At 37.0% G+C, this 121,896-nt stretch overlaps 2 protein-coding genes and 1 long non-coding RNA gene across 10 annotated transcripts in view; all 3 read right to left on the bottom strand.

Moving 5' to 3' along the window:
• Positions 1 to 1,123: 1,123 nt before the first annotated feature.
• Positions 1,124 to 24,901, bottom strand: LOC127432639 (uncharacterized). Its single transcript, XR_007895772.1, has 3 exons — positions 24,673 to 24,901; positions 17,052 to 17,126; positions 1,124 to 1,533 (listed from the first exon to the last, which is right to left on the bottom strand). It is a non-coding gene; the product is annotated as an uncharacterized LOC127432639 (long non-coding RNA).
• Positions 24,902 to 29,888: 4,987 nt separating this feature from the next.
• Positions 29,889 to 83,961, bottom strand: mef2ca (myocyte enhancer factor 2ca). Of its 6 annotated transcripts, XM_051683867.1 has the most exons (11): positions 83,601 to 83,961; positions 65,120 to 65,317; positions 59,001 to 59,204; positions 40,028 to 40,168; positions 39,356 to 39,542; positions 36,332 to 36,379; positions 34,716 to 34,888; positions 33,692 to 33,715; positions 33,175 to 33,310; positions 32,602 to 32,725; positions 29,889 to 31,169 (listed from the first exon to the last, which is right to left on the bottom strand). In XM_051683867.1, the coding sequence occupies exons 2-11, from the start codon at positions 65,171 to 65,173 to the stop codon at positions 30,800 to 30,802; spliced, it is 1,461 nt and encodes a 486-aa protein (XP_051539827.1). In that variant the 5' UTR covers positions 65,174 to 65,317; positions 83,601 to 83,961; the 3' UTR covers positions 29,889 to 30,799. The 6 variants fall into 6 exon arrangements, with proteins under 6 accessions (XP_051539827.1, XP_051539828.1, XP_051539829.1 ...); XM_051683868.1 differs by lacking the exon at positions 33,692 to 33,715; XM_051683869.1 differs by lacking the exons at positions 65,120 to 65,317; positions 83,601 to 83,961 and adding an exon at positions 62,007 to 62,395.
• Positions 83,962 to 118,566: 34,605 nt separating this feature from the next.
• The window catches only part of LOC127432628 (centrin-3), an 8,148-nt gene continuing 4,818 nt past the window's right edge, over positions 118,567 to 121,896 (bottom strand). For all 3 annotated transcript variants that reach the window (XM_051683941.1, XM_051683940.1, XM_051683942.1), the window contains one exon: positions 118,567 to 121,896. This exon is cut by the window's right edge and continues 48 nt beyond it. The gene's annotated coding sequence lies outside the window, so the exon portion shown is untranslated.

Here is a 121,896-nt window from a genome sequence, read left to right as displayed (position 1 = left end):
CCCTATATTATATTTAACACCTGCAGGGCAATCTCATGACGAAGGTGTGACTGTTTCACTATACCTACATTATACTGCAATATTGATATTGTAGATCCCCTAACTCAACCCCACCCCTAAACCTAACCACTTAACAACAATATAAAACATGTAACTGACAGGTTAATGTAGTCATAATAATTTTATTATAATATACTGAAGATATTTTGGACCACTTAACCCCACCCCTACACCTGAACATATCCAATTTTCAGTAATATAAAAAAACGTACAAATAATTTATACCAACAAATGACAAAAAAGAGCACTATAAAAGTATTCCAAATGACTCGCGAGAGCCAGTGGCATTTAACATTGCTGATGTTAAAGCTGTTGTAATGCTTCTATATTTTGAATTCAATTTTTGATACTTTAAATAGGTGCAGGTTGGGTTATTTCAGCTGCAGCTCAGATGTTCTGACAACTCCCTTTGTGTCCCACGGCAAAATAAAAACTAAATGATAAAACAATGAGTTAATGATTACAGAATTTTAAAATCATTTCATTTTAAAATGTAGCCTTAGGCAAAGTATTGAAATCCTCTGAAATTAGTTGAAAAAGGCATCAGAGTGACTTTTTAAATACAGACAAGAGCAGCATTTTGGGGGTGCAGCCAAAAAGACTAGCAATAGATAATAGCTAATCATGGTTCCTGGCTGTGCCGTAAACTGAAGGCTATTGGCCATTTAAAGTACAAAAGAAAGGACAAAGCATTCGACATGTCCCACACCAACTTCCTATTTAAAAATAAATATTTCAACAGGAAATAAAATTGCACTCGCCAAACCGTTTCTTAGGGTCTTTAGACCTGGCAAGGTAGTAGTAACCACTGCTTGAATTGCTGGCCTGGTTTCCCTCTGTTATGTAACATATCATGTGTACTGAAATATAATGGAGGAGAATGACTTTGAATATGCACACATTGCAATAAAGGCTATGCTCATATCCTCCATTCATGCAGACTGACATTCCCTTATGTCTGGACTATTGAAATCACAGTAACACACACAAAGTGGCCAGAAAAAAAAGAAACTTGAACATATTTTAATTATATATTAAAGTTTATTTTTAAAAAATAGCATCGTGTAAATATTTACATTGACATTTTTTACATTTACTCATTTAGCTGGCGCTTTTTTCGAAAGCAACTTACAAGATGAGAATAATAAAAGCAGAAGCAATTATCCAAGGCAGAACATGGTAACACTACTTCTCATTTGAAAGTCGCTTTGGATAAAAGTTTCTGCTAAAAGAGTTAACAGACATATTTTAGACATATTATACAATGTATCATGCATATTTATATATTATGTTATATATTGTATCTTTATATTAGATATTTTACCCCTTGAACTGGAACTATCAGGACATCGGTGCTCACAGATATTAGGAGTTGTGAGTTCTGACCATTGTTTCACCATCGCTGATATGAAAGGATCCAGATCAGATCGTTTAATCGATTCCTTTAGATCATCATCCATTTGTCTGCCACCTCTAGAAAGGCAAATATAGAAACACACTTTAAATGTAAAGCACAAACATTTTCGGTCTCAGAGTATATTTGATCAAGTTCTCAGCTGTTTCATGTAAGTGTTAACTTGTCTTAGATGTTTCTCCTCAAGTTCCTCAAGAGAAACAGAATTAGACACAAATGAGTCAGTTGTTCACATACAGCAACAGTATAGAAATCTCATGATTTCTTTTTGATTGAAGACTTTAGTAATTTGGCAAATCTGAGCACAGTTTGAGACATTGTTGAGATCTCTTGAGGAGACACATGTGAGATTAGGAGGAGGAGCAGAAGACTCACAAAATTCTCCATTTACTCTCCATTCAATATCACTGCTGTCTAATGCAAACAAGTGAGTTCAAAAAGTTACAAATTACACTTGGCCTCAAGTCTGTATGATGTTAAAGTTCACACAACACATACCCTGAGCTCGCCGTAATTAATGAACACACTGTGATGAGCTCGAGAGGAAGTTTTGAGGAGGAAACTGAATTCCTGATGTACTGCCATCCACTTCCATAAATGACAAATATGTTCCTGGCAGATCGGTAGAGATTCTCATTTTCTAGTACCATTCCTTGACATCTTTTTTCTACTTGATTTATTTTTTGTGGATGTCAGGTTGGCCTTCGGCTATGTTGAATTTTTTAGCCATTTGATGAGACATTGGAATGAGAGGCGGAAATATCAATTTATAAGTGAAATTAAACCCTCATTGCTCATGACAGGGGAAAGTGATCACTTGTTATTCTCACTAGCATAATAAAAGTAATAATGTATGGGTGTGACTATAGGGTCAATCTGCAACAAATAAAAATACTATTTGCATTTTCATTTCAAAGACAGTCAGTTCTATTAAATTCCTCTGGACTGCAACACAGAGAAATGTGTTGGTTTGATGTAGTCAACATGGAGAATGAGTCAGTCTTGTTAACAGACCAAATTTTCACACACCTAACCAGTACCGGTCTTTAATAAGTGAGCAAGATGCAAGCCACATTAATGTGTGTGTGATGCAGTTGAACCACAAATATCTTAAAGGAATGTTCCGGGTCCAATACAAGTTAAGCTCAATCGACAGCATTTTTGGTTACTGTAACACACTTAAAATGGAGTAAATGGGGCCAGTCCATAAACGTTAAAATTCACATGGTTTCAAAACTATAAACACAAGACGTATACATGTTAACATGATTTTAGTCTGATAAAATCACTTGCTAAGCTTATCTGTTTAAAGTTATATCCAAAATTACAACTTTGTTGCCATGACGACATCACGTCATGCTAACATGTATAATGTTTACATCTAGTAGGTGTACTTTTGAAACAGTACGTATTTAAAAATGTATGGACAATTCTGGGATCTTTTGAGATGTACATCATTTGATATGTTCAATTCAAAGATGTTTTTTTTAATTAAATTTATGTTGAAAATCTAAATGGTTAATGTACTTCTAAAGCAAATGTACAGTACTGTGCAAAAGTTTTAGGCATTTGTGAAAAATTTTGCATAGTGAGGATGTCTTCAAAAATAATGACATAAATAGTTTTCATTTATCACTTAATGTCATACAAAGTCCTGTAAACATAAAAAAGCTAAATCAATATTTGGTGTGACCACCTTTGCTTTTAAAACAGCCCCAATTCTCCTAGGTACACCTGGACACAGTTTTTCTTGGTTGTTGGCAGATAGGATGTTCCAAGCTTCTTGGAGAATTTGCCACAGTTCTTCTATCTATTTAGGCTGTCTCAATTGCTTCTGTCTCTTTATGCAATCTCAGACTGACTCGATGTTCAGTGGGGGAAATGACATCTGTTGCAGGGCTCCCTGTTCTTCTATTCTAATCTTTTCTGTTTGCAAAAGTAATGTTGTGAGTCTAACAGTCATATTTCCTATTGACACACTAAAGCTGAAGATATAATAACCATCTTAAGACAAATGATTTTGTGAAACATCTTATGTGCCTAAGACTTTGGCACAGTACTGTACCTTCAATCAATTACGTTAGAAGGATAACTAACCTGGGTAAAGACTACCGTCATTTCAAAGTTGTTTGCACAAAACTTCAAAGCTTTAAACCAAAAATGTTCTAATGTAGTTAAATGATCAGAAACCAAATAGTATAATAATTGTGTACTGTAGATAGAAAATTTTCTATCTTTTCAATCAACAATTGTTTTTGTTTTTTTAAAGGTCATGTGCATGGCCTTTCATTTCTTTGAATGTTTTAAAACTTTTAATTTGCACAAATAATCGATCACAGTCCAAACGCATCAAATAACTGCAACCAGTGTTTTATTTCTCTGTTTTTGTTCTAGACCCTTTATTTGCATCTGTACACCTCTTCTACACAACCCTCTGTGGTTGTAAGGATAATTTAATGTATCAATTATTCTTATGCTAATTAAGGTACAGTTTCCCAAGGCTAGTATCACAGATGGCGACAAAACCTCACACGCATCTTATCTGTCTGTCAAACTCTCGAACAAAGCCCCATAAGAACTGAGCAACAATATTTGCATACTTTTGTCCACTTTAATCCAGCATATCACAAAACACTTGTGTAACACCACCCTCCTCCTACGACACACACACACAGAAACACACACACACACAAACCTTTCTTTTCTTTGTAGCTTCTGTCATTTTCTGAGTCTGCAGTCAAAACTGTGGCAGATCTTGCCAGCTTAAGGAAGTGATGTCATAATTTATGTTTCTCTTCTCATGCCAAACACCAGTGGTGAGGTCATGACAACAGGAAGTGTTTCATTCCAGAGAATAATTTACATACAACATATTAACCACTAAAATCATAGTAATATTATGTGATACTGTTCATTCAGCCTAACATATCCTTAAATGGAAGAACAAAATCATATAGGTTTGAAACTACATGAAGGTGAGTAAATGATGACAGACGCCTCACATTAGTGAAATTTATCCGTATCACAAAGACAAGTTTTCAACCCAATGTGCTTTCCAACAGACAAAATAGCAGATAAATGGTTCGAGAAATTTTCCCGATTTTAAAATGAACAAAAGACCTCAATTTTCAGCACATATATACTCATTAAACAGATGTATAGAGGCCACATCATGACTTAAAGAGAGAATTTCTGCCTGTCGTGTCTTACTATTATGTAAAATTAGGTGGGTGAGGGTACAGGAAGATGAAAGGGTTTCATGGAAAATTATCCTTGCGCCAAACTCGGCCGCTGTCTAATTACAGTAACATGCTTTCTTCATGAGAGGGCCGCTGAGAGTGCTACATGAATCTCTCTTTTTCTTTCTCTCTCTTGCTCTCCTTCCCTTTGATTGCTCATTGTTCAGGATGGGATGCTGTGCTAAATGTGTGCTAAAGGTTGATGTTTAGATTTGTTCATATAGAAGGATGAAACCATAATTCTCCAAATCAGAGGACCACACACACACAGGAGACACTATTAAAGGTAGTTCATGCAAAAATGAAAATCCTGTCATCATTTACTTACCCTCATGTTATGACTTTTTTTAAATTTTTTTTTTTTTTTTTATCCATGGAACTCAAAATAAGTTTTTGCCAAGCTGCTGTCTTCAATACAATAATATTGCAACCACAGGCTGTCAAGCTCCAAAAAGGCACTATAAATAGCAGTCAATACAACTTTTGTGCAATATTCCAAGTCTTCTCAAGCTACACCAATCAGCCACAACGTTAAAATCACCTGCCTAATATTGTGTAGGTCCCCCTCGTGCCGCCAAAACAGCTCTGACCCGTCGAGGCATGGACTCCATGAGACCTCTGAAGGTGTCCTGTGGTATCTTAGCAGCAGATCCTTTAAGTCCTGTAAGATGCGAGGTGGGGCCTCCATGGATCTGACTTATTGGTCCAGCACATCCCATAGATCTGGGGAATTTGGAGGCCAAGTCAACACCTTAAACTCTTTGTCATGTTCCTCAAACCATTCCTGAAAATATTATGCAGTGTGGCAGGGCACATTATCTTGCTGAAAGAGACCATTGCCATCAGTGAATACCGTTGCCATGAAGGGGTGTATGTGGTCTGCAATAATCATTAGGTAGGCGGTATTTGTCAAAGTAACATCAACATGAATGCCAGGACCCAAGGTTTCCCAGCAGATCATTGCCCAGAGCATCACATTGCCTCTGCCGGCCTGCCTTCTTCATATAGTGCATCCTGCTGCCATCTCTTCCCCAGGTAAATGACTCACATGCTCCCGGCCGTCCACATGATCTAAAAGAAAACATGATTCATCAGACCAGGCCACCTTCTTCCATTGCTCCTTGGTCCAGTTCTGATGCTCACATGCCCATTGTAGGCGCTTTCGGCGGTGGACAGGGATCAGCATGGGCACAAGCTGCGATGCACTGTGTGTTCTGACACCTTTCTGTCATGGCCAGCATTACGTTTTTCAGCAGTTTGTGCTACAATAGCTCTTCTGTGGGATCTGACCAGACATGCTAGCCTTCGCTCCCCATGCGCATCAGTGAGCCTTGGGCACCCATGACCCTGTCGCCGGTTCACTGGTTGTCCTTCCTTGGACCACTTTTGGTAGGTACTAATCACTGCATACCGGGAACACCCCACAAGACCTGCCATTTTGGAGATGCTCTGACCCAGTCATTTAGCCATCACAGTTTGGCCCTTGTCAAAGTCGCTCAGATCCTTATGCTTGCCCATTTTTCCTGCTTCCAACACATTAAATTCAAGAACTGACTGTTCACTTGCTGCCTAATATATCCCACCCCTTGACAGGTGCCATTGTAACAAGATAATAAATGTTATTCACTTCACCTGTCAGTGGTTTTAATGTTGCGGCTGATCAGTGTATATGATGGTTTTGATGTGGGGAACAGACGGAAATTTAAATCACTGTTCACAAAAATCTTTGACAGACTACATAGAAAATAGCTGGCTGCTTCCAAGATGGCTGCTGAGTGAACTGACTTGCGTTGAAGTGTTAAACTTCAACTTCACTACAGCGAATTTGGATCATCATGAGAGAATTTATGATTTTATGAATTTATGTATCTCTTATTCTTAATCAAGGCGATGTTAAGCTATCCTGCAGGAGAAATGTTCTTGAGAGCATTGCTAACATGCTAACACATGAGCATGTATATGGAGAATACAGCTATCAGGTAAGACAAGAGAATTTTCACCTCATTATCATTGCGTAGTTTCTGAATTTTAGTGTATCTTTGAATCCATTAATTTTGCACCAGCTTACTTAAACTACATTAATCAGGGGCAGATTGGCAACCAAAATCGTCCCTGGAGAAAATGGAAAATTGGGGGGCGATGTAAAGTTGTCAGCCAGAGGTGGGGGACGGCGGGTGGGAAGTGGCAATGTGTTTCACTGTCTCCTTCTGCATATCGTGAAATTAAAGGCCACGTCCACACTGTAGCATGTTTTCCTCCGCCAAAACTTAGACTTTTAAAAACGCTCTCCATTACTGTGTACTTAGGAAAACGATGATGTTAGTAAACTAAAAACTGAGATTTCAAACAAAGATTAGTGTGGACAAGGCCATGTCCACACTAATAATTTTTTGTTTGAAAATGCATTTTGCTACATTTATGCCTCTCATCCACACTAGAATGGCATTGTCCTCCATCAAAAACGCTCCCGGTTACCCCATATTTAAAAAAAGAAAAAAAGATGATGTTAGGAAACTGAAAACTACTTGGGAAACTAGTGTGGATGTGTCCTTACACCCTGTCTACAACGGGCACGTCCGTTGACGCAACGCGACGTAGTGGCTTGAGGCTGTCTACACTGAATGCATTGACACGAACGTTTTAAACTGTTTATTTGTGTTGCTGACAGTAGTAACACCAACGCGTGCAGAGCAAAATGGAACGGGACACCAGTTTAATGTCGGGTGATGGACACGGCACGATGGACGCTTCCAGTGTAGACAGCATCATTGATTATAATGGGTTCTATTGCTTTTGATGCAACGCGCTGCCCGCGTCCGGTGAAGGCATGGTGTACGAAAACGAACAGTTCCGAGTTCTAAATCTAATTGGATGAGCAGTGTTCAAAGCTATTGTACTGTAAAAATGCTGGCATACATACCTATTACCGCACAACAGTTGAGTTCTGTATTAATTCGTCAAATTGCTCGGCTACTCTACAGTCTTTAGTAAATGAACTATACTACTTGGTGGAAGAATTGTTTATGGTAATTTTTTATTAGTGAAAAAGACCATAACAAGAAAACAACAAATGTAATTATTTACAGAACATTTGCGTATTTTCTCGTATTACTATTGTCACCACCATTCTATAAAATCAATAAGCCATGAGATGAGAGGCCATGCATTACAGTGATTTTACCACTTTTAAGGCAGATTTAGGGGGTCCAGTTCATGTACTCCTAAAGAACAACATAGAGTGGATCATTATTTTTAAAACATTCTTCATTAAAGATATTTTGAGAAGACATTTGCCTAAGTTTGTGTCTGGACTTTTTGGGAACATATTGATATTTGCTACAGAAGCATCGCTTTCTATAATTGATTTTCGTGTCATCCTCCCCTGTTGAGAACTTCCGCCCTCTACCCCTCCTTTAGAACAAGAGCCTTTGCGTGAGATTTTGACGTGAAGATGTCATGACAAGCTTGGCCTTTCTCTCTTTCCTGCAGCTTGTGCGGCCCACGGCCAAAATGCTTTGTGGTGCGAGAACTGTGAGAGCCCTGTTCCTCTCTCCCCCTCCACCCAGATTTACCCCTCTGGTTCCCATCCGCTTTCGAAGCCCTTAACAGCCCGAACCGAGAGCACGTAACCCCCCACTACACCCTATTGAGAGACGGGGGGACAATGCTGGCATTCTTTGGTACCTCAGCCCAAGAACAATGGATGTTTACCCAAGCAGTTGTCCGACCCAAACTCTACCGTTGATTACTGTTGGGTCTCCTGATTAACTCTGCTCCTTGCCCCAGCACAATGGATCCTTTGACTGGGCCACCCTAAGCCCCTTCCAATTTGTCCTCCCCTCCTTCACTGCCCTCTTCATTGCCACTCTTAACACAGAACTCCAGCATGGGACCCAAGTGAGAGCAGCATCTCTCAAAGTGCTGAAATATCCATGCTTAATCGGCACTCAATACAGCAGAGAGAAATGCAGAATATAAAGGACTAGCATACCTGGTTGCCAGATTAGCTTAATGTTTTCTACCAAAAATGGCCAAAATAATGTATATGAAAATCAGATTTTACGACAACCTTAACGGCATCTTTAAAAAAAAAAACACATTTGTAATGTATATACAGTATGTGAAATGTTGTAGGCCCTTGTACTACCCATGCTTTGAGTTCTGTCTTTTTCGTATTTATTTCATAGGTTTTCTTACATTTTCACAACTAAGTTTGACTAAGTAATGTACATTGGCAAAATCTTTGTATTTTCTTGCAAATCACGCTTGTTTAGAACAGACTGGTGGATTTGGCAATACATACAGTAACTCCTTTAATCAAGATTTTTACGTCAATTTTTTTTGCCAATCAATGTATTGACTCACTTTTAAGACATGGAATTTCTTAATTTTATATTTTTTCAATATACTGTAAAATCTCCCCACAGAGGCATTAATAAAGGAGAAGAAGAGAGAACTAGTAAAAGAAATGGTAGATACTATTTGCACCTTGGATACTATTTGCATCCATATTTAAATACTAACATACAGTATATGGCCATCAATGCAGCGTGTTTATTGTGTTTATTTAGAGTGCCACAGACACCCTACAACAACCCTTCCCCCTAAACCTAACCTTAACTCTCCCTTAGAAAAAAGAACCTTGGTCACCATGGTATTTTGTAGTAAAATTATAGTAACCACAAAATTAACCATGGTTACTATATTACCACCATATTATTGTAGTAACACCATGGTTAATTGCATTAAAACTATGGTTTCTACAAAAAAAAAACATGGTTACTATTACTATAGTATACAGTGATGCAATCTAATCAAAGGCGACACTGAGCCGCGGGAGTAAGAAGAAGGGAACGGATGCGATCGACAGACCCCGATTCTGGATAAAACCCTTCTCTGCACTCCCTGACATTCACCGTGACCAAATCACTGCAACTAAATCAACCTTTATTTTAATTTTTATTTATTATTGTAAGTAGTATTAAAGGAAATATTAAGAGTGGAAACAGGAAATCAGATGGTAAAAAAAAAAAAATGGGACAAAAGGCGGAATCGAACCAGGGTCGCTAGGACAGCACTACACATTTGCACATTTGTCTGTACACGCCATGCCACTGCAGCAACATCTAATGTCTAGTTTGTTGTATATATCTGTGGTTCAACCAGACTATTGTGGTACAAATAGCTGCAGTGTGTGGCAGATGCTATTTACACCGGGGTGCAAACAGTCACTCAGAAAATATATTCGATCAGCATTCTTGGTTGCCAGATTAGTTTGAAATTTTCTGCCTAAAACGCCCAAAATAGTGTATATGAAAATCGGATTTATAGAACTTTTTTGTTGTTGATGTAGTTGTACATGATAATTATTGTAGGTACTGGTATTATCCATGCAATTTTTATGGGTTTTCTTACATTTTGTCCACTTTTCCATTGTTAAATTTGACTAAGCAACTTACATTGTTAAAACGTTGTATTTTCTTGCAAATCACACTTGTTTAGAACATGCTGGTGGATTTGGCAACACAGCTCCTCTGAACAAGATTTTCTGGTCAAATTTTATGTCAGTCATTGTATTGACTCTCTTTTAAGCAATGAGATTTCTTATTTCTTCTTAAATGATCGTAAACCAGCCCAAATTTTGTCCATCCACCCAACTGAATTTTATCCTGCACAACTCAATCAGGCCGATTCCCTGCCAGCATAGATTCTAACTTAAGGATTGTAAGTACCATCCCAAAAACTGATTGTAGAACTAAAATATGGTCTTCAAGACACAACACCTGGTTTTATAACAGCTTTTGCACATACTGTCTGGCACTGTAATGTGTAAAAGGTTTTATGCAACTAGTGAAAATGCTTCTTAGTAATCTAATCGAAGTTGATCCCTGTTGTATTTGTTTAAAAGCTGAAAATGGCTTTTTCTGTCACATTTGCATTTGCAAGTTTGTGTTTGCACGTCACAATTCTTTTCAGGCTGAGAATATACCAACACTATGATAAATATGCATAGATATGCTCAATACTCATATTTTGCCTGCTAATATGAGGCAGATGTAACAGGAAGTACTACATATATTTTCCCAGTTTAACAAATTTGATTACTTTGTAATTTATTGCAGCTATATCTTTACAAAGATAGTCTTGAGGGAAGCAAAATAAATTGCATTAGTATTTAAGAGAATCACATGCCTTATACACTGTATGATTATACAATCATAAAACTCAGACATGTAAGATCATCTGTGCACTAGACTATATCGACTGAATGCAATCAGACAAAGTATAAAGAGTCTACTATGTGACTTATGCACCAGTTTAGTGCATCACAATACTGAATCAGTCTAAAATGTATGTCATTTAAATAATAATGCAGGTTAGTGTTGCAATACAAGAACACACAGTTTACGTTCACTTTTCATGCACCCATCTTTCACAAAACACATTTCAGATGTAAATCCTTGGGTAATATCAGTCTAATGTAATCCTGGTATTATACAGCATGTACAGTTGAAATCAAGTTTACATACACTTAGGTTGAAGTCATTAAAACTCATTTTTTAACCACTCCATAGATTTCATATTAGCAAACTATAGTTTTGGAAAGTCGTTTAGGACATCTACTTTGTGCATGAACCAAATCATTTTTCCAACAATTGTTTACAGACAGATTGTTTCACATTTAATTGACTATAATCACAATTCCAGTGGGTCAAAAGTTTACATTCACTAAGTTATCTGTGCCTTTAAGCAGCTTAGAAAATTCCAGTAAGTGATGTCAATCCTTTAGGCAATTAGACAATTAGCTTCTGGTAGGCTAATTGGAGTCAATTGTAGGTGTACCTGTGGATGTATTTTAAGGCCTACCTTCAAACTCAGTGCCTCTTTGCTTGACATTATGGGAAAATCATAAGAAATCAGCCTTAGAAAAAAATGAGTGGACCTCCACAAGTCTGGTTCATAATTGGGAGTAATTTCATCTGTACAAACAATAGTACGCAAGTATAAACACCATGGGGCCATGCAGCCATCATACCGCTCAGGAAGGAGACACATTCTGTCTCCTAGAGATGAAAGTAGTTTAGAGCGAAAAGTGCAAATCAGTCCCAGAACATCAGCAAAGGACCTTGTGAAGGTGCTGGAGGAAACAGGTAGACGTGTACAGTTGTGCTCAAAAGTTTCCATACCCTGGCAGAAATTGTGAAATTTTGGCATTGATTTTGAAAATATGACAGATCATGTCTTTTATTTAAGGATAATGATCATATGAAGCCATTTATCATCACATAGTTGTTTGGCTCCTTTTTAAATTATAATGATAACAGAAATCACCCAAATGGCCCTGATCAAAAGTTTACATACCCTTGAATGTTTGGCCTTGTTACAGACACACAATGTGACACACACAGGTTTAAATGGCAATTAAAGGTTAATTTCCCACACCTGTGGCTTTTTAAATTGCAATTAGTGTCTGTGTATAAATAGTCAGTGAGTTTGTTAGCTCTCACGTGGATGCACTGAGCAGGCTAGATACTGAGCCATGGGGAGCAGAACAGAACTGTCAAAAGACCTGCGTAACAAGGTAATTGAACTTTATAAAGATGGAAAAGGATATAAAAAGATATCCAAAGTCTTGAAAATGCCAGTCAGTACTGTTCAATCACTTATTAAGAAGTGGAAAATTCGGGGATCTCTTGATACCAAGCCAAGGTCAGGTAGACCAAGAAAGATTTTAGCCACAACTGCCAGAAGAATTGTTCGGGATACAAAGAAAAACCCACTGGTAACCTCAGGAGAAATATAGGCTGCTCTGGAAAAAGACAGTGTGGTTGTTTCAAGGAGCACAATACAATGATACTTGAACAAAAATGAGCTGCATGGTCGAGTTGCCAGAAAGAAGCCTTTACTGTGCCAATGCCACAAATGACAACACCTTGACATGCCTCACAGCTTCTGGCACACTGTAATTTGGAGTGACGAGACCAAAATAGAGCTTTATGGTCACAACTATAAGCGCTATGTTTGGAGAGGGGTCAACAAGGCCTATAGTGAAAAGAATACCATCCCCACTGTGAAGCATGGTGGTGGCTCACTGATGTTTTGGGGGTGTGTGAGCTCTAAAGGCACGGGGAATCTTGTGAAAATTGATGGCAAGATGAATGCAGCATGTTATCAGAAAATACTGGCAGACAATTTGCATTCTTCTGCACGAAAGCTGCACATGGAACGCTCTTGGACTTTCCAGCACGACAATGACCCTAAGCACAAGGCCAAGTTGACCCTCCAGTGGTTACAGCAGAAAAAGATGAAGGTACTGGAGTGGTCATCACAGTCTCCTGACCTTAATATCATCGAGCCACTCTGGGGAGATCTCAAACGTGTGGTTCATGCAAGACGACCAAAGACTTTGCATGACCTGGAGGCATTTTGCCAAGACGAATGGGCAGCTATACCACCTGCAAGAATTTGGGGCCTCATAGACAACTATTACAAAAGACTGCACACTGTCATTGATGCTAAAGGGGGCAATACACAGTATTAAGAACTAAGGGTATGCAGACTTTTGAAAAGGGGTCATTTCATTTTTTTTCTTAGTTGCCATGTTTTGTTTTATGATTGTGCCATTCTGTTATAACCTACAGTTGAATATGAATCCCATAAGAAATAAAAAAAATGTGTTTTGCCTGCTCACTCATGTTTTCTTTAAAAATTGTACATATATTACCAATTCTCCAAGGGTATGCAAACTTTTGAGCACAACTGTAGCTATATCGACAGTAAAACGAGTCCTATATCGACATAACCTGAAAGGCTGCTCAGCAAGGAAGAAGCCACTGCTCCAAAACTGCTATTTAAAAGCCAGACTACAGTTTGCAAGTGCACATGGGTACAAAGATCATTGTTATGTTTGGAGGAAAAAGGGTGAGGCTTGCAAGCTGAAGAACACCATCCCAACCGTGAAGCATGGGAGTGGCAGCATCATGTTGTGGGGGTGCTTTGCTGCAGGAGGGACTGGTGTACTTCTCAAAATAAATGGCATCATGAGGAAGGAGCATTATGTGGATATATTAAAGCAATAACTCAAGACATCAGCTATGAAGTTAAAGCTTGGTCACAAATGGGTCTTCCAAATGGACAATGACCCCAAGCACACCTCCAAAGTTGTGGCAAAATGGCTTAAGGACAACAAAGTCAATGTATTGGAGTGGCCATCACAAAGCCCTGACCTCAATCTGATAGAACATTTGTGGGTAGAACTGAAAAAGCGTGTGCGGAAAAGGTGCGAAACTACAAACCTGACTCGGTTACACCAGTTCTCTCTGGAGAAATGGGCCAAAATTTCAGCAGCTTATTGTAAGAAGCTTGAGGAAGGCTACCCAAAACATTTGACCCAAGTTAAACAATTTAACGGCAATGCTACCAAATACTAACAAAGTGTATGTAAACTTCTGACCCACTGGGAATGTGATGAAAGAAATAAAAGCTGAAATAATTCATTCTCTCTACTATTATTCTGACATTTCACATTCTTAAAATGAAGTAGTGATCCTAACTGACCTAAGACAGGGAATGTTTTCTACGATTAAATGTCAGGAATTGTGAAAAAATGAGTTTAAATGTATTTGGCTAAGGTGTATGTAAACTTCTGACTTCAACTGTAAATGTAGGCCCATATGAGGACCAGTTTAACATAGTGGCACTCAGAAACGCTCCCCTACATCACTGTGCTTACTGTATGAAACAAAACTTTGTACAAAATAAAACTTAAAAAAGCAATAACTTTTAGCATCTTGGAAAACAGAACTGTTAGGCGAAAACCTTTTTAAAAACAATACCAATGCTTCCTTTACAAAGCAATAAACATTTTTTTTTTTCTACTTTCAAACACATTATAGCTTCATAAGTTCATTATAAGTATTTGAAAAATATCCAAGTCTCTCAATTAACATGTGGTCATAAAAGCTGTATATGCATAATAATTGTATTAGTACATGAGACCTGTATCAAAATGATGCAGTTTATTTTAGAAATTGACACTAAAAGTCAATGTAACTCTCTTTAAAATGAGTTTGACAATATACCCATTTATTAACAAGCCTGGTCCATGTGATAGCACTTTGCCTTTTGTAATAACTTGAAGTGTTTTTGTGGCCACATTGTGACTGCATAACCTGTAGTATTGCAGCAGGATGCACACGCACACACTGCATGCCTTTAGCATCCTGTCTACAGTCAGTCCGCCCATCTGCCCAGCAGAGCTGCTCTGCATGCAGGGTGCAATATTCAGATGAGTCCCGCGCAGATTAATAAATCATTAAGAGCGTGCTGGCTGTAACGGCCCCATTCACACGCTTGCCGGACAGTGTATGTCTGCTGCGAGCTTGGCATTAGACATGCAAAAATGTTAATGTGGACAGGCATTATAAGAGGCTTGTGAGGCGTCTGTCTGCACGCTGGCCCTGTGAGCATCTCGCCATATTGTGTCTGAGAAAGAAGCCCCTCTCGTCTGGGCTTGAAGACCCACTTTGTGTCTGCATGCAGCATAATGCGCCAAAGGAAGGATAGATGTGCCGATGAACATGTAGAATATGTAACCTAAGTAGCAATGCATGAATAAATGTATGTGTGTGTGTGTGTGTGTGTGTGTGTGTGTGTGTGTGTGTGTATATATATATATATATATATATATATATATATATATATATATATATATATATACATATATACACATATACACACATACACACACACACACTGTATATACTGTGTGTGTGTGTGTATGTGTATGTGTATATATATATATATATATATATATATATATATATATATATATATATATATATATATAATGTATATATATGTATGTGTGTATATATATATATATATATATATATATATATATATAAACTACATCATAATAAATCATTATAAATTATTATATATTATAAACTACTCAATATATATTGTAAAATATTGTTCCTCATAAATAAAGGTAATTTAAAATGTTTTGTTTTTATTCCATATCCTATTTTACTGTTAAATCAACATTAAATTATAAGGGCACAGGAAGAGACACCTGTTTTCCTTTTTGGTCTTTTTCTGGTCCATTCACAGCATTTAGTCTTCTGCTTAAGCCAGCACTTTAAGTACACAGTCAGGGGGGGTGATTGCATCACAAAGGAAAGTACCAAGTCCATACCCCTATTTTGGCTTTGCAATTTGCATAAATTTGCATGATTTTATATGCACAAACCTTTTGTTATTTGGGTGGGAACCATTGGGGAAAAAATGGAGCTAGTGCATACCACACACACACACAAATAAACATTTACACCTACTGTAGACAAGAGGAAGATTTTGATATAAGCTGAACGCTAATATTTGCACAGCAGTGCATGTTTATCAATAATCAGCAAATTAGCTGTTGTAAAAATATGAATGCGTTTATTGTAACCACTGTTGTTTTTGTTGTAATTTTTATTTTTATTTTTATTTATTTTTTTGGCAATTTATCATGCGCGCGTACACACACATACATTTGTTTTTGTATCATCATGTGGACTTTCCATTGACTTCTATTGTTTTTAAACTGAGCAAATGATTTTTTCTATCCCCTATTTCTACTCCTAAACCTCACAGAAACCTTTCTGCACTTGTAGCTTTTAGACATTATGTAGAATCTATTTTAATTCTAAACAATTTTATTCCGATCTATCTTTTCATAAACAATTAATCTGAATAGCACTTGTAAAAGCAATATAATCAGATCAATATATCATGGCTGTGTGCTATTTTGAATAACATCAGTGAGTGTCCGACGGTATAGCAGTCCAATTCTACTGACTTGATTTTATGAAATAGGTCAGGGGTTTAATGTTGCCTTTGGCCTGGTTTTCTAAACCACACACACACACACACACACACACACACACACACACATGGATAATATGCTTGCTGGGTCTTATGGCTCAAGAAACATGTCCTTGGACCACACAAATTCTTGTAATGCTACATGGTCATGATTCTATTAACTAGCATAAGATGTTAGCACTGGGCCTGGTATCCTTTCAAACACGTCATTACCTTTAACTCAGCAACATACAGTGATAAGTATGTGGGAATTAGCTTTACAATGTCATGTCACCCACTTCTCTACCCTATATGACTACAAACTCTTTACACCAAGAATCTTCAATATCTCTCTTCTCGTTATAGTTCGCCTTGGTCATTTGCATAAATATCATTAAATGTTGAGCCAACACATACATGTGCATGGCGATGAGTGGTCCTCAGTGGACGTTCACATGTCTTTCTCTGCCCTCTGGCTCTCCACTCACCTCATGTTGCATCAGCCTCATGAGCCCGTGCTGCGTTTACTTCCTCCTCCGGGCGAGTCACTGCTCCAGCTGCCTCTAACACACATAGAAAAACAGAGATTTCACATTACACACAGAATAAGGGCAGGTTATTGGGTCCACTCCTTTGTATTATGCAGTATAATGTATAATTCAATTTCTTATGTTTAAGACTATTGCAAGCTTCACATTGACTAAAATACCCCATATGTACTTTTTATATAATTTTATTTACAGTAAATTTACAGTCTAACACACTTTGCATTGCCTTTACCAAGCACACTCAAATACTGTACAACCGTCATGAAAAGTTCAGTTTTTCTAATTTAGGGCTATTTGGAGTTACATGACATGGCAGCCCATTGTGTAAAATAGTTTATTTTATTTACAGTGAACCAACATTAATGCCTCCGTAGTTTAAAATAATCAGTCATGGTTTCCAAGTACTAAGCACATACATATGGGTAGTTGACATTAAATACTTGCATTTGGGAAGTTGACATGTTGAGCAGCGTTGCATGCTGTAATCCATCTAAAACTATTTGAAGCCGCATTTTGCTTTTTTGACACGTTCCTTTAAAAACAAATGTTTTACTACACAGGACCATTTAAAATTAACTGTTGATGGCAAAAAAGATTATAGAAAAATTGTGAAAAACTTAAAACAATTTGTGACCAGTTACTATGGTTTTCTTTATACATTTTAACCTAAAATCCTGATTTAGATAGGTCAATGGACACATTATGCATCAATAATTTTTTTCACTTTACCGTCATGAAACATTAGTAAAACTACTGTTATAACATTTAATGTACAAGATGAATTACAGTCTAAAAATAAGAAATAGGGGCCGCTAGGATAATGTGTTCTAATAAATGTTATGCTAAATTGAATGCATAAATGTATAAAAACATTTCACCAAGATATGTTCCACTAGAACTAGAGTATCAGTGGCACCTATTATGGCATGAATATCTAAAAATGTGAATTAATAATTAACTGTGTTTCTCATGTCTGCCATCTACCTGTAATTCTGCTGTTCATATTGTATGCATTCCACCAACGTTCCTATTCTAAAAGTAATCAAAATTCTTCTCATCGGTATTACTGTACTATGAAATGTTGGGCATGTTTAAAAAATGTGCACAGTGAAACCTTCATAACACTGAGTATAAAGACTAAAGATAAGCTGTGCTGATATTTTAGGCTCTCAAATCAAATACATATTATTTGAAATATGCGCAGCTTGTGATCTCATGAAACGGAGTGAGTAGTCAAATGTCATGAGCTGATTAATTTAGTATTTGTTTTGAGCATCACTATAATAATGGCTTCATTTTTATGTTTTGCGTGGTTTATACATGTAACGTTGAGTCAAAACACAAGATCCCGATTGTTCATCAAACCCGAGTCTCCTGAGAATCTCCAGGCTGTGTGATTAGCACCAATCATATGCTGGAGCTCATGGTGCTAAACCAATGAAAATGGTGCTAATTAGAAAATTGGTATTCATGGTAACGGGCAGCCATTGTGACATATGCAAAGCGTGCGATGTGTGTGTACCAGCAGACATTTTGGGATTGCCCCCTCAGTCTCCACTGCCAAAGCCATAAGATGGTGGCAAATAATAAGCATTGCTTCTACGGTGGACAATGACGTTGGTGGAGATGCCCATGTACCAATGAAAGTGAATCGAAAGGGTCGAATGTAATGTAATTTACCATATTCTCACACTTACACCTTTGCATTTGTTTACTTTTTTTTTTATTTTTTTTATTTGTTTACCTATTTCAACATCTCTTCTTGTCAATCAACATGCACGTAAATCAGGGCTTTTAATGTTTTCCCAAAGACACCCTTTCCTTAAATTTCATGATTGACTTACTTTCACATTTTTAACAATATAGAAATATGCCTTATTGCATAGATTTGTCATTTATTTAATTATAGACCATTTGATCTATGCATCAGGGATTAGGAAGTCAAAGATTTAATTCAAGCAACAATGTGGTTGTTGATTTTGCCTTGCTTTCAATGATATCAGTCTTTGCCTACAAAAGCCACTCCTCGTGCCCCTCCAGCAAAATCCCAGAGTCTCTCAGCAAATTAACAATGTTTATGAAGTACAAAGTCATTTGCAGATTGCAGTCGCAGTCATTAGCCGCAGTCAAAGATATCTGGTCCCATATTAGGAAAGATGAGCAAGATTTCTTGTAAAACTGAGAAGGAAATACAAATATCAGATATTAATATTGGATATTTTGGGGGAAATTTTTAAAAGTCCTACTTTATTTCTAGCCTAGTCGTTTATAGAGTATATAAAAGTGTCTTATTCTAGTCTGATCATATCTTTGCTTCACTGAGAAATACAGTTGATCTTTATTAATAACTGTGCAGTTACCGTGAATATCAATGTTAATATCTTTTATGTTTTGATTACATATTATCTTGATGCCACAAGGCAACATAAATTGCTCTGAGAAGAACTAAAGGTCCGTATCAGCGTAATGAACACTGCTCTGTGACTAAAGCGCAGTAATGCAAGGTGATTCTCATTAAACTTATTGCAGCTATGGACCCACTGGCAACTTTAGCCCATACTGTATGGAGTCAGCTCGCCTCATCTCCATGGAAACTCCAATGAGCACAAGAGCTGACAGATTTGTTAAAAGTGGGTGGACACATCTCATAACTGTGGAAATTTGTGTGATCTTTCTCTTTCATATCATTAAATGATTTACAGTATCTTTATTTAGCTCAGGTGTTGGAATGGTCGGTGGCAGACAAAGTGGCATAATTTCAAATCAAACTCATTCATTATTGCTTGTATGGTGAATAGGGGCTATTTTTGGTGACCACAGGCCTTCACAGTGGGTCAGTGAGATATCTGGTGGGTAGCAAGCAGAGTAATTCATGAGATTTCATTTTCAGAGGTCATTTTATTTTCATTTTAATATTATTTAACACAGGTTATTTCATGTTCTCCCCATCCGTTTGGTAAAAAAAATAAAATAAATAAAAATCCATAGTAATCATAGTTTTCACCCAAATACTATATATACTACATAGTATAATACATATTATATATAATACTATAGTAGTTGTTGTTTCTACTTTAAAATCATAATATACTGGAATGGGACCTTGAAAAATGTCATTTTAATTTATTTTCTTATTTAATACAGAGTTTTAAAACTCAGTTTTATTTTCGTACATGTAACTATGGTTACCAGCTATGGTTATACATTTTATACATTTACAAGGGACAATAGAACTTAAATTCAGTCTCTGTGATCAGTTAAACTATTTTATGTGATATTTCAAGCATATTTTAATGCATTGTCTGTGAAATCATATTAAACAGTATTGTTTAAGTATTCAACAAAGTATTTGCTTGGGTTTTTATAAAAGTTTTGTTAACTATTTTGTTAACATTTTAACACATTTTTCTTGCATTTAAGTGTCTGATTATATTATATAGGTCAATATTGGTCATGTTTTTTAATCCAAGCACTCTCCTGGACCCCACCTTGTCCTGGGTGACCTGTTTGACCTCTCATGCCCTCTGTCCCATGAGGAATCAAAGTTCAGGGTTGAGCACGTGCTTCATGGTCAAATTCAAGTTCGTTCTGACCATCACAAGGGATTCCAACTTCTTCATTATAAAACGGATAGCCCTATTCTAGATTCTGATTGGTCAACACAGCATTTCAGCTGTGCTAAAATAAACTACACGATCTCAGCTATGATGTAAAACACCTGTTCAACTGTCTACCAGTCACTGCACAGCAGCCATAAAGACCAACTACTGTATAGCGCCATATTTAATTTCTGACCGTGGTGAAAACAATGTCGTGATAGACATGTTTGAATTTTGGCGGGAGTGGAAACGAGGATTTAAGAGCGATCCACTTACAAATCTCTTCAATAAGATGGGTGATTTTTTTATTTTTTTATTTATTTATTTATTTTTTTGTCTACTGAAATATTTTTTTGGAAATATGTTTTTTCAATGTTTCGTCAGCTGAACGATCAACGCCGATTGTCACAACAGTACAACCCATTGTCGACTGTAAGTCGATTCCTCACAGCCGTTTCCCCTTCCGCCAAAAATCAAATATGGCGCTACTCTGAATGAAGTCACTAAACTTTAGTTTAGATGTCAGGGACTGAATTTGCTTACTTAACGTTGTAATGAAAACGTGTGCCCTTAATATTTTAGGGTTTATAATTTATATTTTTGAGGTTTATAAATTACAATGGCCAACCTTAGGTAGGTTGCTTCATTTACAATAACATAACAATTAGGCCTATTGGTGAGAGAAAGAGAGGGATAAATCAAACATTTTTGATGTTGCTTTATATATTTCTTCATAACTAATTCTGAATTCAAATTATGTAATTGGCTATAGGCTATGTAAATTTGAATAGCCGCATAGTTTCTGCCAAAAGACAGTTATCTACTAGGCTACGGTTAGGCCTCTTTGTTACTTCAATAAAACAGTCTTAACTTGGTGCCACTGACATAGATAATTAAATACAATTACTTAAAGATTCTAAAAGCTTCTTACTCCTTTTGAAATAAATAAATAAATATATTCATTTAGTATGTTTTTTTTTTGTTTTTGTTTTTTTTTAAATAGCAATAACTGTAGCCATTAAGTAGGCCAGTTTTGGTAGAAACTACCGTGGTACCATTTTGTAAGGTATAGGCCTATCCTAATGTGTAGCAAGCTGTTTAATTTAGTGTAAGTGTGTGAGTGGGAAAGAAAAAGAGACTCTAAATCAGATGTCAGTACTTGGGGCCTCTCTGCCGTCCTTGTCGTCGATTGTTTACGAGTCACCCGTTAATTCGTTCCTTGATTCCTAACTACAGCATCCCGTTGCACATTCCCGTCACACACACGCTCTCCAGCATCAACCATTCACGCTGTTCCACCCTCCACAGAGATGCAGATGAGCAGGGTGCACTTGGACCCCCCCGCAAGGGGCTGTCTGTCATATTCTGCCCCAGACAAGACATTGCCCACTTGCCCTCGAGCGTGGGAATGGGGGTCCACAGGCGTTCACATCATATCCCCCACGTGCGCTCGACCGCATCAATTAAGGATGAGTTTGTGTGCCAATCCATTCCCATTCCTTCCACCGTCCTATTATGTCCCAATTATTGCATTTGAAGAGCTTGAGTGAGTCCACTGAACAGAGTCAACGATACTTCACGCGCGCACGTGGGTTCACAACAAACTTAAGCCTTTGTCTTGATAACAGATTCTTATTATATGCATCCTTTTATTCAAAAGCTTTACAGTATTCTTGGGCATGCATGATAAACAAATCACCCTGAAGCTTGTGCATGTGCAATTGAACATTTATAGCCAATATATACATTCATTCAGAAGTATAGCCTGCAGTGGCCTATAGTTTAAATGATTCACGTAGCTGATGCTGACAGAAGCGGTTCTTACTTTCGGTTATCTAGCTTTATGACGACCAGCACACTCATACAGCTAGATAACCAAAGATAACAACGCGCCTCCAATATGATGTGTCACAACAGAACAAGTGCAAAGCCCAACATCTGTCCCAATTACTCCAAGTCGCCAGATACGAGTAATTAGTTTTTATGTAAAAAATAAAAAATTGAACTTCCTCGCGGCGATCTGTCCTTCATCACTTAATGCAAAAATGAGGTCGATCCGATGCAACTTTGCTCCCGTGCGTAATTTTAGAAGTTCCTAATTGAAGCACCGCTTCAGATGATGAAGGTAAATCTTAAAATACACGACATCCATTCATCCATAGCAGTGAGGATGCTTTTATTCCAGTCTGTGATTGGCTTGGCTGGATTTACAGTGCGGTACGCATGAAATCCTGCGTATCCAGGCAAGAGAATAAACGGGGACGCAGCAAAAAACGCAAGGCATGAAGAAAGCGTTGGGAACAATGCAACAGCTGTATAGTAGCTAAACACAGACTTGCTTGGTTTTTGTAGCTTAAGATATCGCTCTTCTTTCATATGTGCGCAGGTTTGATCCAGAAGCTTTTTGGTCCTTTTGCTCAGCACTGTGTGCAATTGAACATCCTTATGACGTCCTTCTGGCACACTGCTCGTGACGTACTCACGGATGACAGAATTGACGCACTCAGTGGGGTTAAAGTCTGTCCCCAAAATGCGCACAAACCTCATGAGGTCTCGAGGTCGCGCGGAATTTAAATGCTCATGATTGGAGACCTCTTCAGCAATGTGGCGTTATAGACTGTTTTTACCCCCATTTTGTAAAACTAGCCTGTTCGTTTTAAGAGTGGAATTCTTATAGTTGCTTTTACAAAGGTTTCAAAAACAGATTCGAGGTATCTTTGAACAGGAATGCATTATGAAATATAAATAATCATTATGAGTAGATTGAGCACTCAGCAGTGTGTATGATCTTTTGCTGTGTAAACAGGCCTGCCTTAACTGCAAGACTAATATTACCTAATTAGATTCGTTTTTGCAGCAGCTACACACATTATCTCAATTCTATAGCCTCCCTCAAATTGTAAATATTATAAACACAACAGAACAAAAAGCATTCTGACTGGAGGCTAATTATACATCATAACTGTATGTCCATAACAGTTTCACCTTGACAATTAAAGCAAATCTTTAAAAGATATTTATCTTATTATTTCTAATCCAAGTCTAGTATTTTTCCCTTGTTATTTTCACACATACACACAAATAGAGGCTGCCTAGCCTAAATGGTTTCCATTTGTCAGATATTCTATTAGAAATGTGATCTTAGATGTTCTATTAGAAAATACAAATACCTGTATTTAAAATATATATATTTAAATTATTGATAAAAAAAGAAATAAATGAGCTGAATAAAGACGTAGATCATCACTTTTACACCAAAGAACAAAGGTTTACTTAGTTCTTCCAACTACTTGTTCTTAAAATATCTGAAATCTTCTTGCAGATTTGAGTAGTTTTACAGTACAGCAAAATTATACTATTTATTTGTGGGATCTTTTGTGGTTGCTCTTAATTAACCATCCTGAAGCAATCAACCACTTACGGTGTTCAGACAATTAACACTTATTTTTCCGTTATCATGTCCTGTACTGTCTATGCAAGCCAACGACTTAGAGGCCAATAACGCATGTGCCTAATAAAAAATATTTGTCGATATCAGCATTAGTCTATAACACAAGGAGAGGTTTTTTAAGCGCATTGTGTGCTATTTTTGATAACGAGATAAAAAGATTAATGTGTCTAGCCTATTAATAGCCAGCATTAACAAATAACAATGACCAACCACTATTCCATTGTTAGGAAATTATAACATTTTTTCGTTTCTTATTTAATGACAATTTTGCATATTTTTATGGTAAGGTCATCCGTTGAAATAGGCTAACTGTGGCCAGACATATATATATATATATATATATATATATATATATATATATATATATATATATATATATTATTATTATTATTATTATTATTATTATTAATTGAAAATGTTTAACTATACCAATATTAGTACAAACACACTTAAACTACAGATTTATTACAGAATTACAAACATAAAGTACTTACATGTTCTTTGGACTCACCTTGGCATTATGAGATTTTGTAGGTCGCCAGTCATATGTATGTGAAATGGATAGACGAGCATCCTCGATTAAAAATCAAATCCACGAAATCCTTTTTTTTTTTTTTTTTTTTTTTTTTTTTGCCAAAGATGCACTTGGCATTGTGGTTTGAAACTATTTTATTCCATCCACTGGATGATGAGGTGAATAGGAAGAGAGGAACTTCATCACATAGCTGCCTGTGCACAGAGCAAATGGAAAGTGCAGCTCGAGCCCTTCAAGTTTGGGCGGGTTTTTTGTGTGTGTGTGTGGGGGGGGGGGGGGGGGGTTGGGGTGTCATGGGCAAATGTATGATCCACCCCTTCTACCTCTGTATTAGACGTGCAATAAAATTAATATTGCATGCAGTTGGTCAAACTTGCTCAAACTCCCCTTAAGGACTGAGATTTTGCTCAAATGAGCTGTCCGTGGTACCAAATGCTTTTACGATGTTTCCAGGTTTTACAAAGTGAGTTACCTGTATCCTGATGAGTGAAAATGCATTTCGTTTGCCATCATTTATTTATGTCCACGCCACGCCATAACCCACTAGCATTCTCTTTGACCCGCTTTTATTTTACATAAGACAACATAGGAAATAATACATTTCCCATGAATGAGTGATTTTTTTTTAAATAGTTTTAATTCTGTTATCATTATTTTCTATTATTATTTTCATTCTCATTTGATGGTGGACTGGAGGGGGGTCACGTTCAATGACGTAGACTTGTTTGTTACGTGCAGCCATATATAGACCCACCAAGGAAATTAGTGCTGCTCAATATGCAAATCAAGCCATAATGACTACACTATAAAAGACGAAACTATGTCTCGTGCAAAAGTGGTAATTTTTCCGTGTGTGGTTGGGGTGGGGGTTCATTTACGAGTTTTATTTCTTAAGCAAACCAAATATTGTGGATTTTAATGTCGTTGGAGGAAGGAAGTAGGAAAACATTGCGGGGAAATTAACGCCTATAATGAGCTGTTTGATTTGGCTTTGTGTTTGTCACCAGGCAGAATAGCAAGTAGATTTGCTTTACAGGATATCTTCTGTATTTTTTTAATTTATTTGTTTAAGCACCTCAAAGCTTTTATACTTCTGCAGGTGAGTATTTTGGTGAAAGTTAATAAGATAATATAAATTACAGTTTAAAACCAGATGTCGACATCTATCATTTGTTATCTAGAGCTATTTATTACAATACTAAACTGTCTTAAAAAATGTCATGATGTAGCCTAATTATTTTTTCACGTGGAAATCAAACTGTAAGCATCACAGAATATTCGATGTATATAAAATCGGATTTTATGTCTTTGTGCTTATTATATGATGACCTTGTAAAAGCAATTATATTAATTTGCAACCATATATATATATATATATATATATATATATATATATATATATATATATATATATATATATATATAATTACATTTACAAATGTATATTCTTACCTTTTTATTATATTCATGTCAATATTAAATGTAATTTGCTTCTAATTAGTATGAATCAATCAGGGCAACTCCAAGCGCCAGAGTTGCTTTCCAATTAAATGCCTTGATGAGTCCATGGTGAATGTCATAAATGTTCTCTTATACGCATGTCTAAATCTCTTCATTAGTGGTTTTGGAGTGAAAGGACAAGACAAAAGAGAATCGCAAGCATTTCTTTTTTAGTTTATCTTTTAAAACCTATGAAACCTATGCAAAATGGGAATTAGTGGTTTCATCAAAGCAGTTTTTTCTGTTTAGATCCTTCTATAAATGGGCGCTTTTGTAGCCTATCTGAGTGCATTTTAAATACAATTTAATAAAACAACCGAGTGCATCAACCCACCCACACACACTCTTTAAAATACAGACACACAGAGACCAACACACTCCACGATTTTGTTCAGATTGAAACCAGCGATTACAGTACAATTTTAGTGATTACGATATTGTCATTCTTGTTCCTTTTTTAGTCATGTTTTAAAACCATAAATATTTTAAGCTAATCCGTCTTAATATAGTGTCATAGTTTTGAAGAATAGTAGGCTAAGCAGTGAGAAGTCACACATGTGCTTAGCCTATTTTGTAGTTTTGTTTATTTGTTTTTATATTCTTAAAATGGTATTTACTCGTTATGTATTTGTTTGTTTGTTTGTTTATTACAATCTCAGACTTGAGCCGTTGTTTTTCCACATTTACCATTGGAGCACACACACTTTAAGTGAGAGCAGCAGCACACGGATCTGTTCTGTTCTTGCACTTCAGCGACATCTGGCGGAGGTGTCTGTCCACAGCAATACAGCTCGGCTTCGTTATATAACATCAATTAATAAACGTTTTACCTGATGGATCTGTAAGATGTATTCGATCTGCACGATACTTATTATAGTTATTTATTTAGCACAGTTACTGAACATTACAAACAAGTAGATTCAACAAGGCTTAATTTTCATTTCAAAGGTAAAAGCAGCTGTATATGTTTAGTTGATTAATAATTCAGTGGCATAAATGTATGGTGCTTACAGTTATTCATTCCATTGATCTATTTAACATATCAGATACTTTACTTAGTAAAATGTATGATGATTATGCACTAGCTGAACATCAGAAAAACGTTTACGGTTCAAAGAATCAGTAATAAATAGGCTATAAGCTGCAATGTGGGTTTCATTTGAAATACAAAAGCGAAGAAATAGGCTATAGGTCAATTACTTCAAACCCAATTCGAAAGAATGGTCACACTTCTTTCTTTAATCTGGTCTATGATATGTATGTTAGCATTCCCCAAATAAAAAGAGAAGAATGAATCATTAGTCATTGGATTTCGTGTAAAGTTGCACATGATCAGAAATAATGAAAAAAAAGGCCTACATGTAATGTTGCTTATTTAAAGAATTATAGTTCTTTTATTTGTTGTTTTTGGTGAAAATTGAAATGGTAAAAAGCTGAAAGGGATTAACCTTTTTTCACCAAATGAATATCATTTCGTGCTGTTGATTCGACTGGGGTTTCTTCTTTATTTATTTGTTTATTTTAGGAAATGCGTATTATGAACTTTACATCACATTACGATTTTAATTTCACGACAGAATTTTCTAGATCAAATTAAAACGTGTCTATTTATTTACAGTTTATGTGCATGTCGACATTCGTAATATTGTAAGACCATAATTAGCTAAAATAATTGATCAGCTAGGCTATGATTCAAACAAATATAAAAAAGTATAGATAAGCCAACAATTTTAATGCTTTATGTGCAAAAACAATTGTTTTCATCTTAGAATCAGAAATATGCCATCTATTCAACCGAAAATGGATCACGCTGGATCTATTTCATTTTTAGGAAGAACCTGCAGTCTAAAGGTTTTATTTCATGTCCCAAAATAAGTAAATGGTAAGGTTTTGTCGGATTATCTCGACACATTAAACTATTAAAGTTGCTCTGGATTATAGTTCCTCATGTTTGATGTCATTTACAGCCTTAACAATGATGTGCATGAAATAGTGCTGGCTTAAATGTTTTCACCATGAGATGCTTGTCTTTCTAGCTCTTGTCTATACAATGTAAAAAAGAATCCTGTTAAAATTACGGTAAAAAACTGGCAGCTGTGGTTGCCAGAAATGCACCGTAAAAAATACAGTAACCACGTTTCAGGCTTTATGGGATGTAATTTTGATGCCTGTATATTTTACGGTGCATTTCCGTCATTTATATTTTTAAATAATAAACTTGATATATTAACCTTCTGAAACTGTGAAAATCTTCTTTTCACTTTATAATGAATTGTTAATCACTGTAGTAATTGCAGAAGGCCACAAGAGGACATGAAGTTCATCAATAGAGACTTCCAGGAGCAATGACCAATAAACATGTAGAGACAGTGCTCAGTGTCACTCACACAAACACTAAACACCATCAGGGTAACCAGGGTTGGGAGGGTTACTTTTGAAATGTATTCCACTACAGATTACAGAATACATGCTGTAAAATGTAATTTGTAATGTATTCCGTTAGATTACTCAAAGTAAGTAACATATTCTAAATACTTTGGATTACTTCTTCAGCACTGGTAGATTTTTTCACTTGTTTTGACTATAAAAACTCTGCCAGTACAGTAAGACAAAATACACATGTTAAAAATACATTCTCTGAAAAACATAAATATCTTATGCAGTGTTGTTTCTTAAACAAGATCAATCTAATTTTTACAGGAAAACAATACAAAAATTATTATCAAGAATATGATTTTTGCCCTAATATCAAAGATCTTACTAGAAAGAAAGAAATTATGATCCAACATGAATTTTCTTGATAAAAAAATATGATCGTGCCTGGTAACGTGCATGTAAAATGGCTAGAAATAGCATTTTAGCTTAGCGTAAAGCTGACAGTTTACACAAGGTTTATTTCTATTTCTTCTGCTTCAGACTTACTTCAAACTTACTTCTCTGTCTGCTCGTATGAATGTAACACATCATAAGAAAGTGTTTCACCGCTGTTCAAATGCACTTTGGATCACATCATTTATATGTATAAATGTTTTCCATCTGAAAGGACTAAATATTAAATGAAACAAATGACAATAAAATGCAAAGTAATCTCTTCAGTAATCAAAATACTTTTTGAATGTAACTGTATTCTAATGACCAATGATTTAAATTGTAACTGTAGTGGAATACAGTTACTTATATTTTGTATTTTAAATACGTAGTTTAGGCTACAAAATTATAGATTGGAAAAAAGAAAAGATGCAATCAAAATGAAGAGTCTGAACTGAGTAATTCTGTTAAGTTTTATGCCACTGTGTCAGGATATATCAGGTGCAAAAGAAGTTTTGATATTTCAACTGCGATCAGTTTGATAATGTAGATTTGAAAACATCTGGCAAAAACACTGCAATATCAGTAAATGCATTGCTTTCGTAATGTTTTATACCTAACCCTAACTACTGTACTCATGTTATTAATAAAATCTACATGTTTCTTCAGGTGGATTGACTGAAAACAAAGTCTGGGTATCTTCTAATGATGTTTTGCAATTAAATATTACATTAAATATTATGGGGAAAACACCTATGTCTGTGACAAAAAATAACCTGTAAATAAACACTGATCAAAAAACACCTAAGGTGATCTTAATGTCGAGATGTTTAGGATGCTCATTAGTAACTAATGCAAACAAAAAACTCTGGAAAGACTGATGCTAAATTGTTTATATGGCTTTATTTTTGGAGCTCACACAGCTTTACCTTTCTGTTCAACATCGGCAAAGCTTGAAATCACATTCTGACTCATGTGGTCAACAGGTAGCAACAAATGCTCTGCATTTTTTATGAAAATATAAGCAAAATGTTTTGTACATTGTCTCCACCGGGGATAGGATAGGATAAGTTGTTAACATTGCTCTAAATATCATTAACATTTACAATAGAATCCTTTTTATTTAGAACAATTCCTGATGCTGTTTGTATTCTTAATTGTGCACAATCCTCGGGCCCGGGCCCTTGAATATGTATTCTTAAAATGGTGTGTGGTGTCTCTCTCTCTCTGTACGTTATTCGTAAATAAATCTGCATATCCTGGCAGCTTATTTACCCAAAAGCCTCATCGTCCCCTATTTACAAAAATACGTTGAACCTGCAACACAACAATGCCTGTGATAACATACATTTGCAAGTTAGTGAGCATTGACGGTGAGCATAAAGGCCCCGGTTTGTACGGGAATATTACTTGTACAAGCCCTGAGACACATCAATGCATCTCTATACTAAATTAATTATGCATAATATATTACTGAACTAAAAAGTAGCTTTACCAAACAAGAGTACCAGACTTCTCTTTTTTTATCCTGTATGCTTGTATACATACATACACACGTATGTAAAATTGCATGTATATTTTTTTTTTCGTTTTCCCCACACATGGCACAAGCGATGCATGTCCCTTGCCCCAACCCCAAATCACAAACACACCCACCCTCCCTGTTTATCTTATATATACTGTAATACTTGCTGTAGCACTCACACTCCGCAGAAACAAATATAATACTATAAAGTGAAATCTCCACATAGAAAAGCCCTCCTTGAGGGGCGGTGCCGCCGGTGGGCGGAGCCAATCACGAGGCCCAGCCCTCGGACAGGCGCATGCGTTTGACGGACGGGCTGTGTCGCTCGTCCTGAGAGGGTCTCAGCAGTCCCATGGGTGAGTGGAAGTCGGTGCGGTGCTCCTCACGGTCGCTGCCCTCGTACGAACTGCCGCAGCTGCTCAGGCTGTCGATGGGTGAGTGGCCTGCGTCTTGCCGCAGTTGACCCTGTTGAGATGCTTGTTGCTGCTGTGGTTGATGGGGCAGAGGCTGGCCGTAGCCACCCGGGGTGCCCCCGGCCCTGTCTCGGGGAGGAGAGACGGGTTCGGATTTGATGTGCAGGCTCTGATTGGATGGTAGGGAAAGGGTGGAGCTCTGACACAACTGTGTGCTGGTGCAGTTCCTGCGGGCGGGGAGGAATAACACTGTATCAAACACTGGCCTTCATTTACTTTTGGTACTTTTCAAATGCCTTTTATATATATATATATAGATTTTACTGTTTTAACCTGGTCCCAGACCTGGACTTTCCATTTTAAACTATGAAAATTCATCATAAAAATACAAACTATTGCATGTTTTGATACTCTAAACAAAGAGTATATAATAAACATCAACCATTACAATAATTATTGTGTGTAAATGGTTTATCAATTTTTCAAAATTTACAACTGTCCCGCAGGTGTCATTTCCATCACACCAAACAATTTTGGCCCTAAACAGGGTTTTTTCAAAAGTTAGTATACATGTTAATCAAGTCAACAAATGTGTCGAAACCATACGAGTTATGCACCCACCAGAGAGAGACGCTTCCCTCGTGTTCTTGTAGTTTGCTATGTGGCGTTTGTTCCGTGTTAATCCAAAACTGTGTTTTTATAACTTTAACCCCTAACCCTAACTAACCCTAGCCCCATCCCTAATCCTAACCATAGACTGTAACACCTTACACTACCCAGAGCATAAACATAACCACGATATTAGTGTTTAAAGCCCTAACGTGACATACGGAAGTAACCGACACATTTTCCGGGTTCTGAACGTGCGTTCGTAAAGCATACAGTGTGTGATTAGTTGATATATAAATTGTACGTTTCCGTACGAATGAAGTCATATGAATTGGTATGCATTCATCACCTCATAGTATTATGATGAATTCTCATGAGACAATGTTGCAACAGCATGCTTGTGATGAGACAAGTAACTTTTAAAGAAAAAGAAAAATCAAGGTAAATATCACTTGCAAGCAGATAATCTTTATTGGGCGTCATTTCCATTCAAGCTGTAATTTTGTTAAATTATGCAAAAAGTCTGAAAATATTATTTAGTTGTGTGTATTTAGGACACATTAAATGTTAGCAACGAAATAAGAGCAAGACAGCAGAGTGGCCATTTTATTAATAAATAAATAAAATAAACTTTAATTAACATTTAAATGATGATTAAAAAATAAAATCACTGTTATTTCCAGCGCATAATTCTATTTAACACAATACAGAATTTGAGATGTGCTGGAAATTACACTGTAGTGGGAAATTTCATGACTTTCAGAAAAAAATAAAAAAAATCTCTTGTAATGCATGTACATACTGTACACTGTTGGATATTGCTAGTAGGCAAATAAAAAAAATATTGAGAGTGTGAAAAATGTTTTAACGAGGCTTTCTAGAAATAATGCAAAAAGAAGAATATATACTGTGTGTGTGTGTGTGTGTGTGTGTGTGTATATGTATGTATATATATATATATATATATATATATATATATATATATATATATATATATATTACAGCTGATATTCACATTGTTGTGGGTGCACAGGTCGGTGTGCTGCTCACCCTAAATGTCCAAGACCAGAATGCTGCATGTTTTGTTGCCAGCCGGTCATTGAACCCAGATGAAGAGAAGCAGAGCTGTTAAAACCTGACAAAGAGGACAGGTCTCCACTGCTGAGAGAATATTCTAAAACAAGAGAGAAAAGTCTCAATTCAACACACTGTATGAATTCAATGATGTATTGTATCTACTGAGATGCTCAAAAAAATACTGTCAATGGCGCCACCTTGTGGTGCAATTTAAACTTTACAAACTGCTCAGATAAAGCCAGAGGACTGACCAAAACTATTAATGAGTCTAAATAAATTATGTACATAAAAAAAAAAAAAACATGCTACTGTTTAACAGAACTGTACTAACAGTTTTAAAATATGCATAATAATAATAATAATTAGATTTAATTATTAAAATTAAAAACGTAATCAATCAAGAGAAATAACTTCAGAGTATATTAAAAACAACATGAAAATATTTTTATAATTGTTCCTGGTTTCATGTTCTCTTTCAACACGTTTGGCCAGTTGTGTGATTAAGAATGTTGAATATTATAAATACTGATTATGTTTTACTCTCACCTGTACCGTATGAGGTAGAGAGGGCTGATGGGTAGCCACCCATACCCTGTCCCTGTCCTGGCAGAGTGGGCGTGGCTACAGACACCACTGGGGTGCTCAAGGACTGTGCTGACTGGGAGTTGTTTATTCTCTGGTTCTGTATGGCAAAAAAAAAAATACATTAAAAAAAAATATGATATTCAAAACAGTCAACATATCAAAATCGTTGGATGAAAAGTAAATGTGAGGGTGGTATCATAAATGTTCCATATAACTGCTTAATAGATGATGTGACATCAATAATGGGTAATTACCTCTCCACACAGCAATCATTTAACATCCAACCATATCTGCTAAAGGTCTCTCTGTTGCTATGGGAACTGCTGAAGCAGTCCCCTTGGCAACAGACGAATGTATAGCAAAATATTGGTGAATTTAAACTTTATGCTTCTGTTTATCTCTCTGTCTTTTTTTTTTTTGTTCATATTTTTCAGTATTTCATTACATTTTTGCCAGAAGTTTGAATGATAATACTTACCAGAAGAATGTCGACATCCTCAGACTGGCGAGCAATTAAAAAGAATGGAATTCTAATTAGTGTGATTAAGACTAAAGAAAGCTCTTCAAATCTGTCTTAGGTCATGATTTATTTTTCATGGCTCTTTTGACCTTTATGCTTATTATAATAAAAATGAATTACTACAAAGGCAATAAAACCGTTTTTTTCAGATGTTTAAAAATGATGTAAAAAATGGGGTCTGGGTAGCTCAGCGAGTATTGATGCTAACTACCACCCCTGGAGTCACGAGTTCGAATCCAGGGTGTGCTGAGTGACTCCAGCCAGGTCTCCTAAGCAACCAAATTAGCCCAGTTGCTAGGGAGGGTAGAGTCACATGGGTCCTCGTGGTCACGGTTAGTGGTTCTCGCTCTCAATGGGGTGCATGGTAAGTTGTGCGTGGATCGCAGAGAGTAGCATGAGCCTCCACATGCTGTGAGTCTCCGCGTTGTCATGCACGACGAGCCATGTGATGAGATGTGCGGACTGACTGTCTCAGAAGTGGAGGCAACTGAGACTTGTCCTCCACCACCCGGATTGAGGTGAGTAACCGCACCACCATGAGGACCTACTAAGTAGTGGGAATTGGGCATTCCAAATTGGGGATAAAAAAATAAAATTAATAAAAAATAAAATTCTGTAAAACAATTAAGCATTATGTATAAAAACTTTGTAATTTATATTAGTACTTTTTTCTATGTCCAAAATGGGATTTAAAAAAAACATACAGACAAACTCAGAAGAGAAACATCTAGACATTAAATGAGAATTGGAAAATGTGCATAATTATCATAAAAACAATATCCCAATGTAAAGAAATAAAATAAAAAATTATTAATGGTCCTAAAAATAAGTCTAATTGTTATCACTAATTTTTCTTTTGATTTTGGGGTGAAATGTGAGCTGGAAACGTTTTTAAAGGGCGTCATGAAATTCACCATCACACTTAACCCAAACCACAGACAGTAGATGTATGGGTATTACTGACTTTATGCCATGAACTTACGATGGAGGGCATGGTGTTCTTTGAGCCGGGGGGGATCAGCACTCGGAGGTCAGGTTTACGGTTGCTCATGTTCATGGTCATGGGTGGAGGAGACTTGGTCTGCATGTTCTTACTCATGCTCCCCGGAGAGACCAGCAGACCAGGGGAGTTGCGGTGGTTCCCGTACCCATTTCCTGTGGGACAATGGAAGATGAGAAAGGACACGTCAATCTAACACTCGGGATCGTATATCAAAGATTTAAAAACAAGCAGGTTGATCAATTATCTTGTTTTAAACCATGCCTGTGCAATCCCACATTTCAAAAATAAATATAGAATTATTAAAACATTAATGGAGATTTATTTGATTACTTTGAGGAAAATTAAACTTTGTCCCAAAAAAAAAAAAAAAAAAAACATTAATGAAAACCGGTATGTCTGCAGCCATATTTTTTGAGAAATATTTATTATAACATTTATTCAAAAATTAGTATGAAGAATGTTTATGGTGTTCTAAAATAGATAACATTGTAAATAAAAATAAAATCAAAAATAATTAAAATCAAATCAAATAAAAGATAAAATAAAAGAATTTAAAAAAATAGTTTTTGGACATTTTTGTGGATCTAATAGCTCATAATTTTGTAAAACCTTTCTAAAATTTACTAAACTTCATATGTCACAAATTGTCCATGGCATGTTCCTAATTTAAATAAAAAAGTATTCATTTATTCAAGATATTTATTTTTCACATCCTCTCTAACAAGTTAGCTATGATGGTTATGTGGTCATTTTGAGGAAGCAGTCACAAATTTTTACAACCTGTCACAGCAATACCACAGTAAAACTACACAGTAATGATTGAAAAAAATGATACAATTTTGTACATTATGGAAGAATAATGATAAAAAGCTGTTGAAAGTATTTTTATTTTCCTGAACATTTTCTTTTAGACTTTTTTTTATCTTGTTTGTAACAGTTAGTGTACAGTCACTGTTGTTTTGAAATATTTTCTCCTAAATGCTTATCAGTTGTTAATCGCCAGACTTCAAAAGACAAAACAGACTTTAACAGACATAACAGTATCTTTCTACCAGCAACATTTTCATTTAAAAGTTGAGTTATGACTCACCAAAACAGTGATGGTGTTGACAGCCAATGTGTTTAAATCCCACCATATCACAATGTGCAAGATAGACTTTTTTTTTTTTTTTTTTTTAAACTCTTTTATGCATGCTTTGACTTTGGCACTTTTCCAATCTTTTTCATGAATGAACTGTCTTCATATGGCTTGAAAATATGACCGGTAGATAATTTAGACTTTTTAAAGACCTTTTGTGGTGCAATCCAGCCTCAAATCTTGACGTTCTGTGAATGTATCGTGCTATCTTTCCTTTCACCTAGCTTAGGTGTTGAAGGCTTCATCATATTAGAATTCACCATAGGATGTTTTGATGAAACAGTTCTCTACATATACTATTTAAGACCCTACACCGCAACATCCTACAGCGGTGTGCTGGGTAAATATCCGGGGAGGAACTAGCCAAGCAAAGGGAAGCTTTGAATCAAACCAAGTGGCTCCGTCTGTATACTGAGACTGCAAACATACACATATGGTAAATATACATCGCTCTCACCAGCACTGGTGCCCAATCCGCTGCCGAGGTCTGGACCCATGAGGCCACCTGAGGATAAGACAGAGCAGACGTTAAACAAGACTGACATTGCAAACACGTATGCCACGCCTGACTGCCGCCTCCTTCCTGTGTCCAGACAGACCGTTCGACATTCGAGAGCTCACCTCATTGCCTGATGATATATCCATGAAAGCCAGTGTGAAAAAAAACGTCTGTAAGTCTATCCGTCACCACAAACCTATGAAGAAGCGCCAGCGTCCAAGAAAAACCTTTCAAAGTCTGTGCGTGGTTTCAGACATCGCTGTCCCTGCCAAGAATCATATTTAGTTTTGCTCCTGTAATACGAAGCAAATTGTACCAGGAGGGCCAAAGATAATGACAGGACAGGCACTGCGGTTGGCCGGACTCGACCAGAGCCCAAAATAGATCTTTTAGACAATAATAAAAAGCCACAGAGGGATTAAACTTCCCACACGAATATCGCCACAGACTGTCTCTTTCTACCACCATGCCCATTTTTCTTCATGTTGCTTCCTCTTTCTGACTCTGTATATACTCTGTATGTACACTATGGGCACTTCTGTATTCTTCAACTTTGGGCACTTTTAGCACTGTGAACGTCTATAAAGTAAAGTCTTCTTAAAACATTCTTCACACTCTCAATCATTTTTTACATGTATGAACATGCATCACAGGACATTTACGTCATAAAAATTCCAACCACAGTGTCATTTCCATTACATCTCGAGTTCTGTATTGTGTTTAATACTGTATTATTCCATGGTGATTGTGACAGAAATGACATTTTTTATATTTTTGAAATATATTTATGACTGGTTTGTAAAGCTAATTTCATAGCTAACATTTTATGTATCCTAAATACACACAATTAAATAATATTTTTACACTTTTATTATAGTTTGGAAAAATTACAGACTGATCGGAAATGAGGCCCAATAAAAATAGTCTGCTCACAAGTGATATTTACCCTGAATTTTCTTTGCTTTCTTCAAATATCACATATTTTATCTCAAGCATGCTTTTCACTGACACTTGGTTAACAAGTTTCAACTTGAAAAACATCATTATGGGCAAATTGTTTGGTGTGATGGAAATGATGGCAAAACTGTGGGACAGGCATCATTTTTTAAAAATGTATAGACATAATTTTCACACAGTAAATATTGAAGCGGTTTGTTTATTTCACTCTTTGTTTAGATTAGCATAGTTTTAAACATCTAATAATTTGGATTTTCTTAGTTTAATATTGATCGTCTATGTCTGGGACAAGGCTAAAACAATCAAATCTATTTGTAAAAGGTTTTTGAAAAATACCAAGTAACAGTTTTAATGAGACCCTCAAATAAAAAGAAGAGAAAAAAATTCGAAATCTGTCCATTTTGATGAAAATCAACCCCAACACAACTATGTGCACATTTCCGCTCCAGAGGTTGATTTTTATTAAAACTAACTACATTTGAACTTTTTTTTGTTTTTGTTATATAATGGTCACTTTAAAAGTGTCCTGGAAAATGTTTATCTTGCCATCATTATCTATTTTTGGGACGTTTCAAATGCCATTTATGTATAGATTTTATCGTTTTACCTTTGTTTCAGACCTAGACTTTCAATCTAAAAATATGAAAATCAAAAGAAATTATCCATTTTGAAAACTATGATACTCTAAAAAAGAATGAGTGAAATTTCAGTATTTCAATATTTATCACGTGAAAATTATATAGCAGTTTTTACATAAATTATGACTGTCCCAAAGTTGAGCTGTCATTTCCACGATGACCAACAATTTTGCCCCAAAAACAGTTTTCTTATAAGAGCACAAATGAGTTTAAATAGTAAAAAGTAAATATCACAATTGTATTTTCATGAGTAATTTCCAAACAAGCTATAATTTTGTCAAATTATAAAAGTGTGAAAATATCATTTAATTGTGTGTATTTAGGATATATAAAATGCTAGCTATGGAATTAGCCTTAACAAAGAGAATTCTGTTGTTTTTGGTTTGCTTCTCTGAACCATAAAGGAATGGAATTTCCACTATAGTGTGAACGGTGATTCGAGAAGAAGTGGAATTGACAGTTGATATTTCAACTCATTCATGCTCTGACACTGGTGTCTCCTTGGTAAACAAGTATGCTAACTTTTGAGAAAACGTTTTTAGGGGCAAAATGGCTGGTCATGGAAATAGTCGTCGTAATTCATGTAAAAACTACTATATAATTTTCACACAATAAATATTAAAATGGTTTATTTCAGTCATTCTTTTTAGATGATCATAGTTTTAAAAATGAAATAATTTTTTAATGACAAAATTTTCAAGATCATGACAGTTCAGGATAACCCTGCCAAAAATGACAGAATTCTCTTGTTATGCATGTAAATTTCCAACATATTATTAGACAAATTTCAACACTGAAAAACAAAGTAAATAAACTAGTGAGTTTGTAAAGTGTGTTTTAGGGGAGCTTAGTTTCTTAAAGTCCACAAAGCCAAAAGTGCCCATACTGTAGTCTAAGAAGCATCCATATGTGTGCGCCCAGAGTACGGATGATGTGTTTTGCTAAATCCCAAGCTTGACCACTTCCCTCTCGATGAAACCCTGACCACAAACGGAGACTTTTCAAAGTCTGAATGGGAGTTAAAAGAAAAAAATTGTCATCTTTATTTGCCCGTTGAAATCTGGGAGTTCCTTTACAAGCAGCCAAAACTCCCATCGAGACAGACACTTTTTTTTCTTCGGCTCTGGGACAACCTCAAAAGTTCTGCTGAGTACACAGTGTTTATATTGTAGGCACAGCTGAATAAGGCTGAAAAAAATATTTGAGCGTATGCAATGATCTGTATGTGGTGTTTGAATGCATGTGAGGTGTGTTTTCATACTGTAGGTGGTCCTCTGAGGAGCTGCTCTCTAATGATGTCAGTGAAGTGTGTAAATGAACATTATTTCAAAATGCCCTCCATTCTGGACTCCCTGACAAACTGGAGAGCCAGGTGCGGGGTCTGTACCTGTGTTGCCAGCACTCGGGGGCCGGTGAGTCACTCCAGGGGACATGCTGTTCCTCTGGAGAGAAGGGTGGGCCAGCGGCAGCAGGTTGGGGTTGCCCAGCGACGCTCCCGGGTGGCTGTAGATCAGACTGTTGGGGTTGCTCGCAGGGATTGAGACAGGCATGTCATAATTGGAGGGGGGGATGGCCTATAAAACAAAACAAAAATGGAAATTATTCAACCTTTTAACATAAGATTTTTTTGCAATCACTTTAAAAAAACAAAACAGGTTACACAAGCTTATACACAAGGAGATCAAACTGTTTTTTAGAACATGGTAGATGGTTTGTTGCTGGTCAAGGTGGTCTACCACAGGGGTTTTCAAACTGCAGTACGGGGACCCAGAGGGGGTCACAAGGGGGTGCTAGAAGGTCCACCAAAATATCAGTGAAAAAAAGAGTAAAATGTATAAAAATGAAGAAATAGAGAGTAGTTAACATTTACCAAATTTGATATTATTACGGTTTAATTCTTCTTTCTGAAGTCTGTTCAGAAATCATGAGATTAACTGCAATTATTGTATTGACAGCCTAATCCTTAACAGAAAGAAATTAAATCTAAATCTATCTATCTATCTATCTATCTATCTATCTGGATGGATTTATGGATGGATGGATACTTGGTTTCACTTACACACAATCTCTGCCTGCTGATCATCAGGTCAATATCTTCAGTGATTTTGCGATACTTGTCTTCAGACTCTGGACTGTGTCCGGAATCTTCAGCATCAATATCAGGGCTGTCACAGCCGTTTAGACCCTTTTTCCTTAGAGTCTGAAAGAAAGACACATTTTCAACACAGTCAACAAATACTGTGAAAAAAAAAGCATACTTTTATAATTTTCAGCAAATAGAGTAATGTCTCCACCGATGAAAGCGGGAAATGCAAGTCTCCTTAACACTGAGGAGCAATTTCCTGTTTGACCACAAGAGGGCTATATTTAAAAACAAATTAGCTTGCCATGCTTCTTTGAATCCCCAGAAGACCATTAATAATTTGATGTGAGTCCTTTAATACTCTAATTTGAGAAAACAAACACCTAAACGGAATAAAACTGTACTAATTACTGAGCCGTTACTATGAACAAACCCCTAAGTATTACTCTAAACTTCTTGTCCCGCATTGTTTTTGCTACAAACATGAATGATGCCTCAAATTGTGTGGTTTGTTGAGGAGAGGTGCACTATTATGTTTCTAAGCAATTAGACTTACGATTTTCACATTTTAGACTAGCTTAAACAGCTAAAACCAGCAAAGAATGGTTTAAGCTGGTTTTTTTTCCTAAAGCAGCTTAGAGGAGAAAAGTGGAGTTCAGCCATGTTTTGTGGGTCACACTTAAAAACCCCTAACCTAAAGTGACAGAGAGGCATTTGGCTTGGCTTATCTTTCTGCTGGGTCTCAGCACTTTGCTCACCGGCACACTGCCACATCACTGGGCCACAGCAATTCCACTCATTCAAGACATGTCCACCTGTCAGGGCTTTTGCACCTGTCCAACAAATCTTCTTGGCTCAAAAGGAGGGGGACGGACCGGGGAAATAGCCAATCACGGCCCCAAACCCCAGGGATGGCCGTAGAAGGCTATTTTTTGCCCCAGTGCCACCCAGCAGTGGCCCACCAACCCTACACCAAACCTCTGCCCCACCCCCATCGCACCTTCTGTGGATCACTGACACCTCTAACTCACAGTCTGGTTTGCATCGGTGCTTTAGCAAATTTTAGCGTTTTAATCGCCAAAGTCTGACATCAGCAGACTAAACATTCAGACCGGCATAGGCTGCTCCAGCCCAACAAGGGGTGGGCAGTGTTCAGGCAAGCATTCCTAAACTGTTCATCACACCAAAGATAGGCCAAATGACAGAGGGGAGAGCTGGTCAGAACCCATAAGGAAGTAAAATCACCAATGAGTTCTCTTTAATACCTCAGTTGATTTTCTTAGGCTGTGGTTCGCAACTATTTTTGCTTCAGGACCCATATTTTACATTGGACATCAAGTCCAACACAGTTCCAAAACTGTTTATTATGCAAAAGTAAAAAAAAAATATAAAAAAAAAAGGCCTTAAATCAAAAATGTATTTACAAAAATGTATTCATTTTACAATAAGCTGCATAGGCCAAAAATCACATAAAAATATTAACGTCATAAGATGCATAGTAAAATTGACAATTTTGTAAATGCATTATCAACAGTAGATGTTATCCACCTGCCTAACACATTGAACAAACACTGGGCCAAACACTGTATTAGAATTAGCCACATTACTAAATGATGGCGGGTGCTCCCCACCTCTCCAGACTTCTGATGCCCCGGCCCTGACTGACAGTGAAATAAACAAAAAATCCCCCCCCCCAAACAAACAAGTGCCCCACCAAAGATTGCATCCTAGTACCCAGTCCCGGTCCAACCCCATTTGGCACCATAGGCGAGACCCTCAAGTCACCCCCCTGACCCACGCCAGATAAAAATTCTTAGAGAGTTATGTATTCATTTTTACACAAAAAAAGTGCAAATGAAAACATAATTAAATACATCACACGTGGGTTTTAACTGAATCTAGCAAAACATTAATAAAAACAATGTTGGGAAGAAACATGTTATGGCTTCTTAATATGAGATATGGGTATCACCATATATAGAAATAAACGTAATGCAAAGTGCACGTAAATCAAACCAAGTGGTCTAAGATGTTAAAAAAAAAAAAAGAAAAAAAAGAAGAAGAAAGCAAAAAAAGATTCTAGCTATTCACATTGTACAGTATGTTTCACAGCAGGAGTTTTTGAAGGATTTCGTCATTACTGGGGAGTGTTGGGTCCATCAAGTACACAATCTATTGTACCATGAGGTTGTAGGGGGGTCTGGGGGCATGCTCCCCGGGAGATAAAAAAATAAAAATGTTTTTATAATTTATTTATTTATATTATTATTTATTTTTGCAAAAACAGCACCAAAGCATTAATTTCTGGTGATTTTAGGAGTATAATTTGAACATTTTCTTTAGTAGCCTACATATATTGTGTAGCATTAATGAAACTATGGACTAAACATACTGACACCTTTTCACATTACACAGCACAAGATGAAGTCTATCAAAGTTATCTTTCTCAAAATCCTGCTGTGGCAGTATCATGGTACAGTGATGGTACAATATGGTATTTCTATAATATATCATGGTATTTATATGGTAGGCTACTCCAAGGAACATGTCCAATAAACATGGTATTGGCTTGGTAATGTTTGGTACTTTTAAGTTCTTTCATGTAATGTTAGTATTTTAATACACTTTTATTTAGAAAATGTCTTCTCCAGCAGTATAAATCGCTCACAGGCCCCGCACTCGTGAGTCTATGGCCATGTCTCTCAGTGTTTTTGCCAAACACAGATATAACAGAAACAGTAGTAGTATGGTAGTAAGGCATTAAGTACACAGTCTATATGTTCCGTGGGGGGCGCCACAACACGTTATCGGAAATATCCTTATCGGTTGTTCGACACAGACTGGACACATGCTAAAATTGGCTAGGTAGATCGGCGCCCCCTAAGCGATGCCGCCCTAGGCGGTCGCCTATGTTGCCTAATGGGTTGACCGGCCCTGCTAGTACTGGCCCTCTTAAGCTGGTATGACAAGCTGGTTTGTTGCTCATCCAAGATGGTCTGCCAAGTGCCAACTTGGACCAGCTAAACTGCTTGATCCACCTAGAAACCATGTTTCAAAACACAGCTACCATCTTAAGATGGATTTTCCAGCAGCATAGAGGAGAACAGATGAAAGGAAAGACAGTCATCAGGACCTCCTTTAACTCTATGGAGGCTTGCTCCTAATTAAACCAGCGCTGAATCTCTCTCCCAAATGGCAAAGGCAGCCTCAGTCTGTCCGTATGTAGACACAGCGTCCTATATAACGGCAGTCAGTAACCTTCAGTTTAGAAATTATGTTGTACGTGCCGTAGCAGGTGGTAACGCGTGGAGACAGCTGAGCCTGCAGGCTGATGTCTTTCTGGCTGGCAGCTGACGGACTGAGTGACTGAGTACGTCACCTTGTACTCAACCCTGAAGTCCACATTGGTGGTCTCCATCCACCTCAAACTGAGCTCATTAAGATCCACCGCATCAGGAGACACTTTAAACAAGGGCAACGTTTGAGAAGTGGGAGTCAATCCTCAGCACATGGAAAATTTTACTGCTGGTAGGTTGCTCACAGTGTTGCGGAGTAGCTAACTACATGTAACGATGCTACTAACTTAACTACATTTTTTCAGTAGCCTTTTCAGTAACAAACTGCTTTTTCCAGCAAGTAGCGGTGTAGCGTGACCAAATGCTACATAATGTTTTGACCAGATTATAACTAATAGTCTTCTATATTGCATAGAAGCCAACCTTCTACTGGCAAAACGTTTGATGAACTTAAAGCGTATTCTGGCTGCTGCTCAGAATCAGGCAGCATCTTTCTTCTTTTTCTTCTTTTGTAATGGCAGATCACGAACTAAAATAGTGCATTACCGCCATCTACTGGCAGCTTTGTACAGCTCCCTTGGATAAGAAGAGACAGTCTGATGGTTATTTAAAGCAAGCAACCACAGTTTGTTTACTTTTACAAGACGTACAGAGGCGGGTAAATGTGAAATTGATAAAAGAACACCATTTTATTTTATGGAAAAAAAAAAACCCATTTCAGACACTGTTAGTAGACAACACAGCAGCATATTTACCTTTTAAATTAAATAACTTATTATTGCACTTTGAGGGATTTATTTTCTGTTCTGAATAAGATTTTTTTTCCGTTTCACATTATCTGTGTGTTATTGGGAGCAGCGAGAAAAATAATTCCTATCATGCACATTTTCTCCATTTCTTAGCATTTAATTAACTATTATTTTCATGTAAAATAATTAAAATTACTGGTAAAAGAATTAATTTATTATGGCATGTATTATTACGCGACAATCTATTATAGGGTGACCATACGTCCTCTTTTTCGGACCTGAAAAAAGCGTCCGGACGGAATCTCAAAATTGCCTCTAAATGTCCAGGAGATTTAAAGCAACTTCTTTATGTGACCTGTAAAGCTGGAACTTGTGCGTCAATGGCAAAAAAGTCAAAATACAATGAACATGAAAACAGGTGATGGGAGAAACAAGTCCTGAGCTTCTATTCACATATTATCCATACTCAATATTATGTGACAAGCACAAAACACCAGCCCAAGGAGATAAAAATGTGATCTTTAGGGAAGAAGGCTACACCTGGGACAGCAGGAGGACTGAAAAGTGTGAAGTATAGTATAAATATTTTTTTTTAATGCCAACTGATCTTTTCAGATTTTATTTTATGTTGTTGTATTTTATTTTATAGCCATTATTAACTGTATTAATATAACTATTCATTAAATGTACTAAATGTATTTAATTAATACATTTATTAATTAATAGATGTTATTAGTGTAAATGTTATTATTAATAGTAGTGGTCTGATAGTAACATTGTAGCAAGCTACTTTTTGAAAGTAACTTGTAATGTAGCTAACTACTTTTTCAAAAGGAGAAGCTTGACTGTAGCTTGATTACTTCAAATTATGAGTAGCTTGTAGCTTGTCAAACTACAGTTTCAAAGAGCTTCACCAACACTGGTTGCTCAGGATGTTGTTCGTAGCTCAGGAGACTTAATGGAGTTTTCAATTATGCTTCATTTAAATCTGTCTTAGATTTTTCTCCTAAAATACCTTAGGAAAAAAAATAAATAAATAAAACGAAACAAATGAGACAATTGTTGAAGTAGAGGAAGAGTCTATTGCTCAGAGGTTGCTCTAATATTGCTCAGGAGGCTTAATGGAGTTCTCATTAACTGTAATTATCTATTTTGAAAAACAAACAATGAGACAACTGTTGACATTTAGTACGTGTGTATTGCTCAGAGGTTGCTCTTTCATGACTCATGAGACTTAATGGAGCTCTCAGTTATGTTTCATTTAGGTCTCAACTTTGTCTCAGATGTTTTTTCTCAAATGCCTTAAAATAAAAAAGAAATAAAAATGAACACAAATGAGACAATTGTTGACAAGAGTACAGAGTTATACATTTAATATGGGTAGCATTGCTCAGATTATTTGGTTTTAGAAGAATTTGATGAGAAATGTTCATACTGAAATCTTTCACTTTTGATTGAAGACTTTGGTATTTTAACCAATCTGAGCAAAGTTTGCGACATTGTTCAGATCTCTTTTGAAACTCTAGAGGAGACACATGTGAGATTACTGGGGTCTTTTTCTCAGAAGAACAATATGAGAAACAGAGTTTATGTAAAAATGTCCATGTGTTCATTTAATCGCATTGTTGTCCAGGAGATGAGATTAGTGGTCGACCGATATTGGTTTTTTAATGGCCGATACCGATATGCAGAGAGCAGGGTGGCTGATGGCCGATACAATGCCGATATATCAAACAATTTAATATAGTAAATAACATAAACATAAAATTGCAAAAAAAAAAAATATTAATAAATCTTATTTAGCACTATATTTACTCAATTTCACACAAAACTTATACTAAGTTTTATTAATAAACTTTTATTATATTTAATTATCTTTAAATATTTATTGATATTTACATTTTTATCATTAGAAAAGACAGTTAAGAGTAACAGGGAACTGTTGAGGAGAGAGAGGGAGAATGAAACAGGCAAGCACTTTAACATTATGAGCTCAAATGTGTCTGTCGCGGCCCTGAGATGCGGACTGTTTAAATGAGACTGTGTTGAACACCGGTCTATTATTGTAGTAGCACGATGGCACGTAACAGCAAAACGAACTGTGATTGGTCATTAACATGTCTCAGATGCTCCTTCACATGCAAGCAGGCGATTCTCTGTGCCCTCCTGGCCTTAAAAAAACAATCAGCCAAATGGGAAAATTTATCGGCCGATGGGATAATGAAAAAATTCAGAATATCGCCCGATTTATTGAGATTTCATTTGTGATTTTTTTTTTTTTTTTTTTTTTTTTTTTTCAATTTGGAATGCCCAATTCCCACTACTTAGTAGGTCCTTGTGGTGGCGCGGTTACTCACCTAAAACCGGGTGGCGGAGGATAAGTCTCAGTTGCCTCTGCTTCTGAGACCGTCAATCCATGCATCTTATCATGTGATTCATTGTGCATGACACCGCGGACACTCACAGCATGTGGAGGCTCATGCTACTCTCCGTGATCCACGCACAATTTACCACGTGCCCCATTGAGAGCGAGAACCACTAATCGTGACCACAAGGAGGTTACCCCATGTGACTCTACCCTCCCTAGCAAACGGGCTCAGCACTCAGCACACCCTGGATTCGAACTCTCGACTCCAGGGTTGGTAGTAAGTGTCAATACTCCCTGAGCTACCCAGGCCCCCTGTGATTTTTCTTTTCTAAGGGAACTTACACACACCAAGCTGCCATTGTCTTTTGCCCCTTAATAGCAAGACAAACCACATCCAATACAGCCAAAGAGGCAATCAAGATGAGAGCATGTGACCACAAAAAGGGAGTTCAGTCGCCTTATTGTCTCACCCGTTGAGAAAGATTTTTGACTAAGAACTTATTCCACCACTTTAGACGTACATGTGTTTGTGTGTGTGTGTGTGTGTGTGTGTGTGTGTGTGGGTGTGTGTGTGTCATGTTTGCCTGTGTGGAAAGTTGTTGGTTTACATAGTGAGTCACAAACTGGCACAGTTGCTGCCATTAATGCAATGCGACACTATGTACAGACAGACCTCAACAAGTGCGGCAGCTATGGGAACTGGATGAAACTGTATTTTTGGGTGAACTCTCTCAAGTAAGACTTGATTTGTGTCACCTATATGCTAGTGCCGTAAATCAAGCTTGGTTTACCACAAGCATATGGATCTGAGTGGAAAAACACAGGCCGTATTGGTTCCGACCATAGAAAAGCCAGAATCCCATTAGAGAGTTAAAGACAGATGAATGGGTAAGCCAGCGGGGACGCCCCCGGACCTGCGTCAGGTCGCATGGGCAATGCGTGGCACTGTCTGGCCCATGTCCACCAGCTGCTCCGACCACAACAGCTGGGCAACATTTGGAAAATGCCACGCTGGGGACTTCTTGGTAATTTACCTCCTTTGATGCTCTCAGTACTCTATAATAATGACTCAAAGGCTCTCTCTTTCACTGCCACAAGTTGAGCGCAGTGTGTTTGGTATTAAACACACCCGCGAGCATAATTACGAGTGTGCAAGGAGCACTTCCACGACAATCTCACCGAACTGGGCCAGTGGATATCCAATCCGGCCACGAGGAAGAATGTTCCAAAATTTGGTTTGGCTCAAAAAGTAATTTTTTACTCAGTATTTTTGTCTTGTTTCCCAATAAAATATCTACAGTAAACATCCTTAAAACAAGACATTCACATGAGAACCAAATTGACAAGTCTTTTTTTCAGAGAAATCACTAACTACTAAATTAATCTGTTTAAAATGACTGTATATCCAATATTGGGATTTCAGGGTTACGGCATCATGACAACAATGTTGAAATATTGGACATAACTTTACTCAAATAAGGTTAGTAAGCGAAAAATCATATTAACATGTATAATGTTTACGTCTTGTGGCTATACTTTTGAAACAGTGTGTATTTTATTTTAATGTTTATGGACTGGCCCCATTCACTTCCATTGTAAGTGCCTTCCTGTTACCTGTTCATTTTGGGTGAACTATCCCTTTAAGGATGTTTAAGGATATTTTTACAGGAACAAAGAAGTGAATGTCCCGTGCACTCTGGTATTCTTGGCAAGCTTGATTGTCAGTTCTTGGAAAACGACACCTCACAACCTTTCATGCCTCACAGCTGATGTGAGCCGATTGTGACAAAAGTCCTCTCTGGTTCTGTGAAGCCTGTATAGTTCTTTTGAGGATCAATCTAGGGGTGATCCGTGGCCCAAATTATGAATTTAATGAATCCCTGTGGGGCCTTGCTGTAAATAATCACACATTATCATGTGATGTCTTTACATTAATGTTCATGTAACTGCCCAACAGACTTGGACTGTGCTGCATTTTTCCATTGTAGCATCTCCAGTTTAGAGGACAGTATGGTTATTCATGTTGAATTATTACTGATCAAGACACTTTTGAACACAAAGCCCCTCACTGTGACCCAATAATGGGCTCTTGTGGGCCCCAATTGTTCACTAGAATGAACTGTATTTGGCACGAAGCTCTGCCACAAATAACGACTGAACTAGCTTGACTAGACACAGCAGCTTTGATCAGTTCAAACAGCAATGAGAAACTACAATTTTACATTTCTGCAAGAAAATGTTTGTGGTGCAGGACCAAGGAGTTTTGAATATAACTGTACAGCATATAATCACTATATTAATTGATTAATTCACCTCAATGTGTTGCAAAATGTTTAAGAACAACAAAAGCACTCCAGTTAATGGTAGCTGGGTTTCCATCTATTTTTATGCAAATTGTGGGACCTATCATATCACTTCTGAAGATATGCTTTAACTACTGGAGTCATATGGAATACTTTTATGATGCCTTTATGTGATTTTTGGAGCATTACAATTTTGGCACCCATTCACCTGCACTGTATGGACCTACAGAGCTGAAATATCTTCTAAAAATCTTCATTTGAGTTCAGCAGAAGAAAGTCATACACATCTGGGATGCCATGAGGGTGAGTAAATGATAAGAGAATTTTCATTTTTGGGTGAACTATCCCTTTAAAGTAATTTATTAAATTTCCTTAAAGAGCCATAGTGGCTTCAACTTCCATTTTCTATTTTGCGCCAATTAACCCAGAAGTGTCACGGGATGGAAACACTGCTTTATTCGCAAAATGTTACATGTGATATTCCATTGATGAAATATGTAACTCAGATGGAAACTTAACTAATGACTATAATAAAATTTTATTTCAAAATATATGTAAATACCTTTTAATGATTTTTGAATCTGCTGCCATTTTGGTTCTTTCTACATCATGTCACGATGGTCATAAATGTAATAGTTTACAACTTGTAATTATGAGTTCTACCAAGATGTGAATGGTTTTTACAAGTCGGAATCTTAAAATTACGACAATTTCGACATGAACGACCCATTAGCTTGTGGCTGTGCAGTTGCTATGTTCTGGATGGTTGCTAGGGTGTTTCTAGCTGTTTACTTACTGGCTTAAATCAAAAGAGCTCACCCCAAGCCTCTATGATATTCTGGTCCATAGGTATTGCTTGGGTCTGTCCATCAATGTAAATCTATGGGATTTATAATAATTATATTTATCACACATTATACGTTTTGCACATATACAGTGAAATTCTTTCTTTTTTTTTCACATATCCCAGCTAAGCTGGGGTCAGAGTGCAGGGTCAGCTATGAGCAGATAGGGTCAAGGGCCTTGCTCAAGGGCCCAACAGTGGCATCTTGGCAGTGCTGGGGCTTGAACCCCCAATCTTCTGATCAGTAACCCAGAGCCTTAACTGCTGAGCCACCACTGCACCACATCATCATGATTTGGGGGGAAATCGGAATGCTTAGAAAAGTAATAGTGCATCTCTCCTCAACAAGCTTCATGATTTGAGGTAACATTCATGTCAGTAGCACAAATGGTGCTGGATGAATTACAATGCAAATTTAATACATGGGTTTAGGGGTTTGTTCAAATCCCTAACAGTAAGTATTAGAAACAGTAGTAGTATACTTGCCTTATAAAACACCACTAATAAAGCTGTCCTCCTTTCATTCTTACACTTTCTCTTTCTCTCACCCTCAATGTCAATTAACAGCTTTTGTCTTTTGAACTCTTTATTAAGGACCGCGTATCCGGAAAGAGGCCACAGCACCTTGATAAACTTTATTGTTCTTGTTAACACGCTAACAATAAGCTAGGCATCCATTCTTCTAAGAGAGGAGAAAATGTTGGTAAAACTGAACTACTCTGTGCTATGTTGGCACAGTTTGGTGTCTTGGAAAACCTGACTCACACAAACAAGGTTCAGAATATTAGTGGAATTTAAAACCGCCCTGTGATATCGTTCAACCGAGGATAAAGAAAACAAGGTGGTAAATACTGCATTTTAAACTTTCAGCATGAGCAGATCACAACAATGACCCAAATGTGGGCTGAGGTCAGTGCACACTTAAATTTCACACCGTGTTTTCAAGTTTACATAGCTGAACAGATGGCCGATATAAGCCAACAGAAACAGCCTGGGAATTGCAGAGAAGCGTGCGACGAATAGTCACGTAATCAAAGAGCTCTTCATTTCCTCTCCAGAAAGTGCGAAAATGCCACCCTAACAAGTCTGATTTAAGCTCTAATAAAGTACAGCTGTCTGTGGTGGCCCCGAGGTCTTGATCAACACACAGTTTTTCTCAGAAGGAAAATCAACAAGGGGGGTGGAAACAAGAAGGGTGTCCTCTCTCTGGTTCTCCACGCCTATTTTTCTCCATTTTCCTTGGCATGACTGCCAGGCCAGAGCTATTTTTAGCTGTGCTGCTTTCTATTTTTAGAAAACTACCAGTTTTGAGGCATTTAATGGGGAGGGACCACATTGAAAACAAAGGGTTGGAGTGGGGAGGGGTGTCTGGCACACAACTTGGGCGTCTGCTCCTTATTTGAGACTCTATGAGAACCTCAGCCACTCTCTGCCCGGGACAGAGAACGGAAAAGGGCCAGCTGGGTAAAGAATGCGAAAGTCCTCCATCTTATAAATAACCGCAAGTCCCGGGCCAAGAGCGCAAAATACAACACTTTGTTACTAAGTGAAGCACTAAACTCGTGTTAACCCCTTTGTGAAGGAGGGTGAAAGAATGCAATACAAAGACGTCTCTATTTGGTCAAATTCTAGCAGAGATGAACTGCATACGTCACAGATTTCTTTTAAGCACGTGTAATGTTTTACAGTTCTTTTCACAGCATTCTACACTATCAAATCTGCATTGGTCATTTTCATTTATTTTATGATATTATTTTAATCGAGATAACTATATATATAAGTTTATTACACATCGCTCTGGAATTCTTGATTCTGATTGGTCAGTCATGGCATTAGGCATATAATATTTTGAAAAACGAATATATTTTTTAACTGACCACAAAACTATATAATTAACTACTGTCCCAGGCAATCGATTTTCCTAGCACAAAGCTGTGCTGAGTGTGTTTCTCTCATATCACTCCCTGCCCTTTCTTCTTACATTATAAAATAATTGGTAACTCTTTACAATAAGGTTCCATTCACTAACATTAGTTAATGCATTAGGTGCAGTGGTGGCTCAGCAGTTAAGGCTCTGGGTTACTGATCAGAAGGTTGGGGGTTCAAGCCCCAGCACTGCCAAGATGCCACTGTTGGGCCCTTGAGCAAGGCCCTTGACCCTAACTGCTCCAGGGGCGCTGTATCATGGCTGACCCTGCGCTCTGACAGAATTTCACTGTATATGTGCATAATGTAAGATAAATAAATTACAATTATAATTATAGGTATCATAAACAAACAATATATTATTTTACAGCATTTATTAAATTTGTTAATGTTAGTTAATAAATATACAATTGTTCATTGTTAGTTCATGTTAGTTCATAATGCATTAACTAATGTTAACAAATACAACTTTTGATTTTAAAAATGTGTTTGTATATGTTGAAATTAACATTAACCAAGATTAATAAATGCTGCAAAAGTATTGTTCATTGTTAGTTTATGTTAACTAATGTAGTTAACTAATGATAACAAATGGAACTTTATTGTAAAGTGCTACCAAATAAATTTAAACTAAATTACATTTTAAAATGTAAACTAAAATGCAGTCAACTGCTCGTTATCGCAAAATAAAGCCCTTTATCACTATACCAGACTGCCGCTTTGTGACAATGACCAACTAACTGTATGTTATCTGCTACATATCTCATACGAAACATAAACTTAATGCACAATACATAAATATAAAGTCAAGTCGTATTTAATCAAGTCGTTGATTAAATATGCCTTTGTGCTAGTTTTATTTCTCTCTAATCACTCTATGCTCTTCTCAAATTATGAAACAAAATTAGACTTAAATATTTTATGTCCATTTATTTTATTTCTTTGATAAATAGCTGCAAAAATAGCATGCTAAAGTATAGTCAGCTGGTTGTTATCACAAAACAAACACCTTTGGGGTGATACAAGAATGCCAACTTTGCGCTGATGACCGGCTGACTGTACTGTATGTTATTATCCATTATGATACATTTCTGATGATTCAGCTTAACGCAAAATACGTACAGTACATACAACGTAGTATTTAATCAAATCGTTGATTAAATAGGACTTGACTGTGATAGTTTTATATCTCTAATATCACTCTGAGCTTTTTCAACTCAACTCAAATCAATATTTCATGTTCATGTATGTATTTATTTAGCAAGTAGCCGCGTAATAAGCATAATAACGTACAGTCAAGCGGTCATTTTCGCTTAATAAGCCAGTTCAGGGTGATACAAGACCTTTGTTTTGTGATAATGATCAGAAGACGGGACATATTCCCTTACATATGTCCTACGAAACATTTCAGACGATTCAACTTTACACAAAATACATAATAAAATAGTTGATTAAATATGACTTGATTGTGCTAGCTTAATTTCTCATATATCACTCCGTGCTCTTTCTTCTTTTGTTACAAAAATTTCAACTCAAATCAATATTTCATGTCCATTTACTATATTTATTTTTTTGGTGAGCAGTCATGTAATAAGCATGATAATATACAGTCAATTGGTCATTCTCGCAAAATAAATACCTGTAAGGGTGATACAATTTAATCAAATCATTGATTAAATACGACTTTATTGTGCTTGTTTTATTCCTCTCACATCATTCCATGTTCTCTCTTCTTGTGTTATAAAACAATTCAACTCAAATTATTATTTCATGTCCATTAATTTATTTATTTGCTAAGTAGCCACAAAATAAGGGTGATAACGTACAGTCAACTGGTCGTTATCACAAAATAAACCCCTTCAGGGTGATACAAGACACCTGCTGTGGGTTAATGACTGACTGACTGTATGCTATCCGTTACATATATCCTACGAAACATTTCTGATGATTCAACTTAATGTTAAATACATAAATATAAGCCTCATTTGATCAAATCATTGATCAGAACGGACGTTCTCTGTAACAGCAACAAGCTCTGGTTACTGGCATCATCCTGATGTTTTGACTGCTATATGATGGTGTTAACACAGCACAGCATATAGTAAACCCAGCAAATCTGATTAGCGATTTTAATCCGTCAATCGTCATCAAGGTTCAGCGCCAACGGAAGATCGAGAGTTCTTGCCATCATGTGTGCATGCAACCAACACTTCTGTCTAACAAATATGCAGGAGAAATGAAATATTTCTAAACATATATTTAACCAAAGACTTAATAATCAGCACACTGGAAAGTGGAACAATTACTTTACAATGAATCTTTTTATACCAAGAACTGAAAGTGAGCTGAAAAAAGAAAACAACATAAGCAACATGAGGTTGCATAAATGATGACCGAATTTTCATTTTTGGGTGAACTATCCCTTTAAGAATGCTCTGGCATGCATCTACATGAAGACAAATTATCTAAATTAGGAGAGCCAAAAAACGTTTGAGGCAAATGTACCTGAAACGGAGCCAGTCTGTAAAGTAGGTTGCCGATGTTTTCTTCGTTATACATTTGAAATAATATCAATGTGCCAAATGCTGGAGGCATGTTTTCTCAGAGGGTTTTTTTTTTTTTTTTGTAAATGAAATCAGAGGGGGGAAGAGTTGTCACCTCCAATACCTTCCAGCACAACACCAAACACTAGAGGTCAACCACCGTGTGCTCAGAGTTTTGCTCAATCTCATTAGCTGGGGATGTAGTCATTAAAAGTGACCTTTGGAAATAATTAACATTTTCCTTCCTCACACCAATATCTCTCAGTAGCTGAGGCGAAATCAAAAGGTGTGGGGTCTGAGAAGTATGTGTGTTTGGCAGAAGACATTGGGTTATAGGGCACGCTGTAAGTTTTAGGATTAAAAGGAGCATTTTCAGATTACACTAATCAAGGAAATGGGATTATCCCAGCTCTTTACTGGCTTGGCAGGGTGTCCATGAGATTTGCCTCGTGAAGACGCAATGTTTCTCCACTCATGTGGAAAGCCATGCTGTTTTCCCTAAAGCAGTGACCCCTTTTACAATTTACACTGTAATCTTGATTTCTTCAAGTTTTTTAATTAAACATTATTTTAAAGGTGCTAATTGACCCTTCACAAAGCCCACCTTAAAAGTGTTACTGACCAGTCCTAAGGCAACTGTTACTTTTCGCCATTGAGCGTTTATGGGAGTCATGTGTGTTTGGCTAATTTTAAGCGGAATTCTATCGGAATATTATCCAAAAATTTGAAGAAAACAAACCTAAACAAAACATTCGGCCATTTATAATAGTGACATGAGGTTCCCAGAGAGAAGATACACACTGTATTTTTCCCCTTTTTTACTCTTTGAATAGATAAATGAGAAGAACATGCTGTGGATTAAAATAAGGAACAGGTATAAAATCATCAAGGACACCAAAATTGCTCAATTAAAGATAATAACTTAACACTGATTCATTACTGTATTGATTCAGGTCATAGTAAAGTCGATAGTAAATGGATTTCACAGCACCATATTAAGTGTGTTGTAGATGAGTTATGAGCAGTTCTGTTCACTTCTGCTAATGTTATAAGGTGTGTAAACACTTTTTTATTTTCAAGTCACTGTAATCATCATTTGCCTCGATTCTGATTCAAAGTCTCCACGGTTTTTAAACACATTACGGTGTATTTAACAACAACAACAAAAAAAACCGTAAGAATAATATCCATTCAGTTTATGAGAATATTTTGCCTAAAACCGCGCTGTTCTTCCATTCAATCTTCCATTAATTCCTATGGGAAGATCCGCAAATCTTGTTAGAGTGAGCAACAGTAACCAAGGGGACGGAGCTAAGCAAAGAATACTATTTTTGTCAGATATGTTTAAAATGTTGTACACTCACATGAGATGAAGTCTCTAGTCATATAAATCTTTAAGAAAAAGCTGCTTTATTCTATATGGTGCTAGATGCACATTCATGAGCACCGCCATGTTGAGATCAAATGACCAGCTGAATATTACTTGCTTTTTTCCTCAACAATCTACTGTAATTGGACGCTTTCACTTGTGGAATAAATTAATCATGGCTGACTGCGAATAGCGCATTTTCACAATGACATCGGTGAGCCTGGTCTCATGAACATTAAGTGATCGTGGTAAAATTTTTGCAAATCGAAATTACGTGCTTCATTACACGTTTGGCTTCAGTTTGCTAGTGAAATATCTAGTGGGGGGCGCCAAAAGTGAGTTAAATGGTGTCGTAATCAGACAAGGTTTTTAAGGGGAATCTTAGATGGAGATGTTAATGAGTAAAATGTACGTCCTTAACAGTGGCGGGCCATGCATTAAAAGTCTAGGCCTTCAGTGTGATTCATGCCATTAAGAAAACACAGTTTCACAATGAATAAGACACCCTATGCCTTTGGGCATCATAATACCAATTGACATTTTAAAAACATGTCCACGCACGAAAGCCAGAACTTGAAACGACACTTAATGCTCAAGCAAGCCTAATTTTAACTGCAGCATGACTGTTTTGTGAAATGAATGTCTCCCAAACAGACATTCAAAAATCATAATTTTTCATATGAATCTACCAAGCTCTATAATACCTGGAAAAATCTATCTAATAATATTTATTGGCACCACGTGCCAATTGTGCTTCAGATGTATGATTATCAAAAGAGATTATAATGTTTTATACACCTGTTTCTGCAGTCATTTGTTAAACAAGCTTTAATATAATTTTTATCGATATTACTTAATCAAGTGAATGTTTATCACTTACTTTGTATATCTCCCTGAGTGTCAACATGTTTGTGTGACATCATGACCCTGCATCTCGGTGAAATCGGAGTTGAGAATTTCTGCACAAGCCTACAAGTTGTAATTCTGACTTCAAGATGCATTCCATTGCACTTTTCCTAGTAGGAAGTTGTAAAATCCGACTTTCCGAGTTGAATGGAACGCAGCACTACTTTTCAAAACTTGATCCGACACTGAATGCTCAAGCAGCCTAATTTACACTTAGAAAACTCCTGATGTTGCTATAACAATGCAAAAAGCACTTACCAATTTGCTTGAAGTGAAAATCAGTCCTCCTTTCATGATTAATAAATTAAACAATCACACGGTCATGCAGAACATCTCGTGTTTTTAAATCCATAAGGATCTCTTTCTCAATGGCGATAGCTGCAGTGATGACAGTCGACTCGTCAGCAAGATCTCGCGCTCTTTGCTTTCAAATTACGTCACTTAAACGTGATTGCGTCACTCAAAGTCAGCTAGAAGGCCTTGACCATGATATATTCCTAAAGATCACACCCACCAAGAACAAATAAATCAATCTAATTGGCTGATGAATCTGACAATCCGACTTTAGTTGCCCATTCATTTGCACTGTTGAGGGATTCTGTGGAAATTCTGAAGGCCTGAGGGGGTGGAGCTCAAACTCAGGCGCTGCTTCGGCTAACGAGCTTGGCTTTGGGCATGTGATTTGTGAAACAGTTGTCACGCTTCGCTTGTAAGCATCAAGGAATAAATTCTGACTGAATAAACTATTTGTTTTTCTCTATTTGTTTGTAGATTAATTAAGAGTGGAAAGCGATTAAAAATACATAGGCAAAAAGGTGATTGAGAATGAAAGGATGAACAATATTTATATATTTGGCATGTTAGGCCAGCAGAGAAGGCTTTGCTGGCCCTGAGAATTCGCCACTGGTCCCTAACCTAGAACGTTAACCTAAATGCAAGCAATAGTGTTGCAAATGAGTGGTGAACAAAAGAGACATCCTTACCCTTAACCAACGCCTAAAGCTAACCTATAGTGTCTTCAATGCAAATGAAAGGTAAACAAAATAGGCATCCTTACCCTAAACCAAAATCTAAACCTATAGTGATATGACCGATAGTGTGGGAAAAGCAAATGTGACATCAAAAACAAATTTTCTGAAGTAATCACGTCATTTCATGTCAAATCTATGACACTTTCATTTCACTTGTCAGCTTCCGTGTTTGGCTGGGCTTGAACCTTGGTCTGCCGAACCCGAAGTCCAACACTTTATGAGGTGGGCTTCCGCAGAAGCTATTCACATTGGAATAAGTGTGTAAATGTTGGTGGGCCTGTTATGCAAGAGTTAAAATGTGTTGTTTTTATAATAATACATTATAGTACAAGTGTTTCGATATCATAACATAGCACTGTGTGCAAACAATAAGTGTTAATAAAGTCATAATCAGATGTTGTGATTTGTGTGAAAGTGAATAAAACACACAGTTGTGGTAGCGCCTTTAGTGTTTAAACGTAGAAAGCAGCACGTGAAAGTCACTTTGCCAAAATGTAGTTATAGTAACGTTGATTCAATCAGACTATGCTGACATCATTAACTGAGAACTTCTGTTTTTGCATGATGCTGCATCTACGGCGCTAGATGTCAAGGCAGCATAAACAGGGATTTTACTTAGTGCACCTTTAATATAACTATTTTTAAATCTCAGTGCCTCAGTGACCTCAGTGCCATGCTCGTGATATGTCAACGTTGCAAATCGACTGTTGCTTAAGACTGAATAGTAAAAGTTCAATAATGAATTAAAATTTGCAGCTTGTTACTGAATGTGCAAGTGAAGTGAGTTGCAAAACAATAACCAGTTCATGCTTCAGTGCACAAAGATAAAGAGATCTTTCAGCACAATTGAGCACTTATAAACGCCCCTTTTCAGCAACATCTATACAGTTATTCCTCATCTTTATTGCATGTTTTTCTTCATCAGTAACTGAAGAGAGTTTGTTTGTGTGGCACCACCAGGCCTCTATGCAAGTCAATCGACGTCTCTTGATGCCTGTACTGGAAAAGGGACTTTTCCAGGGGAAATATTTTTTCTCACAGTTCCCATCGGGAGCGGCATGGCCCTTCATGCATGTGGGTGGGAACCTTCCAGTTCTCTCGTCCCTGTGAGAGCCTGTTGATCTCCCAGTCTTTGGTGGCGATTTCAGTTAAGGAAGCTGGTCTTAGATTTGACAGAAAGAATCAAGAAGCCTTACACTTGCCCTGTGACCTTTTCAAGAATTATCGTATTACAAAAGGTGGCAGCGATGCACTAGCAAGATCTTAAGTATCTTGTGCGCACCACCTGGCATGGACAACGGCACCTGCCATGTCCTCTTATGCTCATTGCGTAACAACGTTCTGACGGTATACAGTAAGTCTCCATCCCTGTCCTTTAGCTTGCCTTGAGCTGTTTTTAAAGACCACAACGCCACGTGCCAAACTTCTGTTGCAAGGACTATTACAACAGGCTCCCAAAAAAAAATCACTGTGAAACACGGACAAAATAGGTCAAACTTTCTTGATCTGTGCGTGATGCATTTGATTAGATGTTCTAGCATTTTAAAAAAGTCCTACATTAATCCAGATATCTGGCAAAGAGAGTCATCCCAAAACAGTTGGAAAAGCTCTCACCTCCACAATGTCCGAATTCGTCCGACTCTCGTGGGGCTCGTTGTACTCTGTATATTTGAGCAGAACTTTGTCCATGTCGGTGCTGGCGTACTGGAAAAGTTTGTTCGTGCTGTTGAAGATGATGAGGGCAATCTCACAGTCACACAGAACGCTCAGCTCGTAGGCCTTCTTCATTAGTCCAAACTTCCTCTTTGTAAACGTAACCTGTGGAAAAAAAGGACAACAAAGGGATTACTTCGATTTGGATTTGATGAATTACCTGTCATTGAATGGCATAGACAAGATGTACTACTGATTTGGTAAATTACTGATATGTTCTTATGGCTTAGGCCCTAGGTTGTAGATTTGTTGTCAACCCATCTAACAAGACCAGCATGTTTTGGACTTTCATTCCACTAGGAAGGCACGTCACCCTGTTACTTCTCTGAGGCCTTTACAATTAGAGTACAGTAGGTCAGGTTTGATACATGGTGACTGAAAATGTATTAGCAACACAGTAGATTCCATTTTTGTCAAACTATTTAGCGTTTTTTCCACTTTAATTGATACAACAGTGAAGAGATGAGAATGAATGATGAGAAGAGGGGGCGATCAAAAAGTGGCAAGAGGATTCAAACACACGTCACCCACTTGAGCTCCATGGCACCATCTTACACCGATTATGCTTAATAAGCTGACTATTGCAAGACCTTTGGACATTTAATCATGTGCTGGATATCAATTATAGACATCTACAATTCAATTTTCATGAGTTCAAATGTTAATTCTTGACATCAGCAATGGAATTACTGCTAGGGAAAATACTAGGGAAATTTTTAATTTCAGTAATTCAGTTTGTACTAGTGAAAACGTCAATTTTCAAAAAATGGTGTCATTACTCACAGAAATATCTAGTTTTGATATAAAAAATGGAATTAGTAAAAGCCGTAATTTTTTTATATCTGGTACTGAATTTTATAATGATTTGTTATTCACTCCTATTTAAAATTATGGCAAGTGCACTTGACATTTATTCATTCACAGGATATAAATTATAGATATAAAAAATTCAATTGTCACTAGTTAAAATGCAAATTCCTGATATGTGAATTGGAATAACTACTAGTGAAAGTGCTAATTGTTGATATTAGTAATTACATTTGCACTAGTTGTACTGTTATACTGTCAACATTTGCAGAAATACACATTCTTGATTTCAAAATTGGTATTTCAACTAATTCAAACTGTGATTCTTGATATCTGTAATTGCAATTACATATCAGCAATTTACTAATTACTAGCAAAAACTATATTTCTTTATATCAATAATTACAATGTTACTAGTGCAAATGTCCATTCCTGATATCAACAGCTGAATTACAACTAGAGAAATTGCAAATTTACAGAGATCATATTTTTTCTTTTTTTTTGCTAGTTGAATCAAGGATGAGTATTCCCACGAGTAATGAGGTAATTTTTTATAACAAGGATTAAAGTTTTGCAAGCCTAAGTAATGATATAAAATGTAGCATTTCACTAGTAATTCCATTGCTGATATAGAGAATTAACATTTTAATAAGTGAAAATTATATAGTAGATATCTATAATTCATATCCTGCAAATGATAAAATGTCAAAAAAGCATACACCGGTCAACACAGGATGATTTTTGCTCATTACCCCGATTTCACATTGCAAGTAAACACATTTACTGCCATTCTTACTGGCAATGTGCATAAGTGTTATCAAATGCAGAGAATAATCAGATGATTTGAAGTCTCATGTAAACATCGTTTTCTTGCATTGTCAGATTTTTGAATCAGCTAATTTTTTGGTGTGTATTGGTGTGCATGTAAACATACTCATATGTCAGAGTAGCCTTAATATGCTAACTGCTATGCTAACATCTAAGCCATAGTTTTAACATAGCAATTTTGAATCATTGAAAGACTAGCAGATGTCATGTGAATCACTTCAGTTGTGTTCTAAATGCATTTTTAATTATTTTAATTTGCATGGCTCGCACAAACAGCCTCATCAAAATGAAACTTTGCGAACACAGTGTACATGATACCGTCTGTCCAAAACAAAATAGTTTGACAGGGTTCTCTGGTTAGAGAGCTATCAGTGCTTGGCGTGCCATACTAAATTTAGACTGAGGAGTTCAAGGTGAAATTCTGCCCAGCACGCTACACAAATTGACAGCCCCTGGGTGGCAGGGTTCATAGGATGGCTTTAGCTAATGATGACCCAGCATCACCTACTGTAGGCACGCCGGCAGCAGAGAGCACATTCAATTTGGAAAGGACAATTTCCCAAAGACACCATTTAAACCCCAACAGAACAAAGTCTACTTCTGTGATGAGATGACAATGAAATTCAGAGAAGAAAAGCCATTTGGTTGGCACAAAACACTAAACAATCTTGATTGTCTGCTTGAAATATTCAAACTCTGGATGATTGCATTCAAAAATCAAAATGGAAAAGACTGCAGACTATGGTATCTTGGCAAATCTCCTTTCTAGGACAAACACGTGATATAAAAGAAATTTGTATTTCCTTCAGGATTGCATTCTTTGTAAAAGCATGTCAATGTGCAGAACATGTGTGTCTGAAGACAGTAATCCAGAGTGTAAGTCTTGTGTTTGTGAGTTCGTGATCCCTGTGCGTGAGCTCGGACGTCATGCGCTCTGTCACAAACAAACTCCAGCAGGGCAATCTTCTCACTCCTACCGCTCTGCACGCCGATGCTCTCACCTCCACATGATTTAGATTATGCTCACACACACACATGAACTGGGAACGACAGATGTCTTACACATGCTCACCGAAACACGCCTACACACACATACATACACATGAAGAAAGCACCTTTCAAACGCTACATGCATTCAGCACCACACATGACACCTTCATTTACCTTCCATGTCTGAGTAATACAGACAAGTTTTTCTACATGCTTTCTGATTCTGAGTTTTACTGTGAGGTATCTAAGAAGCTACAGCTAACTTTAGACAAGCGTGCAGACCTGGCAAAAAAGGATGTGAGGTTATTTCACAGTTTTGCAGTAAGATGTCACAATTTACTCATCCTCATGTTGTTCCAAACACGTATGGCTGTCTTTCTTCCGTGGAACTATAAACGAGAAGTTTAGCAGGATGTTCACACTGCTCTTTTCCATGCAATGGAATCATACAGTTACCCAGTGCTGTCAAGCTCCAAAAAGCATATTAAAAGCACCATAAAAATAGTCCACATCGTCTTCAAAGTCTTCTGAAGCTGTACGAAAGCTTTGTGTGAGAAACAGACCAAAATATAAATCATTATTCATTAAATCTGCGAGTAAATGATAGTATTTTAATTTTTGATGTGAACTTTCCCTTTAAGACATCTAACAAACAGCATATCAACAGAGTGCTTCACCAACATGACACAGGAAAGGGTGGGAGGTGAGGGGGAGTAATCATGCCACTGCGCTGGGAGCCAGGAAGCACATTTGAGTGCATTTCCTGTCAAAACAGGAAGGGTTCAATGGTTTCCCCTCCACAATGGCTTTGCCTTGGCTTCTGGACTGATGCTGGTCATTGCGGGCGGGTGGAGACAGGTGGGGGTAACGTAAATGACAGGCAATCATTTATCCTGTGCCCTGAGCTGTTGTCCACTTGAACACTAAGGCATTGTTCAGAACCAAAGGACACTACGTAAAGCAGCATTCTGCACACTTAACCCTTCTTCTGAGCACTCTACTAATGATAAATGCAGTCCGATAGATAAAGATACACAGTCTTGTTTAGTCATGGACACAAATACAGGTTCTTCGATAGTTCTTTGCAGCAAAGTCTTTTCTTGATGTCACATTATAAACGGTTCCCACTAGAGGTCTGCTACCTGAACTGGATCCAACAGGACCCGACAAAACGGCAAGTCACTCACAGACAAGTTAGGGGCTGTTCACACTGGATGTGATTTTGCGTGCATCTGCGCTGTTTTTCATTTGTTTTTCTTTTGCTTTTCTGTGTAAACACACACTGCACAGACATCTTTGACTGTTGTGCCATGTCTCACACAGGACCGCCACATTTCTTTCATTAAAAAGAACTTACATTTTTAAAAATGCATCTCGAGACACCTGCGTTCTTTATCATTCATTGTGCTGCATCTAGCTTTTCCGTGACTTTTCCAGGCTGGGAAAACACAAATTTAAAAAAAATGTCCATGAGCGCCGGAAATCCAGAAATTTGGGAAATATTGGTTCTTCAGATCACTGTGTTGATTTCTCGATTCTCTGAAGCACCAGTAATTATATAGTTTTCTAAAGAACTTTAAAAATGTTCTAAAATTTGTCAAATGTAAAAAAATTTAATGTACCAAGTTAGAAGGTCCCCTGTATAATTTACAGCATTAGCTGAGACAGAATTTATTGTATATGTAATCAAAATGGATCTTATAAATCAAATAAATATAAAATGTATATATTTATATATATACAATCTGAAGACATCAGAGGCAGTTCTTAGAGAAACATGGCATCTATTAGCTATATTTATTAGTTTTTTAGGAATAGCAGAACTCTGGTAGTATGACCTGAAGCTATCAGCATGATAGCCACGAAATTGAATAACTAACTCAAAAAATTATGATTTCACGTTTGGCCCTCGCCCACATTTAGCCACTTAAGTTTGCCTTCTTTTTAATCTATATTTTTATGTGGTAAGGACATTCACAAAAATCTGCAGGAAAACTTTTTAAAAGACTTCAACAGAAGAAGAAAAAAAATAAATTGTATGCAAAGTTGGCGATTGAAATAACGCATACAAACCCGTCCCATGATGTCACCGACCCCTGAACTCTTCCCAATAAAGAACAACACCTCGGCAAAGCGAAACATTGGCTTGATCAGGAAGTTGAGAGTTTAATGTGTTTCATAAGTGCTGTCAGATGTGGCTTGAGAAGTCAGGGATCCTGCCTGTCTAATTGCCCTGGTGAGTAATAGTTTGGAACAGCTAGTTGTGGTGACTGACACACCCGCTGGCGGAGACACGGTTTCCTCTGCTCCTTTACAACTGAGACTCTCTGGATCAAATTCTCTGATGCATGGGCAATGCATTTATATCCTAATTTTAAAAGTATTAAAAACAGCAATTATGATGATATAGGATAATCTTATTTCACGTACACACAGAGAAACATGAAACACATGGGAAAACTTTTTTTGACACTGTTGAGAAAAGCTGTTGGTTATTCATTTTTTCAATCTAAAAAATACTTTCCTAACCCTGTTTAAAGACCCCGTGAAATTGTTGTTTTTTGTCCTGTGTTGATGTATTAGCAGCTGAAACAGGAAGTTAGGGTGGGACATATGGAAGGGCTCCTCCCTTTGTTTTAAAATAGCCAATAGGCTGCAGTTGGTAATAGGGGAAGGGCCAAATATTCTGGAAAAGACTGTGAATTTGAAAGCAAATTTTAACAACTTTTAGGAGTACACTAACATAAAGATGGCTTCAAAGCAAATAGACATGGACTAAAAGCCACAAAACTAGAATTTTTAATCCATGGATTTTTTATATGCAGAGACAACTATAAGTAAACCATTCGTACATTGATTTTCTCAAAAAGTGTAAAAACTGTGGATCTGTGGTGCTATCAAAACACTGCTCTGTTTGTTTGAGCATCATGACCAGCCCAATACAGAAACATTGGCTCAATCAATGGAGTGGGACTGGGGGCGGGACTATCTGTTTGTTCAAACAATACATTGCAAATGGGGTTTTCAGGAAACCTGTTCAAAAACATTTATGATTTAAATGCAATTCCGTTTTAATTTACACAATTCACATGTACAGAAGTATTAAAAACTGCTATTACGGGAATTTAGGATAGTCATAGTTCAAATACACAGACAAACACACAACATACATGGGCAAAACTAAAAGCAGTCAATTTAAAGTGAGAATCCGGCTTGTTAGTGTCTTGTGACGCTGTTGTCAGAGACAGCTGGCACTTCCTTAAGTGATGCATACTATCTGCGTGTGTGTGTAAGTGCTAAAGACTCTTGTTTGAGCGATTAGCGCTGTATGATTGCATTTCTGTGAAATGATAGCCGTGTCTGCATTTTTTCCTTCAAGATAAAATCTCTTTTACCTGTCTGTTGCGTTCGTCCATTATCCGTGCAATCTGAATCTTTTTCCTCCCCATTATTTCGGTTTGGTATTCCTTCCTATTCCAAAAGCACTCTCCGCTTGTCTTCCTTCCTATCGCTCTCTCACTCTGTCTCCGATCCTCAATGCAGTCTTTCCTTTGTGCTCTTTCCTCTTATTTCAAAGACTTCGGCATCCGTTCCTGAACAGACAAGACAGAGAGAGGCAGATTTGATCAGACAAACGTGTGATATTACTCAGTGCTTGGATGTGGGAAGAAAACATAAGTGTTTCATTGAACAGTTTACTTAAAAAGGAACTTTTAGAAAAGGCAATTGATTTTCTAGTTTTGCTTCTCAACAATCTACTAAATTGGACTTTTAGAAAACACAAATGATTTATAAAAAATAAAAAAAAAGTGAATTGTTCCAAAAGAAAATGGCTAATTTCTTGTTTTAAGCATAACTCAAAATTAAGTGATGTTTATGCTTTAAAAAATTGGGGTTGAGGTTGGAAATATAAGATTAATTCAACAAATATTCAAAAAAGTCTTAACATATTTAGCAATTTTTCATCTCATCATTAAATGGGGACTTCTGGAAAACAACTGATTTATAAAACATTTGTTCAAAAGAAAATTGTCTTTGTTTTGCATTAATCTGACAAAATGTTGTGACATTTATGCTTAAAACAAGAACGAAATTTGCCAATGATTTAAGAAAAATAAACTTGCATACCTTAATAAAGTGTCTTTTTAAATTTTGCTTCTCAAGTAAATTTAAGATTTTTAAGATTTTTTAAAAAAATGTAAGATTTTAAGAATTTAAGTTTTACTGGAAAATTTTAAAATTGCTTATAGGATATTCTGGATTGTTGCTAACACGTCCAAGTCAAAAGAGCTAATCACCACCAAGTCTCTCTGGTCGCAAGACATGGCTTTATGTTATTTTTTGACCAATTTATCATTCATCATGTCCAATTGCTTCAAAAAGTCATAATGCAGCAAGCTGTATAATTTAAGATATCATCAGTAAATAGTTCAGGTTTAATACTAATGGTTAACGATTTTGAAAAACCACTAACCCTCAGTATAGGCAATCATAATTGAGAAGACCAGAGCAACTTGCACAAGAGGAAATTCAACTCAAGGGCAACCCGCAATGCAAAGGAGAGAAAGCAGTGCACTCTGGAGAGTAAAGTTAAAATGTTCACACTTAGAGCGAAAGGAAGGATCCATAGAGAAAATCAACAGCAGACATCTTCTAGGGTCAACTTCTTTTCTTTGCTTCTGGTTCGACGTGGTCAACAACTTGCCAATGCGTGCATCAACATGTGATCTTTTGACTATCTTTCAAGTCAACTGATAAAAGCAAGAGAGATGTGAAGAGTTTATGAGGAGAGATGGAAAAAACAGGTGAGACATCAGAGGAGGAAGTTACAGAAATGTTTTGACAGCTTTTCATTTGAATTTGAAAAGCATACCAAACGATAAAAGCCTTGGCAATTTCAGCTTGGCTTTGACTATGACAAGCAAGAGTATGATGATATAAATGGAAAGTTACAGTAAACTCAAGCAAGTAAGGAGGAAATACGGTTTACAGTTCCTTTCACGATTTATCACAATCACGATCGTAGCATTATTTACTCTCTTAACACATGATCCTGGTCTTACTGTGCACGATTCACTGGTGCACATTTTCCCAAAGATTGTATTATATTTTTTATAATATAGATTAGATTTTTGCTCCAATAACTTGCTCCGATTTTGAATGTTACCTATAGGCAAGCAATATGTCAACCAACAGCCAAGTAGCTATTTAGGCATTGTTTTAGTAAACTAGCCTTGAAAACATCCTGTTTCACTCTGAAATACATACATTACAGAGGTAAAATTGGCTGCAAGTGCTGTTTTATGTTGACTTTAAATGGATCCAGTTACTGTATTTGTATAAAAACACAAATGCAATAAATATCTCATAAATGCAATGAAGATCAATAAAGATCCATGTTACCTCTACCACCTCATGCACCTGTATACAGCTTGAACAGTTTCCCAAAGAGCAATACCTTACATAACTTTAAGCTGTTTAGGACACATAATCCATTAAAGCCGGACTCAGAGAGCTCCCGATGATGTCCAGATCACCAACTCCAACTAACTGATCAGTCTGATGTGTAGCAGCTTCGTTTCAGGATTAGCCATTCGAGCAGAAGTTATTAAAGGACATCTTCCACATAATGTGGGGTGGATACATCTTGTTTGTCCACTAAAGTCTAAGGAGCTGTCACACCACAAGAGATCAGAAGTAGAAATAAAATCACTAAAATTCAATAAGGAGCTTGCATTCTAACTAAAACTGCAATGAACAATTTACAGTACACAAGATGGATAATTATATATCTATAGTTATCATAAACTTTAAATTCTAATATTTAATCAGAACAATATCAATACTGAAAAATGTATATTATTATTATCATTTATAAAAAAAATACTGAATAAATAAAATAAACTATACATTAAAATAATAAATTATGAAATAGTAATAATGAAATAATGATTAAATAAAATATGTTGACTTATTTTATAAAAACTAATCAAACACAATAAATATATATTCAATCATTATTATGTGATTTAAATTTTTTTATTTTATATACTGTATTTATTATTATTTATATATAATTATTACACATTTTAAACATGACATCGAAAAATTGAAATCCTTTTTGAAGGGGGGTTCAAAATCCTCGATTTGATTCTAATAATAGAATAAATAAATGAATAAATATAAATATACACTGATCAGCCACAACATTAAAACCACCTGTCTAATATTGTGTAGATCCCCCTCGTGCCGCCAAAACAGCGCCAACCCGCATCTCAGAATAGCATTCTGAGATGATATTCTTCTCACCACAATTGTACAGAGCGGTTATCTGAGTTACCGTAGACTTTGTCGGTTCGAACCAGTCTGTCCATTCTCTGTTGACCTCTCTCATCAACAAGGCATTTCCATCCACAGAACTGCCGCTCACTGGATGTTTTTTGTTTTTGGCACCATTCGGAGAAAATTCTAGAGACTGTTGTGTGTGAAAATCCCAGGAGATCAGCAGTTACAAAAATACTCAAACCAGCCCATCTGGCACCTACAATCATCCATGCGATTATCTAATCAGCCAATCGTGTGGCAGCAGTGCAGTGCATAAAATCATGCAGATATGGGTCAGGAGCTTCAGTTAATGTTCACATCAACCATCAGAATGGGGAAAAATGTGATTTAGACAGTGGCATGATTGTTGGTGCCAGATGGGCTGGTTTGAGTATTTCTGTAACAGCTGATCTCCTGGGATATTCACACACAACAGTCTCTAGAATTAAAGCCTGGTGCACAATGTACAATTTTTGGCCACGATTCTGCCGTCTGAGACAAATCTTGGGAATCCTAAAGGATTTCTGTCATCGTAGGGCAGTCTTACAACGTTCAGTGTGACATGTTCACCGACAGCCGATTAATAGCCTTTGCAATGATATTTAGCTTCCGACGAAGTTCTGGCAGTGTCAGAAATTTTGCATCGCAGCCGCATAGTATGACTGCTATTATGACGGCCAGATGAGAAAGTCTGCTCCTCTCTCGCTTCCCAATTCACTTGGAAAGAAACCTGCTCCGCGTCTGCACCATAGCAACATTTGTGCCCAGTTATCACTCTACTCAAGCTCTTTCAATGTATTTTCTTCTTTTCATTTTATATAAAAAGTTTTTATAAATAAATAAGCAGAAAATACCTGGAGAAAAGTGTAACACTTCAGCAATATGAAAGCATTATTCCCTGAATTAAATAAATACAGAGCTTACAAAATGAAAATAAATAAATGATTACATTTTCTTACATTTTTTTTCTTTACATTTATCATGCATTTTCTTTACAACTTTATTTTAATTACTATTTTACTTTTAATAAATTTACTTTAAACGTCTGTAAACTTCTTTAGTTAAGATTCACCACTCCAATTTTATTGAAAAAATAAATAAAAGTTTGAACAATTTATATTGGTAAGTATTTATGAGACGTTTTAATCCAAATCAGCAGATACAGTTGGATACAATTATAGAAATCTGTGTCGTGTTTGTGCATTATCCATAGGGAATTTGCAAGCGTGATATATTATCAGCCTATATGAATTTTCTAAATTTTGCTTGGCCTAGGTTACTAATCTAAAAGTGGAGAAAGACGTAATATAGCCCACCTTTTTTGTTTTCCCCAATGTAAATGGAGAAGTTTGTCATTTTTCGGGCCACAAATCTTTTTATTTCCACAAAGAATATTTGCTTGTGGTTGCTCATTATTACTGTAGGCTACCCCCGCACTCGCATTCATTCTCAGCATCTGTAATGTTTTGTATTTGTGATCAGGCTGTCTTATTATAGGCCTATTTAACAAAATCCATCTTTCTTTTTATATGTTAGCCTATGTTCGTGTTGGAGTGGTATTGGAGCAATGGAAATGCTGATGTCCTGACTTTCAAAAGAAAAAGAAAAATGCCCCTCCGTGGCGGGCAAATCTCGCCGTTTCGCTTCTATTCCACAACGCTCCCATAACGTGAGTCACGTTCACTGATCGAGACGATTGGGACCACAGTTGGCTACGATGTGTATCGTGCAGTCTGACATAATGTCGCACAGTGTGCCATGGCGATATCAATGCGTTCATATCGTACAGCCTGACAAGCAACAATCTTAAAGGACTGTAAAAGTCCTACAGTGTATAGCGGGCTTTACTCAGAATGGTGCCAAAAACATCCAGTGAGCGGCAGTTCTGAGGACAGAAATGCCTTGTTGATGAGAGAGGTCAGCAGAGAATGGTCAGACTGGTTCAAACTGACAAAGTCTACGGTAACTCAGATAACCGCTCTGTACAGTTGTTGAGAAGAATATCGGGTAGGTGCTATTTTGACGGAACGAGGTGGACCTACACAATATTAGGCAGGTGGTTTTAATGCTGTGGCTGATCGGTGTATATAAAACAATAAATATAAATGTATCATTATTATTTATTTTTTACATGGATTATATACATTGATCATTATTATTATTAATATATAGTTATAGTTTGAAAACATTGTAGTTAAGTTTGAAACATGGCATTGAAAGAGAGAATACTTGGTAAATTGGGAAAACTCCTTGATATGATCTGCTCCCAATATTGGTCAATGATGAGAATTAATCAGAACAATATCAATATAAAAGTTTTATTTATTTTTTTATTATTATTATTTATAATAAGAAAATATTGAATTAATAAAATGATTTATACAATAATAAAAAATGATAAATTAATGAAATAATTAAATAGAATATTTGACTTTATTCACATATACTAATCAAAAACCATAATTGGATTTGTAATCATTCTTATTTAATAATAATTTTAAAAAAATGGCTCTTTATGGTTATCAACATATTGTCTGTCCCTAGTCTTTCGTGAAACAGTGAAACTGCTTTCGGTAAACCCCACAGGAACTGGACATGCTGAGGCAAAATGGCTTAGAGGTCAGAGATGCGAGAGTGTTTACCCATGTGACAGAGAGATAAAGACTGAGAGACACAAGCTGCTGTGTTACTTGAGCAGGAGGGGGTGAAAGCCTCGTGCTAAGAAACCAGGAACAGAGATCTCCAGAGAGTAATGTGCAACATTAAGTCACTTTGTTAATCCGCCTCTCTGTGTCTCCTGAGTGTAAGAGAAGCAGACAGATATCTCCTCACCCTGTAAAGAGTGGCATGGTGCCACCGAAATACAGCAGGGCTGAGATAACACTAAGATATGATCGAGACAGTCTCCTGAGGGGCCATTAGACCCCAGACAACTTCCATAGAATGGTGGAAAAAACAACTTAAACCAGCTGAAACTGGTTTGCTGGTCTTAGCTGGTCTCCCAGCCTGGTTTGGCTGGTCTGATATGCTAGATTTAGAAGCATTTTTAATTATGAGCGGTAGTAAAACTGGTGCTTGACTTAGTCCTGCAAAAAGGCCAAAATAAACAAAAGAAAATCCTCAAACTGGCATTAAAAACAGGCTCTGGTGTGACTGTGAATGTCAGTTAACATAATTGAGATTAGAGCCTGCACAACTTCATTATCACCATCTCTCAGGGCATCTGAAATGTTGAAGACGTGCCAGGCAGCAGAAGAACTTGTCAGAGCAAGTCAGAGCACATCCACAGAGCTACTGGCAGACCCAGAGAGGTGTCAGACGCCTGACTCTGACTCAAAGAAGGAAGTGGCTCTTTGTAAACAACACAGCAGCAAACAAAGATGGACATAATGACAGGAAATCTTCGCAGATGATCTCATGGAAGGAAGTGACATCACAGAGTGAAAAAAATAAAAGATGCCTCTTCCCATAAATTGCTCCTCAATGCAGAAAATGGGAAGTAACAACAAATCTTGTTGTTCTGGATGGCTTGTTGAGCTTTCCTGTAATAAAATGACAGTTCTACTGCCACTGTCAAACCACCATAAAATCATCATGTATTTCAGATTTCAGCTGCACGAGACGAATGCAACATGTGTTGACATGTCAAAAATAATATCACTATAGACTGCCCTTAGAAAAGTTTGGAAACACTAAGACATTTTTGTTCTTGAAAGAGATTGATGTTCACCTCGGATACGTTAAATTAATCAAAAACACTACCTGAAACAGTATTGTTGCAAATTATTACTGTTTGAAATAACTGTTTTCATCTAATGTCACGTTATCCTTAAAGGAATATTTCGGGTTCAACACAAGTTATGCTCAATTGACAGCACTTGTGGCATAATGTTGATTGCCACAAAGATTAGTTTAGGCTTGTCCCTCCTTAAAAAAAAAAAAAGCACAAATCTTGGTTACCTTGAGGCACTTATAATTGTAGTGAATGGGGCCAATCCATACACGTTAAAATACTCACTGTTTCAAAAGTATAGCCACAATACGTACACAATATGTGTGTTAACATGATTTTAGTGTTTTCTGTGTAAAGTTAAATCCAATTTTACAACTTCGTTGCCATGACGACGTAACATTGATGATAAATAACTAGAAGTTCATCCACCTAGAACAGAAGTCCGCCATGAAAACAATGATTTAAATAACTTTACAGCTCAAATAATACACAGACGAAGTAATGTAAGTGCATTTATAAAATTATAAGCTTCACATTTCTGCCTTTAAACCCTCCAAAAACTGGCCCCATTAACTTCCATTGCAAGTATCTCACTGTAACCTCGATTTTGATATTTAAAAAAAAACAAACAATTTTAAGTAAATGAGGGACGAGTCGAAATGATGTGGTAATCAACATTATGCAAACTATACTGCCGATTAAGCTTAACCTGTATTGAACGGAGAATATTTCTTTAAGAAATAGTTTTAATGTGGTAATTTGGTACTCAAGAAACATTTACATTTGTTGAAAATGGTTGTGGTACTTAATGAAGTATGGATACAGTGTATTTTTTTCAGTTGCTGAAGTATTGAGTGCACTTGCACTTCTTGCAAGTCACTTTATCCTTGCAAGTAAATGTTTGGTTTTAAAAATGGCCAAAAAGAAACAAATCTCTCTAGAAATTCATCGATCTGTAGTTGTTTTGAGAGATAAAGGCTATTCCATGCACTCAGGGCTTGACAATAATACCCGCCAAATGCAGTGGCGGGTAACTCTGTCACCCTTACTAGCCACTTTGGCGGGTGGCTGCTGCCAAAGCAAATTCAATTTTATTCATCTCGCGTTCAGTGCCTTATAAGGTCTAAATATGCTTCTTATATCGGACATGCGCTTCTCCGGGGACGAATGAAGCATGCTTTCGCACAGATCTCTGGGACAGCACGGGTGAAACTTGCGTGATTCAGTTGGGCTTCACTTTATATTGCGGTGGCCAGCGGAGACCGGAAACTGACCTATTTGAATTCTACTGAGAATCTTCTAATTTAAAGCGCCTGGAAGAAGTCAAACCTCTCAAGCGGCTTGACAGCCCTGGCAACATGATCACACGGGAGGTCGGAATGTTGTTTACGATAGTTTCAGTACAGTAGAGCTGCACGATTAATCGTTAAAAGATCGCAGTCTCGTTTCAGACACCCACGCGATCTCATTTCTGAATGACAACGATTCTGCAATGTATATTAACATTCCCGTAGCATGCCTTTGGAAGGCGGTCAAATATAAATTTGAAATTCACCTCCAGACGCGTTTTTAAATGTTGATCTTTTAAATTTTATATGGCATATACAAAACAAAGCGCTCCTGCACGAGAAGCTGAATAAACTAAAATGCAACGCCAAAGACATTTGTCCAACACAGTGGTTTACAAACTGCAAGGTGCAGCCAAGATTAGCTAGGAGTGTGACGAAATCTTTGCTCAGTTCAATATTTTAATAGCTACCAAATACCGATGCTAAAAAAAATACTGGCATTACCTAGATCTGATTAAATACGCTACACGTGTGATGTTTCATTACAGCCGGCTGCTCTCAAACGCTCACATGCGTGTGTCTGCCAGTGCGCTTGTGTCTCGTGATGAATGCAGCGCTCCTGCACGAGACTCTGTGCTGTTTTTAATCAAACTCCTCTTTAGGTGATGTTAATGTAAACACAGCTGTTAAATGTATAAGCAAAAAAACACTGAAGGTGTTTTTTTTTATTTTATTTAAATTTTTTTAGTTCTTCTTATCCCCTCCGATTTGGAATGCCCAATTCCCACTACTCAGTAGGTCCTTGTGGTGGTGCGGTTACTCACCTCAATCCAGGTGGGGGAGAACAAGTCTCAGTTGCCTCCGCTTCTGAGACAGTCAATCCGTGCATCTTATCACGTGGCTTGTTGTGCATGACACCGCGGAGACTCACAGCATGTGGGGCTCATGCTACTCTCCGCGATCCACGCACAACTTACCACGTGCCCCACTGAGAGCGAGAACCCCTAATCGTGACCACAAGGAGGTTACCCTATGTGACTCTACCCTCCCAAGCAACCGGGCCAATTTGGTTGCTTAGGAGACCTGGCTGGAGTTACTCAGCACGCCCTGGATTCAAACTCACGACTCCAACTGGTAATTTGTATAGATGCATATTAAATCGATAAGGGCAATCCTTAAGAGTTAATATTTATTAGGACTAATTATTTTGTCATCATTCACTCACCTTTATCTTGAATCAAACCTGTAGGACTGTCTTCCATTAATGGAAACAAAGATTCATGTATTGTTCCATTTATGGAAAAAGGTGCATTAAAAGTGTTAATCTACCTAACATCTCCTTTTGTCCTCCATGGAATTATTAACTGTGAATTTTGTACTTAAAGATTTCTAAACGTGTTTAGGCTATTTGTTTTTCATAACAAACAATAGTTTATTTTATAGAAAGACTATCTACATTACCCTAACCACAGTAATGTGGAGCAATCCGTGGCCTGACCTGTGGTTATGGCCTTATTATTACAAATGCCACAGAAAAATAACAAAAGAACAATGGTAAACTTTCATGAAGGCAAGTACAATTTAGAATGGTTAAAGGAGTTAAAAGGGCTTAAAATCTGGACTTCCATGGACAAATGGACAAATTATTTACAAAGCTTTCCTCCTGTTCTATCTTACTCCTGTTCTGACTGGTCATGTTTGCTGTCAGATACTGTAAGAGATGACTGTCCTGCTGAACTCATCATTCTCATTCAATAAAATGTCCAAACAAATGCATGCAAATACAGTCTCCAGTTACTTTTATCACTTTTTGCGGTGTGGGGGATTTTGGCTAGTGAAAATGCTGAGTGTCTAGTCACTTTGGAATACCTCTAGCCACAGTGGCCAGTGAGCCAAAAAGTTAATGTCAAGCCCTGCATGCACTACTGTCTTGAAAGAAGAAATCAAAATGGATCTATGCAGGACTGAGAGGGAAGTGGATGGCCCATATGCACAACAAGAAGCCAAGTACATTAAAGTATCTAGTTTGAAAAACAGATTCCGCACAGGTCCTAAACAGGCAGCTTCAATGACCAGTACATACCAAACACTGGTTTCATTTGCAACAGTGAAGAGAAGACTCAGAAGAATTACAGTCATAAAACGGATCAAACCTACATGATATGACCAAACAGCTGCATGCTGACAACCCAGCAAGCTTCAAAAAATATTCAAAATGTTTAAGAACAAAAGTTCTGCCAGCTTCCCTCCCTGCTGTAGCTTATGGAGAGGCTCCTACAACTCTGTGGTGCCTATCCAGGGAGTGCGCTGTGGCTCGGAGCTGTGCCAGCCATGAGACTGTATCAATCAGTGCCGGAATGGGGACAAGTGACTCCGCCCCACCCTTACGGCTCACCTCGAAACTTCCCAAGGACAAAGAGGAGACAGCGTCAGTCTCTCAATGAGAGCACACGAGCGGTTGAGGTTAGTCGTACCACAGAATGAGACCAGCTCCCAGACGCCCCCTACATTCCCATACCTTGAACCCATGGTTCCTTGAGATGCACTGTGAAGAGCCGTGGGCCATGTGAGCCTAGTCTGATGCTGTCTGCTTAGTGCAAGATTAGAGAGCTTTGACTTTGGTTTAGTGCATTAAATGGGTCAGAAACATGGTGCATGGCCTTCAATATCCAGACCTCAAACTAGGCAAGCAGCAGAGTCCAACATTAACCTAGTGCTAAATGTGAGCAAAAATGGGCTAAATATGGTGAGTATATACACATTACTCACCAACTGCAACATTACATGGGTCAAATTTAAAAATGATCTGACCCCCTTGCAGATGTAAATGACGCAAGGGATTCAAATCAAAACTGTCCTCAAGAAAACATTTGTCAACAACTTTTACCTCAGTGTAAAATGTACCATCAGAGGCTTATCTAGGATGGCTGAAGATTTTTTTCTCTCAGGTACTCCACGTGGCGTCACATATGTGGAAAATTCCTCACTTTAGGACACCAAAACAAAATTTTTTTAGAAAAAAATCAACAATATTTTTCAGCGTTTTTGTGACATGTATGGTTTCACTGAGAGACTAGCTTGTACTGTAGATGCTAGCTTACATATGATAGAAAAAATACAGCTAAATGTTCCAACTGTCATGGGGACGAAAATATTTATCAAAAGGCTATCTGAAATTATAATCAATGGCTTTCTGAAATTATGTCCCAGTTCTTAGCAGGACTTTCAGTGACCTAATTACGAAAGCTAAGCTAGCAATGTCTGTCAGCAGCAATCAAGCGATTGCCAATAATTCTCTGCTAATATTCTAGCAAATACCTCTCAGAACTATGACAGCAAGTGCACGAGGAATTTTGGCACATTGCTCAATAAGCAGTTGTGCTCATTTGCATGGCTTCCTCTCGCTGTATATGTGTGTCACACAGCTGCATTCTGTGAATGTGTGTGCGGTGTTTGTGCTACACCGCTAACAGATACACACTGCCAACTGAAACTCTGTAGCTGTCCATCGCCACATGCTAAGATATCACTTCTCTTTTCGGTTTCATTATTTGATATGTAGTGAAACCGTGGCTTTAAAGAGAGCTGTGATCAATATGTGTACGTTCTAAATCTGTTTTCATTAGCTAGCTAATAAATACAAATTTAACAAATGCTAGATTTATGTATTTAAACAACAATATAAACTATAAAAAGTAAACTTTTAGTTTTTTTCCCTAATGGTTATGAACAATTTTAACTGTTAAAAAAGACTTTCTCCATTCCCAGCTTAAAGGAATAGTTCAGATATTCTTCTAAAAATCTTTGTTTGTGTTCTGCAGAAGAAAGAAAGTCATACACATCTGGGATGGCATAAGGGTGAGTAAATGATGAAAGAATTTTCATTTTTGGGTGAATTATCGCTTTAAAAATGTAAACGTAAACACTGTGGTGCTATGAAAACTATTTTTGATTTGCAACCAATGGTAGATGGGGGGAGTGTTCCAAAAATCCTGATAACAGTCATGTTTTTTTTACAATTCTGTTTGGTGACATCAGAAAATGCAAACCTCACTTTTAACCAGCCTTAAACTTAAACTTTTTTTTTTTACCTGATCTATCCCTTAAAAAATTACTTTCATTTGTGTAACCAGCCAGGTTCTTTCAGTCACTGTAAATAAACAATTATATATATATATATATACATGTAAAAATATGTAATATACTGTATAAATTATATATTTAATATAACTATAATATATATATATATATATATATATATATATATATATATATATATATATATATATACACACACACACACACACACACACTGGCGGCCAAAAGGAATAATGTACAGATTTAGATGTTTTAGAAGGAAATTGGTACTTTAATTCACCAAAGTGGCATTCAGCTGATCACAAAGTATAGTCAGGGCATTACTGATGTAAAAAACAGCACCATCACTATTTGAAAAAAGTCATTTTTGATCAAATCTAGACAGCAGCCATCACTCCAACACTCCAACACAGCTGAAAGCTATTTGGTTCATTAAATGAAGCTTAACATTGTCTTTGTGTTTGTTTTTGAGTTGTCACAGTATGCAATAGACTGGCATGTCTTAAGGTCAATATTAGGTCAAAATTGGCAAAAAAGAAACAGCTTTCTCTAGAAACTCATCAGTCAATCATTGTTTTGAGGAATGAAGTCTATACAATGCTTGAAATTGCTAAAAAAATGATTTCATATGAAGATTTCATCGGAAGGTGTACACTACAGTCTTCAAAGACAAAGGACAACTGTCTCTAACAAGTACAGAAAGAGATGTGGAAGGCCAGATGTACAAATAAACAAGAGGATAAGTACATCAGAGTCTCTAGTTTGAGAAATAGACACCTCACATGTCCTCAGCTGACAGCTTCATTGAATTCTACCCGCTCAACACCAGTTTCATGTACATCAGTAAAGAGAAGACTCAGGGGTGCAGGCCTTATGGGAAGAATTGCAAAGAAAAAGCCACTTTTGAAACAGAAAAACAAAAAGAAAAGGTTCGAGTGGGCAAAGAAACACAGACATTGGACAACAGATAATTGGAAAAGAGTGTTATGGATCTTAACCCCATTGAGCTTTTGTGGGATCAGCTAGACTGTAAGGTGTGTGAGAAGTGCCCGACAAGACAGCCGCATCTATGGCAAGTGCTACAGGAAGTGTGGGGTGAAATGTCACCTGAGTATCTGGACAAACTGACAGCTAGAATGCCAAGGATCTGCAAAGCTGTCATTGCTGCACGTGGAGGATTTTATGATGAGAACTCTTTGAAGTAGTTTAAGAAGTTTTTCAAATTGTAATAGTAATTTTTCACATTATCAATGTCCTGACTATACATTGTGATCAGTTGAATGACACTTTGGTGAATAAAAGTACCAATTTCTTTCCATAAGGGCAAAATCATTCCAAACTTTTGGCTGCCAGTGTATACGTATATATATATATTTTTTCTTTACTTGAAAAAAAAATATAAGTTAATTTGCAAAAGCAAATTTTTAGATTAACTGTAAAAAAAAATTACAGTGAACAATAAAATAAAAAATAATAAGAACAATAATAAAAATTTAACTTTTGATTTATTTGTTGTAACTCAATATGAATATAACAGTAACAATGGCTATATATAATGAGAATTCTTTATATAATGTCTGATGTAATCTTGTATGGCTTGTTACGCCAAGGCAGACTGTATCTTATTTGTCAAAAGTACAGTAAATACATACTTGCCCTACCATTTGCAATTCATGGCTTAAAGTTGGACTATGATTGATACCCTTAAGTGTTTTTGTCAAGCTGCCCGACGTGAAGAAAAGATTTTGCCAGTTGGTTGGCTCTGACATCAAAACAAGAATCATGGTGGAGGCAGCGTGTTCCGCTCTTGGCTCTCTGAGCCGCTGGCAGTGTGTATGGGATGCTGGGCAGACTGCGCTCTTACACAGTAGGTAAGTGACCCAAAGAAAACAGGTGGTGATTGGTGATTGATAGATAACCATTTATCTCTGATCTATCATTATTTTCCACAGCAACTATCTAAATCTCACTAAAGGGTTTAAAATGTTACAAGATTTTTCCATTTTTATTTCAGTGGATCTTTTTATTTCATAAAATTGAAATGCATGTCTGCAACATAAGAACTGGATTTGATCTCACTGTGACTTTCTGGATGTCTGGGTGTGGGTGTTTACAGCAGCATGGGAAACGTTGTGGGGGGAAATGACGTTGGAGCTCGGGAGCATTGTAAACCAAACCAGGATGACGGCAGGGTCTACTCCTCCCTCAAACTCCCCCGTGCAGACTTCCTCTTCCAAATATACAGCGTGTGTAAACTGAGCAGAACCAAAAATAAAATTCTGAACTTTTTACCTCAAACAACAAAAGCAGAGGCTGAACTTGACGGCTCATCACAACTGAGGCAATGTTGTTTACATTGCGAGAGTCAAAATCAGAGATGTAGAGCGATGTATCTTTTTGTGTGACTTCAAAAATTAACAGTAATGTTTTATTCAATTTATAACCCCTCGAAACAGAGCATGTTATACGACAATAAATAGATAACAGAGGTATGAGTCCCTTCTACGCATTAATTTTGTAAGTAATCCGTCATTGTGGGGAATTAGCGGAAAGATTCTGACACTAGTATTTCAAAGCACAAACTGACGTGATGCTCACAATTTAGTTTGACATGGTCAGGCCTGGGGAAAAAAAACAGGCAACAAACATGTCACTCAAACACAGAAAGAGCTACAATCAAACTTGGATTGTGTCTCTGTAATTTTAAAGATTGAGAACATTTTAAACCAACAAGGTTTTTGGCCACACTGTGTGCTATATTATTCTGCTGCGAGTCATGCTTAACAATGCCCTGGGTTAGTGACTTGATCTTCACAATATAGTATGGCTAAAGCGCCTTTTAGCTTTTCTAAAAAGTTTACTACATAATAAAAATCTTAAGGGCACAATTTTTTTAAATGTAAATACTTGTAAATAGTACAAATTATGCAATTTAACTATAAATATGTAACAAAAGGTCAAAAGGTTAAAAGGTCCCCTGTATAATTTACAGCATTATCTGGGAGAAAATGTGTTTTATATGTAAGCAAAAGGGACATTATAACTGAAATAAACCCATATGAATTGATACTTAATTGAAATCGTATCGAATCGAGAGCTTGTGAATCGGAATTGAATAAATCGGGGAATCTGTATCAATACCCAGCCCTAGTAATAATGGTATGAAATGGCAAAATTGCCAGAAATATAAAAATTTTATGACTTTTGCTAAAATCATGACAAGTCGTAATAATAGTACGAGATAGCAAAATCGTAAGAAATAAAATAATGTACGACTTTTAATCCCATAGACAAAAATAAATGAATTAACAATTATATTGTGATTTTTTCAAAGTTTAACCCCTAAACCTAACCATAAAGTCTAACCCCTGACCCAAAATCTAACCATGATTTTATTGTAACTTAAGTGTTGGATAGAGAACTGTTGTTCTTGTTTGGCCACAAACAACTGTCGTTGTGAAAGACCTCAGGAGGTCAAAAATATCCATTTGTCCTTTAAAGGACACCTGGCTTGGAATTTTTGCTGTAGACAGTGTTTGAAAACTGTCAGCTGAAGACTCAAATGTAGCAACTCTTCATATCACACAGATAGCATAGAATCTGCACGAATAAGATGGACAGACAGAACCAAGGTCCAAAAAGTGCAGACTATCCCGTTAATGGGAATAACTGGACAGGATTCCAGTGTGTTACTGTGGACGCGGTATCTGTTACCTCAGAGTTGAGAAGTCAGATCTTAAATACTTTACCCGACCTCACGCTAAACTATGAACACATGATCCGCTAAAAATATCCCCTAATGCACGCGTTGGGCAGGAGGGGGGTTCTCTGATTAACGCTATATACGGTCTGCCCTACAAAGAGTTCTCTGTGCGAAAGCTCCACACTGGAGGATGTAATGCAGTGAATTGAGCATTTTACACCAGTGACAAAGATAGATTACATGTCGGGGGGAAATATCAGAGTTTTTTTTTCTTGTTTTCGGGAAAGTAGGGTTGTGCCAAAGAAACTGCTTTGAGAGCCAGATCAGCAAAGCCACAGACCAGGAGACCTCAGGTTTCACTTATTCATTTAACTAGGGTTAAAAATTAGGTTGAATATGCATAGCGCAAACACTAACGAACACATAAGTTGTTTTTATTTAAAGCATTTTCAAGTAGAAAATGCATGAGAACTCATACTGTATATGAGAAAGTTGATGACCTGTGGCGTAAAAAGCTATAAACTATACTGTTTATAACTGAAGCCATGTCTACACCAATACATTTGCGTTTTAAAAATGCTGCTACGTTTACGCCTCTCATCCACATTCGAATGACGTTGTCCTCCACCGAAAATGAAGCATTTCGAAAACGCTCCCCATTACCGCGTACTTTGTTAAGCGATGCCGCTATGAAACTGAAAACTTTTCAAATGAAAACTGATTTGTGTAGATGCGGCCTGAAACCATTTTAAACAGCATTTTGCTAATTAGTGCTTTTATGACCTTCTATGAGAGACTAAATGGAATATTTGTACTTTATTCACTAAAAAATGCATTTGTCTCACTGCAGGGCCATTTAAAATGAACTATGAATGGCAAAAAGGTGATTAAAATGTTGAAAAACTAAAGGACTTAAGATATACACTTCCCATTATACATTTATATCAATTTTAATCTCAAATCATTGTTAATTACCAAAAAGTACATGTGCTCCATCATGTTTTATGAACTAAAGCACAAAGGACAGTCTTGACCATTGTTGAGATATAAGCATTTAAATGTTGGCTAATATAATCATTTAAATGCTTTCCTTTTTACTTTAGCACATAAAACTCAAACTGTGTTCCTGGGAGAAAGTGATTTAAAATGATGGAACAGGTCACATATGTGAACGCTAAAATGAGTTTTTAAGTATGGGTGCCACAAATGCTAATATCAGTTTGTAAATTTGTCACAAAAATGTTTAAAAGGTTTGCTTTAGCTCACATAAGAACACCCTTCTTGCAGACATTGACACTGAAAATCTTAAATGTCTTCGTTCAGAAGGTATAATCAGCACAGCTGTCTTTTTTGAGAATGATGACGATGACATACTTATGTGGTTTCACTGCATTTCACTCAGTGGCTAATGAAGAAAACCAAAGAAAGTGTCATGGAGGTCCGACCAGCACCCAGACCACCCAGCAGGATAACCTACACACTCATATACTGACTGCAGTCATCATATATGCTAGTAATAGCTGTCAATACCACAATTACACCTCCATCATGTCCGGTCCTTGTTCAAACCGCAAGGACTTTTTTAATATGATAAACTGTCAAAGTTCCAGAGAGCAAAATACAAAAAATCGGTAGGCCTTTATTAACATTTAATTGACTGGTTTTTGGATGCATAGTATAATGCTTTATTTCAACATAACCAAGTGAGATAAGCCTAATGTAAGCTTTAACTTGAAGTCACCATGAAGTGACTTCCTGCATGGCTTGAGTGAATGAAAACACATTTATTGCTGTTAATTGTCATCATTTGCTGCTAACAAATGCAATCAAACATCAAGTTTACAGTTTCCTGATGGCAATAAACAGTGTGTGCCATATTTTGAGAGACACACTGTAGTCTATGAGCATGACACGTTTTCTGATTCAGTGCATTCTGCTGTGTTGTGTTTTGACAAGCACTTCACCCCGACTTTAACTTGCCTAATTCTATTCTAAGTGCCCTAATATCTCTCCACACTGTCTGCCCAAGTCCTAGGTCCTGTCCTCTGTCCTATCTGAGTAGGATTTTCCATACTACAACCCTTCACACACACAAAAAGGACATTATGAATGTTTTTAAGAATTGGTAGGCGCACTAGTCTTTCCCAGCGGATCACATTTTGTCCTTTGGTCATTTTTGTAATAGCACCACCAGTGGAGAGTAGTTCTCTCTTCTAAATTAATTCCTGTATCCTCACTGTTCAAAAACAGTTGCTGTGTCACCCTGGAAACCTCATCCTGGATACTTCAGGAAAACGGTAGAGCCATTAGTTTCATAAACAGTGCTATATAAAATAACTTGTTAACAACTTTCCAGATACCACAGCAGGGTATACTGTAAATAGGAATGTAATTCACATAAGTGCACCGGTTTGAAATAGTTTATCTTAGTTTTAGCTTGAATCACTCTAGTCTGACAACATTTCAGCAATTTCAAACTACCAAACAGGTTAAAATAGTGTGCATACCATGCATCTAGTAATACAAATATTTAGAAACACAACCCCACAATTTTTTTTCAATCACTAGGAGGAGTCTATTCTGTTCTATTCTATTCAACAATGCAAATATCCTTTAAAAGAATGAATAAATAAATGCATGTAATTGTGACAGGTCTGTTCTATTCTATTCTACTCAACAATGCAAACATAATTTAAAAGAATAAAAAAAGTTGTGAAGGGTCTGCTTACTTTGTTATGCATGAGTGTATCACTTCCAGAGAGTATGCATGCATTGGTGTTAATAGTCAGTTAATAGAGTTTGATGCACGCAGGTCCTGAACTCTTCACGCACACTCCAAATCCAGAACCTCGTCAAAGCGCCTCATGTGCGCGTCAATACGAGAATGATCACTAAAACTTTACGTCTCTCATTGGGTTTGACACATGGAGCGAAAGTGAAAGCCTCTTAAATAAAACTGGAAATACACAAGAAAGATGCGTAGAGTTCGTCTTGGATAGACCGGTGCTGTTTGAAGAGCTCCTGTAGTTCAGTGTAGCGATCCACACAGAGCGTCTGTTCGTCATTGAGGGCTGAGAATGAGTCTCTCTCTCTCTCTCACTGCCTCTCTCTCTAAAGGGGGCGGATCTAACGAGTACAGTACGCGCACACCCCTGTCTACACTGCAAGCGCGCGAGTGCGATTATATTATTGATGAACAATATAAATTATTATCATAATCAGAATATAATTATAGGTAAAATGAAATATTTATACAATTAATAGAAATTTGTTTGTTAAATTGTGTTAAAATCTAAATGTCATTTTATAATGGCTAATATTATTATATAAATTGTGTAATAATGACATAAAACAATATATAAAAGAAATAATACATTTTTAAAAAGTTACGATCATCATTTATTTAAATGTGTTAAAATGTAAACAGCATTTTATCATTTCAATAATAATATATAAAATAATAATACATTTAAAAAAAGTTACAATCATACTTTATTTAATTTGTTTTACAATTTAATTAGCATTATATATATATATAACTACAAAAAATAATACCTACAATAATTAAGCTTTTTAAAAATGTAACAATTACCATTTGTTAAATTACATTTTTTAAAGAAAATAAAATAAAAAAATACAATAAATAATATTCTATTATATTTTAATATTTAATAATATTTTTATTAAAATCATGTCTAGAACAATTATGAATGAATACAAAATGTATAATCCCCATTTATTAAGTTTGTAAACATTTGTTTCATTGTAATTCTTACCAATCACTTGCTCATAACCTTCTTTCTCAACTTTCTCAACACTGTCTTCTCCCTGTGAATCTTCCGTGCTTTTGTGTCTCCATCAAATGGGTTTTTGAGGCTTTCAGGCCCTTCGTTTGGCACCTAGAAAATTAAATAATCAATTCGTCAAATGAATTCATGATCAGTCTGGTGGAAAATCAATTAACATAAAAAAGGAACATCTTATCATTTCAGTGAAGTTTAGAGACTTTCTGTTTTGTGACTCATTACAGCACACTAGTGGCGGGTTTGGGTATTGCAGTTCACAGCAAACTTGCCATATGCCCTTTCAGTAACTTTAACCGCTTGATCAGGGCACTTGTGTATTTGTTCATTTAAGTGAGACTGAGTGTGTTAATGTTTTTTTTTTCTTTGAGTTTATTTCATCTCGATAACTGAGCATTAGACAGAGAGAGAGAGAGCGAGAGAGAGCAGAAACAGTGTTTAGCAGTTCTGTCCAAAGAAAACTGTGTGTTTTAATAGACACAGAACACTGACAGCTCTTTACCTCTCCAACAATTTCCCTGGCAGAGCTCTGATTCTGACACTCACAAAGGAACATGGAAGCTCTCTGGGGGCATGTTTTTCATTTAAGAATTTTCCCTAGCACTGCCAAGTGCGGGTAAGGGTAAAACCTCAATGTGAACTTAAGGAACACATTGAGTTTAATCTTACTGGGTTTTTAAAGTGTCTGTAAAGTATTTGTGGTGATAAGTGGGATTTGCTATTGTGTTTCTGTATTCTAAGACCAAAAGCATTTCCGAAACATTCACTAATATAAAAATGAAACCATTTGTATAATTCAAAACACATTTTACCTGCTGTCACAAAATCCACAAAGGACAGAGAGAGAGAGAGAGAGAGAGAGAGCAAGTAAGTCCACAGTCTAAAGATAAAATAAACATTCTGTCTTCAAGCACAGATTTCCTTGAGAAACCAAGTTCTGTTTTAAAGCAAATAACAGGTTTGTGTTAAAAAGCTAGATCTGTACTTTTCAGACAGTGTGAATAGTTTGGGGATATCTTTCTTTGTTAACTGATTCATCTTTCATTATTGAGTCTTTTTACAAAGATTATTATATATTTTTTTACTACAAAGATAAATTCGTTTTGTTTGGACATTTTTTTTATCCCAAATAAACAGGACAGGAATAGTTCACCCAAAAATGAAAATTCTGTCTTCATTAACTATACATACCCTCATGATATTTCAAATTTGGCACTCAGAGTTAGATTACGAAATGCAAAATTAATGGCGTTTGTTGTAAGTGATGTCAAACCTGGCATGTCTTAACATGCAAGTTTGATGGCACAAATGAGTTTTGAGAGATATGGTCAAGTGGAAGATTATCAGTGAATAAAAAATAAAATTTCTGTCTATTCTTTACACAAAGCTATCGTATGGCTTCAGAATACTTTAAATATTGTGCACAAGACATACAGGTTTGGAACATCATGAGGGTGAGTAAATTATGAACAAATTTTCTTTTTTGAGCTAACTATTCATTTAATATGTTTTCTGTAAAGTACAAGCAAAGGTAAACCTTTTTCCTCAGCTTACTTTGATTCAACTGATCACAAAATATAGTCAGGACATTACTGATGTAAAAAACAGCACCATCACTATTTGAAAAAAGTCATTTTTGATCAAATCTAGACAGGCCCCATTTCCAGCAGCCATCACTCCAACACCTTATCCTTGAGTAATCATGCTAAATTGCTAATTTGGTACTAGAAAATCACTTGCCATTATATCAAACACAGCTGAAATCTATTTAGTTCATTAAATGAAGCTTAACATTGTCTTTGTGTTTGTTTTTGAGTTGCCACAGTATGCAATAGACTGGCATGTCTTAAGGTCAATATTAGGTCAAAAATGGCAAAAAAGAAACAGCTTTCTATAGAAACTCGTCAGTCAGTCATTGTTTTGAGGAATGAAGGATATACAATGCTTGAAATTGCCAAAAAAAAAAAAAAAAAACTGAAGATTTCATACAAAGGTGTACACTGCAGTCTTCAAAGTCAAAGGACAGCTGGCTCTAACAAGGACAGAAAGAGATGTGGAAGACCAGATGTACAAATAAACAAGAGGATAATTACATCAGAGTCTCTAGTTTGAGAAATAGACGCCTCACATGTCCTCAGCTGACAGCTTCATTGAATTCTACCCGCTCAACACCAGTTTCATGTACAACAGTAAAGAGAAGACTCAGGGGTGCAGGCCTTATGGGAAGAATTGCAGAGAAAAAGCCACTTTAGAACAGAAAAACAAAAAGAAAAGGTTAGAGTGGGCAAAGAAACACAGACATTGAACAACAGATAATTGGAAAAGAGTGTTATGGACCTCATTGAGCTTTTGTGGGATCAGCTAGACTGTAAGGTGCGTGAGAAGTGCCCGATAAGACAGTCACATCTATGGCAAGTGCTACAGGAAGTGTGGGGTGAAATGTCACCTGAGTATCAAACTGAGTGTACAGACTGACAGCTAGAATGTCAAGGATCTGCAAAGTCATTGCTGCACGTGGAGGATTTTTTGAAGTAAACTCTTTGAAGTAGTTTAAGAAGTTCTGAAAAAAAAAATCAAATTGTAAAAGTAATTTTTTACATTATTAATGTCCTGACTATACATTGTGATCAGTTGAATGCCACTTTGAAAAATAAAAGTACCAATTTTTTTACATAAGAGCAAAATCTGTATATTATTCCAAACTTTTGGCTGCCAGTGTGTGTGTATATATATATATATATATATATATATATATATATACATATGTATATATATATATACAGTATATTCACACACACACACACATAAATATATATATTTAGTATATTTCAATGTGCCTAAGACTTGCACAGTACTATATATATATATATATATATATATATATATATATATATATATATATATAATAAATTGAGGGAAAAATATATATACAGTACTGTGCAAAAGTTTTAGGCACTTGTGAAAAATGTTGCATAGTGAGGATGTCTTCAAAAATAATGACATAAATAGTTTTCATTTATCATTAATGTCATACAAAATCCAGTAAACATAAAAAAAGCTAAATCAATATTCGGTGTGACCACCTTTGCTTTTAAAACAGCCCCAATTCTCCTAGGTACACCTGGACACAGTTTTTCTTGGTTGTTGGCAGATAGGATGTTCCAAGCTTCTTGGAGAATTTGCCACAGTTCTTCTATCTATTTAGGCTGTCTCTATTGCTTCTGGCTTTTTATGTAATCTCAAACTGACACAATGTTCAGTGGGGGGTTTGTGGGGGCAATGCCATCTGTTGCAGGGCTCCCTGTTCTTCTATTCTAATCTTTTCTATCTGCAAAAGTAATTGTTAGGAGTCTAACATTCATATTTCCTACTGACACACTAAAGGTGAAGATATAAATAACCATCTTAAGACAAATGCTTTTGTGAAACATCTTATGTGCCTAAGACATTTGCACAGTATTGTGTGTGTGTGTGTGTGTGTGTGTATATATATATATATATATATATATATATATATATATATATATATATATATATATATATATATATAATTGTACTGCAAGATTGGTCATGGTATCTGGACATTACATATAGTAAATTACCTCTAACCCCTTTCTGACATGTCCCTAAGACTTATTTGATCACTGAGTGAACTGCCCACTGCTAGACACCTGTCATCCATTATATATCAAGCTATATAACAGATAAACATGCTCTCTATTGTTGTAGCGAATACTCTTGTTTCTTTGGGGGACTGCTAGCGTGTGAAACTCCCTTCAAATAATTCTGCTTTATGTGGCTCACCTGACAACATCTCATATATTGTTATAGTTGTCCTAACATCTTTAAACCTGCCTTACAGGCATGTCAACACTGAGTGTATTACATAACCTGTTACTTATGCTAACAGGTATGAATTATAGTAGCCTACTTTCTCATATTACACTACATTATTTTGCCAAATAATATTACATTATACCGCATTACGTTATGTTTTATTACTAAGTCACATGACAAGCTCACACACAAATTGAACCTTTTCCCAATCCAAAAGTATTGTAAGTCTAATATATAATAGATTAATATATTTTTTTTCTGTTTGTACGCTGAGTTAATATTTCTGAATTTATGTTAAATAAGTAATTAATTCATGAGTATTGTATTTGAGTTATGGATAACATGGTATTTTGGAACAGACTTTTATTTTGATAAACATATTATTATTATTATTATTATGATTATTATGTGTGGTACCGAGAAGTCGTCAGTCCTATCTTCCCAGGATTAATAAAAATTAAAAATTAAAAAATTAAATGCTGTTCAGTCCACAGCATTTGTGGCATAATGTTGATTACAACAACAAATTATTATTTAGACTTGTCCCTCATTTTCTGAAAAAAAAAAAAAAAAAAGAGATTATTTAGTAGAGACGGGTCACTTCTTTTAAAATGATTGGGAGAAATTGGAACACTCAGTCAAGGAGCTCTGAGCGCCTAGTGTTCAACAGATGTAAAAAGGAAGTCCCGCCTTACAGTTAAAAGAGCCAAACACCTTTTAGATACAGACACCACCTGTCAATCAACTCTAGAACGACCATGCGCACTACCTATACAAGCCGGGAAAATTGCGTTTTTTTGTGTAATATGAGGTAACAAATCACGATTTATGGTACCAGTATTGTCAGATTTTACTGCTGATTTGAAATATGTTCTTTGATCGTAATCTTGACCAACCGTTTTTGAGATTTTGGTCTTTCTCCATTCAAGTAGATAAGAGCTGCACTGTCATGACTGGAAATAGTCTACCGAGAGCATTCCAAAGATGGCCGACAGTGGACTGACTCACTAGAGACACTTTGATATAACTTTACACAGAAAAGTTTAGTAAATGATTCTATCTTTGTTTACAGTGAGTATTTTATAGCTGTTTAAAAAAATTCTTTAGCAAATTTATATACAGTATATTATGGTCACTGGCTAGCCTGTGCTTTAGAATAGATATTAGCATCTGCGCTGGCCACTGAAAAACCTATTGACTGATCTCTACATTACATTTATCCATTTAGCATCCATGTTTATCCAAAGCAACATATAAATAAAGGAAACGTTCTGTCTGTGAGAATACAAAATAACTAAACAGCATTACACTATACCATCGGTATTAAAATATGTTTAAAGCAAACTCATGCAGCAAAACCTGAATGACATTAGTGAAACTGAACATGTAAATCTCGCTGCACTGACGTTCAGCTTTGTAAAAGTGGGTCAGTGCGCTTTTCCTCTTTCAACACATTCAGCTTTTTTGGAGCATCAACCGACAGGACAATCAGAGAGTCTAAATGGTATAAACAGAAGCAAATGCTCACACTTAAAACATAAGGAGAGCATTAGCACTGCACCTTGTTTTGAAACTGAAGCTGTAAGGGGAGAATTCTGCAGTGGTTGTGGGCAGGAATCGGTTGTTTTGTGGGCACCTTAAATGCCCTTGATATGCCTTTCATTATCTCAGACACTCTTGATGGATTCCCTACAGCTGTGGCCTCCATAGAGAATGAACTGGAGAACTAAAGCCAATATGAGATAGAAACAAGACTTAAGCCTGGGGAGCTGTGCATACTCATTTAATCCTGATTTAATTCACATCAACACATATTTATCTTTTTATTCCAACATTAACACCAAACTAGAAATTACTTGTATACTGTACATACAGTGCGGTTCAAAATTCCACTAATAAAATGCTTCTATTTTTTTTATTTTAGTGCAATTTTATTTCCATTACAAATTATATTATCAGTATAATTGGAGTGAAAAGTTGAATTAAAAACCGTACATAGTGTTCTTACAGTCATGGAAAACCAATCAGGGAATTTTAAAATGGTGATTTCAAGGCTTGGAAAAGTCATGAAAAAATATATATATATATAGTTATGATTGGCTCTAAATAATTAATCGGCTAGGAATTAACCTTCATGAGTACAGTCACTATAAAATGTTTTCATAAAATCCATATCCAGTATTCATGAACAACTGAAAAAAATAATAATTGTAGGAACATGAATTTCAGAATTTCTTATTATTTCTTAGAACTTTTTGCATGCACTCGAGCTGGTATGTACTCCACAAGTTTGTGCAAAACATGATCCATGTCACAAATGCTCTTATTTGATTAGTGACCAACAAATAATGCAGAATCTTAATCATGTCTTCTTTATTTTACATCAAAACTTTTCTTTGTTTTAAATGTTCTTCTTTTTTGGCTTAAATTAGATTTTGAATCCCAGTTTTTCAATGTGGACTCAGACTTTTGATCCCCACTGTAGTTGTGCAATAAAGTCCCCGACCTATCCAACAAAGAAAGTCACAGTTGATGTGTCAAAGTTGTTCACATAGTTCTTTTTGTCATAAAAGGTGGCGTAAACAAGCTTGACATGATATAAGCCACGGGTGACCTGCTCTCCATGTTCATCTCAGAGACAAATATATCTATTTACGAAGCCAAACCACATCCCGAAAAAAAGCCCACCTATCTAAATTTGTATCTCTCTACTTCTATTCTCAGGTCCGCATTCCCCAAATAAGACGTGTTGAAACATCGTGCCACAATAGCTCACACTCTTTATTGACTTATGTTCGCCACAGACAAGCCACTTTTTTTCGCCAATGTCCAGCAATCGTTTATTGAATTTGGACCGACACTTTGGGCACTTACCAGTCCAGTTAACTTTCTTCTCCAGGAAGTCTACCCTCCAGCACCTGCTGTGGGCCAGTCTTTGTAAAAAATAAAATAAAATAAAAAGCAAAAAAAGACTGTAAATGAGTCAAAATGAAGTTAAAGAAAAAGAAATAAAGCCAGACCAGCTGGCTTTGAAGAGAAACCCAAAATTGGGTTGCGTATAGTTCAGAACCCGATCCACAGTGACGGGGAGATGGCATCCTAGCCCTAACCACACCCAAGAAGGACATACACACTCGCGCACACACACACACACACACACACACACACTTACACACAGAGACATGTCAGTATGACCTGCACTGTATGCGTGATCATTCAATGCATGTGTCTGGCAGGGCCCCTTTCACCTGTTCCCGTCATTCGGGTGTATATTTAGATTAAAGTATCACTGACATGCAGGCCTCTGTTGGCCTTGGCACAAGTGCCTAGGATTATTTCATGTTTCAAGTTTCATGCAGATTAATTTAATGTAGATAATTGTATTTGATGTTCGACTGGAAAAGAGCATGGAGATTTGAGGGAAAGTGACATGGTGATCTTAGCAACAAAATATACAGTACTTGAATTTACTTGATTCCTTTTAAACTTCATTAAAAAAAAATATTGTGAATTTTACAGCGGGGTCCAAAAATCTGAAGCCACATTGAAAACCTGGGATTTAAAGTTCCTTTTAAAATTGTTCCTTGAAATTCAATTTAACTCATATAGTGATGCGGATAATATAATTCCTAATGAAAATATTTTATAAAATTAGAAAAATGCAAAATAGAAACATTTTCACATGTGGTTGGACCCTAATGTATCTCTGCCACTGGTTTGAGTGTTTTGCATGCTGTCATAATTGACATGAATGCAAAGTTTGCATTGACATGCAACCCAGCAGAATGTATCTATTGCAATGGGATATGCTGGGAAAGAGGACACTAGTGGTCACATGACTGTTACGGAACATATCCCTGGTCTCCACCATGTGGTAATGGGTGGGCCCTGCTGGTCTGTCCTGGTATGCATGTACAGCACCTCGAGCTGAAACCAAAGATAAACATTTGCCCACGCAGAATCCGTTTAACCATGGATGGGCGAAAAAGCATAAACCTTCCATGAAACTTTTAGGAAATGACACTTGTTACGACGGTGCCATAAAAATGTACTGGTTTGCATAGTTTTACTGGAATTGTCAAACTTGAAAACGCAATACCTGCATGTTGTGCATTGACCCACTGTTGACTTCTGAAAATGTAGCATCTTGGGTTTGATCCTCATGCCAAATGATGTTTTGCAAACATCTGCAAAACACCAAGCTTTCAACATTCACTACTCATCCAAGTATGATTTCTGAATTGTTTGGATTAGTCAACCTGTGTATATCAAGGAAGTCTATATAGTTCTGCCGCTGAAATCGGTCTGTGCTTACCGAAATCAAATCACTGCCTCCCAGTGATCGATGCTGGAAATATTGTCAAACATATGGGCATGTTTGAACTCTATAGAGAGGTGCCAAAAGCGAGTTCGAGTAGTATTCTTAGTTGTGAATTATGTTATACAGTCAACAGGAATGCATATTTTATTAACTCTACATTATAACCCAAACTCCAACCCTAAACCGTCAGAGGAGTAAAAAAAAAAAAAAAAGAAAATACAACCTCTAAATCGTGTTTACCATTGTTTATATGAATGTGATTACTTGCTGGTTCCCATGGGATCAGATCCTGTATCTTTGAGGTTTGTTCACGCAATCAGTTGTCCACAGTAAAGGTGATGGCGCTTTTCACTTTTCAAAACAACATGGCAATTTTGTGTGTGATCATGTTGGAAACTGTTATTCTGATCAGTTAGAGAAAACATAGCACACTAAGTCAGAACAGTCCGAAGGTCTTTGCCAAGTTTGGTGGATGTAGTCTGAAAGCTTTTAGAAGGAGTTACAACTGATCATTTTGGTCTTTGTTTAGGGATTTTGGAAAAACTCAAAAATGCCAAGCCATTTTTGTTTTACTCAGTCCGATTACCGTACACAGCTACTTTGGAAAGGATAAAGATGTTTTTGCCCCTATTATGGCATAGTTATGGCATGTACAGTACAAGCAGGGGCTAATTGGCCCATGCTAACCATCAAATCCATGATAAACACTTGGTGTATACTGTACAGCTACATTGCCAGACAATTCAAACAAACTGTAGTGAGAAATTGAATTGAATTATCTATCTCCACTGCAGAAGTTCCAGTAATAAAATGCACCCTCAAATGGTTGTGGAGGTGGATAGGCTTCTCAGGCACAAATCCGGGCCCTGTTAGTGTTAGTCTTTTTGGTCTTATACTCTGCTCAGCACTAGGAGTGGCGTGTGGCACGGTGGCAAAGCCTAATGACAGAGCACCCAAGCCAGAGAGAAGCTTGTGGGAATACCATGTCCGGCACACCCAGGAGGGGCTCCAACATTGTGACACATTTATAGGAGAAGCAGTAACCAACACAAACCTTTTGTTGTTTTTGTTGTTGGTGCCATAATCAAGCTTCAATCAAGTGTCGGTCGTCAATATTTCACATTGGAACCAGAGCCAAAGCACCAACGACTTGTCGTTCAAAGGAGTTTTGTTTTGTTGTGGCACGTTGAGAGAATAAAACACACATGTCTGAGCTATTATCCTAACGAGTTAGCCAAAAGATTTGCATGTGTGTTTTGCAGTCTTTCTGCTCTAGCCACCACAAAAAATGTTGTATAAGAAACTCTGGGTAGTTTTATTCAAAAAAGCCCTGTGGTTTGTGGCCACAATTTTTTGCTCCTTTGGCTTTCCATAGAGGTGCCTCTGTGTAGGAGAACAACCGTGCTGTTTCCTTGACACACCGTGAGCAGACTTCAGCCTGTCGAGGCCTTATGCCGCCACACAAGGTCTCACTGTTTGTTTTAAGACTAGACGCCACAGCTAAATGCAACATAGACAATAAGCACTGTAGCCTTAGCTAACCAGTTTCACAACACCTGAGGAATCAGGAGCACCTCACTAAAACATGAATTTCCATTCTGGTTAAGACTGGTTTATGTTGGTTTATTGCTGGTCTTGTTGGTGAACCATCATGGATGACCAATGAAGTCCTGCTAGAAGCCTGATAAGGACACCACCAGCACACCATTATCCGAAACACAACATATGTATCTGTTCTTCAGCAGGTTAATGCCATTTAAGATATGAAATGGTAAAAAAGTTCTGAGATATGCTAAGAAACATGCTAAGGAATCAAAAGACAGACTGCAGGAAAAATGTGTGGTGAGCAAGTGCCGTTTCACAGGGGTTGGAAGAAGAAACAGCACAGACTTAAACCTCCACAGATAATATTTTCCAAAGATCTTGCACACACATCTGGTTCTTTTCAAGGCCGACTTATTGGTAGTGCCATGGCTTATTTTTCTTCACCCTGCACCTCTTCTACGGTACTCTTCCAAGCATATCCCAGTGGCCAGGCTGAAAATGCTAATGTCCCCGCCACTTAGTCAAGTCAGACTCTTGGGAAGTGTTCTGAGGATGGGCCTCTCAACTCTTTCCTTCACTGGATGAAGTGATGATATTTGAGGGCAGATCAATGAAACATAAATCCCAAATTAATCGACATACTGTAGATTCAAGACAAATCTTTTCAAACCTTTTTCCTAGATAAAATATATAATATTTATCAGGCTTTCTCTCCCTCTGCTCTCTCAGAATGTTCTCCTGCACCTTTAGTCCACCCTATCATGGCCTTTTCACCTACCAATCAAACGCTTCCTCCTGCCAGCTTGATCCATTACCAACACATCTCCTTAAAAACTCCTTGTCTACTCTCATTTCACCTATCACCCACATGATTAACAGGTCTCTTGCTACTGGCCATGTACTGCTTAGACTAAAAACTGCTGCTATCACTTCAGTACTCAAGAAGCCAGGTCTTGATAACACAGTCTTGAGTAATTTTAGGCCTATCTCCAACCTTCCTTCTCTGGCTAAGGTATTAGAAAAGGTGGTCGCCGCTCAATTACAGTCTCACTTGGAAAAATACAACTTGCGTGAACCTTTTCAACCAGGTTTCCACCCCCTCCACAGTACAGAGACGACCCTTTTAAGAGTAGTAAATGACCTCCTCCTCGCATCAGACTCTGGTGCCCTCAGCCTCCTAATCCTATTAGACCTGAACGCAGCTTTTGATACTGTTTGCCATTCCGTACTCCTTACTCGCCTATCTGCTATTGGTATTACTGGTACAGCCTTTCATTGGCTAAATTCATATCTCTGTGACAGGCAACAATTCATCAGAATTAACAAACACAAATCTCGCTCTATTACTTTTTCACATGGTGTACCTCAATGATCGGTTCTTGGTCCGCTTCTTCCGCTGAGCCAGATCATTCGTCACCATGGTCATAGAGCATTTTCACATCTAGTTCATTTGAGCAATCCAAGCGCTCTCAGAGTGGTATAACGTGTACAACCCAAGTGGTCTCAGGCCCCCCTTTTGTGGTTCGATTGATTTGTGCAATGTGAAAGTGAAGAGGTATCAGTCTGCTTTGCATTTATGATATAAGTACCGAGTGGCTTGCTATACATAGCTGCATTACATACTTCATATTCCAGTCACAATTTACTATAGATATATATAGATATACAGTACCATGATTGACATGACGTGTTTTTGTTTCCCATATTCCGTTCTTGTTGTATTATTTGAGCACCTAAAATGAACAGACCGGCCACATACAGAGCAGCGCATTAAGATGAACCGCTTTAAAGTGCTCTGATGGGCGTACCGTCTATGGAGGTTCACGCCAAACTCCCACGAAAATACAAGCGAGGATTTTTATAGTTTCACTTTCATTTTATTTGCGCAATGGCAAATGTTCTTGGCCTATACACACAATGTGGTATGCAGGAAGAGATGCTTGCTTACTCCATTACTCTCGAGATGATAGAACATTTTTTTCCTTCATGCAAAATAAGGGCTTGTAAGTTTTATCGGAGAGTCTTAACATAACGTGAGAGAGTGAAGAATTTAGGACAGAAATACAGTATACATTATTACTATTGCATGATGTAATATAAATGGCGGTGTTGTCTGTGTTTCATAAATTATATAGCATATAAAATATTACTTTTTATGTAATTCTATCCCTGTGCAATTATTTGTTAATGAAAAATTCAATCTTTTTTAAAGCCTTAAAAGTAATCATATAGCCCCATTTTATTGTATGTTTTCAAGTTAAATATCATTAAATTACTACTTAAGGTGTATGCCTATCAGTCATAAGCATACGTACACCTTAATGACAATTGCTTATCATAATAATCGCAATTATTTATGAAAAATTATTTTCAGCCAAATCGTGACAGACCTAGCAGCAAAAGGGTCTGAGTTCTTAAAGGGCTGTGGTGTGAACAACAAGGGGTCTGAGACCACAATAATGTGAAGAGGACCAAAAAAAGAAAGTGGGTCCTCTTTTAAGTCCACTTATATTGTGAACACCAAAAGCACTGAGGTCATTTGTGGCTGATTCCCTTTCTGGTTCACTTTAACCAAACTGGGTTTGGTTCACTTAAAATGTTGGATAGGAGAATTTTTAACTTCGAAAAAATGACACACATCAGATTTAAGTACTACTATCAGTGTACTAACGTTCTACTTAATGTGGGAAACCAATCCATGTATTTTTTGTTGCTGACACGTCAATTGCAGTGAACAAACAAACAAGACAAAAAATTAAAGCGAGCTCAGGGCGCAAGCATTGCAACTGATATTTGCATTTATCTAGAAGAGCCTCATTCCATCCTTTTGACAGGATCCTAAACATCTGGACAGTGTACAGCGTATGAAACACACACTATTCCTTCTTCCGTGTGGAGTAAACTGTGGCCTAATATAAGTCTGCGGAGAACCCACCAGTTAATCAAATCAAACACAACACGTTTTTTTATTTTTTTTTAACAAACAGCCTTATCTTTTCCGGTCCATGCAAGCCAGAGTGTTTCATGTAGAAAACCTTGAAATGGAGGATTTTTGTGACTTCGATTTAGCCTGAATAAAATTGCAATAGGGTGCAAAAGTCCACTACTGCTTCCATTTGGCATTCTTTTATGATTTAATATGCATAGTCAACTAATAGTAAGACATTTGTAGGTTGATTTCACCCTAAAAGTGTGACACTGTGGTTCCTTGGCTCTATTAAAACATTCTAGTTCGTTTGAGTGGCCAGTATTAGCCGAGACGTCCTGTATTTTGGGTGAAATAAAGACAACCCATACAGGACACCTATTGTATAATAATTTAATATGAATGTTTACATTACAAATTATATTACTGAAGAGGGCAAAAAAGAAGCATGTGAACTTGTTTGTAACTGCAAGGATACATGGGTTTCTAATAGGCCTGATTAGCACAGGAGATATAACTCCTTTATTGGGAAATTTATGTGGATTGACGTTCCAGAGAGGAATTGGGGGGAATACACTTGGGCTACATAATGTCTAAATGTCCTGTGGTGGAGCCATCATTCAGGGCCTGAGGGAACACAGCTAGGGGTCATGGCCCTGGGCCCCTTCCAGGAGGCAACATGACAAGAGGAAGTATTAGCTAATGTGGTACTGATTGGCATCCTTATCACCAACCCTTGATTAACTGTTCAATTATCTGACAGGAAAAAACAAACAGTTTTAAAGAAATAGTTCACACAAAAAATTAAATTCTGTCATTTGCTCATGATTTTCTAAACTCATGTGACTTTCTTTCTTCCATTGACTAGAAAAGGTGAATTTTTAAAGAAAATCCTGGCTGCTCTTTTCCATATTATGAAAAGTGGATAGGGATGGGTGCTGTCAAAATTACCGAAAAGCAGCATAATAAAAGTGTCTGTACGAATGGGAAAGATCAGCCAGAATATTCTTTAAAAATTTCCTTTTGAGTTCCTTTAAACTAGAAAATGAAATAGTGTGTACATTTACACTTAAAATAAATTATAGGAATAAAATAAACAGGACAAATTTAGACATCTAGAAGTTGGGTTCAATAACTTATGTAAAAATCAACAGCTAAATATGAGGTGTGGATGAAAATAATATACACTTATGTTAATATACATTAAAAAATAAATGAGATTGGCCATATCAAAACTGAAGATAATGTAAAGACACACAAAGTAATGTTTTGTTTATGTTTCTCTGACTGATACGACTTTATACTCGAACATATCATGTGGATGCAACATAAAATGTTAAAGGTTAATAAAGAAATTTCACCATTAGTAATTTCTTCTGCATATAAAAGGGGGTTAACAAGATAAAGTGAGTAGTATTCAACTGGTCATGTGATGCCAACATGACGGCCACCATGGGGGACCAGCATAGGGTTGCCAATTTTTCGGCACGTGGATTCAGGATGCTTGAGGAACTTTAGCACTTCAAAATGAATGTACACCACTAAAATACGGGGCAATAGGTGTCCTTTATGGGATGTCTTTATTTCACCCAAAATGCGGGACATCTCAGCTAATATGGGACAGTTGGCAACCCTAGGCCATCGTTATTTAGAATAAAACGTATGCTTTTTTTTAAGTGCACCTTTATTTTATATACCACTGCATGCAGAACTGCACAGAATCTGTGAAACTGTGCATGATGGGAACTGGCAGGCACATATATCTGCACTTAGGAGCTTGTATGTGCTGTGGATTGAGTTACTGTGAAAGCCATGATGGAGTGTAAAGTAATCTCGTGCTGTGGAGCTGCCGCGCATGCCTGGAGTCCGTCGCATGTTTCTGACATTCTTTATCTGGTGTGAGGGGGACTCACCTGCTGCACTAAAATGCAGTGGAGACACGGTTCAACAGCATACCTCCATTTCCCAGGCAACATGCAGATTATATTGAATGTATTTTTTGACATTTTGTAGATATTTGATTTTTTTTACAGAAAAAAAGTCAGTATTAAGTCCTGTCCAAATTATTTAAATGTTTTAACTTGTAATGCAAACTATATCAATGGAGTTTCTCCATGACATTATTCATTATGACCATTTCACTACCAGTCAAAAGTTTGGAAACACTTGACTGAAACGTTTCTCATTATCTTTAACTTCTAAAGAGTTTAAATGTTTGAGATCAGTTTTGTAGCCAAAAAAGAATTGTATTAATTTTTACAAAACTAAAATTAAACTATTCAATTCTATTCCATTTAACATTTTATTAAAAACTATTAACAATTTATTAGAATAAAGGATTATTTTGTGTTACTTCATAGTTTTGATGACTTTGTTATTATTCTTGAATGTGGAAAAATGGTAAAATAAAAAAATCAGTACTGTAGATGGGTGATTTTCACAAAACCTTTCAAGAAAATATCCTGGTCCTGTTTTACTCCAAAGTCAAAAGAAACAAATAAGAAATTATATTTTGTAAAAAGAAAATCCTGCTTGAGAGACATAAAGAAATATTCTGGGTTCAATATAAGTTAAAGAGATAGTTTACCCAAAAATTTAAATTCTTTCATCATTTGCTTACCCTCATGCCATACCAGATGTGTGTGACTCTTTCTTCAGCAGAACACATTTGAAGAAAAATAGAAAAATATCTCAGTTCAGTTGGTCCTTAAAGTGGATGGTGATCAGACCTTTGAAGCTCCAAAAATCCATACGACTCCAGGGGTTAAATTAATGTCTTCTAAAGCAAAACGATCGCTTTTGGTGCGAAAAATATCAATATTCACTTTTTAACTCTAAATCATCGCTTCCGGTCTGCAGCAGTATGCGCATTCACGAGAGCGCTGAGTTACGGACGTAATCTTACGTTCTCCTCTTGTTGAGACATCCAGGATAAGCACAGAAACGCACCATTGTGAGTAAACAAACAGATAGAAATACAGATCTAGGGGGGCCTGGGTAGCTCAGCGAGTATTGACGTGGACTACCACCCCTGGAGTCGTGAGTTCGGATCCAGGGTGTGCTGAGTGATTCCAGCCAGGTCTCCTAATCAATCAAATTGGCCCGGTTGCTAGGGAGGGTAGAGTCACATGGGGTAACCTCCTCGTGGTCGCTATAATGTGTGGTTCTCGCTTTCGGTGGGGCATGTGGTGAGTTGTGCGTGGATGCCGCGGAGAATAGCATGAAGCCTCCACACACGCTATGTCTCCGCGGTAACGCGCTCAACAAGCCACGTGATAAGATGCACAGATTGACGGTCTCAGACGCGGAGGCAACTGAGATTCGTCCTCCACCACCCGGATTGAGGCGAGTCACTACGCCACCACGAGAATTGGGAATTGGGCACTCCAAATTGGGGAGAACAGGGGAGAAAAAAAAGAATTACAGATCTAAACCAAAACCAATGAAGCTTCTGTCCAGCATTCCTCCTACTCAGTTGTAAACGGCGCTGCTCTTCTGGGTGTGTCACACGTGCGAAGAAAAAAAATCATATACACCTGGGAAGGCATGAGGGTGAGTAAATAATGAGAGAATTTTCATTTTTGGGTGAACTTACCCTTTAAGCTCAGCCGACAGCATTTGTGGCATGATGTTGATTACCAATAAATAAATAAATAAATCATTTCGACTTGTCCCTCCTTTTCTTTAAAAAAAGCAAAGATCTGAGGCACTTATAATGGAAGCGAATGAAGGCCAATCTGTAAACATTCAGTTACTTATTTTTTCAAAAGTATAGCCGCAAGATGTAAACAATATGCGTGTTTACATGATTTTAGTGTGATAAAATCACTTACTAACCTTTTCTGTGTAAAGCTATATCTAATTTTACAGATTTGTTTCCATGACGACGTAACGTTGTAAACCCTAAAACCAGAAAACAGTCATCTCATTGGGAATCCCTGTGAATTTCACACAATGGACTTCAGGTGGCAAAGAATTTCCCCATGATTTTTTGTGGTAATCAACATTATGCCACAAATGCTGCGATTGAGCTTAAATTGTACTGAACCCGGAATATTCCTTTAAGAGTTTTTGACATTGTGGCATTATTTTCATGAGTTACGCATGTTTTATAATTTAATATATTTTGTAAAGATTTGGGGTTCAAATTGACCAGGACATTTTATTTTTTTACAGATTTCATGAGAACCCCCGGTGTGTCCAGACTTTTGACTGATAGTATAATTTATTTGCCCTAGAGGACAAACAAAACCACACTTCACTCACATTGTGTATTTGCATACTGGAACGAATGACATTATGTAGATATTGTATGGTTTGTTTCGCTCATGTGTATGTGTCTCAGTTTCAAAAGAGGAAGGGCTTTTTTCCACCACGATCCAATAAATCAGCAAACCAGTAAATGGAGCTGTGCCACATTGTGGAAAAGTCGCCTGTAGGCACAAGCTTCACGTCAGGGGCCTCTGCCAAAGCAAACTGTGGTCGGAAGAATCCTTTAATAGTGCCTGATCTGTGTCACCTGAGAATCATCCGAAACTCAGAAATCTTACAGCCACAGTCAACGACGTGGATATTTGGAGCAGCTGAGTCTCTTTAGTAAACGATTCCTACCGCAGACCGCTCTAAATGGCCCCTACTGCATCACGATCTGCCCTACTTTCATTTTAAACAGCTGCACTCTGGACAGGTTGCAATCCAGATGTTTATAACAAATGCATGGCAGTTTTCTAGCAGATTCTTAGATTACAGTTTGCAGAAACACCAATTTCCCTTATTCATGTCTATCATGACTGTCATGTGATAGTTGAGCACATGAAAATAACTCACACATCTCAAGGAATGGTGACAGACTTTATGACTGTAAGACTGATGCAATCTAATGGTGACAAAGACAGTTTTGAATAGTCTAGGAAAATTTGTCTTCTTGAAACCATATTCCATAATTTCATAATGTTAAAAAACATTTATCACATTTGCTGGAATGAAGATCTAATCGTGGCCTTGATCAAATTTCAAGTGAATTTTGTGTGATGGTGTGCATAAGCTAGTCAATTAACTTTGATTTAAGAAGAATAAAAAGAAATGGAATTCTTTTTTTTTATTATTAATTTTTTTTATTATTTGTATCCCCTTTTCTCCCAATTTGGAATGCCCGATTCACACTACTTAGTAGGTCCTTGTGGTGGCGCAATTACTCACCTCAATCCGGGTGGCGGAGGACAAGACTCAGTTGCCTCTTCTTCTGAGACCGTCAATCCGCGCATCTTATCTCGTGGCTTGTTGTGCATGACACCGCGGAGACTCACAGCATGTGGAGGCTCATGCTACTCTTCGCGATCCACACACAACTTACCATGCACCCCACTGAGAGCGAGAACCACTAATCACGACCACGAGGAGGTTACCCCAAGTGACTCTACCCTCCCTAGCAACTGGGCCAATCTGGTTGCTTAGGAGACCAGGCTGGAGTCATACAGCACACCCTGGATTTGAACTCATGACCCCAGGGGTGGTAGTCAAGAAATGGAATTCTTAAATGTTAACTGATTTGGTAATGACACCAGGCAACTCTGAGACCAAGATCTAAAAATCTTAAAATTATTTACATTTCTGATCATTAAACTGTCACTCTGCTGCCCTCCTATGTCACTTATCATTTCTATAACTAAATAGAAACTTTAGAATAGAACATTTTCAGTGGTAAAAGATGATGGCTACCACCCCTGGAGTTCACTAGTTCGCTAGTTCGAAACCCAGGACGTGCTGAGTGACTCCAGCCAGGTCTCCTAAGCAACCAAATTGGCCCGGATGCTAGGGAGTGTAGAGTCACATGGGGTTAACCTCCTCGTGGTCGCTAAATGTGGATGGAAAACATAAATGTATGAATTTTTTATTTTCATTTTCCATGCTATAAAACATTTATTTATTTTTTTCTTAAGTTTTCAAACTTATTTTTCAAGCTTCAAGCTATTTTGTACTATTATCTTTTTTTCTTAGGGTTACTTAATTTGACTTAACAAAATGTGCCTTTGCAAATATTAATATTTTAAAACAAAATTGTTTCAATGTTTATTTTTAAGTTATTCCCATAAAACAAATGATTCCAAGCTATTTATGTCAACATTTTTTTCTCCAAGAATCTCAGTTTTTAATGAGATATTTAATTTAGTTTTTTTGTTTATTTCGTTGGGATGGTTTCACAACCTAAACATTTCACATAAGTCCCCACCACCCAAAAAAATAAATAAAAAATATATCAAAATGAACTCAGAAATGGAAAACCTGTTCTATATAATACAGGTTTATTCAAGCAATTGTTTAGTGTGACCTGCATTTTTAATGCATTTTTGAATTTTGCAGATCCGAAAAAAAAAAAAAAAAAAAAAAAAAAAATTTGCATCACGTCACTGACCCATGTATATCTATCCTTTAAAACTAGAATGAAAACATGTTTTCTTTCACATCAGCCATAGTGGACAGAAAGGTTCCTCTAACTGAAGAATCACCCATCTACAAGCCACAGAGAGTCACACTTTTGCAGATCTGCCAAGAAAAAGGAAGTCTGCTGTCATAATTTTGAATAACCACACTTGGCGCTCCGAAAGCCACCAGAAGTTTCCATCAGGTCACTCTTGCTTCCAATTCAGCCCAATTGGTGGCAAAGAGACAGACAATACCCAGACATAGACAATGATGGTTAGTGTCACAAAGGAGTGGGGCATCCATTAGGAAGACCACACAGGCTTCCAGAAACTTCTCCAGTGAGATAGACACTATCAGAGTGAGTGACAGGTGCTGGTTCCTCATCACATACTAGTAGATAGTACAGATGAACAAGCCTCCCGACACGTTCCAACTGTTTATCATCAGACAGCTTGATTTCCTATTACAGAGAACAGATGTCTTCCTTAACAGCTCTCTGCTCGCCTGTTTCACATTTAGTTCTCGGCATTTCTCGAAATGTCTGTGAAGGCATTAGATTTGCTGAAAGCAAAAATTGTAAAAATGCACGATAACATTTTTTTAATATTAAACTTAAAAAGTTACAATTCTTTCATCATTTGCCCACTGTTGTGTTTTTGAGAAACATGAAGTTGAATAATTGATTTGACAGAATTGTAATTTATGGGTGAACTATCCCTTTAAATATTATGCCTGCAACAACTAACTTGTCAAATTTCATTTACAGTACAGTACACAGTACTAAAAGAAGTTTGCATAGCTAGGACCGATGTTAATCCATTATGAAGTTTATATTGGCCTCAGCTGTCTGCTATGCATTCATGCAAGAATGCTTGGAAGTATGGACTAGCATGTCAGCAATGTATAGCAGGACTTTGAAGTGACATCCTGGGTCAACATAAACAACAGGTAGGAGCACAAACTTCACAAACAGGTGGTACGGTCAAGTCTGAACTGATATGTATCATCGTCTACAGGACTAGTTTCCACCAAAGCACTAGATTGTTGATATCATAGTATCTCTGTACAGTAACAGTAACTTTTGACTTAATAATCATAGTGGAATATGTTAAAACTAGATGGTTTTGGTTCAAGAACATTTCTTAGGATTACTCCATTTGACCTAAACAAAATTGCCTTTTCATAGATGTCAAAGTAATATCTGATATTTCACACATTAATATCACACAGTCATGATGGTCTAAAGAGGTCCTTTCCATTTTATGTTTTTTTATTTTGTCACATGACAATAATGTTGGTTACACCACCTGACTTTGAATTGGTGGACAAAGTTTATATATATATATATATATATATATATATATATATATATATATATATATTTGAAAACAGTTGTTTCACTGCTTATTTTTAAGAAATAATATTAAAAGATTATTCCAATATACTTATGTCAACGTTTCTTTTTTCATGCTTTTGCGGAGGGTTGTACCGCTTATATATCTTTACTTTAGGCCTTGAAAACATATCAAATAACTTCTCAATTGAAAAAAGTTAATCATAATAAACGTGTATCCAAGTTATTTTGTGTGATTTGCATTTTGAATGTATCTTTTAATAACTTAAATCTGGACAAATAAAAGAGCATATTTGACCTATGATGCTCTGTTGCCTGGGGACCCTCCATCTTTTATCATATGCCAGACTAAAATCTTAAGTCTGATCACTTAGAAAAATAATAGCACACCTTTCCTCAACAATCCACACAATTTTAGGTATTTGCCAAATACTTAAGAGTTGAGGGTTTAAAAAAAACACTAACCGTAAGCAATAGTAATAGTGTTGCTTGTCTTAGCAAATACTATATATTTTATTGCATTGTTCCCAAACAATCGTACCTGATAATGCTGCGGATATACTCTGGTGTCTTTAAACACTGGAATTGGAGAGTGGTGATCTTTCCATACATTTTGAAGACAGCAGACGACAGTCATTCATATGTCAAAGGGCCAAGTGTTCACATATGGCCACATAGCTGATCTAATGGCTGAAAGGCTTCAGCAAGGGCATTAAAGTGACCCTGTCCCCAGGACAACACAAGCACGGACCAACACAATGTAAACAGGCAAGCATATATCTTTAATCTTTAAAAAAAAAAAAAAATGGACTACTTCCTGTTATGATTACTCCACCTGACGTCACAACCAAAAAGTTTGCTTCATTCCAAAAGACTTAAAAGTTCAGAACTATGAACTCGAGTGGTGCCCGCCCATGCAAAAATCACCAACACGATGCTAGGGAGTTATGTGTGGTTGCCAGGCCATTGCTATGCAGTTGTTAAGGTGTTCTGTGAGGGTTACTGCGTTTTTATGCTGTTGCTAGGGTGTTGTTAGAAGGTTTCTTTCAGGCCCTACCCAAAAAAACAAAAAAACAAACTTGTGACATTCTGATCCCTAGATATGGCTCGGGGTCCCTTCTTCAGTGTTAGTCTAGTAGATTTTTTTTTACCAGTTTCATTGTCCGCCCTGTGATAAGCGTACATTAAAGGCCAAAACATACTCTACGCAAGTACGTGAAAGCAGATGCTTCTAGCTGTGCAAGCTCAAATTTGTGCGGTCCAAAATGTGTCAAACCACAATTCATAGCACAACGCAAGTATGCGCCACAAGGGGCGCTATAGCGGACATTAGTCCGAACCAGGGACTAAAAACGGTTCAAGGAACGAAAAAACGGAAATGAATGAAATTTTTAGCAGAACGTAACCGAAAACCAGAACAAAGTGATTTTCAATTGTTCTGAAGTAAAAACTTTATTTTTAAATGCTGGTAACCGGTTAATTTTGTCCCGATAATTTTATCATGAAACCAAATGCCTAAGGTCACAGTACATTTTTAGAACTACACCACTTCATGTTGCCTGAAAAAATTACAAATTTGCTTTGATCATTTAAAAGGAAAAAGAAAACATTATGACATTTCTCAGTTGTGTCTAAGTTTTCACTTAATTATTGTTGGATATGATGCATTAATACAGATTTGATACTACTGGGTTTTGACTCAGAAGCAGATCTGTAAATAAAATTTTACTTAACTGTTAATTAACTGCTTGTTATGATTTCCATGCCGATAAATCCACCACACAGGAAAAAAAAATATTGCTTATTTTGGTGAGGTAAGTGGCTTATTTTGGGCTTGTTTTTCCAGACCAGGTTGCTTGTTTCTCTTGCGAGATCTGGCAACACGGCAATTGGTATTTCACCCACCGATTAGCGCAAAGTATTGACATTTTAAAAAGAACTTTATTAACCGTTCTTTTATTTTGTTCTAACCGGTAACCTTTTGGAAAGGAGGTTGCGGAACTTCTGAACCGAAATGAAAAACATCTTGTTTTTAGTTCCTGGTCTGAACTGTTTGCTTTTACGCGGTTTTCTCTTTCTAATCAATGGTAATAAACTTCAGTACTCAAGGGGGTGATAGAGTTACCTTCAAAGGTCTGTTCCATTAAACTGGATGTGTTATTATTTTGGTAAATTGCTATAAATATATAGACTTTAACTTCCTTCCTCAGCAATATACTCTTCAAACTGTTGCTCTGTCATGACAATAGTTGACCTGAAAGAGAAGACTCACCATAGAAGAGGACAGTTCACACTAATGTCTGCTATAGCGCCCCTTGTGGTAATGTTGAGAATACAAAGCGAACTTGTGCCATTAGGAATTGTAGTCTGATGCATTTTGGAACACAATGCACAAAATTGAGCTTTTGCTTATGTACTTAAGTTATGTTTCAGCCTTAAAAGGAAAGTTCACTCAAAAAATGAAAATTCTCATCATTTATTCACCCTCTTGCCATCCCAGATGTGTTTGACTTTCTTTCCTCTGAAGAACACAAATTATGATTTTTAAAAGAAATCTCAGCTCTGTAGGTCCATACAATGCAAATGAATGGGTGCCAAAATTTTGACTCTCCAAAAAGCACATAAAGGCATCATAAAAGTAATCCATACTTTCAGAAGTGATTTGATTGGTGATGGTGAGAAACAGATCAATATTTAAGTCATTTTTTGCTTGAAATTCTTCTTCCTGCCCAGTAGGGGGCAAAATGCATGAAGAATGTGAATCAACAAAAACAGAAGAAGAATGTAAAAGTGATCTGTTTCTCACCCACACCTATCATATTGCTTCTGAAGACATTGATTTAACCACTGGACTCTTATGGATTACTATTATGCTGATTTATGTGATTTTAGGAGCTTCAGTATTCTACCACCCATTCACTTGCATTGTATGGACTGAAAGAGTTCAGAAATTCTTCTAAAAATATTCATCTTAATTCAGCAGATGAAAGAAAGTCATACACATTTGGGATGGCATAATGGTGAGTAAATGATGGGAGAAGTTTCATTCTGGGGTGAACTATTCCTTTAATATTCAGGTTTACGGATTTGTTAAAATCCCTAACCATATGTATAAGCAATAATAAGCAAAAGTAAGCATCTCTAATACACAGAAGCTGCTGTTTGATATGAATACACTTTACACTTTCATTTGATTTAAAACATTTCCTTTATTCTTTATTAATCTAAATTCAATCTAAAAGCTTGAAATAAATATAAAATATATGAATAAATAAAGCTCTTCTCTGTTGGATGTTATCCCTCATTAAATTGTGCTCTCGGAGGGAACAGGCCCTCGTCCAAAATTAACCAGCACAGACTGAAGTTGATGGGAAAAGCTATTATCCGACACAAACAGCATATAAAACAGCAAATTTCAATGTTCTTTGTAGCACAGTGAAACATTACATTCCAAAAAATAATTATGCAAAATGGCTCCATTTACAGCAATAATTACTTATTCCTTAACTTCCAATTTTTGGAACGTACAGAACAAAGAAAAAACTGTATGTCAAGCCGCAACTGTTCGAAATTAAAATGTTCTTTCTCAAATGAAAACCTTTCTGTGCTTTTCTTCCACCATCTAAGCATACTGTAAAAAATTTATTTGAATGATGCAAATCTTGCCCTTACCATGACTTAAATAGTTGGGGGGTGATGACAAAAAGCGAATTCAGGCAAAGTTGATTATGCAAGCTGATTATTATTGGGCCATACTAGGACCTCAAACCAAATAAAGCAGTTTCTATATCATATTCAAATGGTCACATACCCCGAAAACGCATCCCTGCAATTCTGCTTAGTCTCCATTGGGTTTATCTCTCTAAAGCAGTCTATTTGTTAATCTCAAGATGTGTTCAGGCTTTCTATCAGAACACTTAGACCGTCTGATAGTTGTCACTGTTGCAGGATTTTTCGCGAAGCTTATCTAATTTAAACACTAAATACAGATATGGTTCATTGTAAGCTGTCTGTTTCAAATCCGTGTGCAAACTTTCCCACACTGTCAGATACGTGTAGGATTTCCCACAGATTTGATAGACTTCACTACATTTGAGGTGACACGCTGTAGACAACAATATTTTAAATGAATACTTCACCCAAAAAGAAAATTCAGTCATCATTTACTCTCCTTCATGGTGTTCCAAACCTCTATTACTTTATTTTTTCCATACAATGAAAGTGAATGGTGACTGAGGCTAACATTCTGCCTAACATCTCCTTCTGTGTTTCACAGAAGAAGAAAAAAAAGTCACACGGGTTTGTAACTGTTGTTATGTGACTGTTTAATGTTCATTTTGCTTGAAACAAAGGCCACTTAATTATTTATAGCTCCTCAGATGACCAATTGAGCCATATGAGTGTAAAGGGAATTATGAGCCGTTTTATGGCACATGTTATTTCCCCCTTTGTTTAGAAGTGAATGGTGACCTGTGTTGCGAGAATTGAGTGTAACAAATGTGAAATTTATGTAGAGCCTTGGGCAATGCAGAACTGTATTCCAGTGCTGGGTCAGGAAACAGCAAGTTAATCTTTGCATTCCTAGTCTAGTCCGTAAATCTTTACATAGTCTTAAAATGCAATCCAAGGCCTGTATGTGAAAATGCCTCACGTTGTGGAATACTTGTTCTGCAGCCCACCTGGTCTTGAGAAGAAGGTGGATGTGAAGAAATGGTGACCTCTGCTGAAAGACATGACTGACATCTCCAAAACGATAAATGGAGGTATGTTAGGGTCAGTACTGTAGAAAAATATGTACATGTAGAGTCAACATAAAATGAAAACCCTATTTACTTTCTAAATACACATTTCTGGTCGTATTGTGCATGATTCATCAGTGCACATCATGAAAAAAAGGAACTTGGTCTCATAGAATCGTTACTATTCATACATTTTTGCAAAACTAATTTTACTTGCCTCGTTAACATATCGTAACAGTTTCAAGATGTGATAAAACGACTTTTATTGCTCTTCCCACAAATAACAAATAAAACGGCTGATAAATTCATAAACATCAGTTCATAAATACTAACTTTTCGCCCTGTTCCTCACACAATGCTATCTTATGACATCTAAACACTTACTATAGTGCATGACTTGTAAGGTGATGCATTTAAAGGTGCTGTAAGTGATTTTTATTAATGGAAAATTATGCAACAAATGTTCCTACTCCCTTAAAGATATTAATAAATTAAGTGTCCTGAGATATCTCACCGGTTTCTGTGACAGCTGTAGACTTTGTAAACAGCAAACAAAATTGTGTCCCCGGACCACGGACATTAACGCTTTTCACCTGTCAATCATTTTGCTCGTTCTCATACAGAGTTGTATTTGAAGTGGATCATTGAGGCTATGAATCATGTTTTTCAGTTGAGGGCGATACTGTGCCACTATTGAATTTGACAGCCACAGGAACGAACAATGCTGCTCTTTTGCTTGGTTTTGTTCTCAAAATTATCTTTGAAGGGCGGGTTTTTGGAATGAGAGGGTGTGGCTAATTCAACAGCTCAGTCACGTGAAAGCATGTCACATGTCAGTCACATTTACAGGCATGTTAGAAGATGATCAAACTGCATGCTAGCTCAGAGTGTTGCACTTGCGATGCAAGGGACCAGGGTATGAGTCCTGAAGAGCACGTGAATTGAAAAGTGTCATAAAAGCACCATAAATGTTTGTGGTTTCTTCCGCAATTGCGTTTTTCATCTCACATTTGTTTTTTATGACACTATCGGTTAGGTTTAGGTTCAAGGTTTAGGACAGGGAGGCAGGTTTTGTTGATTTAAACTTGATATAGCATTACACACTTTAGCTTTAATTAGGGTATTTAAGCTCATCTGGGTCTGTAATACTATTTGGACATGCTACCATTTTAGCACTCATTGTAGTAGACATATTTTGTAGACAGAGTTGTATAATAGATTCTGTGAAGCCTATTTTGAATTAGCAAACAATAGCATGGCAGGGTAAGTGTGCGTTAATGCACTTCAAAAGCCCTGTTTCCCCAGAGTGGGAGTTGTTATTCTGCTGGTGGGATGGCTGCTTTTTCTGTTGCTGTAAAGTTCATGAAACCGAGCCCACTCTTTTGGCTCCACACAGCAAGACAGCAGTCTATAGTGGGCGACGATTGTTCTCAACACAATGCTGCTTTTTAAAGGGTGCCACAGCAATGGTAAGTATATATCTGAAATACTGTTACCCTGGCTCAGAGAAATCAGAGCGGCCAGGCTGTCTAACCACAGTCACGAAGTGGCGCCACAATCTCGTGGACAGGTTCCACACTCGAGGGATGCACATAGAGTGGTGTTCACAGTTGTCTGGATTGTGAACTTGAGCAATTATCCACTAATTACACAGCAATTATCTGTAATAGAATCATTTTTATCCACTTATTGTATGGAGCCATTTAAATTTTTTCATCTGACCATCTCTTCTTACCAAGTGACAAAAGAAAACAAAAATATTTTGCAAACAGCAACCGGTAGTCAGAATCCTCAAAATCTCAAAAGGATGTCTGTACACTTTTGTGTGCACTATTTCAGGATTAAACACTAACATTAAACATTAAACCTGATTTAATCCATTGGGAATTGATTGGATCGTGAGAAGTGGGTGTGTAATACCGAAAATGGAACCAGGTGATTGGAGGGGAGAAGTTGGTGAATTCAGCTGAAAAGGCAAGTCAGAGAAGAGACGGAGCTAGTTATTACACATTGATGAAAGATTACAAATGTTGTCTTGAAATTGCATATATACAGGGCCTTAGCTAATGGGGTGAAAGGTGGTAATGATTATGTATATATATATATATATATATATATATATATATATTACACGCACACTCACCAAGCACTTTAATAGGAACACTATGGTCCTAATAAACTGCCCAACGTGGTCTTCTGGTGTTGTAGCCCATTTGTCTCAAGGTTTGATGTGTTGTGCATTCCGAGATGCTATTCTGCTCACTACAATTGTATAGAGCGGTTATCTGAGTTACCATAGCCTTTCTGTCAGTTTGAACCAGCCTGGCCATTCTCCATTGACCTCTCTCATCAACAAGGCGTTTCTGTCCACAGCCCTGCTGCTCACTGGATGTTTTTTGTTTTTGGCAGCATTCTGAGCAAAATCCAAGGAGATCAGCAGTTACAGAAATACTGTGCCCATCTGGCACCAAATATAATGTCGTTATATATATATATATATATATATATATATATATATATATATATATATATATATATATATATATATACACATGTACCTGTATATATATATCATAAATATTTTTTTTTTTTGTTACACGTTTATTACTATTTACAAGTATTTACATTAATTTGTGAAACACTACACTACTGAGTGAAATCTGAAAATTTACCAGCCAGTGGCTAATCACAGACATTTTTAGTCACATAGTGCAAAATTTGGTCACATATCCGAGAGATTTACTCGGATTGTGGAGGGTTGGGCATAGAGTAAAACTCTATGATCTTGGGATTTTAAAAATCAATATCGAGATTGTTTGATAGTTTTACCCAGCCCTAGTTGTGAATAACAACATCAGTCCTCATTTACTTTCAATGTATGGATTCTGAAGATTCTCTTCATGTTCCATTCGATGAAAGAAACTCATCCAGGTTTGGAATGACATGAGGGCAAGTAAACTGAAGACAGAGTTTTTGGGTGAACTATCCCTTTAAGGATATCGGTTCACACTGGTGAAAACTATTTCTGTTTTAAATACACATTTGTTGGCCTCAAAAAGACGGCTAACACTTTCAATTCACCAGTCCAACATTTGATATTAAAATGGGTCAGCAGCACTACCTAAATTTGACATCTTTCAAGCCTCAAAATGCTGCTGCACTCCTGTTTTTCAAATCAAGGCTTCCCCCTCCAATCCAGACCCCCACCAGACCACCAGCACCCCAAAGAGAAACCACATGAGGGAGTGGACCGTCCTGTAACCGGGAAGAACAGGGAGGCTGTTTATTTTTGGTGAATCCCTACTCAATGACTCATATATTGGCTGGAAAACTGGCCCGGTCTCCCAACAGCTGAGCATGTGCAAACTCCAAGGCATATAACTTGTGTACTGCTCACCCACTCTGTTTTACTCCCATCTCAATCGCAACACTCGTCATCTGCCTATTTTCTCCCATGCTTAATCCTCTAGTAATCATCAGATGCAGGGTTTTACAATCACCATTGGATGTGACCTTGAACTGGTTTAGAAAAGGCCAGACACATTAGTGGATGGGTACAAGGGAGGGCAGGGCAGAGAAAGAGAGATTAGTTATAAGTGGGCGGCTCTCAGCTATACTGGAGTTGAAACACAAATTCGATGTTTCATGATAGGCGACAGCAGGCCACCAAATCCAAACAAACACTGCTCATTCAATGCCAAAAACGGTCAACTTACTATATAATTGTGCACAGTGCATATAATCGTGCAAAAATGTTTGTATAGTAACGTGTTCTTATGAGGTCAGAAAGAGGACAAATCGTTTGTTGTTGTTGTTCAATCACGCTAGTGCAAATTGATACATCACTTGGCAGAAATTGGCTAAATTGGGCCAATGTTGACAGGTTGCTTGACATTCCTCAAAAACCAGACAAAACTATGCAAGAAAAAATGAAAAATTAAACCACAGATTCTCCTGCAGAAAGGATAAACATGGTTTGAAAAAAGGAGAAAAGAAAAAGGCTTGCACACTTATTTTATGCTCCAAACGTGACTTAATAACAATAGGCTACATTTTGACCTGAGCTGTAAAGTTGTTTAAATCATAATTTTTACAGTCGATTTAGGGCTTGTGGTGTTATGTCATCATGTCAACGAAGTTGTAAAATTGGAAATAACTGCACACAGAAAAGGTTAGTGAGCGATTTTATCACACTAAATTTATGTTAACATGCATATTATTTGTCTTGTGGCTATTCTTTTGAAACAGTGATAATTTTAACATTTACAGATTCACTTCCATTGTTACTGCCTTACTGTAACCCAGTTCTTTCCTCTTGTTTTAAAGGAGAGACCAGTCAAAATCATTTTTTGTGGTAATCAACATTATGCCACAACTGCTGTTGATTGAGCTTAACTTGTGTTGAACCCTGAATATTAATGTACTTTTACAACAAGACTACTTATTAAATATCACATTTTGAGCATAAAGTGTGCCAGCCTTTTTTCTTATATTTGATGGAGGTTTTTTGTTTGTTTGCTTTTTATGTTTTTTTTTTTTTTAACTGGGCACCTATAAAAATAAAAACATTTGTCTGTTCATCCAAACACTAACTTGTGACCTCTCACCTTATGAGATTTACCCAATTGGAGTGTATCTGTCAAACAGCAGATATCCCACATAAGATGGGCCTAGGCATAGGCTTTACCGCCTTATTGCACTTTTGTTGGATCTTTACCAATACCATAAACCTGGATGTTAGTTCTCATCACCTGTGCATTCATTTGTTAAAGCAGCCTGCCACAAGTGCTAATGAGCAGCCCACCTAGAAATACACTAGGGTTTTAATTCTTGCCAACCAACATGTGAATGTATTTCCCAAACAACAAAACCACCCATCAAATGAAGTTGTAGCTGTGACAGTCACACAATTCCCATTGCTCTCATCAAGTCCCCATAAGCAAACCCAAGTTCATGGGAACAACAGAGGTGACAGATCGCCGGCATCTCTTCCCAGAGCTCAGGAACAGATGACATCCCTTATTTTGACCTAGAACCACCATGACTCTGCTTCTTCTCACAGATCCAAAAACGGAGAGTCCATCCTCCACGTATATGTGCTCCTATTAGCAGTCAGCTTACCCTAGATTGGCCAGTCAGAGAGATGGAAACTCCTAAATGCTGGACTTTGTTCAGAACAACATACATCCATACTATTACTATTTCTGCAGTACGTATTATATATACTGTTCACAGTATGTACATTTTCTGTATGCTTGGAATATTCAGGTGACCTCCTACATTTGCTAAAATGAGCAGTATACAACACTGAGTTTACTATGTGGAATACTGTAGGCCAGTGGTTCCCAAACCTGTCCTGGAGGCACCCGAGCACTACACATTTTGGATATTGCCCTATTCAAACACACCTGATTCAACTCATCAGCTAGTTAGTAGAGTAATCCAAGATCTGAAATGGATGTGTCAAAAAAGGGAGACATACAAAATGTGCAGTGTTGGGGTGCCTCCAGGACTGGTTTGGAAACCACTGCTGTAGGCTATTCCACAATGAAATGTGCTTCACTTGGCTGAGTTCGGAATGACATACGCTTACCATTTCAGCCATAGATATATGGCAAAAGAAGTAATAGTAGTGTGATAGTAAATGGTAAATATAGTGTGATTAGTATGGTAGTATACATCAGAAATAGTAAAAGTAGAATGGTAGCATACAGCAGAAATAGTAAGAGTAGTATGGAAGTATACATCAGAAATAGTAATAGTAGTATGGTAGTATACAGCAGAAATAGTAAGAGTAGTATGGTAGTATACAGCAGAAATAGTAAAAGTAGAATGGTAGCATACAGCAGAAATAGTAAGAGTAGTATGGAAGTATACATCAGAAATAGTAATAGTAGTATGGTAGTATACAGCAGAAATAGTAAGAGTAGTATGGTAATATACAGCAGAAATAGTAAGAAATAGTAAGAGTAGTATGGTAGTATACAGCAGAAATAGTAAAAGTAGAATGGTAGCATACAGCAGAAATAGTAAGAGTAGTATGGTAGCATACATCAGAAATAGTAATAGTAGTATGGTAGTATACAGCAAAAATAGTAAGAGTAGTATGGTAACATACATCAGAAATAGTAATAGTAGTATGGTAGTATACAGCAAAAATAGTAAGAGTAGTATGGTAGTATACAGCAAAAATAGTAAGAGTAGTATGATTGTATACAGCAGAAATAGTAAGAGTAGTATGGTAGTATACAGCAGATATAGTAAAAGTAGTATGGTAGTCTACATCAGAAATAGTAAGAGTAGTATGGTAGTCTACATCAGAAATAGTAAGAGTAGTATAGTAGCACACAGGAGAAATAGTAAGAGAGTATGGAAATATACATCAGAAATAGTAAGATAAGTATGGTAGTATACAGCAAAAATAGTAATAGTAGTGTGGTAGTAAACAGTAAAAAATAGTGTGATTAGTAAGAGTAGTATGGAAGTATACATCAGAAATAATAAGAGTAGTATACATCAGAGTATGTAAGAGTAGCATACATCAGAAATAGTAAGAGTAGTATGGTAGTATACAGCAGAAACAGTGAGAGTAGTATGGTAGTATACATCAGAAATAGTAAAAGTAGTATGGTAGTCTACATCAGAAATAGTAAGAGTAGTATGGTAGTCTACAGCAGAAATATTAAGAGTAGTATAGTAGCACACAGGAGAAATAGTAAGATGGTTTTATTCTCTCTATTGTAGTACACATTTTCAAACTCAGCATTGGCCTTCCATTTCCAGAGTGAAAAATAAACTGGAATAACCACAATTTTAAATAATAATATTAAATATTAAATAGTAAGCTAGCCTAGTACAAAGTCTTTTTAGCAAGTCAGTTCACTTGGCAGCCATATTTGGAACACTCATGTGGAGCTATTGTTCTATGTAAACAAGCGGCATACCAGTGCAGCTCCTATCTACTTGATGGGGAAAGACCGACATCTCAAAGACAGTTGGTCAAGATTTAGGATCAAAAAGCATATTTTAAATCAGCACAGCAGTAAAATCTGAAAACACTAGTGTCATAAATTGTGCTTCTTTACCTCAAATTACGCTAAAAAACGAAATTTTCCTGGATTGAATAGCTAATGTGCATGCACGTTCTCGAGTTGATTGACAGGTGATGTCTATATCTAAAAGGTGATTGCCACTTTTGCCTGAAGTTGACCGTTGAGCATTCCAATTTCTCCCATTCATTCTAATAGGAGTGACCCGTCTCTGCAAAATAGTCTCTGGCTAGTATTCAATTTCGATACAGTATTCACTACCAGCCAAGCATTTGGGTGTACTGTACCCATTCATTCTTTATTATAACTATTTTTCACATTTTACAACAATAGTAAAGTTATTAAAACTGTGAAATAACACAAATGGATGCATAGGAAATTATGGAGTAACCAAAAAATGTGTGTGTATATATATATATATATATATATATATATATATATATATATATATAAAAATGTTATATTTTAGCTTCTTCAAAGTAGCCATCATTGGTCTAGATTACAGCTCTTTACATCGAGTTACCAAGTATGCTGGGCACTTACTGGCTGCTTTTCCTTCACCCATGTGTTCAAACTTTTGACTGGTAGCGTAGCCCTAAAGACACTTCTATACGGAGGTCACTGTAAACCTGGATTTACTGACTCAGCAAATCACACAAAACCGTTCTTGGACAATGTTTAATACTAGAAGAAGAAAGACAGAGGCCAACAGGCTGCCACAAGAATGCATTCTTATTCACTGTAGACATTTGTGGCATCCTCGTAGAACACTTCAAAACATTCATAAGAGTTTGTGTTTGAGCGATAGTAATTGGATCGTATACACTATAAATAAACCTGAAATGGATGGATATGCCAGTCTTTTTAACAAACAGTTCCCTCAAAGTTTAAATTACCATGTGTGGGGGGAAATGTCTAAGAAGGTTTTGAAATTTGTACGAGTAGCCCATGATCATGTGGCTTTGACTTGAGATACACCAAAGTTAAATATGTTCCAAATTACAGTCGTTACAGGACCCTCAAAGCCAAAATTAGAGGGAGAATGCCCAGGCAGAACGATCGACTGCTTTATTGAATGGCAGCTTCGTATAATTACTAAAACAAACTAATCTATCTGATTTTAAACATATGAGTGTCATGCCGTGATTCAGATGATGCATCGGGATCGCAGCCATACTAGAATCAACTGGTAGTTTTGTCAGAAGAGAACTTTGATGTCAGTATGAGGTTTTTGGCTGGTTTCTAAATCGAAACATTAGTCTAATGGAAGATCATGTCCCTGGAGACTCCTTGACAGCATAGGAGGAAGTGATTACTGCCACTACGGCCTCACGTTAATGACAGGATGACCTTTAACCCCGTCTCCCTCATCTAAAGGCAGCCAGTGATTTCAGTGTATCATCTAATGACATTTGACCAAATTCCAACATCAGATGCTTTCAGCCCAAAAACTTGTTATTGTTGTGCTTTCTATTTTTAAACGCTTCTCAAAATATCTCAAAAGTTCAGAATTGCTGCAATGGCTTTTTTTTTTTTTTCCCCTGTGTTGTGTGATTGAAAGAACCAGGCCATGTTCTTAACAAATTGTCAATATTGATCAACAGTATTTCACTTATTTCATGTATTTTTCAAGTCTAAAAACATGTATTGTTTTCAGTTGGTATTTTGTAATTAAAGTAAAATTCTACTTAAAATCTGTCACATTTACACATCATCATTTTATTTTCTCAAATCATATGACTTTTTCCCATCAAACATAAAATATTATTTAAAGGAATAATGACACTGCTTTTTCCATACAACCAGGGACGGATTATGACATTGGGATGCCTTGGGCACGGATGCCTTAACGGGCTCACTCTGGGAATGAATGGCATGTCATGACGTGACAAAGATCTCTCACGTTGCTGCATTTTCTTCAAGTGTTTTGTAGATGAATGGATGTCAAAGATCCACTGGGAGCATCCCATTTTCCACAGCATTGTTTACATGTGTATCTGCCTTTAAACAACATTTAAATTTAGTGACATGAATACACAATGGGGGAAAATGTACACATCACACCACATTTTAACGATAAGATAACAAACCGGCTTATGTACACATCGCATTTGTTATCAGTATCCACTATAGATTTAAAGCCTCTCCAGATCGTGCAATCATAAGACAATACAGTACAGTAAACACTAATCAACATATCAACAAACTCAGTAAAAATAACAGTCTTCTTACCTAACCTGACGGGTCTCTTTATAGCTTTCCTTAAAAATAATTTTTTTTAAAGTCTTCCATAACGTCATTAAAGTTCGGTTCTCTCACCAGGTCACTACAAAAAGCAAGTTGCTTTATTTTTTTGGTTTTTAATTTATCTTTAAATAGATCCACTTGGTTGTGCTTTTTCCATTTATTTTGTTTACTTTTTTTTGGGGTCGCTGAATGCTCAATTATTTCCCCACACCACTAAGCAACATAATGCATATTTATTATTATTTGGCAATTTTTTATTAATAACAACTGCAAAGGAATCATATGACAAATTGATTGAAATTTTTCTGTTACTTTAATAAATATTTGTAAAAAAAATTAATAAACATAATTCTGTTTACTGTAAAGTTTCTGCAGATCACCATGAGCCCCTGCTGGTTGGAGGCCCTGGGCAAATGCCTGGTAGGCCTGTGCATTAATCTGTCCCTGCATTCAACTAAACAATTTTGTGACTGTCAAGTTCCAAAAATGACAAAAGCTCCATAAAGGTAGAATAGAACTTGTATGCAATATTCAAACCCTTTTCAAGCCATTCCAAAACTTTGTGAGAAACAGACTGAACATTTAAGTCATTATTCATTGAAAATCTTGTCTTTCACCAAATATCTCAACTCTTATTCATGCTTGTGCTTATTCAGACTTCGTGTGTGAAGGTGAATCAGGGCATGTTTGACATCAATGACACCAAACGCCATTGGTTGTTGCATGCCGCACAACCAACGACTATGCACCTAGTTTCCACAAAAGAAAGTCGTATAAGTTTGGAACGACATAAGGCTGAATAAATGATGATAGAATTTAACTTTTGTGTGAACTTTAATTTCTATAGTGGCTCAATTGTTTATCAATTAAAATAACGAAGCACTTTGAAGTAATGTCTGTTAAAGGGATAGGTCAAACCAAAAATGAAAATTCTCTCATCATTTTCTCACTTTCATGTTGTTCCAAACCCGTATGACTTTCTTTCTTCAATGGAACACAAAAGGAGATAGAATTTCAGCCTTAGTCACTATTCACTTTCATTGCTTTTATCCCACTGTAACAGGTAAAGGATGGGCAAGGAGGCAGCGGGAACCGGCTGAACAGTCAACATAACTTTTAATATCAAACTCAACATAAAACAAACATAAACACACACATGCAGCGTGGCCACGTGCGTCTCTCTCTCTCTCCCGAACTGGCGCCTCTGGCCCCCCTTCATCTCGCTCTCCCACTGATTATCTGATTCAGCGCCCGGCCACGCCCCCCTCCTTGTCACACTCCTCCCACGCCCGATTCAGGCTGGGGCGCCACCAGGCTGACTTACTCCCCCCCCATCTCTAGAGGGGAGACGCTGCTCTTCCGGCCGTTCTGTCAGCCGGTGGTCCACCCCACCTCCTGGGAACCTGGAGAGAGATGAGGGGAGGCGTGCGGAGAGGGAAAGGGTGAGCAGGAGACACACAGACAGAGAGAGAGAGAGAGAGAGAGAGGAAAAACTTGCTCGCCGGTCCCCGGACATGCTGTCGCCTGGTCCTCAACCGCTCCTCCACCCTCTGGCGGACGACAGCTCGCTCCTTCCCCAGCAGGCGGCATCAGTTCCTCCGGCTCTCGGCGGCCGGCAGCAACCGCTCCATCCCCAGGCAGATGGCCGTGGCTGCTCCTTTGGCTGACGGCAGTGGCGAGGACTCCGCGACAGCGCATCCCTCCTCCCTCCTGGGTTTCGGCACCACTGTAACACGTACAGGATGGGCAAGGAGGAGGCGGGAACCGGCTGAACAGTCAACATAAAACAAACATAAACACACACGCAGCATGGCCGCGTGTGTCTCTCTCTCTCCCGAACTGGCGCCTCCGGCCCCCTTTTATCTCGCTCTCCCATTGATCAGCTGATTCAGCACCAGCCGTGCACCCTCACGGCCCGGCCACACCCTCCTCCTCATCACACCCACATACAATGAAAGTGAATAGTGACTGAGACTGACATTCTGGCTAACATCTCCATTTTTGTTTCAGCAAAGAAACAAAGTCATACAGGCTGGGAACAACATGATGGGAGTAAATGTTTAAAGAATTGTGGATTAATTTTGCTTTGTATTTCATATTTCATTTTGTTTGCTTGTATGGCTTTTAAGTATTACACTACCATTTTTACTTTTTAATTTTAGAGAGGTAAAAGTTTTGCATCTTTTGAATGGGAACCTATTTTCCTTTTGGCTTGAATAACATATCCAACTAGTGCTGTTTTGAAAACCCAGATGATACAACAGCAGCCCTGATGTCCTATGAATAATGTCTCCCTCTATTGGACAACATTAATAAAAACAACACCATTTCAATCTTAGAACCTGTAGAAATATCTAATAATGGAGCATATACCACTAAACCACCACACTTGCAACACTTATTTAAGAATAGTAAATAAAATACCCTTTAGCCAGAGAGACAAATACTTTTTTTTTACTAATTATTTACAATAAATAGTACTTTGGAATGTTATTTCAAATGCAAGATAAACAACACCACAAATCATTAATTAAAGACATAACGGGTTTCCGATAATAAAAATCAGACCAACCGATTCATGACCCGAAATTTTGTTTGATCACATTCAGTTCCGTTCAAGCTTCTGTCCAGAATTTTAGCACCAACCAGACCTACCATTCAATACATTGAAATGGAGTTTACAGTTCATGAATAAGATCAATCTTCAAACTGAACGATCGGCTCTTCACAGCCTAAATGTGCTGCCAAATCTTCAGTGATCGATTCCCTAAAAAAACACAG

The sequence above is a fragment of the Myxocyprinus asiaticus genome, chromosome 42, assembly GCF_019703515.2.
Source record: "Myxocyprinus asiaticus isolate MX2 ecotype Aquarium Trade chromosome 42, UBuf_Myxa_2, whole genome shotgun sequence".
NCBI classification, from domain to species: domain Eukaryota; kingdom Metazoa; phylum Chordata; class Actinopteri; order Cypriniformes; family Catostomidae; genus Myxocyprinus; species Myxocyprinus asiaticus.
Note: the sequence above shows the minus strand (reverse complement) of the source record. Positions and strands in the feature narration are given on the sequence as shown.

Coding starts and splice junctions, on each gene's coding strand:
- mef2ca (XM_051683867.1), bottom strand. CDS start 65,173: ATGGGGAGGAAAAAGATTCAGATTGCACGGATAATGGACGAACGCAAC. Junction 40,169..59,000: donor CGAATTCGGACATTGTGGAG/GTGAGAGCTTTT, acceptor TCTTTCTTTCAG/ACTCTAAGGAAAAAGGGTCT. Junction 36,380..39,355: donor CCCGAGTGCTGGCAACACAG/GTACAGACCCCG, acceptor TCTTATCCTCAG/GTGGCCTCATGGGTCCAGAC.